General features: G+C 39.5%; 1 protein-coding gene across 1 annotated transcript; it reads left to right on the top strand.

The window, feature by feature from the left end:
* Positions 1–33,512: 33,512 nt before the first annotated feature.
* LOC136866956 (gastrula zinc finger protein XlCGF57.1-like) lies at positions 33,513–92,620 on the top strand. Its single transcript, XM_068226974.1, has 3 exons — positions 33,513–33,628; positions 68,805–68,887; positions 90,731–92,620. The coding sequence occupies exons 1-3, from the start codon at positions 33,563–33,565 to the stop codon at positions 91,800–91,802; spliced, it is 1,221 nt and encodes a 406-aa protein (XP_068083075.1). The 5' UTR covers positions 33,513–33,562; the 3' UTR covers positions 91,803–92,620.
* Positions 92,621–144,179: the final 51,559 nt, after the last annotated feature.

The raw sequence follows: 144,179 nt of genomic DNA, 5'->3' as shown, positions 1-144,179 counted from the left end.
CCTGCTCTTCCTCCTCCTCCTCCTGCCCTACCACCTCCGCCTCCTCCTCCTCCTCCTACTCCTCTGTCAAGGCATAGCTTTATCGAACACGCATCGCGAAGGCAAGAGTGTACAGCGATATGCATGTTTAGACTTGCGGATTACGAAAGAAACATATCAAGACTTGAATCGAACACTGCACTCGATGTCGTTAACTTCAACATGCGATTAAAACATTGTCTGGTGTGTTCAGAACACTACATAGGTTGAATCGAACGCTGTACAACATGTTAGGGGATAACTTTGTTCTAAGAAGATCAGATTGAAACATAACAAGACTAGAATTGAACACTGCACTCGATGTCGTTAACCTTAACATGTGATCAGAACATTGATTGATGTGTTCAGATCACTAAACAAGTAGAACCGAACACTGTACAACATGTTAGGGGATACTTTTGTTCTAAGAAAATTAGATTGAAACATAACAAGACTAGAATCGAACACTACACTCGATGTCGTTAACCTTAACATGTGATCAGAACATTGATCGATGTGTTCAGATAACTAAACAAGTAGAACCGAACACTGTACAACATGTCAGGGGATACCTTTGTCCTAAGAAAATTAGATTGAAACATAACAAGACTAGAACCGAACACTGTACTCGATACAACATGTTAGGGGATATCTTTGTACTAAGAAGATCAGATTGAAACATAACAAGACTAGAATTGAACACTGCACTCGATGTCGTTAACCTTAACATGTGATCAGAACATTGATTGATGTGTTGAAATCACTAAACAAGCAGAACCGAACACTGTACAACATGTTAGGGGATACCTTTGTTCTAAGAAAATAAGATTGAAACATAACAAGACTAGAATCGAACACTGCACTCGATGTCGTTAACCTTAACATGTGATCCGATACAACATGTTAGGGGATACCTTTGTTCTAAGAAAAATAGATTGAAACATAGCAAGACTAGAATCGAACACTGTACTCGATACAGCATGTGATTAGAACATTGTTTGATGTGTTCAGAGCAAAAGTACAACTTCAATGATTTACCTAGTGTAAAAGTCAAAAACACACACTGTGCACATATCGCATAGCTATCTCGCCTATCACTTGTCTAGTATGAAAATCAAAAACACACTGTGCACATATCGCATAGCTAACTCGGCAACACTTCAAATGATTTGCTTAGTACGAAAATAAAAAATCTATACCGCGTAGCTAACTCGTTCATCGCACTGCTAAGACGCTTAGTAATTGAAAATACACTGATATATGTCATACGAAAATCAAGAAAGCACACTGCGTAGCCAACTCTCTCGGTCACTCGCTTAGTAATTGCAACACGACTAGAACACTGATACACGTTACTCTTTTATTCTCGAAACACACACACACGGATAAGAATGTTGCGAGATACTACATACTTACATGTTTTTTAAAAAAATAGGGGGATGAAAGATCATAAATTATGTGTACACATGTTGTCTCCTCCAAGTTGTAAGACGAAATAGACGCAGTACTGCGAGTTTCCGCTATAGCTGGCGAATGGAAGTAGCATGATATCTCAGCAAAAAAATACGCGTGAGCTTGCATACACGCAAGTCAGACACAATGATGGATACCGCGATTCAAATCCTGGCAACTTATGCCGTCAGGAAGGGCATCCAGCTAGATCATGTTATGACGATCGCACAGGTCCCTCGCCTAGCTTTTGCTATTTTTTACGGCTTCCGACAGTAGGAGTTCGAACCCGCTATCTCCCGAAGTAGCCAGAATGATTGCGGGTACAAGAGTGTTGAGGGTGATTCATTTGTCGGATGGAGGTGATAAGCCTTGTGCAGGCTTCTTCGGTAGGAGTAGGCTATGTGCCGGTACCAGGACATCTGGTTATAAAACCCGCTACAACTGATTTATCGCGTATACTGCGATTTAAAATCCTAGTCCTTTAACGTCAGGAGGGTAACCGGTCGTAAAACTATGGTGTATGACTAAGAGGCGGGGTGTGCAAAAAGCCAGCATTAAGTAAGGGCTGTTGATGGGGGCGTTAAACTTTATGAAGACTCCTTCGAAAATGAATGTGAGTACAATAGTGTTGAGGGTGATTCATTTGTCGGATGGAGGCGTTAAGCTGTGTGTAGGCTTCTTCGGTAGGAGTAGGCTATGTACCAGCACTGGGTTTTACCCTCTCCCTACTGTAGTATATTACATTCTTAGGTAGTTTCGAGGGCATGCAAAAAGCCAGCATTAAGTAAGGGCTGTTGATGGGGGGCGTTAAACCTTGTGCAGACTCCTTCGAAAATGATTGTGAGTATAAGATGTTGAGGGTGATTCATCTGTCGGATGGAGGTGTTAAGCCTTGTGCAGGCTTCTTCGGTAGGAGTGAGCTATGTGCCGGCGCCGGGTTTTACCCTCTCCCTACTGTAGTATATTACATTCTTAGGCAGTTTCGAGGGTGTGCAAAAATCCAGCATTAAGTAAGGGCTGTTGATGGAGGGGTGTTAAACCTTGTACAGGCTCCTTCAACAGGAGTAGCCTACATGCCGGCGCCGTGCAGGCTCTTTCGATAGGGGTAGGCTATATGCTGGTACTGTGTTTTAACCTCTCCGTACAATCATAATATTTTATGTTAGGAACTTACACGAGCTAAATGCTACTCAGCGAAGAAGACGTTCCGTGAGTTACAAGTAGCTTATCAGCATGCAGTGTCCCCGTTCAAGGTTAGTGCAGCCGGAAGATGCGCGTACAATTTCAGCCAACACATGCATTCTACACTCCGCTATGAATGACTGCGCCGATACAACTTCAAAGGCTGTGGAACAAAAAAATGTAACCCATAGCCTACAGTTTGGTTTAGTGTGCATGCCTCTCACCGGTAGTCTCAGATTCGATTCTCTTGGGATTAAAAATATGTTTTACAGCCGAGTGCCCCCGCCTGACGCAAGAGTTTAAATCACAAGAATCTGTTTTACAGCCGATCGCCCTTCCTGACGCGAGATTTTAAGTCACAAGAATCTGTTTTACAATTGGATGCCCTTCTAGGATTTTAAAAAGCAGTATCTAGCCTCTTACATCATACACTGTTGTTTTACGGTCGGCTGCCCTTCCTGACGCGAGATTTTAAATCACAAGGATCTGTTTTACGACTAGTTGCCCTTCCTGACACAAAACTAGCAGTATCTAGCCTCTTACATCATACACTATTGTTTTACGGTCGGTTGCCCTTCCTGACGTCAGAGAACTGGGGATTAAGAATTTGTTTTACAACTAGTTGCTCTTTTTAACACGAGAATCGGAGTTTTACAGTTAGATGCTCTTCTTAGATTTTAAAAAGCAGTATCTAGCCTCTTACATCATACACTATTGTTTTACGGTACGGCCGGTTGCCCTTCCTGACGCGAGATTTTAAATCACAAGGATCTGTTTTACGACTGGTTGCCCTTCCTGACGCAAATCTAGCAGTATCTAGCCTCTTACATCATACACTATTGTTTTCGACCGGTTGCCCTTCCTGACGTCAAAGAACTGGGATTAAGAATCTGTTTTACAACTAGTTGCCCTTTCTAACACGAGAATCGGGGATTTACAGCTAGATGCTCTTCTTATATTTTAAATCGCTGTACCATGAACTATTGTTTTACAGTCGGATGCCCTTCCTGACGCAAAACTAGGATTTTAACTCGCGATAATCTGTTTTACTGCTAGATACCCTTCCTAACGCGAGAACTAAGATTTTAAATCACAAGAATTAATTTTACAGCCGGGTGTTATTTTTGATGAGAGAAACAAGATTTTAAATTGTGTCCCACACCACAAACTATTGTTTAATAGCTACATGCCCTTCTTGGCTCATAAACTATTAGTATCTAGCCTCCTACATCATACCTAGGATTTTAAAAAGCAGTATCTAGCCTCTTACGTCATACGCTGTTGTTTTACGGTCGGTTGGCCTTCCTGACGCGAGATTTTAAATCACAAGAATCTGTTTTACGACTGGTTGCCCTTCCTGATACAAAACTAGCAGTATCTAGCCTCTTACATCATACACTATTGTTTTACAGCCGGTTGCCATTCCTGACGCCAAAGAACTGGGATTAAGAATCTGTTTGACAACTAGTTGCTCTTTTTAACAATAGAATCGGGGTTTTACAGCTTGATGCTCTTCTTAGATTTTAAAAAGCAGTATCTAGCCTCTTACATCATACACTATTGTTTTACGGTACGGCCGGTTGCCCTTCCTGACGCGAGATTTTAAATCACAAGAATCTGTTTTACGACTGGTTGCCTTTCCTGACGCAAAACTAGCAGTATCTAGCCTCTTACATCAACACTATTGTTTTCGACCGGTTGCCCTTCCTGACGTCAAAGAACTGGGATTAAGAATCTGTTTTACAACTAGTTGCCCTTTCTAACACGAGAATCGGGGATTTGCAGCTAGATGCTCTTCTTAGACTTTAAATCGCTGTATCATGAACTATTGTTTTACGGCCGGATGCCCTTCCTGACGCAAAACTAAGATTTTAACTCGCGATAATCTGTTTTACTGCTAGATACCCTTCCTAACGCGAGAACTAAGATTTTAAATCACAAGAATTAATTTTACAGCCGGGTGTTATTTTTGATGAGAGAAACAAGATTTTAAATTGTGTCCCACACCACAAACTATTGATTAATAGCTACATGCCCTTCTTGGCGCATAAACTATTAGTATCTAGCCTCTTACATCATACACTATTGTTTTACAGTCGGTTGCCCTTCCTGACGTCAAAGAACTGGGATTAAGAATCTGTTTTACAACTAGATTCTCTTTTTTAACACGAGAATCGGGGTTTTACAGCTAGACGCACTTCATAGATTTTAAATCGCAGTATCTAGTGTTACACTTCACAAGAATCTGTTTTACAACTGGTTGTCCTTCCTGACACAAAACTAGCAGTATCTAGCCTCTTACATCATACACTATTGTTTTCAACCAGTTGCCCTTCCTGACGTCAAAGAACTAGGAATAAGAATCTGTTTTACAACTAATTGCCCTTTCTAACACGAGAATCTGGTTTTTACAGCTAGATGCTCTTCTTGGTGCAGGAACTAAGATTTTAAATCGCTGTACCACGAACTATTGTTTTACGACCGGATGCCCTTCCTGACGCAAAACTAAGATTTTTAAATCGCAAGAATTTGTTTTAAGACTAGTTACCCTTCGTGATGCAAGAAATAAGATTTTAAATTACAGTATCTAGCCTCTTACATCATACACCATAGTTTTACGGCAATTTACCCTCCTTGACGCGAGGACTAAGATTTTAACTCGCGATAATCTGTTTTACTGCTAGATACCTTCCTAACGCGAGAACTAAGATTTTAAATCACAAGAATTAATTTTACAGCCTGGTGTTACTTTTGATGAGAGGAACAAGATTTTAAATTGTGTCCCACACCACAAACTATTGTTTAATAGCTACATGCCCTTCTTGGCGCATAAACTATTAGTATCTAGCCTCTTACATCATACAATATTGTTTTACGGTCGGTTGCCCTTTCTGACGTCAAAGAAGTGGGATTAAGTATCTGTTTGACAACTAGATGCTCTTTTTAACACGAGAATCGGGGTTTTATAGCTAGATGCACTTCTTAGATTTTAAATCGCTGTATCACGAACTATTGTTTTACAGCCGGATGCCCTTCCTGACGCAAAACTAAGATTTTAAATCGCAAGAATTTGTTTTAAGACTAGTAGCCCTTCTTGACGCAAAACTGGCAGTATCTAGCCTCTTACATCATACACTATTGTTTTCGACCGGTTGCCCTTCCTAACGTCAAAGAACTCGGATTAAGAATCTGTTTTACAACTAGTTGCCCTTTCTAACACGAGAATCGGGGATTTACAGCTAGATGCTCTTCTTAGTGCAAGATCTAAGATTTTAAATCGCTGTATCACGAACTATTGTTTTACAGCCGGATGCTCTTCCTGACGCAAAACTAAGATTTTAAATCGCAAGAACTTGTTTTAAGACTAGTTGCCCTTCCTGACGCAAAACTGGCAGTATCTAGCCTCTTACATCATACACAATTGTTTTCGACCGGTTGCCCTTCCTGACGTCAAAGAACTGGGATTAAGAATCTGTTTTACATCTGCTTGCCCTTTCTAACACGAGAATCGGGGATTTACAGCTAGATGCTCTTCTTAGTGCAGGAACTAAGATTTTAAATCGCTGTATCACGAACTATTGTTTTACAACCGGATGCCCTTCCTGACGCAAAACTAAGATTTTAAATCGCAGGAATTTGTTTTAAGACTAGTTGCCCTTCCTGACGCAAAACTGGCAGTATCTTACCTCTTACATCATACACTATTGTTTTCGACCGGTTGCCCTTCCTGACGTCAAGGAACTGGGATTAAGAATCTGTTTTACAACTAGATGCTCCTTTTAACACGAGAATCGGGGTTTTACAGCTAGATGCACTTCTTAGAGTTTAATTCGCTGTATCACGAACTATTGTTTTACAGCCGGATGCCCTTCCTGATGCAATACTAAGATTTTAAAACGCAAGAATTTGTTTTAAGACTAGTTGCCCTTCCTGACGCAAAACTGGCATTATCTAACCTCTTACATCATACACTATTTTTTCGACCGGTTGCCCTTCCTGACGTCAAAGAACTGGGATTAAGAATCTGTTTGACAACTAGATGCTCTTTTTAACACGAGAATCGGGGTTTTGCAGCTAGATGCACTTCTTAGATTTTAAATCGCTGTATCACGAACTATTGTTTTACAGCCGGATGCCCTTCCTGACGCAAAACTTAAGATTTTAAATCGCAAGAATTTGTTTTAAGACTAGTTGCCCTTCCTGATGCAAAACTGGCAGTATCTAGCCTCTTACATCATACACTATTGTTTTCGACCGGTTGCCCTTCCTGACGTCAAAGAACTCGGATTAAGAATCTGTTTTACAACTACTTGCCCTTTCTAACACGAGAATCGGGGATTTACAGCTAGATGCTCTTCTTAGTGCAGGAACTAAGATTTTAAATCGCTGTATCATGAACTGTTGTTTTACAGCCGGATACCCTTCCTGACTCAAAATTATTTTAAATCAGAAGAATTTGTTTTAAGACTAGTTGCCCTTCCTGACGCAAAACTGGCAGTATCTAGCCTCTTACATCATACACTATTGTTTTCGACCGGTTGCCCTTCCTGACGTCAAAGAACTGGGATTAAGAATGTTTTACAACAAGTTGCCCTTTCTAACATGAGAATCGGGGATTTACAGCTAGATGCTCGCCGGATGCCCTTCCTGACGACATAAGTTGCCAGGATTTGAATCGCGGTATCCATCATTGTGTCTGACTTGCGTGTATACAAGCTCACGCGTATTTTTTTGCTGAAATATCATGCTACTTCCGTTCGCCTGCTATAGCGGAAACTCGCAGTACTGCGTCTATTTCGTCTTACAACTTGGAGGAGACAACATGTGTACATATAATTTATGATCTTTCACCCCTATTTAAAAAAAAACATGTAAGTATGTAGTATCTCGCAATATTCTTACCCGTGTGTGTATGTGTTTCGAGAAAAAAAATAGTAACGGGTATCAGTGTTCTAGTCGTGTTGCAATTACTAAGCGAGTGACCGAGAGAGTTGGCTACGCAGTGTGCTTTCTTGATTTTCGTATGACATATATCAGTGTATTTTCAATTACTAAGCGTCTTAGCAGTGCGATGAACGAGTTAGCTACGCGGTATACATTTTTTTATTTTCGTACTAAGCAAATCATTTGAAGTGTTGCCGAGTTAGCTATGCGATATATGCACAGTGTGTTTTTGATTTTCATACTAGACAAGTGATAGGCGAGATAGCTATGCGATATGTGCACAGTGTGTGTTTTCGATTTTTACACTAGGTAAATCATTGCAGTTGTACTTTTGCTCTGAACACATCAAACAATGTTCTAATCACATGCTGTATCGAGTACAGTGTTCGATTCTAGTATTGCTATGTTTCAATCTAATTTTCTTAGAACAAAGGTATTCCCTAACATGTTGTATCGGATCACATGTTAAGGTTAACGACATCGAGTGCAGTGTTCGATTCTAGTCTTGTTATGTTTCAATCTAATTTTCTTAGAACAAAGGTATCCCCTAACATGTTGTACAGTGTTCGGTTCTGCTTGTTTAGTGATCTCAACACATCAATCAATGTTCTGATCACATGTTAAGGTTAACTACAACGAGTGCAGTGTTCAATTCTGGTCTTGTTATGTTTCAGTCTGATCTTCTTAGAACAAAGGTATCCCCTAACATGTTGTATCGAGTACAGTTTTCGGTTCTAGTCTTGTTATGTTTCAATCTAATTTTCTTAGAACAAAGGTATCCCCTGACATGTTGTACAGTGTTCGGTTCTACTTGTTTAGTGATCTGAACACATCGATCAATGTTATGATCACATGTTGTATCGAGTGTAGTGTTCGATTCTAGTCTTGTTATGTTTCACTCTAATTTTCTTAGAACAACGTTATCCCCTAACATGTTGTACAGTGTTCTGTTCTACTTGTTTAGTGATCTGAACACATCAATCAATGTTCTGATCACATGTTAAGGTTAACGACATCGAGTGCAGTGTACAATTCCATTCTTGTTATGTTTCAATCTGATCTTCTTAGAACAAAGGTATCCCCTAACATGTTGTATTAAGTACAGCGTTCGATTCTAGTCTTGATCACTTATGTAGTGTTCTGAACACACCAGACAATGTTTTAATCACATGTTGAAGTTAACGATATCGAGTGCAGTGTTCGATTCAAGTCTTGTTATGTGTCTTTATCGAGTGCAGTGTTCGATTCAAGTCTTGTTATGTGTCTTTCGTAATCCGCAAGTCTAAACACGCATATCGCTGCACACTCTTGCCTTCGCGATGCGTGTTCGATAAAGTTATGCCTTGACAGAGGAGGAGGGGCAGGAGGAGGAGGCGGAGGAGGAGGAGGAGGAGGAGGAGGAAGAGCAGGAGGTAGAGGAGGTGTCGTATAGTCTCCTTCAAGATAGTAGATGAGAGGTTAGGTTAGCAAATGCACTAATGTTTAATGATGATAGCTAATGGAATTTCAAATTATCCGTCACCGCAATTCAAAGGGATAGCAGCACGGTGCTCTGTTGATTAAAGATGGCATCTAGATAGAATTTCAAATTGCCGTCACCACATGTTAAATGTATGTAGCTAGAGATAGCAGCACGATGCTCTGTTGAATAAGGATGGTGGATGATATCTAACGGAAGTTTTTTTCAAATTATCCGCCACCACATGTTAGATGTATGTAGCTAAAGATAGCAGTACGATGCTTTGTTGATTAAAGATGACGGATGACAAGTAATATAACTTTTCATATTGCCGGCTACTACAGAGAGCAGCACGGCGCTCTGTATATTAAAGATGGTGGATGACAGCTGACGAAATTACCCGCATGATAGCAGCACAGTGCTCTATTGATTAAAGATGGCGGATGATAGCTGTCAAAAAAGCACGTGGCTTTGTTTCCAAACAAGAGCACTTGGAATTTGCTGCCACCACATTTCAAAGGTATCTAGCTAAAGATGGCAGCACGGTGCTCTCTTGATTAAAGATGGCGCATGACAGCTGTCAAAAAGCATGTGAGTTTGTAAAGCACGTGGAATTTGCTACTGGCATAAAGAGGGCAGCACGGTGCTCTCTGGATTAAAGATGGCGGTTGACAGCTGTCAGAAAAGCACATGGGTTTGTTTCCAAACAAGAGCGTGTAGAATTTACCACCACTACATAGAGGGCAGTACGGTGCTCTCTGGATTAAAGATGGCGGATGATAGCTGACAAAAAAGCGCATAGGTTTGTTCCCAAACAGGAGCATAAAGAATTTTTCAAATTGCCGCCACTATATTTCAAAGGTATCTAGCTAAAGAGTGCAGCACTGAGGTTTGCGATGCAAGATGGCGGATGACAGCTGTGACGTACAACATTTCAAAGGTAAGTAGCTAAAGAGGGCAGCACGGTGCTCTCTGGATTAAAGATGGCGGATGACAGCTGTCAAAAAAGCACGTGGCTTTGTTTCCAAACAAGAGCATAAATAATTTCTCAAGTTACCGCCACTACATTTCAAAGGTATCTAGCTAAAGAGTGCAGCACTGAGGTTTGCGATGCAAGATGGCGGATGACAGCTGTGACGTACCACATTTTAAAGGTAAGTAGCTCTATGGATTAAAGATGGCGGATGACAGCTGCACGTGGATTTGTTTATCTCGAGCTAGTGAGGTTAAGTTTGTAGCACTAAGGTTTAGGTCCGCCAAGATGGCAGCACTGCGGATGACAGGTGACTAATTTGCAGCTACTGCGATAAAGAGGGCAGCATGGTGCTCTGTAGTTTAAAGATGGCGGATGACAGCTGTCAAAAAAGCACGTGGCTGTCAAAAAACACGTGGCTTTGTTTATCTCGCGCTAGTTAGGTTAAGTTGGTACTACTGAGGTTTAGGCCCGTCAAGATGGCAGCGATGCGTTGTTGTCTCTCAAAAAGCACGTGGCTGTCAAAAAACACGTGGCTTTGTTTACCTCGCGCTAGTTAGGTTGAGTTGGCACTACTGAGGTTTAGGCCCGTCAAGAAGGCAGTACTGAGGTTAGCGATGCGTTGTTGTCGATGATAGCTGTCAAAAAGCACGTGGCTTTATTTACAAATTCAAATTTCCCGCGGGTGGTGGAGGAGACCTCTGGGAGGCCTCTGGCTGCGGTGGTGGTGGAGGAGGCATCTGGGAGGCCTCTGGCTGTGGTGGTGGTGGAGGTGGCCTCTGGGATCCTGCGGTGGCGGTGGCCGCAAAACCATCCAATTATACTACTGAGGGCATAGTCAGCATGCAGGTAACGATTTAGCCGATATAGCAGCCAAGGAAGCAAGTGCAGATACCGCTCATTTATTACAAATCAAAATTCCGGTCTCCGATTTCTTCCCACGTATTAAACATGAAGCTCAGCTTGCATGGCACACACAGTGGCTTCTACCAGCTAGTAAGATAGGACAATACTATTATCAACTGCAACCTAACATCCCAATAAAACCGTGGTTTGCAAACGGTAATAATAATAATCGTATGGCCTCAGCTACCGTGTGCAGACATTTGAATTTGACGCCATCTGGCTGTCTGCTCGTCAATTTCGATGTTCCGTTTTACTCTAGGCCCCCACTAGATGGCAGACCGAGTAAACCGAAACTCTCTTGGGCGTCTATGGCTGAGATTTAATTAATTTTGTCGGGTAAACACCAAATGTGTCACCAGAGATCTTTTACATGCCGACATCGCACGACATGGAGTGTCGAATGGACTTTTTTCCGCCCTTCAAAAATCCGACTACCTCTGCCGGGTTTGAACCCGCTATCTTGGGATCCGGAGGCCGACACTCTACCGCTGATCCACAGAGGCAGCTTTGCAAACGGTAAGTACACGCGACGTCACATTACTAACATATTAGATTACGTTTCATCATTCGCTAACCCCTGTGTACGGTACCTACACCGTTTTCATATCAAGAATGACTCAGCTTGTTCATGTGGACATAACTATGGAGACAGCGACCATTTATTTTTCCAATGCCCCCAATACGCACGACACCAGGAAATTTTATTGCGGAAATTAATTAGATTACACGTACCTTTGCCTACTCGTCTTTCAGTCTTGCTATCACAACCTTCGCCACACATCATCACTATTCATAACGAGTATATTGACAACACTCAAATCAAATTGTAATTACGCTATCGAAATTCAGTTGTTTTTCAGGAATGCAGAGAAGTGGCACTTCTATACGTTCCGACAGAATTGTTAACGTGCATTCGGGCCTAGTACGCAGCCTGGATCGGAGCCACTCCACCTCGGTTCCATGTTACCTTTACTATTACGAATATTCGAGATTTTCATTCCGACTTTACCTTCAGTACACATCTTAGAAACTTCTATCGTTTCGAAAATAGTATGTTTTCTACGAAAGTGATATTTGTATGTTCTCTTTGCGTATAGTGACTGGGTGCAACTATCGTGCTTAATGATTTTTCTAGAACAAGCTGGAATATTCCGTTTTCATCGATCTTTACTGATCGTTGTTCTTTGTGTGAAGTTTTCAGACATAAGTCTTTCCCTATCTAGTAAAGGATTTATTGCCGTATTCTTCAGTGTCACTTTTTAGGAATGTCTGACTGATATTGGAGAGACCGCACATGTAAGGGAGTTTCGCAAGATTTGACTAACAGTGCATTTGTGGGTGTTGACTTCAGAGCTCCTCTACTGTTGCGTAGTGTATTATATTGACAGACGTTAAGAGTGTTCAAGTTCGAACTCGATGCCAAGTCACTAAGAGTATTCCATGAGAGTGATTTTCTGGATTATTAACATGTGTGTCCTTTACGACGAAGTGTTTTCAGGAGTGAACGTTTTTCATTTTCTGTCTCAGTGTTGTTTCGCAAGCCACGATTACGGATTGTTCTAGTGAAATATAGCGTTATGTCACACATTTGAACGAAATCCAAGATAGTTGTGCATAGTCTGCAGTTTTAAACTATAATTTTTTTTCAATAGTCAGAGAGTATTGACTGGGTGAAATGTCTTCGACAAAGCCCATAAGCATCACCACCAACAACAACAACAACAACAACAACTATACGTTCCAGGAGAGTGTATCACGACCGTAGCGCACTGCCTGCTCGATCTGCATCCGACGGCTGCTTATACTGCCTGCTCATTACAACATTTTAACATGGCACTAAATGAAACACTCCGTTTACAAATACCCACAGCAGGTGGCAGCACCAACCGGCTCCAGACCTGTCGGAATGAAATAGCGGGAAATAGGATAGACTATACTTGTTTTCAGTGAAAATGGTGTACTGCTTTGTGCCTTTCTGCAAATCAAAGAAAGGGAAACCAGAATGCCGTGATATACCTTCAAGTACACAATTGCGTCGAAAGTGGTTAAGTATTATATCCAGAGAAGAAAACAAGCAAGGGAAGTAAATGGATTCCTTCTGATTATTCCGTGGTTTGCAGTCTACATTTCGTAAATGACGATTTCAAAGTGACCAGCAAAACGCGAAAATTAAAAACAGGATCTGTACCCGGCCCTTTCCCTGATTATCCAGCTTATAAACAACCGCTAATTTCAGCGATGATTAAGAGAAGGGATTCAAGCACAGATACGTCTAACAAGAGCTCTTCAAACACCATTGCAGAAAATGGTAAGCGTAAGGTTTGAAGTATTACATACTAAGTAATATAATATCTGGGGACACTGTACTGTTAATGTGAAGGTACAAAACAGAATAATATGCTGTCATAGATTCCATTGTCCGCCTCTGTGGTGTAGTGGTTAGTGTGATTAGCTGCTAACGCCGGAGGCCCGGGTTCGATTCCCGACTCTGCTATGAAATTTGAAAAGTGGTACGAGGGCTGGAAAGGGGTCCACTCAGCCTCGGGAGGTCAACTGAGTAGAGGTGGGTTCGATTTCCACCTCAGCCATCCTGGAAGTAGTTTTCCGTGGTTTCCCACTTCTCCTCCAGGCAAATGCCGGGAGCTTCCTTCACCCTTCCTTGTCTATCCCTTCCAAGGCCCCTGTTCAGCATAGCAGGTGAGGCCGCCTGAGCGAGGTACTGGTCATCCTCCCCAGTTTTATCCCCCCGACCCAGAGTCTGAAGCTCCAGGACACTGCCCTTGAGGCGGTAGAGGTGGAATCCTTCGCTGAGTCCGAGGGAAAAGCCAACCCTGGATGGTAAGCAGATTAAGATTCCATTACGAGTCTTTTGCTAGCAGTATAAAATCGTATCAATATACTGCTCTTTTTATTACTATTATTTACGCAAGTAGGGCCTATTTAGTTAATTGGTTAATTCCAGTGGCTCGGGGGCTGGGGTAGGTGTGGCATCTTCAGCATTAGAAATCATCCTAGGTAGGGCTTTCATCTTCACAGATATGCAAGTCGCCTAATAGGCCGTCTGTTATTCCCTGAGTATGTACTTGATTTACTGGAAGATTTTCGTGAGCCCCCTGAGTCAGTGTGTGTCACTTCGGAAACTGCTTACCAGGAATTAGTGTGTGGTTATTTAGTGCGTGTAATCGAAGAAAAAACAGAATGCAGCACGTGCTTGAATAACGTTTCTACCTCATTTAATTCATCCCCATTCATAGCTGCGCTAGCCCTAGCAACGATTTATTGGCCTAATTATGAGGCTTCAGAAATTTATTGAGGCGGCTCTACCGTAGGCCTACTGCAAGAAATCTGCAAGTCTGCTCCAGATTATAAAAAACTATGTTCTACCTTCTTTGTGCCAATGTAAGTTTTTAAAATGTTTTAGTAACAACAAGCACCAGGAACTTGTGTCAGAAACTGTGGTGGCCAAAGTCGTGAAACCTCTACTTAGTAATGTAGGGAAGTACCATATAGACAAAGTTTCCAGGTTTTCTTGTTCGTTAAAACCTCTTTCTCGAGAAGTGCTGAAGCTATAACTCTCTAGAGCACCACTTTATACGTAAAATTCTTTAATATTTATCTTACTTTCAGATTTTAAATTTTGCTGGTATGCTTATCTAGTTGTATTCACGCGGTAAATGGGTACGTTTGGTGCTGCCATCTAGCGGCAGATTGTTTGTAAGGCGTGTTACACGTTTGAGTATGGAATGAGCAGGCAGTTTAAGCAGCCATCGGATGCAGATCGAGCAGGCAGTGCCGTAGCGTTTCACTGTTGTTACATCCTAGTTAAGTGTTTTTTTAGGATCCCTGTGTATTCCAAAAGTTCCTAAAGTGTAATATTTTGTATGGCTCTACTCATGAAGAACAGAATAGTGTTTTTTCTTATTACATATAACCCAGTATATTATCAGCACACTTTATCTTGGTACATTCGTGTACGGGATCGAGAAGTAAGGAGGGTTCCGGTAGTGCTGCCAAATGAATGAAAATGAAATCTGAATTGAATCGAGAATATGATCGATCGATATGAAGTTTCTAAAACTTTATTATCTTAAGCCAACAACTGTGTCACATACTCATTATATAAAATTATATAACATTATATAACATTTCTCGATGCGAATCCTGTTCCTAGCATGAATTCTATAGTTTGGTTTTGCTGTGTAAACAACAACAGTACGAGTACGTAAAGTGTACGCCAGATGACACACAACGATGCTTAAGCGATTTATAGTTTGTGTTTCAAAGGTTGCCAATACGTATCTCGAATATTGCCGAGGTCGACCGATTCAGTACTACGGTGTTATGTTAATGCACCAAGATAAAGTGTGCCGATATTACTTGTGTCTAAAACGGTTATTTCGGATGTGAGTGTATCGTAAAGTGACTCCAGTGAAATATTAAGTACCGTAGGACTTGTGACTGGGAAATAGTGGTCTTAATCCCAAACGTACCTCCTCAAGAAAGAAAAGAAAGAAAGAAACTATTTGTTGCTTCAGTCTCTTGAAAGTAATTTTTGTTTTATTAAATTGAGACAATAGTTAACAAGGAAACGTTTTCTTTTTCAGTATCAATCTGTAGTGAGCTAGGCTATTCAATATTTCTGGTTTGTTTTTGAAATGGTTGGTTTGTTGTATAATGTTCGAATTCAGTTGTTTTGTATGGTGTGCTTCGAGCATAGAAATAGATAGAGAGGGCGCTCCGTATGTTTCTACCGGCCAAGCGTGGCACCAACATCAAGCTCTGAGCGATCAGCTGATGTAGGGCAAAACAAGGCAGTCTTCCATAAGAACAGCATTGCGGAGTGTTTTTAAATCCTGATTTAAGCGAGCTCCTTATGATTAATTTATTTAAACTATCGAAGATGGTGATAAATGCAATTCCCTAGGAATATTTCTGTTCCTTTTTGTATGAAACATTTTAAGTATCATTTTATATGTGTGATATTCTGATGTGTTTATGTATCAGTTAAGCGGTGCGGTGACGTGAATAGGTCTCACACGTTGTTAACTTATTTTAGTTCTCCTAATTTCACAAGTTTAATTTTTCTCCGTAATATTCGTCTGAAATTGTTATTTTTAAAATATTTTCACAGTGCTGTAAATAATAAATTCAACAAAACATGTCAATAACCTGTTTCTAATATTGCCGATATTATGCTGGTTAAGCCTTATAAATCAAGAAACGTGACCGATAATAACGCAATCGTCCCCACTACACCTATAATAATTACGGCCAAAGAAAGTTTGAAATTACCAATACTTAATGCAGGTGATAACCTCAAGGTTCTGTTATTAAAGAACAGCTGTCGCCATCATCACACTTATTCACAGACCTTCAAATTTAGTTTACAGATGTACATTTAGGCATGATGATAGCTATTGTTTTACAGGGCCTAACATCTGGGTTATCAGAAACTGTCATGCATGAACGCACAAAGAACAACCTACCATCTAGGTTAGCAGCCACTATCAGATATGAATAAGTACACACACATCAAAAGTTGTTCAACTGTTCTAAATACTCAAACTATAACTGAGTTAGTTAAGCCTAATGAGATGTACCATTCACAAAACCATCCTTAAAAATGTACAATAACATAATTTACAATATGATGAAAGACAGGAAGCCATGTAGGCTACAACTCACCAAAACAGCTGCAGCCAGTTAATACACAAATGTATGATAGAACACAGGAAACAAATATTTACATGTAAGTTATTCACCATTCTTCTCCAGGCTGAAGATCAGGAATGTTTTGAAAACCAGAGAACTGTATGTCTTCACAATACTGTCTTAAATCACTGATGATTGAACAATATGTACTTGTTCAATACCTACACTTCTTACTTTCTTTCTGTCTCTTTCCTCATCTACCTTAGCACATTCATGTCGCATTCTAGAATTGACATAACACTTCACAGTTAACTTAACCAAGTCCATTTCATGGCTCTGCGATGGTTCTTGCTAAAGTAAATGGTCCTTCATACAATAAAACAAGGTTCCATTCACTGACCTCAACAAACTTCTTTGCTCCTTAGTACATTGATATTTCTGAGTGCACTTTCAGTCAACGTACACAACACTATCACATCTTAGAAGGGCACGATTAATCCCTCATCTCCAGAGTACACCTTCTCTTTGATTAAAGTGTAGTCTGTGTAGTTCTCTCTGGCACTCCTCAGAGCACTCAAGCATACTGCACAAATACTCACCACAAATCCAGCAATATATGTCTCAACATCACTCACAAATGGGGACAAACCAGGCTTTTTCTATGCAATTTTAATGTGTTACAAACATAAAAAACACATATTTTTGTTTATGTGATAAGTTACTTGAATCTGCTCCTTTTACCTCATGTTGAACCAGTAATCTTTTGTATGCAGCTTTAAACTGAGCAGCAGTAGGGTTATTGTTTTTATCACCACCTCTCCTAATGACAGAGAACAATACGGTACCTCCAAGTAGTCCTGACTGAATTTGTACAATAACAAGTATTTCAGTTTATGCTGCTCACTGAGTAGGCCTACTAAATACTTATAGAGGCCAAGGCAACTTCTTATGCACACCAAAAATCCAAGAAATCCAATCTTCTTTCTTGAGTGGAGAACAGAAGAGTCTAATGAACTTGATGTTAATAGCTGCATGATTATGATTCTGCCTTGCTGAGGAAATCCTTTATAAAAACCTCTGTTGAGGGAGAGAATGTGCACTTATATCCCTTTTGTTCAAACTGTCAAATATGTTATTAAAAATTTCTACAAATTCAGCTGTAGCTTCACAATCTCTAAATAAATCATACCCTGAATTTTTCAAACACCTGAGTGCCTGAGCCACACTGTTACTCAAAGTTGGGGTTGCTAATCTGACTTTCACCTTTTCCGATTCCCAATTAATATGGCACTTATGAATCTTAGCAGCAAGCGTTAATCCCTCTTCTAGTTGTATGTCCACTAGTTTTCCTACATATGTCCATTATATGGCATTACCTTCACTGTTAAAAATTGTGCCCAAAGAAGCCAAAGAATTTCTCACCAATTTCAGCATGTGGCACACATCTAGAAAAATAAACACTGGCTCTTTCATCACTGGGTGCTCAAATGAGGTTTTCTCATTGGCTTGGTAAATATCCAGGCCCAGAAATTTTACCATTTACAAGTTGCTGGCTGCCCCATCAAACTTTAAACTGACTACATGAATACCAGTGTCATGCAATATGGACAGAGCAGTGGTTAGTAAATTTGCCTTATCTTCTCCTGACAAGCTATCAGTTAAAAAATAAGCTATGGGAACCTTCCAATGGTCATTGATGGCATTTACCAGAAACACAAGGGCCTCCTTTGCTTCTGGGAGTGAACCATCATCAACATCAGCCCCCATGTCCACATAACCACATGTGGCCTTTCCATCCCATTCTATCTTTTCCTGATGGACATTTCATCAGTGATAAGGCTACAAAGGACAGGTTTACCTGTGGCATTACCTTCTTCCACTTTAAGCTTTAGAGCTTCTTTTTTACCGAGCTCGATAGCTGCAGTCACTTAAGTGCGGCCAGTATGAAATATTCGAGAGATAGTGGGTTCGAACCCCACTGTCGGCAGCCCTGAAGATGGTTTTCCGTGGTTTCTCATTTTCATACCAGGCAAGATGAAGTGCAAGGGCTGTTTCGAATTTTAGATGGCTTACGATGCCTGGAATATTTGTTCAGGTGTCTTGGAAATTCAAAAACAGTCAGAACTGATCCCTTCAGAGGAACTGGATGGCTAAACCTCTCTTTGTCGAAGCAGTTCGGTTCAAAATGTTTTGAACAAAGTTTACTAAATTTTGATGGCTGAAAACTCTCTCCATATTTATGGCCCATTTCTTCAGCAATTCGGGATCCGAAGGGAAACTTAAATAAGTGAATAACAATCAGTTATGCTTAGAGGGTGATATCCACCAATTGATCCCACAATAACCCATTGTTAACCCCCTCCTCCAACATTTATATCTTACATTATCTAAATTATGATGTTACTTCATTTGAGTGGCTTGGGACATATTGACCATCATCCCCTTATGCTCAGGTGTTTGTTGAATTTGTCTGGTAACCTTGTGTATGTAACTAGTTTTTAAGGTCTAGGATTCAAGTAGGGAGGGGGGTTGCTTTAAACAAGGTACCATCCCGGCATTTTCCTGGAAGGAGTATTGGAAAACCCAGACATCCGGCTCCGCGTGGTCATGGTGCGCGACTTACGGCTGTGCTGTGAGGTCCAGAAATAAATTTATGCTACCAGGAAAAACGAGTATGTCAAAAAGTTCCAAGTAAGATAAGTCCACGATGTAGTTATAAGTCAGAACTAAACTATATGCAGGCCTACTTAGGCCTAATATTTCATTTGGTCCCAACGGTACAAGTAAACATGTTAATAACATCTATGCGAAAAGAGTACAAGTCATTTTCTGCCTTATACTCGTTTTCCTTGGCAGCCTAGATACTGTATGAAATCAAGGCAGTGTATTTTGAGTTACAGATTTTAATCCTTGCCCGTGAAAAGATATCTTACTCCCCTTTTCAAATCTGACCGCAATGGTAAGCAGAGCAAGATATGACAATTTTTGCTATATTCTTTCAGACTGGTGTACTTCACTTATCACATAAACGAAAATACGTGTTTTTTATGTTTGTAACACATTAAAATTGCATAGAAAAAGCCTGGTTTGTCGACAATGAATCCTTGAAATCGCTCCGCTTACGCCGATGGCCCGCGCAATTTACGATAGGTGCCCAACATCAGCTGATTTGTATCTTGGCGCCACGTTCTGCTGGCAGCGCCCCCTCTATCTATTTGTATGCTCGAAGATGGTGTGTATTGGACATATCACCATAGCTTGCTCCGTTTTATTTCACAGATTTTGCTGTTTCTCTTCGAGTTCCTTCATAAATTGAGATTATATTTATTTTAAACTGTGTTCACAGCCGTCAATACTCTGCTGATGAAGTTGGAGTCTCAGTTATTTACTGTTGCCATATTCGTAGACTTGAACAAAGAAGTTAACCCGCCATCGGTATCGTTGTTAGGTAGCCCCTAACAAAAACATTCCTTATTAAGAAAAGTTTTTTGCTTTAAGACTCACACTTTTCAAACTCCAGGTATTCTCAAATGAGTTTATGAGTCACATGTTTTCCTTCGTTACGCGATGATTCACGCACACGTGTCACGTGGAGGAGTGGGGGAAGTGCGTTCTGTCTGGAGTGTTAGTCCGCGCCTCGCTACGATACCGGTCGCGTCACAGGCAGTGTTAGGCACATTCTAGCCTCGATACCTTTGGCGTCACAATTTTTGCGCATTCCGTGCTGGTGTACTGTTTTAGTAAACAGTATCACAGTGAAATTATAATGTCTAATAGGCCTAGTGAATCTGTTATTTTGAGCTGGATTGAAGAATCTTGCCCTGGAAATCGTAAAGCCACATCTGTAGAGACGTGCTTTAGTCGATGTTCTGTCAACTGGTCTCAGAATTTCCATAAAAAATATCTTTGGACAAGAACTTCCCGTCAGAAATGCGACACCAGCAGCCCCAGGTAAGTATTGCTAACAATTCTCACTTCTCCATTTTTACAAGTATCTAATTGAACACTTTGTAAAACTTGCTTATAATCATTACCAAAAAAAGCTATGGTGTTTACTGTATATATTTTCAGACGTTTCCGGGCAGAAATCAAGATGTGCCTACTCCCAGTTCGAAAAAAACGATTTACGTCAGCTTGCTGTGATGCGTGCAAACGCTCAACGTGCAAAGAGCACACTGGACTAACAAAAGTAGTATGAAGTGAATGCTTTTCGCAAGAAGTTGAAAGAAATTAGTGAACAGGACAATGATACAAAATAATGTGGTCTACAAATCATGTTAACATTTGTTTTGTACTGTAATGTATTTGTAATGCCAAGGATTTTTGTTATTTTTCATAATATTTAGTAATAGTTATGTAAATTTATATAAATAGTTAACATAAAACCAGTCTGTTAAAACAAAATTTATAATTACCTTCTAAAAGAACGAAAACAGTGTACGAGTCGAAATTGTAGTAGCAAATATTTAGGTAATAAACAATTGTGGATATATACAAATATGTAAGTATATATACTAAATAACCAAATACTAGTATAATTTATTCAAACTGCCGAGAAGAGCTCGTATAAGAACTAAAATCACATACCAAGCCGATGTTAGGGAGCCCCTATACACGCTACCTCTCGCGTAAGTGCGGACAACGATACCGATGGCGGGTTAACATTTTGCGAAATCAGGTAAGTTTTACTGTCCAGTTCATATTTTCATGCACAAAAAGCAGAACATGAATATATGAATGGAGACTGTGTGTTTGTGTTTTTATAGAAACTACTGGACCAGTTTTGACATTTCTTTCACCATTTGAAAGATAATATAATTCAGGATAATGTAGGCTATGTATCATCCCAGAATAATAAATATCAAAGTTTACTTTTCATACCACCAACGAATGTTATGACAGGATCACTTCACTTGCCGTGCTGTGGCAGATGATCCTAATTTTGGAGTTTGAAAATTTGGTATTGTTCTTCAGGAATTCTGTTTTAACAAAAGCTAGGTTTTCCTATCTCCATTACAGAACAGGTATGTTGTTCTGGTGTTTGAAAGCCTGAACCTTCCTTTCCACTATGGCTCATTGGTATGGGCACCAGGAATTAGGTCTATTTTAGCAGAAATATTTATATGAGTTTGCATTTCGATATCATACAGCCCAAATAGTCTTCCTGATCTCATTTACGCAATGGCAGTCTTCTCTGATAGCATTCCCGTGGTAAAGAGTCAAGGTATTTATTCTGGAGTCTGTTTGAATGAGGCTTCCCCTTCTACTCCTGCTTTAGTTTCCTGAGGGAGGTGCCCATCCTCGACCTTACATGATATTGTGTTATGGAGAGGTGTATCGGGCAATAAGTAAGCGGCGTAGTCACTGGATTTTTACTGTGGGACTGCAAATTAATCCCAGCTAGTGGATTTGGGATGTTTTCCAAAGAAAGTGTCTAACCGATCACCACCCTCTAGGACTCCGGTAACACCCTAGCGGTGATGAGGTTAATAACCTTACCCACCAGTTGAGGGAAAGAAGGAGATAGGAAAAGAGAGAGAGAGGGAGAGAAAAAGAGAGAAAAAAGAGAGAGAGAGAGAGAGAGAGAGAGAGAGAGAGACTGGTGAGAAGGTTGCTATTGTGTCCGCCCCAAAAGGGTAGATTAAGCGAACACAAGAGAGAACAAGGGCGAAAAAGAAGCAACAAGTAACAGTACATCAAAAAAATCCAAGGATAAAAACGGCACCAGCCAACAACATGATACTAAAATTACCCAAAAGGAAGAAAAGAGAGACACTTACCCAAAACGTGGAGGAAATGCGACTTAAGGTCCGTGGACAACCAAACAAAGAAATAGTTGCAGCGCTGCACCAAATGTGGCAAATGAAAACCAACTTTCAAGTGATATGAAAGAAAACTTTAATAGACATTTAAATGAGAGGTAACATTTCAAGATAATATCAGGAGTGGAGCTAGGTTCATTATTAATTCAGATAACACCTTGAACCATATTGTTTAAAAGAAAGTAAATACTCGATTAACAATAATTGGATTAACCTGAAAGAAATTAATGTGATTAATAAATAAATACCCACTGAGGCAGCTTTAAATAAGAAAATGCAGACTTCATTTAACAAAATAAAGGAACTAAATCGTAAAAATCAACGAGGAAAAAAAAAAACAACAGTGACCTCCATACCGTCAAACAAGATAATTAAATATTGATTTAAATGTGATCGATCACGCGTTTAAGAGAAAAAAAACAAATACCATGTTTAGAAACAAACCGTAGTTCCATGACCTTTAGGCCGGTTGCCTTTTAACTTTACCACAATTCGTTCCAATTTCTACCAAGGGCAATTTCCAAGGGCACACGAAAATAAAGGAAGAAGTTACACATTTCGCCCAGCCAAAAAACGAGACGAAACGACCAAAGGTAGGCCGAAATAAATCACTTTATATGAAAGAAATGCCAACGATACCAGGGAACAAAAAATATATACATCCCACAAGAACACACCAACCAACAACAATCACCGTAAAACAAAGCCACCACCATTACCCAAACACACGTTGCCATAGTAACGGACAAGCAAGCACGGTCTACAAAAGAGAAGTAAAACCAACGGTATTAAATCAAAAATAAAACAGAGATCCCAGAAACAAAGCAAAAAGAACAAAAGGAGAAATAAATCCCAGAAGGCAAGGAACCCGAAGGAAAGCTAACCCCGCTACCTTGGAAACTGCGCCTTGGTTCACACCTTATTGTACAATCAAGTGCAAAAAAAACTTTTACAGAATTTTACGATAATCATACTAATTTTTTCCACCGTGCGAACTGCATTCTAAAATGATTAATTGCCGAAACCGTTTCCTAAGGTTCACAGACGCACACGATATCCAGCACAATTTTCGAAGAGGAAGTCTTAATCCAAATATTATTATTATTATCATCGTTACAGTTATCTTGAAGTACGCCGAAACACATAAATCTTCTTGTTTCCCCAGAATTACTTTAATCCAAAACAGTTACATACCTTTGAGTCCAGAAAAATTGAGAAGTTCAAACCTTGGCCATTGTTATTGAAGACCGGCAACCACGAGGCCGTGAACTAAAGTTGTTCACCAAGGATCCTGGAGGATTATCGTAGCAAAAACATTATCCAACGAAACAGTAGGAGGCCAGCAACTAATAGAATATTGGATAATCCCTCTTAAGTTGGTTTCATGGGGGTTTCAGCACTACCTCCCGCCGCATAGCGGAACACTCACATACACGTCTATCCATGGCGGCTACAGCACGCCGACTCCCTCGGAAGTAGTTGCTAGGGGACAAGACTAGACTCGCTTCACCACTCGCTCACGCGCAGTAGGCGCAGACCAAAACTCCGTTCAACAGCGCGCGGCATATCATAACAAAGGAGATATTGGCGAAAGCCGATTGACATAGAATTTCCAAATGGCAACACACATGCCAGTTCGAAAAGGTTATGGGGGGGGGGGTCACAACTACTTAATACTGTCTCAGTCCTCCCGCCCCGAAAGACGACAAATCTGAAGCATAACACGATGATGATGTGGTGGTCACATATATACTAAATTTGGGCGAAGTAGTCCAACAGGAAACGACCACCAAGACTAACTAATTTCAGTTAGGAGTTCACATGACCAGGTTAATAGTCCAAGATACAGTTCCATATCACATAGTTTTTAGAAATAATTGGCGGGGTGCGATCAACATCAGTGTCCAGAAACGTTAACCGAGCACACGGAAAACACCAGAGTAAAGTTTGTCATCAAATAGAGAGCACAATGACCAGAGTTCGCCAAATATTCAGTTTCACCCAATACACATTGTTTCAATGCATCAGACAATGATATAGTTTATGACACATGACGCAGTTCACCTTGAGGTTCGGCAACTCTCACACTAATCACAGATGTACTGACCAAAATTAAACAAAAACCACATGATTATAAGTCCACGCATCCAGGTTATTTTCTCAAGCACGGTGGTAAATTAATTTTTAATGCATGAATACCTTTACAAGTCTCCTTTGATATTAAGGAAATGCATGATCTCGAGTTGCAAAATGGTGACAACAGGGGAAAGAAACGCACAACGGGATCAGGGGAGGACCAAAGAAGGCGCAATTGGTGAATGTAATCTTCAAAATAAGTGAACCGCAAATATTAGATCAACACAGTTTTGTTATGCCTGATTGAGTCAGGGCCACGGTACACCACTCAAAACACAGCAGAAGGTAGTCAACGAGGTAAGCACCAGTCAGTACACGGAGTATCCATAATACCAGAATGGAACGAGCAACCACACCCATCACCATAGCCAAACAAGACCTCAAACTTCAACACTCGATTCGGTTAGCAATCAAATACCCAGGATAAAAATTACCGCAAAACAACAACCCATAATCAAGAGCATCAACCACAACATGAGGTGCCCTAACCACAGTGACAAATAGCAATATTCCACAGAAGTACAGATCAGAAGCTCTGAGTGAAACAACACCTAGCCTACAAGTACCATCACAACAGTACAACGGCTTACCACCACTAACTAAACATAAATAAATATGACATAGGTCAAGAAAGTTTTTCATCTAGACAAAGATCATTACACAGGCATACTCCAAAGAAGGCAAGTTAAGTCCAAGATATTGAATTTAGTAGATACAGGGCTACGACACAGTGAAGAATCAACCACTAACAGATTCCAAAATCCACTGACAAGAGCATTAGGTCAAAAAATTTCAAATACAGGTTCAACTTCCCACATCAAAATACACCACCTAGTTGAATAAGAGAGAGGACAAGCAACCAAAACGCAATAGGTAAATCCAGCTTCAAGAAGTCAGAGTTAGGATATTAAATATGGAAAATCCAAGGCTTAAAAGGGTAAACATGTTTAGAGCAAGGGAAGGATTGACTGGACCTGTTGGAGACTTCTTAAGGTATCCAGATGGAGGGTTCGCGAACAGTCTGTCATCGACAACAAAACAGCCAAGCAACACCAAGCAACACCAAGCAACCGCACACATCATTAGTCACAAATAAGCATCCTGGAACTAACGGAACAGAAATAGGGATAGAAGAATCACAGGAGGGAACACAATCTGGAATCAGTAACCAACCTACTACACAGAACCTTAAATACACATTAATTTCACAATGGCCAGCCAATCAAATTAAAAGGCAAAGTAAAACCTCAGATCGGAAGACCAAAATGGAAAATATCGAGCAATGACGCACACAACGTACACCACCGGATACCCAATAGGGTCTCGGCATTACCCGGTCTACAAATAAGTGACTTTTCCATCACACTGTCGCTCTACAGCCAACAGGTACTTTCTCCTATCCACCAGGAGAGCAAGCAAATAAAACATAAGTGGCGGAATACGAGGCGGGTCCATGGAAAATGCTCACAGTAGCATGAAGAAGGCAGTACTCTACAAGAAGACCCCATAATCTACTCGCAGGAAGATTCCAGTACCGACCAAGGGAGCACTACTCCGTCCCATACCAGAGTAGCAAACCCAGAGCACGGTAAGATGACAAACACCAATGTCAACAGACACAAGAGATCCACTGAGAAAAATTAAACACCATAGAGTGGCAGATAAAATTAAAATGAGCTTTACAGTAGAAGAAGTTACAGACACAACGACATCAGATCAATAGGGAATGCATGGAGACAGGGAAAGAAAAAACCCGAGCATACCAAACAGACACATTACTGAAAATCCACAAGCTAATTCTGAGAGTAGTAGATTCATGTAGAAGAAAAGGCCATATCCACAGAACACGGAGGTAAATCAAAGACAGACACGAACACTGCCCATACCAAGGTGCCAACATCACCAAATAATACAACACAAATAATAACCCAACCATGACCAACCACACCGGACATGTGTCAGCTCCACAAAGAGATTAAAGGAACACTAACATCCTCAACAACATGCCGTGAAGTTCTCATGCCACCCCAAAATAAATCCCCAAAAATAATCCATGGTACCGTCACAACACAACCACCTTACATATGTCCAAAGCCATCCCAATGAAGGTTCGAAAGGGCATATACCACCCCTCAGGCAGAGGATCATCAACAACACAACACAAGACCCGACAAGTAGATATGGTAAGGAATACTTGAACCTACAACTCAAAGGAATTAGATAAGTACCAATAGGTTAACAAAATTTTGACAACACATATTCTAGGCCTATAATTACCACGGCAGTGCACGATACCAAAATGGAGTGAATAATCGGGCATAAGAAACACTCAACCACCAAGTAATGTTTACAGCAGGATGAAATCCAAAGCAGTAGTTCAGAAAAGGTCAGTCAGATTAATTACTACACAGCAAGGCAAGTTACGAGTAGCAAAACTTGAAGTGGCCCGGACACCAGATAAATATCCTTGAACTAGTTGATAGGTTACACGAGGAAGATGGTTCACGACACACCAGAAATAGCTAAGTACGTCCGACCAATAATCAGGAAGGAAAAAACCAGTTAAAACTATAATAGCTCAGGCACAAGGCCATCCAGTTATCCCAACCTAATACCGGCCAACATGGCCCAACCACAACTGATGACTGCCTTACGAGCAGTTGACAGAAAAGATAACTCCAATCACAAACCAAGACCAGACATACATACATATTCACGGGTGGGATGATGAAATGAAAGGACACACAAACCGACAACACACAGCACTCAGGCAAAGCAGAAACACACCAAAGCTCGGTAATGATTGAGGCACATCATATAGGCAGATTTCAATATACCAAATTCCACACAAGGATGGGAACACCTCTCTAGTAACAGGTCAAATAAACCAGACATGATCTCACAAGGGTGCATATTTAACGGCACACTAAAAGCCAACTACACTTCAGATAACAGAAACTTAAACCAAATTTAAAGAAATAACAATAGACGAGTAAGGTTAAGCAATTTCCAACTTAAAAACCAACCAAAGAGCACAGAAACATTACAGGCTAGATAAGTTTCAAAATACCATGATATTGTCCACTAGATTATCAGATACTAACAGCCAAGAACGGTCACTGGCATGGAAACAACAGAGGTTAGCCATAAGTTAGTAGGGGCAAATAACTTTACCCACACAGCACCAATTAAATGAAAAGCACATACAACCATCAATGCCATAACACCAGGTCACATTTCAAAACCATGAAAGGGCATAACACATCACCGTGCACTTCAGCACATAACCGATTACACATATAAGTAGGCATATTTGGACATGATTAGTGGCCAGGTCAATTCATAATCAGAATCACACACCAGAGTAAACGCAGTAAGAAGGTATTAAATTTAGAAGACCAATAAACGGTTAGCATGTACACCACCGAGGTACCATACAGTAAATATGCTAGAAATGATAATAACAACACTAAGTCTCGGAGCCCAAGGCAAGGCCAGAACAGATAACGCAACAAGGTGATCCCAGGACACACTATGTCACTCTCCAAAAACAACCGAGCAACCTTCACATAACATAATGATCAGAAAAGCTCTCCACGATTAAACCAGATTACTTCCCACCGAAATCGCAACCACAGTATGCAGGTAGGCAGCAAAAATACAAGGTTGACAGCCAGTACAGATAATACAGGACATGTACCAAGCGGTAGTACACCAGTAGCCCTGAGTCAACCAAGTCATACTCCATTACAAGTTGTTCAATTATTACAACTTCCACCAACCCAGAATAATTAATTACATGCAGTCACTCACCAAATCCGCCAGGAAAAGGAAGAAAAATTTACAGGTCACCTCGAAACAGCAAGGCAGAAGCAGAATTCACAGCACAGGTACCCAAAGGGTTTCAAAATCATAATCAGCAAGTAGATAAGTCCATACAGCTCAGCATAAACACAGTTGAAAGCAACAGGGAACTCCAAAACACAGGTACATGAAACAAATAACATAGGGAATTACACGAGATCCTTGCATTTCCTTTTACAATAGTTATTGACAATAACACTTTTGTTTCTTAAGTCTTTGATTTTCATCCACCAACATTCACTACAGCACTGCACCAAGCAAGGGTAGGAGGGGAGGAAAGTTAGGCTGCACAAGGCAGAAACAACAGAGATTAGGCAGCAGAGCAACAACAGTGGAACAACAAACAACCACCGCTCTGCTACCACTCTAACCGATCACCACCCTCTAGGGCCCCGGTAACACCCTAGCGGTGATGAGGTTAATAACCTTACCCACCAGTTGAGGGAAAAGAAGGAGATAGGAAAAGAGAGAGAGAGAGGGAGAGAAAAAGAGAGAAAAAGAGAGAGAGAGAGAGAGAGAGAGAGACTGGTGAGAAGGTTGCTATTGTGTCCGCCCCAAAAGGGTAGATTAAGCGAACACAAGAGAGAACAAGGGCGAAAAAGAAGCAACAAGTAACAGTACATCAAAAAAATCCAAGGATAAAAACGGCACCAGCCAACAACATGATACTAAAATTACCCAAAAGGAAGAAAAGAGAGACACTTACCCAAAACGTGGAGGAAATGCGACTTAAGGTCCGTGGACAACCAAACAAAGAAATAGTTGCAGCGCTGCACCAAATGTGGCAAATGAAAACCAACTTTCAAGTGATATGAAAGAAAACTTTAATAGACATTTAAATGAGAGGTAACATTTCAAGATAATATCAGGAGTGGAGCTAGGTTCATTATTAATTCAGATAACACCTTGAACCATATTGTTTAAAAGAAAGTAAATACTCGATTAACAATAATTGGATTAACCTGAAAGAAATTAATGTGATTAATAAATAAATACCCACTGAGGCAGCTTTAAATAAGAAAATGCAGACTTCATTTAACAAAATAAAGGAACTAAATCGTAAAAATCAACGAGGAAAAAAAAAAACAACAGTGACCTCCATACCGTCAAACAAGATAATTAAATATTGATTTAAATGTGATCGATCACGCGTTTAAGAGAAAAAAAAACAAATACCATGTTTAGAAACAAACCGTAGTTCCATGACCTTTAGGCCGGTTGCCTTTTAACTTTACCACAATTCGTTCCAATTTCTACCAAGGGCAATTTCCAAGGGCACACGAAAATAAAGGAAGAAGTTACACATTTCGCCCAGCCAAAAAACGAGACGAAACGACCAAAGGTAGGCCGAAATAAATCACTTTATATGAAAGAAATGCCAACGATACCAGGGAACAAAAAATATATACATCCCACAAGAACACACCAACCAACAACAATCACCGTAAAACAAAGCCACCACCATTACCCAAACACACGTTGCCATAGTAACGGACAAGCAAGCACGGTCTACAAAAGAGAAGTAAAACCAACGGTATTAAATCAAAAATAAAACAGAGATCCCAGAAACAAAGCAAAAAGAACAAAAGGAGAAATAAATCCCAGAAGGCAAGGAACCCGAAGGAAAGCTAACCCCGCTACCTTGGAAACTGCGCCTTGGTTCACACCTTATTGTACAATCAAGTGCAAAAAAAAACTTTTACAGAATTTTACGATAATCATACTAATTTTTTCCACCGTGCGAACTGCATTCTAAAATGATTAATTGCCGAAACCGTTTCCTAAGGTTCACAGACGCACACGATATCCAGCACAATTTTCGAAGAGGAAGTCTTAATCCAAATATTATTATTATTATCATCGTTACAGTTATCTTGAAGTACGCCGAAACACATAAATCTTCTTGTTTCCCCAGAATTACTTTAATCCAAAACAGTTACATACCTTTGAGTCCAGAAAAATTGAGAAGTTCAAACCTTGGCCATTGTTATTGAAGACCGGCAACCACGAGGCCGTGAACTAAAGTTGTTCACCAAGGATCCTGGAGGATTATCGTAGCAAAAACATTATCCAACGAAACAGTAGGAGGCCAGCAACTAATAGAATATTGGATAATCCCTCTTAAGTTGGTTTCATGGGGGTTTCAGCACTACCTCCCGCCGCATAGCGGAACACTCACATACACGTCTATCCATGGCGGCTACAGCCAAATACTTTAATACACCAATACCGGACAGCTCTATCTCAACAGCATTGAGTCGAGTGCGAACAGCGATGGTGGTGACATCTAGCGTGTTGGTGTGAACTGCATACTCGTCTATGCTACAGTTGAGAGGAATGCACTACACTCATTGGAAATATTTTTGTTAAAATAATAAATTGAATAATCATAATAATTAAGAATGTCATTTTAAAATATGAAATGCCTCTTTCATAAACCTCCAAACGAGCATTATGTTAGACGTGCCTTTCGCTATGTCTTGAAAATTAAAAGCAGCATTTGTTTGAGGATCCAACCATCCTCTGGGGGAAATATTTAACAACTACCTACTCTCTCCAGTTTTTTCTAGCCTGGCGAAGGACGTTGTATGGACTTAGCCTAGTTTTGCGGCCGGATGCCTTTCCTATCACCAATCGTAAGTGGAGGGATATATATTCACTACCTCGTGTTTCTGTGGTTGTTTCTCGTGTGATGTGTTGTATATATTTGAAGATGCGTATGAATACGAACACAAACCCGCAGCCCCCGATCTACAGGAATTAACAGACACGAATAAAATCTCCGACTCAGTCGGGAATCGTACCATGGTCCTCTGAACCGAAGGCCAGTACGCTGACCTTTCCGTGGTGGTTATTTTTTAAGAGGAAGTACAACTGGCCATCCATCCTCTATTAACACTAATCAGAAGGGAAATGGAAGAGATCCAACACTCCGAAGAATGAAGGTATCATAAAAACGGGGGGCACGAAGCGCTAACCATTCAGCCAAAGCGCCAGAGCGGGCAGATAACTTAACAACATCCATGATTTATTACAATTTTGGAAAAGAGAAGCTGTAATTAAGGAGCAGGAGTTCTGATCCATTATTTTTACTTCTTTTCTTCTTCTTCTTCTTCTTCTTCTTCTTCTACTTCTTCTTCGATACGGCCGATCTTCCCGAATGCTACAGGAGAACTCAGCTCACGCTGCTCTCTCGTTTTTGCTGTACTTTGAATTTTCTGTTTTACCTCTGAAGACAGAAATACATAATATGTATAATACATTGGGGTTACGGTGAATGAACTAGGATGTTCTTGACAAAGAAGAAGTGTTCAGAATTTCCTAAAGTCTCTTTCACAAATTTATGCATGAAGCATTACCATACACACGTATTAAATTAGTTGGACTGGTGCTCAAGCCTATGCCTGTAATACACTGAAATAATTGTCTTGCCCGCTTCTGTGGTGTAGTGGTTCATGTCATTAGCTAATACCCCCGGAGGTCCGGGTTCGATTCCAGGCTCTGCCACGAAAATGAAAAGTGGTACGAGGGCTGGAACGGGGTCCTCTCAGTCTCGGGAGATCAACTGAATAGAGGTGGGTTCGATTCCCACCTCAGCCATCCTGGAAGTGGCCATCCTTCTCCAGGCAAATGACGGGATGGTACCTAACTTAAGGCCACGGACACTTCGTTCCCTCTTCCTTGTCTATCCCTTCCAATCTTCCTATGCCCCCGCAAGGCTCCTGTTCAGCATAGCAGGTGAGGCCGCCTGGGCGAGGTACTGGTCATCCTCCCCAGTTATATCCCCCGACCCAGATTCTGAAGCTTCAAGACACTGCCCTTGAGGCGGTAGAGGTGGGATCCATGGCTGAGTCCGAGGGAAAAACCGACCCTGGAGGGTAAACAGATAAAGAAGAATTTTCTTACGCCGGGCTGAGTGGCTCAGACGGTTGATGCGATGGCCTTCTGATCCAAATTTGGCAGGTTCGATCCTGGCTCAGTCCGGTGGTATTAGAAGGTGCTCAAATACGTCAGCCTCGTGTAGGTAGATTTACTGGCATGTAAAAGAATTCCTGGGGGACTATATTCCGGCACCTCGGCGTCTCCGAAAACCGTAAAAGTACTTAGTGGGACGTAAAGAAAATTATTATTATTATTATTATTATTATTATTATTATTATTATTATTATTTTCTTACAGTAAAATGACTGGATTCGAAACCCATGGCCTTCAATTTCAAGACTACCGCGATAACCATTACGCTACAGACCCACAAGTTTTTGTTTGTGAAATTTATGGTACTGTTTAACAATGTGGACCCTCAAGTTTGAGTGTACTAGAGTTCCATATATGTTAATATTATTATTTTTACGTCCCACTAACATTTCAGTAGAGTATTTGATTGATTTTCTTAATATAAGGGTCATAGAATGTAACCTCAACACAGATGCGAGGTCATAACTTTTTTAATACTTGCGGTCCTTATCAGTTCCCATGCCCATTAGCTTGTGGGTAATTTGTTCAGCGCATAACACTTTTCTTAGAATATAACTGCAATGTAAGATTATTTAGTGACAAACACTGATACATAATAGACAACACGGCACTGCGCCAAGAATCATACAGATGACAATATGTTATTGAAGAGTTGGTCACACCAAGCCATGTAGGTAGCAGCACTATCGACTTTCTCACTGAAAACAGCAAGCTGTCCGGTATTATCATATTAAAGTATTTGCTACAGCACGCCGACTCCCTCGGAAGTAGTTGCTAGGGGACAAGACTAGACTCGCCTCACCACTCGCTCACGCGCAGTAGGCGCAGACCAAAACTCCGTTCAACAGCGCGCGGCATATCATAACAAAGGAGATATTGGCGAAAGCCGATTGACATAGAATTTCCAAATGGCAACACACATGCCAGTTCGAAAAGGTTATGGGGGGGGGGTCACAACTACTTAATACTGTCTCAAGTGTATGTCCTTGAGATTCAGCTTCTGTCAAAACTGGACGTCCTGTGGCTATGAGCACAATATCGACAGTCATCTAAGAGTCCAACATTGACTATGGACTATGACCCAAACAGAACTAATAAAAATAATGTGTTTCTGGCTCATGTTTCAGTGGAAATAATTCACATGCCCTGCTCCATCTAAAACTACATAAGCTTTGTGAAATGGATTTGCAAGTAACTATCAAAGAGGAACCTGTCTGCCTCAAGGAAGCAGGAAATACTTCACTTGTAAGTATCATTGCAGATAAGTTTATATTGATAAGATTTTAACTGTTAGCAGCTGATCATATTTGACTGGTTCCGTAACTCTACTTGCGTATGTGTTGTTTAGAAAATGTATGAGCATATCGCTATGATTAATGACCGCAGATGTGCATTTAAGGCAGTCGCCCATGTGGCAGATTCCTAATCTCTTGTTCATCTAGTCTTTTATTAAATAATTGCCAACTATTTGGAAGATTATTGAACATCTCCCATGGTAAATTATCCCAATCCCTAACTCGTCTTATAAACAAATATTTGTTGTATGTTTAAAAACACCACTCAGACTTTTTCGTATACTAAAGTCATTTCATGCCATCTGTCCATTGACAGTTTGGAACATACCACTTAGTCAAGCAGCTCGACCCCTTTCTATTCTTTAGTCGGAACTCACCGAGGACAAATCGAACTGTTTTTCTTTGGATTTTTCCAAGTTCTTGAATAAAGTAATCCTGATGAGGGCACCATACACTGGATCCCTGCTCTAGTTGGAGTAATACGAGAGTCTTATATGCACTCTCCTTTACATCTTTACTAAAACCCCTAAATACCCCCCCCCCATAACCATGGGCAGAGATATGTTCCCTTTATTTACAATCCTGTTTATGTGATTACCCCAATTTTTCATTATATTAACACCTAGGGGCTTGCAGCGATCACCTTAACTCTTACAGTGCTAAGATGCCAATGCATCGGTACTTACATTCTGTATGAAAAGTGCCAGGATGCCAATTCGATTGGTACCCTCTTATAAGTGGTGTAGTTATGCATAATGGTGCTAGATTGTGCAACAAATCAAGTAGAAAGAAGGTAGAGTGTTTTTAATTCCTTCTTATGTCCTTAGATGGCACTGACATAACTTTATTTTTGCTAGTTTACTTGTCAATTGTGAGTCTATGGTCTGTGAGCGCTTCACGTCTATGATCCAGTATGGCAGCCTCCTTGTTTATTTATGTCCACATGTTGTGATTTATTTTCAATAATTTTACATTCTAATTGATGCATTTGAGTTGCTTATCATGATATTTTAGGTTTATTATTATTTGTACTGTAGTTATAGTTACTTAGCCATTTATTTAGGTCATAGTAAAGTTGTAAATAGTACATTTATCACAACAAGGTCACTTAGGCCTATTTCGGGAGAAGAAATTTGGGAACTTTTGGGTTGTCTCGAAGATGTAAGCGACTCTAACTTTAAGGAAAGAGGTGATTGTGATGTTTCTGGTTCTTCAGGTAGTGCACCAGAGAATGATGGATCCGTGCCATTGGCAAATGGGCTTACAACATTTTATGCAATGTCAAAGAGTTATCACTTTACAAAAGAAAATATTTATAAAATCATCCTATCAATACAATTCAAGTCATCTGTTAGATGAAACAAAGTCTATACATGTTTCAGCCTAATCTCAAGGCCATCTTCAGTAGTAAAACGATTGTTACATAATATAGAAACAAATTACTACGGTCTCACTACACTCCTCAGCATAATGTTTTATTTAACAGCCAGCAAGATCTATTAGACGAGAGGCCTTTGCACCTCAATGTGTTTTTAACTCACTTATCATGATCACTGTCACTTCACATCATTACGTTTTTTAATTTGTTTGTATATTATGTAACAATCGTTTTACTACTGAAGATGGCCTTGAGATTAGGCTGAAACATGTATAGACTTTGTTTCATCTAACAGATGACTTGAATTGTATTGATAGGAGGATTTTTTAAATATTTTCTTTTGTAAAGTGATAACCGTCAATACGGAATGAGATTCATAACTTGCAATCAAAGAGTTATAGTGACAGTGCTAAAGGAAATGACAGTGACAGTGAAGTAGATGATTCTTGGACTGAATGCATATTCCTTGAAAGTAATGTCCATCCCCACCATTTTTATGAAATCTCAGGGCCAAAATATTTTTATGATGCTCCACCAATAGAATATTTCAATCTGTTCTTTACACTGTCATTCCTGACACTATTAGTTGATTTTATATGTTCTGATCTTCTGAACTGTACTGTAATAACAAATATTGCTACTAGACACAGTTCTCTCAAATGATTACTATTAATCTCCCCAAATTCATAAAATATCCAATTGTTGACAGGTTACACTGTTGGTGTCTTTCTCTCCACATGATCAATTGGAAATTAGTTTATAAATTGGAAAGTAGACCTACATTAAGAATATAAATTGGTACATATGATCCCAGATAAGAGTTAAGATTGAATATCTTCACTTAATCACTTTGGATTTAGTGTAAAATGTGCTAATTAATTTCAAATTATGTTTTTCCTTTTGTAACACTTCTTCTCGACGGATTACATTCCTTACCCGATACCTCCATTTTTTTACTCGTCGTTGGGCAGCCTAGTTTGACGAAATGGAGTCGCTCAGCGGATACCTCAGGGTTTTCTTATGGCAAGTAAGACATGTAATCTTACTGTAGAATTGGCTTTACGTGAGTTCAAGAGAATCCCAACTCACGGGTGACACCTACCGACACTCACGACATAATAATAATTGTCGACAACTTTTTCCGAATATTGACTTCGAGAGAACTTACCATGATTAAATGAAGCATCCAATTGCACGGTACCTTTCTTAGCTATTAATTAACCTACGAGCTAGACAGTAATTAAAGAATTCATGACACAAGCAATTATAGAAAAATAACATGATATTTATTACTAAATATTGAATTATTAAATTACCATATTTTGCGACGCATTATTTAAAATTGACTGAAAATAAGTATGGAGAATGAGTCAGCGCTGGCTCGTAAAATAAAACAAAAATAATATTCAGTATTTCAAATTATTAAGAAGATCAGTTCCTTTGTGAAGTAGAAGTTAAGTATTTACACATTTACAATAGATCACTGGACACATCTGAGGTCCACCTTGCAGTTTGAACGTAAGTGTAACATCAATACCATTAACTTGTAACGATAGTCCATTTCCTTAGTCTGATTAAACCAGTCTCACTTGGACACAATATCCAGCCGAAATGCATCTCAAATACACTAATAAGTTAAGTTTGAATAAATTGGAATGCATTTAAATAAATCTGAATAAATTAAAGGAAATCGAAAATAGATCTGAGTAAATTAAGATAATTCCGAGTAAAATCCGAAGTCATGATTTTGTTGCAACGATCTCGCTGTATGTGGATAACTACGTACGAACTAAGGCATTCTTTCCTAGTGCCTGGTAAATACAGCTCCTACTCTAGCTTTTCCCTAGCTCAAGTTCGTTAAAGAAATATACGTTGAAACGGAGAATATTAATCGATCTAGCTATCTAACTAACTTTCAACATAATCTTTGGCTGTCATACACATGTCCTTTTAGGTTCAATGTCCCTTTCTTTAGTTATATTTCAATAACATTCAACTACAATGCAAGCTACTTTTCTCTCTCGCAATTAGTATGGCAGCGCTATGCCGCGAGGTTCAGAAACATAATCTCATATATATCGGTGTCGTAATGCATCTGTTTAAGTACAGCTATTCAAAGTATCGTAGTATTCTGATGTTCATTATAAATCATCTACACTGACATACGATTACGTCACGAGCATACATCTGTAATAGTAAACTCAGTTCGTACCTTGGCTTGTGTCGCTCCAGCGGTGAGGTCAATCTTACGTAATCGAATCATAAAATAAACTTGTAGTGTGGCATATCTTAACTTGCAGGTACACGTTGGCCCTGCATCGCGTGAAACATCTCATATCACTATATATAACTCGAATCTTTCATCCATAATAATTTTTCGCGTTCCCAAATTCTCGACAACGTCAAAGTACCACACTGATTCTTAATATAACATTTAAAAGTCGCTGCTTCTCATAACCCAAGACTGAGTTCAATGCCCTTTCTATAAACCAAACAATGCATAATTCCATTTGTTTATTTCTACACCGCGCACAACCACTCGTGACGTCAACTTGAAACATTACTTCTATGAAATCTCTATAATCTCCCAGTATGTCATTTTAATCAGCTGTTTCACATTTCTCTTTCAAACCTCACGTTTCATACAAGTATTCTGGTCAATATAGCATAAACTATTGCTATATTACTAAATCATGTAACTAGGAACTTAAATATCTGACACTTCGCTGGTAACTTTCACTTGCATTGCCATATTTATCGGTCTACAATTAGCCCATCGGCACATACCTAAGGTACATGTGTAGGCAAACCAAAAATTATGCGATAAAATATTGTGAATGACTTAGCTCGCTCATGGTTGTCCCTGGTCCAGCTGTTCCGTTCCCAAATGGATGTAGTTGGGTCTTCGGTTCGGTCACGGGTTGAACATATGGTACATCATCTGCTCCTTCGTTCTGGAAGTACTGTCTGGATTCCCGTTGCCTTCCTTCGTCATGGCTCGATCGGATGGTTACCCGTCGTCTTCCTCGTCATTGCCTGGTCGTATGGTAAGATGAATTGTTCCCAGGTTGGTCCATCGTGTGTATTTAGCACATCATCTTCATCATCTTGTCAGCCTCAAAGTTGAAGATTATATTGCAGTATACAGCTATTTTACTATTCTTATCTGACGTCTCTAATCCTTAATTTTATTTATTTTTATTTTTCTTCGTAGCTCTCCGACGTATCCGCAATTTTGTAAGATAATGAATTCAGTACGTCTATTGTCTGTCTGAACTGCTTTTGAATCTTGACGAAAACTTATTCTTTATTCTTATTCAACCGTTGGAAAATACTTCTTTTCTTATGCATGATCCTTTGCTTCTCCTAAAAGAATTATTCTGCTGACGGTAATTGCGTCCGCTCTCTACGTCATGAAAAATTCAAGATGAAGATTTTTAATAATCAAGTTTTTTTATTTTTTTTAAAACCATACTGTAGACCGTCCACTGTCCGTTTTACCTGAATACTTGACCATTCCATGACGTATATGGCCCTCTATAACATCACAACAGGTGACTGTTCCTTGCTTGCAATAGATTACATGGCCCATACCTTCAGTCGGCGCCATTTTGTAATCTGTCGCGAACGTGTGAACGGGCACACTTTTTAAATAAAAAATAATATTATTTTGTGCACAGTATCCAACAAAATTTTGGTTTTTGAAATTCAATCTGTATGTTTATGTTGCTTGGAGTATATCAAGCTCACATACCAAATTTTACCGTCATATCTTTTAAACTGAGACGTAAATAAATTGGCATTCTATGCATATGGTGACCTATTATTGGTCAGCATCTAAAGGGTTAAGGAACTTTCACCCCAGCAATGCAGTAACTAAGGCTAAACCTATCACCAGTACATTTTTTAAAGATAATCTCGTATTGACTCAAAGTTATGGTTACATTATTGGTGGCAATGCAGAATTTGTAGGTGTGTGTTTCTTATTATGCATTTCATGTCTGAAAGCTCATTTCACTGGCAGGATTTTGAAGAAGAAATGGGTTTCTTTTCATCTTTCTTTGCTCTGTTACTGCATTCAGCACAGTTTCTTGTAATCTTCCGAGTAGTTCAGTAGCTCCTCATTGTGACAAGAAGCACCAGGTGAGTTGGTGGTGTCGTTAGGGGCACCCAGCTGTGAGCTCGCATCTGGGAGATATTGGGTTCAAATCCCACTGTCGGCAGCCCTGAAGATGGTTTTCTGTGGTTTCCCATGGCTGCTATCTTCCCATTCCTAGGCTGTTCCTGTCCCACCGTTGCCATAAGACCTATCTGTGTCAGTGCGACGTAAAGCAAATAGCAAAAAAATAAAAAAATAAATGTTTGGGTAGTTGGGAGGAGCCTTCTGATTTCAGGTTGCTATGTTCAGTCTTTGATCACTCTGGTGGTATTAAGAGTGCTCAAATATACGAGCCTCAAGTCAGTAGATTTTCTGGCACATAGAGGAAATCTTAAAGGACAGAATTCCAACATATTACTGTTATGAAAATCCATAAAGATAGTTAGTGAGACATAAAACTAGTAATAATGACAACTTGCCAGACATTGAAAATAAATTCCAAATATTCTAACCTACTACTTTGTAGGTGTGATATTGCCCAAGAATTGCCAGAAGCTTAATATTATAAATACATACATACATACATATTCATCATAGTCTGTTATGCCTTTCACTGTTCGATCTGCAAGTCTCTGTGAATTTACTATCTGTTGCCACAATCCTCTATTTGTAGATAGTTCTGTGACCCCTTTTAGTTCTATGCTTCTTATCTTTAAATCGTTAGAAACTGAGTCTAAAACTTGTCACCTTGGTTTCCCACTACTAATCTTACCTTCCACAACACAGTCCAATATTCTCCTCATCCTCATCCAGTTGCATCACAAGACCCCATCAGGAAAGCTGGTTTTTGCTTACAGCTTCATCCATGAAGTTCATTCCTAATTTATCCTTAATCTCCTTATTCCAAGTATCCTCCTGCCACTGTTCTTTGTGTACCAGCAATTATTCTCACTACTTTCTTGTCTGTTACTTCAGACTTATAAATTAGATATTCATAGTCCACCCAGCTTCTGCTCTCATAAAGCAATGTTGGTCTGAAAACAGATCGATATAACGATAGTTTTGTCCAGGAGCTGACCATACTGTGACGTCACTGCATTAGCTTTACTGCACTTACTATATCACCATCCTGGGAGAACATACATTACCGTCGCAGTCACTTAAGTGCGGCCAGTATCCAGTAATCCGGAGATAGTGGGTTCGAAGCCCCACTGTCGGCAGCCTTGGTGATGGTTTTCCATGTTTTCCCATTTTCACACCAGGCAAATGCTGGGGCTGTACCTTAATTAAGATCAAGGCCACTTCCTTCCCATTCCTAGGCGTTTCCTATCCCATTGTCGCCATAAGACATATGTGTTGGTGTGACGTAAAGCAAATAGTGAAAGAAAAAACACACATTGTAAATACTTCAAATGATCCACATGTTCCAGCTTTGTATCCCCAATCTGTCATTCAGGTCTCTTGGATTTCTTACCTACTGACATCAGTTTGGTTTTGGAAAGGCTGATTTTCAGACCATTCTAATTGTATCTTTTTCCATGAACCTACTACACTGGCGTGGAAGGGGGAGAGGTGATACTCCCATATGGCGTGTCCCAGGTGGAGGATAGGGGGGTTCTAACTTGCTTGCCGGTGGACTTGACGGAAATAAAATACCTCTCGCGGACCCAACACACTACCCCCTGCGGGTGGGGGACTCGCATGTAGAATACACCCGCGGTATCCCTTGCCTGTCGTAAGAGGCAACTACAAGGAGCCCAAGGGGCTCTCAACTTGGGAGTGTGGATTGGCAACCATGGGGCCTTTAGCTGAGTCTTGGCATAGCTTCCACTTACTTGTGCCAGGCTCCTCACTTTCGTCTATCCTGTTCGACCTCCCTTGGTCAACTCTTGTTCTTTTCTGACCCCGACAGTATTAGAGCATTCGAGGCCTAGGGGGTCTTTCATTTTCATGCCCTTCATGGCCCTTGCCTTTCATCATCCATTACTTCATTTTTTGAAGTGACGGATCCCATCTTTCTTCTTCTTTTTCTCTCTCTCTCTCTCTACCCCCTGTAGGTGGGGGACGCAGACAAAAAATACACCCACGGTATCCCCTGCCTGTTGTGAGAGGTGACTAAAAGGGGCAACCAAGGGATGATTGAATTAGAACCATGAAACTACTTTAGATTCGTACCATCACACGGGGAACACCATGGGTTGCCTGTACTTGCGAGTAGTACCACTATATTAGATACAAAACAGGTTTGTGATTAGTAGCAACAGAGAGTTGGTTCGCCTGTGGGTTTCCAGTACCTGTGAGTCATACCCATGTGAGCAACACCGCTGGTCTGGGCGTTGCATGTGAGTTGTACCACTATATGAGCGACACCATAGGTCTGCGTTGCCTGTGATTAGTACCCATTATGTGAGAACACCACGGGAATACCGGCACCTGTGACTAGTACACCTAGGTGAGGAACCTCATCGGTTTGCGTTGGCTATGAGTGGCACCATTGTCTGAGAAACACCATAGGTCTGCGTTACCCGAATGACGTACAATACTTGTGAGTAGTACCATTATGTGTGGAACACCGTGAGCCTTCGCTAGTACCCCAACATGACAAATACCATGGTTCTACTTTACTACCGGGCGAGTTGGTCGTGCGCGTAGAGGCGCGCGGCTGTGAGCTTGCATCCGGGAGATAGTAGGTTCGAATCCCACTATCGGCAGCCCTGAAGATGGTTTTCCGTGGTTTCCCATTTTCACACCAGGCAAATGCTGGGGCTGTACCTTAATTAAGGCCACGGCCGCTTCCTTCCAACTCCTAGGCCTTTCCTATCCCCTCGTCGCCATAAGACCTATCTGTGTCGGTCGACGTAAAGCCCCTAGCAAAAAAAAAAAAAAAATCTACTTTACTAGCGACATGTACCATTATGAGGGACCGTTGACCTGGATTTTGGACCCCTTTAGAAAACAAGTATCATCATCAGGATAGTACTTTAGAATGGTTCCTTGGTCGGTAACACTGTTTCTTTCTGGTAGTTTTTGGGTAGGATCCACAGATTTTTTGGGTACTTGTCCATCCATTGATTCTTCATGTCTTCTTTTTCTTTTGGTCAGTGGATGATTTAGAACTTTTGTTTTGTCATTTCATTTCGTACCATCAGGGGCCAATGACCTAGATGTTAGGCCCCTTAAAACGACAAGCATCGTTATCATCAATTGTTTCTTTTTTGAAGTTCCAACATATTAGACTGCAGGCTTTCAGCACAATCTGTCATTAAGACCAAGTCTTTAATATAGACCAAATGGCTTACTACATTTCCAACTAACTGAATTCCTCTCTGGCATTTTGTAACTTTCAACAGACATTCCATTTTAACTACAAACAACAAAGATGAAAGATCGCAGTACTGTCTAACCCCTGCAAGTACTGTGAAGCAAGAACTCATTCTACCAGCAATTGTAATCATAAATGCCTTTGACTGATTTTAATAATCTACAATTAATTGCACAGTCCTCCAGTATGGCGAACATCTTTTCCCTCAGTACTCTTATTATATGCAATCTCCAGATCTGCTAAACATAACTGTCTATTCTTCTCGTAGCATTTATCAGTTAACTGGCACATACTGAAAATCTGATCCTGACAGCCCCTCTGTGGTCTGAAACCACGCTTGTTTTCATCCAATTTCCTCTCAATCATTGATTTCACCCTTCCTTCCAAAATCCCAGTGAACACCTTGCCTGGTATATTGATCAGTGAGATACCTCGATAGTTGTTTCAATCCATTCTGTTCACTTCAGTAAGGAAAGTTGCAATTACTGCTTTTGTCCAATCAGAAAGTACCGTACTAATATTTCATGCTAACCTTAGTAGGCCCTACTCTATGAGGGCATTTCATCTTTGCCTTATTATATTTCACCATTTCAGATCTATGTTCATCTATCCTGTCTGCTTTATGGCATGGAGTTCATTTTCCATCCTTTCCACTTCATCAAGCGCAATTTCATCATCACCACCATTTTCCTCCTCCCTGTGCGCTTGATTATTCGCAACGCCACCAGGAAGATCTCCTTTTACGTTGAGAAGGTTTTCAAAATATTCCTTCCACATGTCTAGTGATTGACTGCGACCTATTGTGAGTTAGTTTATTTACCCAAAAACACTGTTCATATCCTTATTTCCCTCCCATTCGAAGATTCTTTATTACTGTCCAGAAAGGTTTCACTGCTCTTTGACCTAGCCTTTACTGGGCATGTGTCTGCATGCTTTGGGGCATGTAGCTACCAGCTTACATTCAGGAGATAGAGGGTTCGTATCCCACTGTCAGCAGCCATGAAAATTTTTTTTGCATGATTTCTCATTTCAACACCAGGCAGATGCTGGAGCTGTACCTGAATTAAAGTCATGGCAGCTCCCTTCCCACTTCTAACCCTTTCCTGTCCTGTCATTTCCATAAGACCTATTTGTGTAATGACAGGTACATCAACCATCACCTGTTAGAATTAGAACTGTGTTTCTGTTGTTATTCATGTACTTCAGTAATAATATTCTAGATTACTTAGTATTTGTCTTATATTTCACCAACACAGACTGGACATATGGGAATAGGATTAGGATGAAAGGGACCACAGTGTTAATTAAGGTACACTCCCAGCATTTGCTTTATGTTAAAAGGGAAAACCATCTTCAGGGCTCAGTCCTCACAATACTGTCATTATTTATGTGCAGATCCTAGGAAAGCAAATATGTCTCATAGAATTTCACCTGAAGTTTATTTCAAAATAATGCAGTGTGGCTAAAAGCAAGTACATAGCCATGATATTTTAATTGCTGAAAGACATTTTAACAATACATAAAATGCTCTTTGGATAACATAGATGTGAGCTCTCACATTGGCTTCCTGTGGCTTCCCATTTTCACACTAGCAAATGCTGGGGCTGAACCTTAATTAAGGTCACAGTTGCTTGCTCCTCGGCTCTGGCCTTCTCATATCCCGTCATTGCCTAAAGTGCAAAAATATAACTTATTATGAAGAACAGGATGTTTATAATTTTCTGTTCAAATACCAGCTTCTGTAAAAGAAGTAATGAAATGTAGGAATGTAAAATTATAGTCTGATATTTGTAAGATAGGCTGGTCTGGCCAGTAGCCCCACTACAATAATGAGTAGTCTGTATAGTCAAGTGTTAGGCAGCTGTAAATAACCCAATTGCGTAACGTGACCAATGGCTTTGGACATATGAGTTTCATTATGTGGGATGGTCTCATTGGTGTAGGATATGAGACACAAACCCATCGAGTAGTGTCTGACTCCAGGTTAGGAGCAGCCATACCACTTCCTGGTAGTAGCTCTAAAATGCTTTTGGGAGTGGCGATATCATAATAACAACCTAAAATAAAAAATGGCACTTTAAAATCAGCCCTGGGAAAAGTTAGGGCATTTATTAGAAGCAATTTTCAGTTCTTATACTGGAGGAACAGTGAGAAGTCGTTGAGTGCTAGAGAATGTTACGAAGGTGGCAGTAATGAACCTCATGTCACTTGCATGGACATTGGAACAGGTGACTGATTTTATAAAGAAGGAGAATATAGCTATGATGGGATTGAGTGAGGTTAAATGGAGAGCAAAAGGAAAAAAAATAAGTTGAGGGAGAGAGTGGAGGTCCTAAGGCAAGGAATGGAGTGGGGATAATAACTAATAAGATCTTTGATAGGTATGTAGATAAGGGGACCAAAAAAGTGAACGAATAATGTATATACAGTTAAGGAGAAAGAAGGAGCAAAGGATTTCATTCAGGTATTTGCATCAGAGACTAGATGCAGAGATGAAATCAAATGTTGTGTGGCTTTTAGTGCCGAGATATCCCAGGACGGGTTCGGCTCGCCAGGTGCAGGTCTTTCAATTTGACTTCCGTAGGCGACCTGTGCGTCGTGATGAGGATGAAAATGATGAAGATAAGACATACACCCAGCCCCCGTGCCATTGGAATTAACCAATTAAGGTTAAAATCCCCGACCCGGATGGGAATCGAACCCGGGACCCTCTGAACCGAAGGCCAGTACGCTGACTGTTCAGCCAACGAGTCGGACGATGCAGAGATGATGATGTGGAGACTCTGGAGGGAGAGAAATAAAGAAAGCGGTAGTGACTGTCATGGGAGACATCAGTGCAATGGGGGAATGCAACAGAAGAAGAATGGACATTTTGAAAGTTGATTCCTTCAGTTAAATAATAAAAATAAGTGATAACCGTATGATGTACATGATGCCAGCTGTCACCAATCAGCCTTGTGAACCACTTATCTCAGGCGTTTTCTTCTTCACACCTGTTCATCCCCCTCTATGCCAACGGTGACTGGACTTTGAATTAAATGTCATCTGGAGTGTTACTGTTCATCTCAGCGACCCCTAAATGTATGAATTCAACACATAGATTGGTAATTTTTTTATGATATTTTAGTGTCCCATCCTCCCAACCTCCAGCCGCAGGGGTGCTAGTGATCTCTCAATCCTACAGTATTTTTTTTTCCAGATAAGTAAGCCATATGTGTACCAAGTTTGGATGAGAGCTGTGCTGGAACAGACACACCAAAAGTGAACCAAACTATATATGGCGCAAGAGCCCCGAAGGGTCAAAGCCTGTCAAGTGACCGCTCTGCAGCCCAACAACCTGCAGGTTCTAAGGAATTGTATGGTCAGCAGGACAAATTCTCTTGGTCATTATTTTTCAGTTTGTAGACCACAGTGGCCATCTCGTCAGATAGCTCCTCAGTTGTGATCATGTAGGCTGAGTGGACCTCAAACCAGCTCTCAAATTCAGGTAAAAATCCCTTATCTGTATAGGAATTGAACTCAGGGCCTCCAGGTAGGCGGCAGGCATGTCACTTCTACACCGTGGGGCCTGTGTAAAATACCTCGGTGATTTTCCTTTTCACCCCCTTCTCACCTCCTATGGAAATGATGGCTGAACTTGGACTTAAAATGTCATCGTGAATGTCACTGTTTATCTCAGCGACCCAAAAAATGATCGATTCTGCACTAATATAGGTTATTTTGAATTACTTTTCATGTGATGCCCTCCCTAGTCCTCTCTTGGGATTGATTGGTATGTTTTAATCCTACAGTATTTCTCTCCAGATAGTATTAAGTCATATGTACACCTAATTTGGTTGGAATTGCCAGTTTGCTTATAGTCGTTATCATTTTTAACTGTTTAGCTTTGTCGTTACCTTTATGTAAAGATATTGCTCCTCAAATGCATGTAACCTGCTAAGTACAGAACATGTTACAGGCTGGGGTAAGCCTTCACCTGCTACTATTAGAGTGGTCATGTAGTGATTTGATTTTAGTATTGCTAAAAGATGACTGAACATTAGCAGGTCTTTCCAAAGAGAATAAAACAGAAATGAAGCTAATTGATCCAGTAGAATATATGGACGGTTTGGACAAAACTGTTTCTAGTATACTTTTAATATATAGATTGAAGTAAAAGGAAAATTCTAAAATGAACTGAAACAACACAGACCCGGAGCTGAGCTGGCAGGTGTGGACGTGGAAAGGGGCATGTTCAAGAAGGAATTTGTGCAGAGGGTGCTTGTGGCAAATAAGAGACCCATGGTGGAATGAGAGGGTATGAATTGTGTGTGGAAATTATAAAAGTAGTCAGGTCTGTTGGTCTTCAATAGCTTTAAAGGCTGTTTAGATGTACACTGCCTGACAAAAAAAAAGTTAAGCATCCAGAAGTAGTGTTGAAAGGGAAAAAAACTACATATGCTGAAAGACCACGACCCTTTATTGAACTCATTACAATATGGGATGAAAGAGGCAAGGTCATTGGCAGTTACAGGTGGTATCTTGGCACCTGGCCACAATGCTTGCCCGTATGCAGTTTAGAATGGTGTCAAACAGCCTTTGGATCCTCTCCTGAGGCAAGTTCATACACAGTGTTGCAGCTGTCTCTCGAGATCCCGTATGTTGGTACTGGGACGGAGTCTGCTTCCAATGTCATCCTACACTTGTTCAGTGATGGAGAGGTCTAGGGATCTTGCTGGCCATGGGATGACCTCAGTACGCTCTAGGCAGTCCATAGACACATGTGTTGTGTGTGGACGTGCATTATCTTTCTGGAACACTGTCCCAGGGTGCTATACAATAAGGGGTAAGACGTGCGAACGCAGAATGTCTGTGATGTGTCGCTGTGCCATCATAGTCTGTCTCAATATTATTAGAGGAGACCTGAATGCATATCCTCTGGCTCCCCACACCATGATGCTTGGGTTTACGCCTCTGTGTCTTCCCACAATATAGGCAGGATCTGCCCTCGAAGCCACCAAACCCGCACTTGATGGTCGTCGGAGGTAATGGGGAAGTGGGACTCATCACTGAACATGATGCCGGTCGACCTCTCTCCATGTCCCTTGGAAAAGGCATCACTCCAAATGTAGGCGTGCACCAGCCGGTACCGTCCTTTGAGCTGGTACGAGTACAGGACAAGGTAAATAAATGCATAAGGATAAATTAATCACTGGGCAGATACCCCACACAAAATAATTATCAAAGTAAAGAAAACTTACCATTGGATGACAAGAAGTTCCCGTGGATACTTACGATTAAACTCTTACAGTATTAACCGGTACAACTAATTGAAAGAAAGACGAACCAGATATGGAGTTTAAAAGGATTTAATTTTAAAATATGAAGAATGTTTAACAACTGGGGGAAAACAATGCCATTAAAATAGGCTCAATGAGCTGCAACGTAACAAAGTTAATTATTTAATAAGTTAAACTTAGATAACTAGAGAAAAAGAAGAAATTAACGGTTAACTCACAAATTCAAGGACAGTCGTCAAGAAAATTAAGGCAAAGAAAACAATTTGGTATCTTAAGTAGGCCTACGGCAGGAGTTAAGTTTCCTATCTGCAATCTCAATGAATTTCCACCAAAATTCTCAGTTACTTTTAAAGTTTCAGAAAACACTTGACCAGATTCAATTTTATTGCCTTGAGCTTACACAAGCGTCAAGATTTTAAAAGGTCTCAATTATGAACCCGAAATAGGCCCCAAAAACCACAACAGAAAATGGGACAAAAATAAACAGAGATTCCCCGAAAGGGTAATGAAAACATCAACTAAGAAACCAAGTACACCCAAAAAATAGCGCAGAATGCCGAAGTCATGCTCCAAAGGAAAAATCCATCCTCAACTTTAAGTCGATCAATCATCAACAATCATTAAAAATTAGTAAACATCGCCATGGTTACGGTGCGGCAAAATTTACAAGGCACCAATCCCAAGGGTCCCACAATAATGGAACACGAGAAAGAACAAAAGAGACTCAAGGAAAATGAATATCAGAATAAAGATAAAATAGAGAGAAAGCATGACACAAAATAAATGGAATCAACAAGGGACCGAAAACTAGAAATAGACGCTTTTGGGAACTTTTTCAGGCATTACACAAATGAATTATACATTTCTTTAGGGCAAAACAAAACCACCCCGTAACTCCCGAGAACATTGCTTTAAATATAAAATAACAATAGCCAAAATTTTGTTGGCAAGCTTTTAGAAAATTACAAGTGAGAAACCCATGTTTCAGTAGGAGAATTACCAATACTGAAAAGTTGTTTCTTTTTTTTAATGATTACATTAATTTAAAAAATCAGACGATTTCCAAAGCACCACTTAAAGTTCGGAAAACATTCGGGGAGGAAGATTTATCTGATGTCACAGACCCAATGATGATGAAGACTTGATGCATGAACATGTAACTTACAGTTCCAATGTAGCTTCCATGTTTCGAGAGACGCATTGTTTACATACTCACAATTTATTCACCGTGGTCGTACTTAATCTACCAGTAGGAAGGTATAACTAATTCTAAATATAAATGAAGTTCTTGAGGATGAACAACATCCTCGCACATCGAGCCACTACAAGCCAGAGAGAAAGGTCCATTACGTGACCATCCTCGCTAGCCCTGATTAGCCAGCAACATAGGCACGGCTAAGAGCCGGGCTCGCTTGCGCAGAAGGCAGACACTAGTTTAGCGCTGTTTGGCACAGAATACGCGAAACACAAGCAGACAGTTCTTGAATATAAAATAGAACAGAGAGTTTTAGGCAAGTCAAAATAATAAGTTAGGAGAATAGCCACCAGTAATTTAGAAGTAGTTGTAGAAAACAAGTTTGACAGATGAGCATGATGTGACACAAATTTCTACAGCGATTGCCAGTCCCAAAACATAAATGGGGAAGGATAAAAACGTTACCTCAGTAACAGCCTCCTCCTCTCGAGTAGGACATATTCACCAACATAGTCTGTTACCAGTATAGTGGTCTTGAAGCAAACCAAATTTGTTCATGATGTCCACATAATTAAATGACCCCAAATACTGACCTTTGATGTCAAGCACTCGTACCTTCCACATAATACGCAGATGACGTAGGCAGAAGTCGGTTTAAGTTCAAAACTAATTCCAACTTTAATGAAGTCCATGGCGTAAAACCAGTTCTAAACTTCTTTTGCTTTTGCACAACTTTGTTCACGAGAATACCATCACAATGGTCACCCACAGAATACTTTTGAATTAAAGCTTTCAGTTTTGTTACACAATTCCAAAGTAGTATTTCTTTCACCTTTCTAACTAGTCACACACCCAAAATGCGTTTTGAAGAGTTAACAATCTTCATCACGTGAAACGATTTCCTTCGTGGTCCAATACCTCAATCTCTTAAAATTACTTTACCCTCAAGTTAATATTTTAATGATAGGGTTTCTCGATCAAAGGATTGCATTATCTGGTTTCTTGCTCGATAGAATTAACTAATGTTTGGGATAAAAGTGCAGAAACGCAAGGGTAACAAAGGAAAGCAAAATTGGTGAGTCCACTTTTGAAGGATACCAAGATCCACATGTTAAACTTAACAAAAATTTTAAAACACAGTCAGTCGACTCAGAATGCCTATCATACCACTGTCCTAATGAAATACCAGAAGGTGAAACTAGTTTACCACATAGGTCAAGTAAGACAACAATAGTATGAAAAATAAGATACAGCAGATATCCAACATATAGGTACTTACCCTGAAATAGAGGGGAAAAAACCAAATGAATGTTCATACTACCAAAAATAAGATTCATAAATTTCAAAAGCACACAGGAGAACAAAATTAAGGGGATATGAAATTAACATTAGCTATTCATTAATAGCCAGCACATAATGCAATTATGAAGAGAAATACCGGGAAAAACATGAACATATAGGGAAAACACTTTTAAAATAAATGAAGACTTTAATAGAACAAACTGAAAGTTTAACAACAATGTAAATAATGGAACCACCATCATTAATTACATAATACCAAGTCAAACATCAATTCTTCAGTAGTACACCCATACCAACAAGAGGAGCGGAAGGAGGGAAGAATATGCTAAACGTAGAGTACAATAAAAGTTTTCAAGATCTCACTTCAGGTGATAAGTTATCCATGGGAGTTTTCAGGAAAATGGTCCTTTGTCTACAATATTTTTAAGTCTACCTGTTCAATACAATATAATCCACTATTTCAAATGGTTAAAATTTTATACATAATACATAAAAGTCAATGGTACATGTTTCACCCTCCTTTACGGGCATCATCAGCCTATACCAATCTTAATAATAATACATATGGAGTCTTTCTAATCTTATAAATTATAGGGTAAAATGTTGAACAATGATTTCGTAAAATATTATAAAATAACATCTAAAACAAGGATAATGCACTAAAGTGTGTAAAAAAAAATTAACAGTTTTTGAAGACTAAAACGTGGTTAAACATGGATATTTGAGAGTTTAAAACTAAAATGGATCCTTTTGTTATATATCATTAAGACTGTGATGGCCTTGAGTGTAAACACAATCATCAAAAGGGGATGTTTCTTCGATTCCCATAGTATGAATCCAAGATGGTAAAATCACTGTCAATTATTTAAAACAGAAGTGTCAACATAATAAACATGTTAAAATGTATACGGTTGATATATCTGAAAGTAAAAAAGAAAATGGAACTTCTTGTAGAGGCGTTGCTAATGATAAAACGTATGTCAAAGCTAGCGGATGCCAGTAGTTATGTTGGTAGTCAAATGGATCCAAAAGACGGTCAAGTTGGTGTTATAACCCCGTTGAAACATTTGTTGGAAGAAATGATCAAGTTTTTTCTGAAACAAAATGTTAAAGAAAGTTGGTTAAATAATACTGTACAAGAGACTTCCCGTAGGTCAAAAATGCCTAAGGCGGTAGGCTACTTACTCGTACGGTGCGTATTAAGTACGTCGGGCTGTTCCAGCAACGCTAGCTTGAGTGAGCTTTCTACTTCTAGTATTATAACGGTGTGGCTGAGGTAGTGAAGGACATGGAGGAGGGGTAAGGGTGGGTGGATCCTTGCGCGCATGTGTTGTTATTGGAGGGCTGTTAGGAGCAAGATGGGTGGGCCTAACCTTTGACGAGGTGGTGGAAGCTTTAGAACAAGAAGTTCTAAAAGTTTGCGGGATTGTATTATGTTTTGAATTCACAATGCCTAATAACTTTGGAGTTAGCTCATATAAAGGATTTTTTGCCTCCATGGCATCATTAAGATTATGGTCTTTGTTATAGGCTTGGTCTGAAAAGATGTAAAGATTTTCTAATTCATTCATAAGTCTTCCTTTGCCTATACATTTTAGAATAGTGAGATCCTTATCAATTGATGTAAACTGGTGTCCTGTTTCACTCATGTGTGAGCTCATCACTGAATATTTGTTGTTTCTTAATGATATATAACAAAAGGATCCATTTTAGTTTTAAACTCTCAAATATCCATGTTTAACCATGTTTTAGTCTTCAAAAACTGTTTATTTTTTTAACACACTTTAGTGCATTATCGTTGTTTTAGATGTTATTGTATAATATTTTATGAAGTCATTGTTCAACATTTTACCCTATAATTTATAAGATTAGAAAGACTCCATATGTATCATTAAGATTGATATAGGCTGATGATGCCCATAAAGGAGGGTTAAACATGTACCATTGACTTTTATGTATTATGTATAAAAATTTTAACCATTTGAAATAGTGGATTATATTGTATTGTATTGAACAGGTGGACTTAAAAGTATTGTAGTAATATTTGAGACATACGTCAACTTCAATACGGAACCAAAATGAGAATAGTTACTTGTAACTTGGTAGCCAACCAGGCAAAATCAAAATTAAATAGCTTTATCAATCTTAAAATTAAAATATCCAAGTTGTCTAAAGATATAACATTTTTAAAGCAATGTTTAAAACTAAAATTGATCCCAAAATTTTTGAAACCTACACAAAGAAAGAACTTGACCATCCCAAGTATGAAAAAAGTCCAAGAAAAAGTAAATGTAATATGGTTAAGGAATGAAATTAGGTCACTATACAAGAAGAAATCCCAATTGAACTTACAACTATATAAAATTCATTTAACGGTAGCTCAGACATTAGCCCCATTAGAATGGAACTCTTTCCAACTTCACGTAGACTACAAAATGATGGTTTTACTTGACAAGAAACAGGCTACTTTAGACAAGAAATTATCACATTTAAAAGAAACTCAAATGCAGTCCATTGTACAGAATATAGATAAACAAAGAACAAGTCCTTCAAATGTCCATACACCTACAATTGTTAATTTAACCAACGTGCAGTTTTCTGGAACAGAAACAGAACTCCTGAATAAAGGTCCAAAGTATAACTGGCCTAGTGAAAAAAAGGACTTAGATATTATTACCACAGTGGCTGAGGTAGAGGCTAACATTTCTAAACTCCCCTTTGAAGTTCAAAATGATATTAGATTTGACATAAAAAAAAATTACCTACACTAGCTAAAGAACTTAATGCTAAATCCGACTCTAACCAAAAAACTTTAATACGTAATCTGAAAACTAAAATAGAAGATAATGACATCATAGTCACAAAAGCTGATAAGGGAGGGTCTATAGTATTAATGGATAAGGACAATTACATAAATAAAACTGAAGAATTTTTTAAGGATAAGATTTATACAATAGTTAGCAAAGATCCTATCGTAAGAATACAACGCAATTTAAAATCTATAATTAAGAACTCCACATTCCTTCTCAATGAACAAGAACAACAGAGACTGATCAACATGAACCCCAGCATTCCAATAGCCAGAGCCCTACCTAAAATCCATAAAAACAACATTCCCGTACGTCCGATTATTAATTGTCATAATAGCCCTACCTATAAAGTTTCCAAATATATCCACGTTTTTCTAAAACAACATAAGTTTAATAATAAACTTCCTTTAAAGAACTCAATCAAATTTTGTGATATTTTAAGTAAATTTGACTTACAGCCTAACCATATAATGTGTTCCTATGATGTCATGAACATGTGTCCAAATATACATACTAAAGAAACAGTCAAAATTATCTATGACAATATTTCAAAACTTAGCAGCCTGAGTAAGCTGGAAATTGATGAATTTATGAAGATCCTGAATTTTGTATTGAATAACAACTTTTTCTCCTTTAATGGTAAGATTTATCAACAGACTGGCTTAGCCATGGGTGACCCTTTGTCCGGCATCTTGGCTGACATTTACATGGACTCAATAGAGTACACGAAAATCAAAGGACATATAAAAGGTATATGTTTATGGCTAAGATTTTTGGATGACACTTTTGTGGTTATTGACAAAAATGTTACTAACAGCGACGAAGTTTTAGAGAATTTAAATAAAATTGACCCTAATGTAAAATTCACTAAAGAAGACGAAGTTAAACAGTCCTTAAATTTTTTAGATATAACGATCACGCGAGCCAATAATACTTTCGACTTTCAAATCTACAAAAAAACCCACACAATCTCCTATAATCATAAATAATTCCTCTTTACATCCAAGATCTCAAAAACAATGTCATTCTATAATTTAATACACATAGCCTTAAAAATCCCACTCTCCCCTTACAACTTAAAAATAGAATGAAACTATATAAGGAACTTGGCTAAACTTAATGGGTTCAAAGTTGAAATGATTAACCAGTTAATCAATAAAGTTAAATATAAACTATCCACGAATCTCATTCCAGATAAACCTAAAAAAACTAGTTACGCTACGTTTACATACAATAACCCAGCCATCCACCAGATCGCCAACACACTGAAGAAATATGACACTAATATTGCTTTCAGAACAGTAAATACAAATCAAAGTATATTTTTTAATCGTAATAAAGTCAATTATAAAAACAGCCGTTTTTCGAGATCTGGTATTTACAGATTAACTTGTGCTCAGTGTGGATTTAGTTATGTCGGACAGATTGGGCGCAGCTTCTATGCGAGATATATGGAGCATTACAATGCCTTAAAACACAACAAATATTCAGCGATGAGCTCACACATGAGTGAAACAGGACACCAGTTTACATCAATTGATAAGGATCTCACTATTCTAAAATGTATAGGCAAAGGAAGACTTATGAATGAATTAGAAAATCTTTACATCTTTTCAGACCAAGCCTATAACAAAGACCATAATCTTAATGATGCCATGGAGGCAAAAAATCCTTTATATGAGCTAACTCCAAAGTTATTAGGCATTGTGAATTCAAAACATAATACAATCCCGCAAACTTTTAGAACTTCTTGTTCTAAAGCTTCCACCACCTCGTCAAAGGTTTGGCCCGCCCATCTTGCTCCTAACAGCCCTCCAATAACAACACATGCGCGCAAGGATCCACCCACCCTTACCCCTCCTCCATGTCCTTCACTACCTCAGCCACACCGTTATAATACTAGAAGTAGAAAGCTCACTCAAGCTAGCGTTGCTGGAACAGCCCGACGTACTTAATACGCACCGTACGAGTAAGTAGCCTACCGCCTTAGGCATTTTTGACGTACGGGAAGTCTCTTGTCCAGTATTATTTAACCAACTTTCTTTAACATTTTGTTTCAGAAAAAAACTTGATCATTTCTTCCAACAAATGTTTCAACGGGATTATAACACCAACTTGACCGTCTTTTGGATCCATTTGACTACCAACATAACTACTGGCATCCGCTAGCTTTGACATACGTTTTATCATTAGCAACGCCTCTACAAGAAGTTCCATTTTCTTTTTTACTTTCAGATATATCAACCGTATACATTTTAACATGTTTATTATGTTGACACTTCTGTTTTAAATAATTGACAGTGATTTTACCATCTTGGATTCATACTATGGGAATCGAAGAAACATCCCCTTTTGATGATTGTGTTTACACTCAAGGCCATCACAGTCTTAATGATATATAACAAAAGGATCCATTTTAGTTTTAAACTCTCAAATATCCATGTTTAACCACGTTTTAGTCTTCAAAAACTGTTAACTTTTTTTACACACTTTAGTGCATTATCGTTGTTTTAGATGTTATTTTATAATATTTTACGAAATCATTGTTCAACATTTTACCCTATAATTTATAAGATATAGAAAGACTCCATATGTATTATTAATAAGATTGATATAGGCTGATGATGCCCGTAAAGGAGGGTGAAACATGTACCATTGACTTTTATGTATTATGTATAAAATTTTAACCATTTGAAATAGTGGATTATATTGTATAGTATTGAACAGGTGGACTTAAAAATATTATAATAATATTTGAGACATACGTCAACTTCAATACGGAACCAAAATGAGAATAGTTACTTGTAAAATGGTCCCTGTCGAGGCAAAGAATGAGTGGAGAGGACGAAGGGGATATGTATAATCAAAATGATAGTGGGGCATGCAACGGTTGCTCGACAACCATGCTCACCACAAAGATTATGCTCAAAACAAGTTTACGATGGAACTTAACAACTCACACTTCTTTTGATCACTACACATAACAGCTGCAGGGAGACATTATAATCAGAAAGGAAGAAAATCTTAAAGTCGCAGGTAAAGATAAAGGAAAGAGCCATATCAAAACTATCTACAACCCTAAACAACAGAAATAAGGTGAAGAATGTAAAGAAAAGTTGACAGTTCATAACATCCTCTTCCAAAATTTCACCAAGGTTGTAGGGAAATAATCTAAGGTACCTTCGGATAACTTCAAATATCAAGAACACTACCAGGATACATACCACCACAATTTTCCTAAGTACAACTTACTTCATCAACCGAAAGTCACAAACACATCATAATCCAAGAAATACACATAATCCACCAGTACGTACATTACATTAAATACTAATAGTCTAATCATCCAATAGATAACTCAAATAGACCCTTATCATAACAGCTGGACTGCTCAAAATTGAATTACAGTTTTACGAAATGATCTCCCACATACATCTCCAATACCCAAAGTAAAATAAATAATATATGGAGGCCGAAACCTCCTCTCAGGTACAGGATACTAACCTATTAAAAGTAAATTAACCCAACATTACCACAGGAGAACAATTTCACAACCAACCACGTTACACCGGTAGAGCAGCAGGAATGAAACCCAAATTTTTAAACACTAGAAAGAAATGGGCACAGAACTACAATTCAGTGAGCTTAACGATTCTTAAGGTTTCACGAATATTCAACCAAAATTATTGAATTATTCCTTTTTGCGTCAACATTTCTTGTACATGATCTCACATAACCCAGCGATCAAGAGAGAGAAGACCCGAAAATAATCACAGGAAGAAATCAACTACAAACCAGATAGCAAGGATTAAGAAAATAAATAAATCCCGTGGGTTAAGGATAACAGTTCTTCCTAGCTAAGGTAACTCAGAGAGAATCAGTTGGAGACCTCTAGTACTATTAGGTGTAGAGAGCGCTACACTTTGTCGTCGACAACCTATCTACTGAAGAACACAAAGCAAAGAAAAACGCAATGATGGAAGATAGTTAACTCACAACTCTACTATAAACACCAAGGGAAGTACAGAAAAGGGGTGGTTTTGATAAAAACCTCAGGAGGGTACTTAACTCAGAAGTCATATTACTAACCAATTTCGCAAAAATTCCTAAAATATACCTTCTACAATAGAACACCCAGTTAAATCAAAGAAAGGTAATAAAATACCTCCAATTAGCTGACCAACCGGAAAGTGGTTGAGCAATGACCAAACATCTTACACTACCAGTTGTCCATAGGGACCTCACCACAACGCGGTTTAAAAATAAGTGACATATGCAGATACACACTGTCGCACACTAGTTAAACAGGTACTGCTTCCTATCATACAGGAGAGCAGTTAAATAAAGTATACATAGCAGATGATGAGGATGGCCACTAGAAGTCGCTCGATAACATGCAGAAAAGGAAGGTAACTCCAGTAAGAGATCCCATAACCAAATAGTGAGATGACTCTGGTACCGACAGAAAATTGGTAGATAATCACATGCTCATCCTACTAAAACACAGGTGTTAAATCAACAATAGAACACCATAGGCGGTAGGTTAATTGAGCTTTACAGCGTCGCAATTAAAATAGAGATGACACCAGAGCAAAAGGTTATGCGGGTGAACACCAATTACTTTCACCAAGAGCATATAATCCTGCACGAGTTGCAGATATACACCCAATTAACAATTTCCATCTCCACCAGGACACAGTGGCTCGATAATAAGGTGCCTAACCACCCACCAAAATGCCACGAAACAACCAACTATAAAACTCCGAACCCCAAGGACATGCGTAAATCCACCAAAGGACCAAAGGATGTATACAATCCACAGCGACATGCCATTATTTAACCTAAATAAAGTCAAAATACAATATTTCACTATGACCACTCCCAGGATTAGTAAACCAACCATTGGGGTAAAAGAAGATAAACATCTCAGGCTAACAATCCTTTCTTACACAACACAACATAATACCAACAGGTGGAAGAGGTTCACCTACTACTCAAATACATGCAATCAACAACTTGTACAGAACAATATGCTACATTAATAGGTTACATATTCCAAATAAATATTTTGGCCACATAGTGATTACAGTAGTGCGTGAAACCAAGTACCACAACATTGATGTACACAAAAATAGACGTTATTACAGATAATAGCGGAACAATATTTTTAGCAATTCAAATTTCGAAAATAAGACTGATTACTAGTTTCGACACCAGAAATTCTACAAGGGATGTAAGGCTCTAGATAGAGCTTACTTAGGATAAACACACCTCAGTCGGTGGCAGGAATAATTACGGAGAGGACAACGTAATTATCAGAAATTTAGGAGCACGATCAACCAATAGTTAGACGTGGGAAGACCGTAAAGTCGCAGGATCCATGCACGAGGCAAACAGGCTACCCACTCCAACACCGACTAACAGAGCACCCTAATATCTAACAACCGCCCAACAAGGTTGACCAAGAGAATATAACTTTAACTAGAACTCAGAAGTAGTAGTAATAAATTTCAAGGTACAAGGCCAAACGAAAAATAGTGCATGGAAATGGAGTAAATTATCAAAGACTGACAATATACCACCCCAAAATAATTATATGCCCAAATTTTCACTACAAGGGATGCATAAGGAAGCAGAGCTAGAATAATTTTCATAAGATTAAAAAGGATTAAACTCACAAAATGAGCTGAAGTTTAAAGGTATTAACCGCTAATAATCCATGTTTAAATCATGCACCTTTTTTTAATAATTTTAGAGGCAATCCCTCTGGTGTAGAAATAAAACCAAACAAGCAATAGGCTGTTGACTGGAAGAGAATCGGCACACACCGTACAAGAGGGAAGATGCATATCTACTACATAGAATCATAACATATTGAAAATACAATAGCATCAGCAGGTATACGACAGATGGCAGACTCACAATACTCAATACATCAGTCCTACTCATTATCATACCAGACTTGGCATGATAAATAAATGTCAACACCCAGTAAAATAAACATAATATGTACAGAACAGATATAATACAGCAGTAACAAACAGCTAAGTAACCGCTGCATGGTAAATGTCACACACCACAGAATCACTATGCTCACACCGAAAACCATAATAATTCGAGGAACTGATAGAGACACGTGAAACAGAAAATACTACATGGTGATCCTAAACCTAGCATAAATAATCACAGAAATATTTACCATAAATAAATACCCCCAGGCATTATTACATAAAACAAAGGGAATAAAATTCAATTAGCTCACTGAAAGATAGTTCTCAGCCACATGTCAAAACCAACGCACTAGTGCTTCACCAAGGAGCATCATTAAGGGAAGAGAGGAAGGTATACTGCACATTAACCAGGCTTAATCTGGGACAGATGGACTCGCCCAATTCTTTTAGCAACTGGATCACTCACTAACATTGATTCCAGGGACAGAAATTGCAATACGGTGCAAGGGCCTTGATACCTAGGCGCTAGCTTGGCAGAAAATTTATTAACAGCTTTACGGATTGGGTAATTTAACGAAGACTTTACCTCCAACTTTCAACCTTGTTGATTTCCTACCAGCATTATACCTTTCTTGGCTTTCTCATACGAGACAGACATATTTTTCTTTGCTTCATCCCAAACCCTTCGAATATCATGGGGTTTTGACAGATCTGGCTAAAGATCATCAATACCAAGCACATTTGACATTGGGGAATATGGAGTATAAGAAAACATGAAAGACATGGGCGTTTTACCATGAGATTCATGGATAGCAGAGTTGAATGCATGAGCTAACTAGTGCAGACAGGAGTCCCACTTAGACTGATTATTGTGATGATAGGATATCAACGCAGACTTCTAATTTCTATTCACTCTCTCGGCATAAGATGGATTTGGATAATATGGGGTGGTTGTAACATGCGAGATGCACAACTCAAATAGATATTTCTTAAACAAATGACTAGTGAAAGCACTGGCATTATCAGAAACTAGAAACTTGGGAGGGCCAAAAGACGCGAAGATTGAATTTAGACAGTTAATAGTAGTCCGAGAAGTGGTAGACCTAGTGGGAATAATCCAGGTAAACCGTGAGAACACATCGACACATACAAAAATGTGGGTGTTTCCCAGAGAAGATCGAACCATTGGTCCCACATAGTCGATGAATAAACGCTCCATCGGGCGAGAGGCTTGTGAAGATGATAACAGATCCACACGGTTGTTCAGACTAGGTTTACTAATGGCACAAATTTTGCAAAATTTAACCATGTTTCAGATATCACTGTCCATTCTTTTCCAAAAGAAAAATTGCCTAATTTTCTGCCTAGTTTTAAACGTCCCTAAATGACCCCATTTGGACAGTAATGATAATACTTGAAGGTAATTGGTACTAGTACCTTAGGAACAACAATTTTGGAACAATGGTCTCCGTGACCTTTACAACACAGGACACCCTTGACTAGGGAGTAAGGCTTTACTGGAATCCCTTCTTTAATTTTGTTGATGACCTCATTTAATTCAGGGTCAGATTTCTGATGATCTTCAAATTCATGGTAAAGTAAAGGTAGATCAGAAAGGATGGCACTAACTCCAAAAACATTATCTTCATCAAAAGTTTCAACATTAGATTTTACATTAGGACAAAGTTCCCCATCAAACATTCTGCTTAAACTATCAGCTATGACATTCTCCATACCTCTGATGTGTTTAACCTGAAAATTAAAGCCAGAAATCCGAAGTCCCATCGAGTAATCCTTCCAGTTCTTTTGGGTCGGTTCAACATCCACGAGAGAGCCTAATTATCCGTCTCAAGGTCAAGAGTCACATGCTCGACAAAGGGCTGAAACTTTTCGAGGGCGAACAGGACAGCAAGGCATTCCAACTCATAAATAGAGTATTTGCTCTCATGGTCAGTTAGGATTCTGGATACATAGGCAACAGGTCTGCGTCCATCCTCATACTCTTGCAATAGTACACCAGCAATAGCCTTTCCAGAAGCATCTGTCTGAACAATAAAACGTTTACTAAAATCAGGTATGGCCAAAACAGGGGCATTCGACAGAGTAAGCTTCAATATCTCAAAAGCTTCTTGTTGGGAAAGACCCCAGAAGAACTTCACATCTTTCCGCATCAAATAATTGAGAGGAGCAGCTACCTCAGCGAAATTAGGAATAAATTTCTGGAAAAAGTTAACCATTCCCACAAAACAGGCAATGCCTTTGACATCTTTAGGGGGCTGAAACTCTCGAATAGCCTGTGTCCTAGACTGATCAATGGAAACTCCATTTGAAGACACAACATGCCCCAGAAAAGACATACTTGGTTTGGCGAAGGCTACCTTAGATAGCTTAACGGTAAGGCCAGATTTTCTCAGGCGTTCAAGAACTTCCCGAACATGGATCATGTGTTCCTCAAAGGTTTCCGAAAAGATCACCAGGTCATCAAGGTAGTTAAAAACGAAATTAAATTTAACATCTGAGAGGATAGAATCAACTAAACAAGTTAGAACACCCTTACCAGAGCTGAGTCCAAAAGGCAGACGAACAAATTCATACAGATTCTAATCAGTAATGTAAGCGGTATGTGCCGCTTTGATGGAGGAATTTGGTAGTAAGACTGGTTAAGGTCCAGTACAGTAAAAATGTTGCCCCTGAAAGCCACCCAAGCAAGTGTGTAAATCAGGTAATGGGATAGACTGAAGGACCACCTCACGATTCAAGGCACGATAATCCACAACAGCACGGAAGCCACCAGAGGGCTTGGGTACCAGGAAAACTGGAGAGGCCTATGGTGAGGTACAAGGTCGGATGACACGTTTGAGCATTTTCTTGATAATCTTTTTCAGTTCAAGCATACGCGGAGGAGAGAGTCGATACGGAGATCTGACAGGTTGGGTATCAGTTAGTTCAATATCATACTCTAGGACATCAGTCAAACCTAACTTACTAGTGAATACCTCCAGACGGAGCTCGATAGCTGCAGTCGCTTAAGTGCAGTCAGTATCCAGTATTCGGGAGATAGTAAGTTCGAACCCCACTGTCGGCAGCCCTGAAAATGGTTTTCCGTGGTTTCCCATTTTCACACCCCTCAAATTCTGGGGCTGTACCTTAATTAAGGCCACGGCCGCTTCCTTCCAACTCCTAGCCCTTTCCCGTCCCATCGTCGCCATAAGACCTATCTGTGTCGGTGCGAAATAAAGCAACTAGCAAAATAAAAAGAATACCTCCGGAAATTTACTACAGAGAGCACGGATTTCCTCAGCCTTTTCTTTACTCAAATGATCAAGTTTAACTTCCTCCGGAACAGACCCAGATCCACAAGAGACATTAAAGGCACCCCTAGGAACATCAATCAAGTTAAATTTATAGGTGGGAGAAAATTTGAAAAAGAATATTCTGTCCTGAAGGTCAAGAAATAATCCAGTCTTTGACAAGAACCCAGTTCCTAAAATCATATTGCAGGATAGGTTAGGTACTACAAGGCACGAGATTTTCCAGGTAAAATTTCCTATCCTCAATTTCATCTTCGCAGCCCCTAGAACTTCCATATTATTACCATTAGCAGTGACACATTTTACACCCACAGGTTATAATTCAGGTAACCTGCAAGCGCTCTTCAGTTTAGAATACCATGTAAAATTGATCAAATTCACTATGCTCCCAGTATCTATTAATGCATCTAAAAGTTCATTGTTTACTTGGCCACTAGTGAAGGTACCTTGAGAAACAACATTACCACATATCTTGTTGCAGTCAAGAGGGCAAATTACTTCATCCAAATTCCCTACATTCCCAGAATTTTGAATTTTGAATTTTCAAGACCTATTATAAATTTTCAGACATTTACCACGTCTTTGAAAAGAATTAGGGCAAAAATATTTTGTATGTTGCCTGGAGCCACATAGATAACAGCAAATATCAGGTTTACGACCCTTGGATGGACAAGAATTTCTAAGATGCTCAACGGAGCCACACACAAAACATGCCTTAAGATTCACTCCATTGCCGGGTCCGGAAGGAACAGAAGAACCAGGGTTAATGGGAGGGGACAGGTGAACAGGTCTGGATTCATCACCGTTCTTAATGTCTTCTGCGAATGAATAAGCAGTTTCTAGTTCGGCGAAGTTGGTAGAACATCGGGTCAATGACAAGTAGGATCTGTAGGCAGGTGATATACCTTTTAGGATTCTGGCCACCATCTCTTCTTCTGGCACAGAAATCCTAAACACCTTGCAGTAAAATTTAAGATCCAGAATATAACTTAGCAAGTTTTCGTGTAAAAGCTGCACCCTAAAGCAATGTTGAGGGGCGGGACTTTGGAGGGCTAAAGAAGGGATACATTTTCAGAGTATAAGAGCATGGAACTCCGTTATTTTCGAATTCTTAGAAATGGCTTCCGAAATTTCTCGCTTTAGGATACCCTCACAATGAGGAAAGAGAGCACGGAAAACACCTAGATCATTGATAGAGTACACATTCCCTGATTCTGTCATTTCGACTAGAAATCTTAAGAAACTAATACATTCATCAATGTAATCGACAGACATATTCCTAACACCATGAAATAATTCTTTTAATGAATTATGGGAAGAGTTAACATTCAGAAGGGATAATAGAGTTTCGAGCGCCAGGGTAGCTATGCCACACGAACATTGATGGGTGGGAGGAGACAACACTTGGTTCGCATAATTATTTGCACTATGATTAGAGGTAAATCCCTGTCGGTAACTGATAAGCTCTCCATTTCTCTACTGGCAATTAACAAGTCTAAATCAGCAGATATGCTAGAAGTAAGTAAATCAGTAATCTCACTAATAAATTCAACATCTGGTTTAATAGACAAGAGATCCTTAACTCTTCCAGAGTAGTGGTATAACCTAGCTCTGAGCCGGTTGATCTGTGCTCTGCTAGGAGTTACCTCACTAAATTCACCAATAATAGTTCTAATTTCATTTAAAGCAGAGTTAATAATATGCAAGGACTCACCCACTTCACTTCTTTTGATAACAGAAAGATTAATAGGAATTTGCGTACAGGAAGATAATAAGGCAGCGCATTCATACAACGAATTAGTAGGCTCGGTACCTCGTATGGCAAGTTCATAGAGCAGTTCGTCTTTTCTTAACTGGAACGGAGACATAACCTCGCGTGCCATGATGACAAATTTACATGAAACACAAAAACAACACAATGTCAAACCAGATGAATGCTATTCCTTTTTACAATGTGTCATTACACAATACTAGCTTCTGTCTTTCTTTCAACTCCCTGCCAACTTAATACCGCACCAGAAACAATTACACAGAGGAAGGATGCGAACAACCACCGGGTAGATCCGAGCGAACGGTACCACAATGCAACCACGCTCTATCTAACACTTACTGCACCAGTAGGTACGAGTACAAGACAAGGTAAATACATAAGGATAAATTAATTACTGGGCAGATACCCCACTCAAAATAATTACCAAAGTAAAGAAAACTTACCATTGGATGACAAGAAGTTCCCGTGGATACTTACGATTAAACTCTTACAGTATTAACCGGTACAACTAATTGAAAGAAAGACGAACCAAATATGGAGTTTAAAAGGATTTAGTTTTAAAATATGAAGAATGTTTAACAACTGGGGGAAAACAATGCCATTAAAATAGGCTCAATGAGCTGCAACGTAACAAAGTTAATTATTCAATAAGTTAAACTTAGATAACTAGAGAAAAAGAAGAAATTAACGGTTAACTCACAAATTCAAGGATGGTCGTCAAGAAAATGAAGGCAAAAGAAAACAATTTGGTATCTTAAGTAGGCCTACGGCAGGAGTTAAGTTTCCTATCTGCAATCTCAATGAATTTCCACCAAAATTCTCAGTTACTTTTAAAGTTTCAGAAAACACTTGACCAGATTCAATTTTATTGCCATGAGCTTACACAAGCATCAAGATTTTAAAAGGTCTCAATTATGAACCCGAAATAGGCCCCAAAAACTACAACAGAAAATCGGACAAAAATAAACAGAGATTCCCCGAAAGGGTAATGAAAACATCAACTAAGAAACCAAGTACACCCAAAAAATAGCGCAGAATGCCGAAGTCATGCTCCAAAGGAAAAAATCCACCCTCAACTTTAAGTCAATCAATCATCAACAATCATTAAAAATTAGTAAACGTCGCCATGGTTACGGTGCGGCAAAATTTACGAGGCACCAATCCCAAGGGTCCCACAATAATGGAACACGAAAAAGAACAAGAGAGACTCAAGGAAAATGAATATTAGAATAAAGATAAAATAGAGATAAAGCATGACACGAAATGAATCAACAAGGGACCGAAAACTAGAAGTAGACGCTTTTGGGAACTCTTTCAGGCATTACACAAATGAATTATACATTTTTTAGGGTGAAACAAAACCACCCCGTAACTCCCGAGAACATTGCTTTAAATATAAAATAACAATAGCCAAAATTTTGGTCGCAAGCTTTCAGAAAATTACAAATGAGAAACCCATGTTTCAGTAGGAGAATGACCAATACTGAAAAGTTGTTTCTTTTTTTAATGATTACATTAATTTCAAAAATCAGTCGATTTCCAAAGCACCGCTTAATGTTCGGAAAACATTCGGGGAGGAAGATTTATATGAAGTCGCAGACCCATTGATGATGAAGACTTGATGCATGAAGATGTAACTTACAGTTCCAATGTAGCTTCCATGTTTCGAGAGACGCATTGTTTACATATTCATAATTTATTCTCCGTAGTCGTACTTAATCTACCAGTAGGAAGGTATAACCAATTCTAAATATAAATGAAGTTCTTGAGGATGAACAATATCCTCGCACATCAACGGTTTTATCCGTAATCCATGGTTACACAGATTGCTCGCGTAGGGCCACAATGAAGTTTGCTTCTGATCGCCATGATAGCTTCCAACAGACAACGAGCCACTACGATCCAGAGAGAGAGGTCCATTATGTAACAATCCTCGCTAGCCCTGATTGGCCAGCAACATAGGCATGGCTAAGAGCCGGGCTCGCTTGCACAGAAGGCAGACACTAGTTTAGCGTTGTTTGGCACAGAATACGCGAAACACAAACAGAGAGTTCTTGAATACAAAATAGAACAGAGAGTTTTAGGCAAGTCAAAATAATAAGTTTGGAGAATGGCCTCCAATAACTTAGAAGTAGTCATAGAAAACAAGTTTGAAAGATGAGCATGATGTGACACAAATTTCTACAGTGTTAGCCAGTCCCGAAACATAAATGGGGAAGGCTAAAAATGTTACCTCGGTAACAGGCGTTGGTGTTCTATATCAATGGCAACCAACGGATGGGGCAGTAGGACCCCAATCTGGCAGATGCGAGTCGTTGAAACACTGTGCGGGAACTCACGGGATAGAAATTCTAAGTTCCCATGGAGGGAATTAGATTCTTTTCCACCAATAGAGCATATAAAAAATCAGATCAGAAATTAGATGGATGGCTTTTCCGGCGTTTGCTCTATCAACCAGCACCTCGTCGTAAGTCTGACACTAGACTCTTCAGAGTGGGATGTGTCAGACCCTACCCACTGACGCTGGGGTGTATGCAGGTGAACTTATCAGAAGCTTATTTATGAAGCACAGTCTGATAACTGCATACGGGAGATAAATCTCCACAATGGAATTAATGCCCGCCTAGCAATTCCAAATGGAAATTCTAAGTTCCCATGGAGGGAAATAGATTCTTTTCCACCAATAGAGCGTATCAAAAATCAGATCAAAAATTAGATGGATGGCTTTTCCGGCGTTTGCTCTATCAACCAGCGTCTCGTCTTAGGTCTGACACTAGACTCTTCAGAGTGGGATGTGTCAGACCCAGCGTCTAAGACAAGGCGCTGGTTGATAGAGCAAACGCCGGAAAAGCCATCCATCTAATTTTTGATCTGATAACTCACGGGATGTTGTAGAGTCTACAGTACATGTTTGTGGGTGCCAAAGTTATGGGGTCCCGCAATGCTTGGCGCACCTTACGACGGGCTTCCCCCGGGGTAGTATTTCGTGGTTGGCCCGAAACATCACGGCATGATTGAATGCCCTTATGTACACGGTAAGTCCAAAATCAGGCCATTGTGACATCAAAATGGTCCACATGCCAGGCAATTGCACAATACAACCAACCAGGCTCATGCAGTCCCACAATGCGGCCTCTGTCAAATGTGTCAGTTGGTGGATGGGCTGTCTAAAGCATCTGTGAGACATCTCAGGTGCTTCGTACTGCATGCAGTCCCTCTCTGCCCGTCTTGCTTAACTGTCTGACTCACAGTTAACTGGTAACAACTTATCAACAACAGGATGGTGCCATCACAAATGCACTCTGGTGGGTGTTCTATACATTACAGATCCTTGTAAATCTAATCATTTACTCACACACCAATGATAGGCATGTGCACTGAAATGGGATAATATTGGACCACTCCTTCTGTGTGTTTGACATTTTTTGTCATGCAGTATATTTTGAAATAAAAATTGTACCAAATGACTGGAGGAAACAAGTAACTATACCTAAATCGAATAAGGGGAATAAGAAGATATGTAATATTTATTGAGGTATCACACTCATTTATCAACTAGCAATAATAGGGTACTAGAAAAGAGAATAAGAAGAAATGTGAATGGGCAATTACAAGAATAGCAATATGGTTTGTGCAGTGGAAGATCAACACTTGACACTTCCTAATTTTGAGGCAGTTAATGGAAAATCATTGGGTATATAGGATAGATATGGTGTTGGCATTGTTTGACTTAGAAGAGGCCTACGGTAGTATACCTGGAGCAGAGGATTGGAATGTAACATAATGGAAAGGATTTCAGAAACAACTGATAGAATATATGCAAGCAATATGCAAAAATTGTTGCAGGTTTATCCAGACACATTTGGGGAGAACAGAGTATTTTTTAATGAAACTGGACTACTACAAGGAAGTGTTCTGTCACATCTGTTACTCATACTCATAATGTTTATGGATAAAATTGTTAAGACGACAAAGTGAAAAATGTGGACAGGGAGCTGAAGGTTGTAGATGTGGGGAGGAAACAGCCAGGAAGTACAGTTCAGTATATTGTGTGAGAATATTGAAAAGTGTGGAATGAAAATCAGTCCAGAAAAGAGTAAGATAATGGTTTTGATAAGAGAAAGAAGGGAATTGTAAAAATGGAGGAAAATGTGGAGAGCAGTTTTCTGGCTAGATCTGGAGGCTTTTAGTTTTAAGTTAGCGGGTGAAAATCAACGAGAGTGACGTACAGTTTCTAGAGTGATCTTAGTTATTGTAGGTAAGTCATCAACATGGAGAGCTTCGTTGGGATGAACATGAGTATATGTCTGCTCAATGATCAGAATCCTCTTTGGGGCTCACGTAAAGGAAAGGAACAAAAGTAGGAACACAAACACAGTCGCAGAATGGTGAAGGAGAAGGAAAGAACAGACAAGGGATGGCATTGTGTGGAGATTTGCCTCCTTTTCTGTTGATCCCTCATGCTGTGCTGTCCTGTTATCTTTATCCTGTCACATGTTCTTTTTCATGTTTCCATCTTTTGATATCATTAGGACAGTTATTTCATCCTTTATATTCTTATATTTTTATACATTGAAGATAATTCTAATTCTAAGATATTTCTCTTGTGGAATTATGAATTTTATCAGCTGTTACTTGTTCATCAATATATTTTTATTCTTGCTACCTCTTTACTCTATTTTTCTTAAATTACTTTCCTTACTTATAGCCTGCTGCAGACATGAAGGATGAAATCAAAATAGAAGAACGAACAGTTCATCAACTGGTCCCATGTCTCAAAGAAGAAAACAAGTAAGTAGCTGAATTAGATTGTACCTCCCTAATCCTGTTTACTAGATCTCTGTGTAGATCAGTGGTAGTGTCATTTGCCAGATCCCAAGGCTACCAGTTCAGACCCGGCTGAGGTAGTCCGAATTTTATGGGGTGAATTAACACTTCCTGCTGTACAATATCAGTGTGAAGAAATGAATTATTAAAATTTAGCAGAAGATGCTCGAGAGAGATTTAGGTAAACCTGGCATCTAGTAGGCATAGAGTAAAATGGAGCCTTGCAGTTGATGAGCAGGCAGTGAGATAGTGTCAAAAATCTAAGATACCTGCAGATGGTGTTTGAGGACATATGTTATTATTATTACCTATTTACTAACATGATTAGGGTGGGCATTGGATCTTTATAAATAGCCATTTTTTGTAATTTTACTACTTTTTAATAATTAAACTTTTAATTTGTTAAGAAGCTAGAGTAAGGGTTTATAAATTGTGGCCCACAGGCCATGTGCAACCTGTGAAGCCATATTTTGTGGCCTACAAGGGCTATTTAAAGAAGAATATTGAAGAAATATGAAGAAAATTTACAGAATATATTTCTTAGTCTGTTCAAATATATATTCGTTTTATACCCTTTATTAATAATATTTATTAAACACAATGTGTACATAAGAGTTGTATATTACACAGAAATTTCATCAACTAGGTAAAATGTCATTGAGTTGTCCTTGCTATGTAATCAAGTAGATGATACCGTTTACAGAGTTGTCCACATAGAATGCAGGAGCATTGAGATGATGCGTGGTGAAATCCTTGTTTGGTGCAGGATTCTCGTATATACTTTTCGCAGTGGGAAGTTAGGGGCATTCTGTTCATCTGTGCTCATGGCTGGAGTGTGATAGAAGATTCTATCTATTGTATTTGCTTTCTCTTCCCTTTCCCTCATAAGGTTTTGTATGCTGGGGTTTGCAGCAGATTGTTATTTATTGCTACTTCCCTGATGAAGAAGTCTCTGTCTGCTAGTAGGTAAACGAGTCTGTAAAGTTGTCCTTGAGTGGCAGAGAGTTTCCGTATCAGGATGTTCCGATTCACACTATCGAAAGCTTTGGTGAAGTCTACAAAGGCAACGTATGAATGTCCTCCTATTGTAGTGGTGGTATCTCATACGTTTGCAAGTATTTTCTCAATGACCTGGATTGTGGATTTGCCAGGTATGAAACCAAACTGTTCCTCTGGCATATGTCCTTTGTCTAATGGTAGGAGGTGTGTTGATGTAACCTTTGAGTGAACTTTGAAAGGAGCGCATTCAAGCGCAATTGCTCGGTACGAATCTGGAATATTTTTGGTACTTTTCTCTTGTACAGAATCGGGGCAATTGACTTTCTCCACTTTTCAGGGATATTTCCTTGTTTGATGTATGCATTGAATACAGCAGTCCAGAGCTAGTGAATGCTAGCAACTCCTGTAGGACTTCATTGGTCAAGTTGTCGGGACCAGCTGCTTTTCGCAGTTTCCCTTGCTGGAATGCCATCCAGATGTCTTCTATTGTGACTACTGTGATGCTATCTTCTGTTGTGAATTCATTTTGCACTTCAGACATTTGTGATTTATTATAGTTCCTGGAGAAGTGTTGTTCCCATATCTCAATTGGCACTTGAGAGTTTGTTACACTTAGAGCAATTAAAGGCATAATTACCCCAAGTGACAGCACCAAGGGTCTGACCATGTACCAAAGGCACGGTTCAGATACGTGGAAACGTGCTAGACAAAGACAAATAAAAGGAAAAAAGGCACTTACCATTAGAAAATAAACAGGGCCCCCAAAGGAGCGGATAAAATACACCTGGCCATATCAAGTTATCACCCCTTTTAAAGGAAAACACCAACACCTTGGGGAACCAAAGATATTTAATCAGCATAATTAAGTAATTAACAAATAGAAAGAAAATCCTCGCTGGAAAAATAAAATTAAAAATTTAAAAATTTTTAAACTCAAACCAAAACCCTACGGTCGACCGTTTATAAAGAAAATAATTATTTAGTTCTTAAAGGACTTAGTAAGATAATGTAGTTTAATGAAACCTCATCACCTCATAAGTTTTCTTACAACCAAAGGTTTTCTTTGTACAGTACCAAAGTTTTTTTTTTTTTTAACATCCTTTCAACCGTGAGAAACAACCTTGACAGAAATAGTTTTTAATATTGATACTGAAAACCCCTTTTCAGGATGTGTCAAACGACCCCCTGCAAGGATGGGTAGGTATTACGTGCACTTTTCACGAAATTAAAATAATAATAATAATAATCTCCTAAACACCGGGAGGAAAAATGAGCAGAAAGAAAAATTAAATGGACCACGGTAATCCACGCACAAGGCAGAATTCATCACGGGCACATCAAAACAAGTCATCAATCCCATCACAACAACATCAACAACATTAGCATTCCCATGGCAACGACCAACAATGGGTCAAGGGAAGAAAGGGGCCAATCACAGGCCGCAAACAACAGTAGGCGAAAACTAACAAAGGACAAAGAAAACAGACGCAGAAAATAACCCAAAAACCCAAAAGGAAGAATAAAATAAAGTTAAATTAAAATAAAATTAACCAGAGAAGCAAGAAAGAAAGGTACCGGGACACACTGTACACGTAACACCCACATCCCTGAAGCGACTCGCTTGTTAAATTGTTCCAGTTAAATAATAGCCTTTTAGCACAAAACGTTTAGGCCGAGAAAGCCATTAATAAACACTAGGTTACCCAATTACGATTTCGAAGAATCCAAAACGTTCTTTCACACAGTACGCAAGCCCCAATTTAACAGACATAATTACACATGCTATAAGTTCCAATTAACAAGCCAAAAATTTGAAATTCCACAAGGCAAGACTTAGTCTTTAGATGACGCCAGTTACATAGTGTCGCACACACTTTCTTCACATAGGAAAATTTTCAGGTCTTTCACCAAAAATCAGTAAAGGTTTAGTTGTAACAACACTTACAGTTTCATCCAGATGAAGTTGTGAGGACGGCTTCGGTAGTATATGCTACTTACTTTCAAGAAAAACATAACATACAAATTCCAGACGAGGAATAATAAACCAAAACAACTTGCAGAATTCACCAGGGCAAAAGCCCTATGTATGTAACCTTAACCAGGCTCGAACATTTTCGGAGAAATGATCTCCTTAGGGAGAGAGAAGCCACACACGTCCATCTCTTCCTTTTCACCAAACAGCAATGGCGACTTCCCGAGATTCCGCAGTGCACGGCCCCAACGATCACATGTGCACAGAGGGTAAGCGCCTGAATGGTAACGTAGCTCGCGAGGTAGTACATACCTACGCCACTAGAGTGCAGGAGAATACAGTCAGGCACAGATAGGACGTGCATACAGTCAGCTGGGCAACGAATAACCTTTCCAGCGGCGAAGTTTCCAGCAATAAGTTTTGAAAAGAAGAAATAAAGAAGCGGCGAACCACTTCTAAGAACACAGTTTTTCAACAGCCATGAGGCTAGTTCGAAAATATTTCCCAAGAGGGAAAAATTGTTACGCAGGTAACAAGTTTATATTACATCGTTGAGGTTCCAGTATTTTATAGGGGTGTTTTCTGCTTCCGTTATGATTGCAAGCTCTTTTTTTCTGGTATACTGAAGACTCCTTTCTTTCACTAGGATTGTATGCCTTCTTCTTTCCTCTGTGAATTCTGTCAGTGCTTCAGCTGTTTGTGTTTCCATTTGTGCAGTTTATCTAGTGTTGATCTCCTTATGATGTAGCATTCTTTGTCAAACCAAAGTTTGCTTATTCTCTTTGGCGGTTCTTCTCTGGTTGATTTAATGAGGGATTCCTCGAGCATCTCTAATGCTCTGTTTATAATTCCAGTCTGAATGAGTGCTATGATTGTGACTACCCAGATTTTGATTGAGTGCCTTCGTATTGATTTCGCGAGGTGTCCATCTTTACACTGTTCTTTTGGATTCTATTAATTCTATGAAGAAGTTAATCTGGATTGGTATGTGCTTCCATATTGCACCTGTCCTGGGCTTGTCAGGGCACAAGTAAATATTTGAATGGAATTCCTTGGATGAGAAACTTCAGAAATCTCTTCCTGGGTGTGAAAGTCCCATCTTCCCTACTTTCACTGTTTTAATGGCTATGCTCAGGAGCATATTTATCAGTGGTCTGTTTGCTAAGAAATGGGCACTAATTTAAATATATCGAAAGTAGGGTGTTCTATAACACAAGACGAATACACTAATACTACTAAACGAGAAAAATTTTTGTTCCCAATTGTTAAACATAGAATTTAACAAACTGATAGAGCAAATTGTACAAGATAATGCCAGGTTATTACATACATAAAAAACACTTCTATGCAGAATGCGAGAATATCCATGCCAGCTCATATTATGTTTGGCTATCATTTGCAAAACCTAAATTGCCTTATTAACACGCACTTACAGTTTACACTTTACATAAATTGCAGGTTCATCCTTTCATCTAGGAATGATACCCGATAGTATCTGCAACTGAATGCAGATGGCATGATGTACACCGGAAAGAAATACAAAGGACTCGCTCTGTTTAAAACCTCGTGGGAAGTTTACCTACAACGCATTAATGCCTGCAATATCTTGCTGAAGACTAAACATCCACTTGGTGTCGCTTCGAGGGATTGTCACGCGGAGAGTCGGGAATGTATAGAATGCCTAAAACTAACAAACGCTGATACCCAGAAAATAACCGCCAAGAACGGCCTGTACGATACTAAGAAGATCCGTCAAGAGCTACGAGAACGTGAATTCACCTCCTGGTGTTCACTACCGCAAAAGGGACTCGGAGTACAACTTTACAAAGAGTATACACCAGCAAACTCTTGGGTGCGAGATCATACCGGACTGTCTTGTAATGAGTGGAGAGAGGCTATAAAGATGACTGCTAATGTTTCTGCGGTGCGCTCGGTGCCAGGCAGATCCCTGGACAACAACCTCTGTCGGCATTGCCACGGAGAGAAAGAAACTCTTGGTCATATCCTGGGATTCTGCACACGCAGAGAGCTCCTTAGAAACACGCGGCACCACCAGATCAGATCCTTCATTGCCGCAGAACTGAGAAAGAAGGGATTCAGTGTACATGAGGAGGTACACGGACTGGCCGTAAATGGTAGTTCGCAAAGAATTGACATCATAGCCTTTAAAGAAAACAGCTCTCAAGGATTCATATTAGATCCGACGGTCAGGTTCGAGCACCATAGCGGTCAGCCAGAAGAGGTTAATCTAGAAAAGATTAACAAATACAAACCAACTATCCCTTACTACAAATCCAAATACCACCTTCAGGAAATTGAAATAATATGGATAATGGTCGGAGCACGCGGTACCATACCTCGTCACTTCGTCGGCACATGGAAGCGCTTCCAACTCCCAATGAAGCTCATCCCGGAAATCACGACCCTCGTCCTCCGCGTCTCCATCAAGATCATAAGGCACCACCTCTACAGCTAATTTTGAATGTTCTTTTATTAATACATATGTACATAAAATTGATATGTTTTACCTTGTTCTTAGCGGCAGCCTGTAAATACAGGAGGTCTTTCCAAAATAAATGGAAATTATACACATGTAAATGACATTTCTCGTGAGGCCGTACTATTATATCTGGCCATCATGGTTATGAGGTATTGTATAGATATAGTTGTGTATATTTCCCTACCCATTAAAATCACATCGCCGTATATAGGATTTAAGGTCTATTTGACCACATCAATTAAGCGCATATACGTGTTTCTCTGGGCTTACCTTACCCTATTATTTACAAAGCAGACCGATGCAACGTTAGTTTCCTGCCCGTCACCATAAAGCACTCATAAATAACACAAAATCATGAACACACTATACAGAGAAATGAATTGTCACTAGTAAAAATATTGAGAAACAATACATTTTGAAACTATGGCCCAGTCAGGCCTTCTGGTGTCAACCCAAATTCATCAGCCTGACACGGGGTCGAAGCCGTGTTCATCGAGCTCCGAGGTGAGAATCTGCAACTCCTATCACAAGCTAATTTAATATATAAAGAGTGGAAGGGGATCCGTCCTCTACGGAATCATCAGTCTACAACAATGGTCGTATCATATTATTGGCATGGGATTATTTGATGCAGTGCTAAATGAAGGAGACTCCTTGTGCGAATGTTCCGAGAGTTTTTACAGACGACTGAGCCCGATCCACATGGTGGCTTGACATACTTCCTCATCTAAGGAGTCATAAGCATGTCTCCCGGTAGTGGCCTATGTTTCAGATAGTTGGCCACACAAATAAAGACCACTTTAACTTTGTAAGGAATTCTTCCCTTCATTCTCACTTGCCGTCTACCAGGCACATAATTATTCAGTTGCTGTCAATTGTTATTTCTCACTGTTCTGGCCATATACAGCCTAGTTCATTACATAATGATAATTATAATTATCCTGATTCTTCTACCCTCTTACAGTCTGTCATCTTTAACATTTCACAAGTATCGTCTCCCCTGCTTTCACACTACTTCATTTCAAATCCACCTTATTCATTCATATAGAGGACTCTATTCAACAGGTACTTAAGCAATACCTCATCACTCTCGTATTTATATAATTCATGGGTTTCACCTCAGGCTATTAATCTTCCATGATCTGCATCCTTAAATTAAGGGAGGTATTTCAACGCATGCATTACCTTGTGAAGCTAATACGTAATATATGCTAGAAATATTGTGAACATCCATACCGGTTAGTGAAATTAGGAATGAATTATAAGATCAGCTGAAGTGCAGATTTAACCCTTAAAGATATGCTTCATATGCATATGAACACAATGGGATCTTACGTACTAAATCGTGCAGAATTTTGCAGAAAGAATTAGAGATTATCCTTAAATCACAGAAGAAAATCCTAATAAAAATTGAATTAAAAACAACCTTTCTCATTAAAACATGCATATAGCATCCACCTACATTTAATAATGTTAAATGTAAAAACAAACCAAGAATGATATGTACAAGTTGTATTTGTTGTGCGGTCATGTGTATTTTCATGCTTAGTAAAATGAAAATGTACTCATCTTTACTGTCTGCAGTTTTTAAGCTTTCATTACTGCAGCCTCATTAGTAGTTAGTCCTTGGTTCCTCTTCTTTTGGGTCCCATCCATGATGTCTCGAACTGTGGCCTCCTGCAGTTGGTATTTCTGGATGTTCTCTGGACTGATGAACGCTGGCACTATGGCGCTATTCTAGTTGATTCCAGTCCTGGCTTCGATGACCACTCACAAACATACAAAGATGGGAAATGGTTAATAAATACTGTTTATGCATTTTCATATAACCTGCTTGTAATTAGACCCACTAATTAACTCAAGTGGACTAACTCGAATAGCAGTAATCCTCTGTAGATCACTACTCATTCCCTTTTGTCACACAGCCTGATTAATTGTTGTTGTTACTTAATGTGAGTGTCCTTGGATTAGGCAGATGTTCTTTCCTTCTTAACACCTTTCCATTTCCGTCTATCACTGCTCAGTTATCTTTGAATGTAGTCGGCTTCTCACTAACTCTGTGCGGTATCAAGTGTTTACCCGTTCTCTCATCATTAGTTCTATGGGCCGTCACTGAAGTTACGAATAGGCGTTCCCTTAATAAATATCTCTGGGAATTTAAAGTACCTTTACTCAAACACTACCGTAATTGTTTCATACCGTACGGCCTGATTTTGCGGTACCAGTACCGACCTGATACATTTTATTCTGCACTGAATCTCACACACTATTTTCCATTTTCATTGCATCACAGTAACTAAACACTCTGGTTTACAACGTTTCACAATGACATGTAAATACTACAGTTGCACAGATCATAATGGATACTCAAGATGATACTGCATTTCTTTTTATAGCGATTTGGCTTGGCTGCTAGGGAGGTGGCAAGTCATACCCACAGGCAAAATTTTGCTCCACTAATGATGATGATGATCTGGTGTCGTGAGGGTAATATAATTGTAACTCTTGACTCCTACTTTACACTGATCAAATTTCATGTAGATCCGATTGCTGAATTGCTTGCAATCTCTTAGGATTCCTTTCACAAGTTCAAGCATCAGCTATTATGTCCTGGTGAATCCCACTTCCTTTCCTGCGGTCAGATCCTAACATCTGGTAGCAATTCACACTCTCCTGTCTGAAGCATATACCATCATTTTGTATTACTTCTTCTGATATCATTAATTGTTATAAAATTCTACGATTCAGATGAGTCCTTACTTATAAATATCCATCGCTCAGATTCCAAGTTTCTTCTTCTTCTTATTATTATTATTAACAAATGAATATGCAGGGAAATCACTGAGAGTTTATATTTCTCGTGTTAACACGCCATAAGACCTACAAATACTCCTGCGGTTGACGTGATTTTTTTTTTCTCTCTCGGCGAAGTGAGAGCGCTATTTCAAAGACTTAGTACACATAGCTCTTTTTTTCTCATGGTACTCGCAACTAGACTCTCACTCTTAGAGCTGGCTTATCACAACTCGCATCCCCGTCTGGGCAAAAATTGCTCATTACGACACTATATGTCGCAGAATGTCACAGAAAGCAGCATATATTGTTAACTGGACCTCATGACATGCCTATGGCATGGTGGTGAATGGTTACAGTATGGACGTCCATAGGTGCTTCTTATTCGTTGGCTATAAATCTTTTCCTTTATAAAATATTAAGTCTATGATACTGGATCCATTGAGAGCAATATAGGTTGGTAGTACCTCCATGCTGGTTAGAGAGAATCTTTCTTCCTTCAGCATTTCGAAAACCATGAGATCTTTCCTGTCAGGTTTGTCTTTGTGACAATTAAAGTCACAGGCTAATATTAGGGGGGTCGATGTATCAATATTCTGAAGGGCTTGTAAGATAGATTCTATGACGGGTTCAGTTGTAGCCATGGGTTTCATGTACATACCAATGACTGCTAACTGTTTGAATAAAAATATCACAGTTTTTTTAAAATATGTTTGCTAATTAGATGGCCAAGGGATGGCTTATAAATGTATGACACTCCACCAGAGTGTCTCCTCTCATGTCCTGCCTCTGCTAATGCATGCACAGCTTAATAACTGTTGATGTCCACTGATTGCAGAAGAATACTTTCTGTGGCTAGTAATAGGTCTTGGTCAATTAAAGAAAATTCCTGAGCTTTCATTAGGGATCTTAGTCCTTCAGCATTCCTGAGAAGTAGTTTCAGCTCGGAATTGAGGAAACCGAACGGGTCGAAATGTTACATCCTTTGGCAAGAAGTAAGTACTGAATTTGGTTTCCTTATACCTGAAGTTTACTGCAACTTTGAAGGCTTTGTTGGTACCTTTCTTGTCTGGTAGTTCATATTCCGTGATATCTTCAATGCCGTTTTCATTGAGATATTGCATGGTGTCTTTTGCTTTGTTTTCTTCGCTTAGATGTCCGAGATAGATCCATACGTTTCTTTCTGCTGCATTCAAATTACCCGATGTTGTAGTTCCTCTTTGAAAGTTTGCGGCTCTTCTTATTCATGGTTGATTTTATGTAATCTGGGGTTTGTCGATCTGTCAGAATTCTAATGGGCGTTACTGTTATCCAGTGGATTACCTTATTGTTTTCCTTGTTCTTTTGGCTTGTTCCTTGATCATCAGGTTCAGTCTCATTGGATATTAGGATGCCTGAGATAGCAGTGTCTATCTTGCTGGGTTGTTTGTTCTGGCTACATATTTGGCTTGGGTGTATGATTAATGGAATATCACCATTTTTATTGCAATTGTGTTCAAAGTTTTGTCCTACATATTCTCTATTCAAATCGTGGTTGGTAGCTTTTTTTTTTTGCTGATGATAGGTTGCTCTATTGATTTTGGTCTTTCCTCTGTCATTTTGTTTGTCTTTTCTTTCCGGGGTCTGTAATCAAGTTTTATATTGATTTTATCTTATTGTTCACTTTTCTTCTTGTGGCATTCTACAGTTAGCTTGGAAAGTGCTTCGGCCATTTCATTTATTTTCATAGTTCCGCACGCATGTCTTCGAGTGCTCTCTGCATGTTCTTTCCTGCTTTATATAGGGTGAAATCTTGTTCACAGCTGATATATAATCATAGAAGTATCCTTGCTTTTATTGGTTGATTTAAAAGTGTTAAATTGACCTTGTTGTAGTTCTGAACATGAGAGGTGGTGCCATTGCTGGCATAACCCATCGCAGGTCACAGCTGCATCATTTCCTTCAACTCTTTTGTCACATATTGAGCAGATTACATGCTTATCAATTTCCTCGCTAGGTTTTGCAGTGTGCTGGTGGCTTTCTTTCTGCATGCCTGGTTTGTATATCCGTCTTTTCTGTATTCTTTGTGAAGCAGGCTCCAATATGGCAGATCCTGTAGAAATCTTGCCTGGTGCTCTGTTTGGTATAGGTATTATCTATTCTACACTAGGATTATCAAGGATTACACTTCCGACCACAAGTATCATTAACGGCACTTGACGTAAACAGATATCACCTACTTTTGTGAATGGTGTCATTGTTTTATTTTGTATTTGAAAGAGATGATTTTAATTGCGCACTCATCAAGGAATAATCAACCATCAGCCGAGTCGGAACTAATTCATTCTTTAATATTATCTGCTGTTTCTATGTATTCATGTTTTCTGAATAGATTATTTTTATTTAAGAAACTAAAATCCAAACTTTGGTGGAAAATGAGCCCTCACAAATGCTAGTGCTAGGTCTTCACCATAATAAAAATGGCTATGGGATCCATACCAACCTCACTGTGGACATTTTATATAATGTAGCATGCAATGAATACAAAAAAATACTTCAGTTGCCGTTGGTGTAAGAAACAGCTTGAATTCTTCATTCTTCTGTCATTAGTAGTACCGACTGTTACACAGTGTTATACACTCGAAGACATTTTCAGAGAAGTATTGCTGGAATTACATTGCTGTGTATAATAGTTCTAATTCGACAAAATTGTCCTTCTTTAAGTTTTGTTTTGACTACATTTTAAATTTAAGTTTGGTTTTAACTATTATTTTTCCTTTTTGTCATTTGTCAAATATTAATTCAAATGAACTGGCATTGCTGGGAGCTCTTCCTCCAAATTCAAATGTTCTGGGTATAATAACATTTGTTTATTTTTAATTTAACTCTTTCATGCAATTGTAAAATAATGTTTTAAGCAATCAGCAATTATTAAACCTTTATTTCAGATGAACTATGCACACTATTTTCTATTGGTACCTATCTTCTGTTAGTGGAAGTTTATGACAATTGGCGTATTAGTAAAGTGTGGCCCGTGACCATGCCTGACATTTACAATATGGCCCTCGAGCCCTTACCAATTCCCCTAAGCTAGAAGATGGAACTAAGAGAAATGTCCAGTACTAGAGCTGGTGTATTAGTAAAGTGCAGCCCTCAAGCCCTTACTAATTGGAAACCCCTGAGCTAGGGGATGGAATTAACTGAAATGTCCAGTACTAGAGCTGGTGTATTAGTAAAGTGTTGCCTTCAAACCCTTACTAATTGGAAACCGTTGGGCTGGAGGATGGAACTAAGTGAAATGTCCAGGCGACATTTGGTGTATAAGTAAAGTGCAGCCCTCAAGCCCTTACTAATTGGAAACCCCTGAGCTAGAGGATGGAACTAAATGAAATGTCCAGTACGACATTTCGTGTATTAGTAAAGTGCGGCCCTCAAGGCCTTACTAAGCGAAATGTCCGGTACTAGAGCTGGTGTATTAGTAAAGTGCGGCCCTCAAGGCCTTACTAAGCGAAATGTCCGGTACTAGAGCTGGTGTATTAGTAAAGTGCGGCCTTCAAGCCCTAATAAATTTGAAATCCCTGAGCTGGTGGATGGAACTATGGGAAATGTCCATTATTGGAGGTAGTGTATTAGTAATGTGTAGCCCTCAAGCCCTTACTAATTGGAAAACCCTGAGCTAGGGGATGGAACTAAGCGAAATGTCCAGTATTGGAGCTGGTGTATTAGTAAAGTGCGGCCTTCAAGCCCTTACTAATTTGAAATCCCTGAGTTAGAGGATGGAACTATGGGATATGTCCATTACTGGAGGTAGTGTATTAGTAATGTGCAGCCCTCAAGCCCTTACTAATTGGAAAACCCTGAGCTAGGGGATGGAACTAAGTGAAATGTCCAGTACTAGAGCTGGTGTAATAGTAATGTGTGGCCCTCTAGCCTTTACTAATTGGAAACCCCTGAACTAGTGGATGGAACTAAGTGAAATGTCCAGTACGACATTTGGTGTATTAGTAAAGTGTGGCCCTCAAGGGCTTACTAATTGGAAAACCCTGAGCTAGGGGATGGAACTAAGTGAAATGTCCAGTACTAGAGCTGGTGTATTAGTAAAGTGCGGCCCTAAAGCACTTACTAATGACAAACCCACGAGCGTCAAGCAGCAGGGAAACCTTTCTGGACAGTAATAAAGAATCTTAGGAAGGGAGGTTAAAAGGAAATGAAGTGTTTTGAGTAACTCAGGTGAACTCATAATAGATCCCAGGGAATCGCTGGAGAGGTGGAGGGAATATTTTGAACATCTTCTCAACATGTAAGTTCTTCCAGGTGGTGTTGTGAACAGCCAACCACATGAGGAGGAGGAAAATGATGGTGAAATTACTCTTGAGGAAGTGGAAAGAATGGAAAATAAACTCCATTGTCATAAAACACTGGGAATAGATGAAATTAGACCTGAAATGGTGAAGTATAGTGGGAAGGCAGGAATGAAATGGCTTCATAGAGTATTAAAATTAGCATGGAGTTTGGGTAAGGTACCTTCAGATTGGACAAAAGCAGTAATTGTACCTATTTATAAACAAGGGAACAGGAAGGATTGCAACAACTATCGAGGTATCTCATTGATAATGATACCAGGCAAAGTTTTCACTGGCATCTTGGAAGGGAGGGTGCGATCAGTCCTTGAGAGGAAGTTGGATGAAAACCAGTGTGGTTTCAGACCACAGAGAGGCTGTCAGGATCAGATTTTCAGTATGCACCAGGTAATTGAAAAATGCTAGGAGAGGAATAGACATTTATGTTTGTTTCATAGTTCTAAAGAAAGCATATGACAGGGTACCGAGGGAAAAGATGTTAGCCGTACTGGGGGAATACAGGATTAAAGATAGATTATTACACTCAATCAAAGGCATTTATATTGACAAATTGGTTCCAGTGAGAATTGATGGTAGAGTGAGTTCTTGGTTCAGGGTAATTACACGGGGTAGACAAGGCTGTGTAATATTTCACCTTTGTTGTTCATAGTGTACATGGATTATCTGCTGAAAGGTATATAATAGCAGTGAGGGATTCAGTTAGGTGGAAATGTAGTAAGCAGTTTGGCCTATGTTGACGACTTCGTCTTAATGACAGATTATGCTGAAAGCCTGCAGTCCAATATCTTGGAGCTTGAAAATAGGTGCAATGAGTATGGTATGAAAATTGGCCTTTCGAAGACTAAATTGATGTCAGTAGGTAAGAAATTCAACAGAATTGAATGTCATATTGGTGATACAAAGCTAGAACAGGTATATAATTTCATGAATTTAGGTTGTGTGTTCTCCCAGGATGGTAATATAGTAAGTGAGATTGAATCAAGGTGCAGAAAAGCTAATGCTGTGAGCTCGCAGTTGCGATCAACAGTATTCTATAAGAAGGAAGTCAGCTCCCAGACAAAACTATCCTTACATCGGTCTGTTTTCAGACCAACTTTGCTTTACGGGAGCGAAATCTGGGTGAACTCAGGATGTCTTATTCATAAGTTAGAAGTAACAGACATGAAAGTAGCGAGAATGATTGCTGGTACAAACAGGTTTGAACAAAGGGAGGAGGGTACTCGGAATGAGGAGATAAAAGCTAATTTAGGAGTGAACTCGATTGATGAAGCTGTATGTATATACTGGCTTCGGCGGTGGGGTCATTTGAGGCGAATGGAGGTGGATAGGTTACCTAGGAGAATAATGGACTCTGTTATTGAGGGTAAAGAAGTAGAGGTAGACCAAGACGACGATGGTTAGACTCAGTTCCTAACGATTTAAAGATAAGAGGTATAGGACTAAATGAGGCCATAGCACTAGTTGCAAATAGAAGACTGTGGTGACGTTTAGTAAGTTCACAGAGGCTTGCAGACTGAATGCTGAAAAGCATAAATCTATAATAATAATGTAATGTGTGTATGTATTTAAATGAACAATCATAGTAATTAAAGATTTAATTTTAAAATATGAAATGCCTCCTTCATAAACCTCCAAACGAGCACTGTGTTAGCCGTGCTGTTTGCTATGTCTTGAAAATGAAAAGCGGAATTTGTTTCAGGATCCACTCAACCTCTGGGAGGATTATTTAACAACTACTCTCTCTTCTTTCTAGCCTGGCGCAGCACTTTGTATGGACTTAGCCTATTTTTGCGGCCGAATGCCTTTCCTCACACCAGTCCTATGTGGAGGGATATATATACCCACTATTGCATGTTTCTGTGGTTGTTTTTCGTATGATATGTTGTATATACTTGAAGATGCGTATGAATACGAACTCAAATCCGTGGACCCCGATCTACAACAGACACGATTAAAATCTCCGACTCAGTCGGGAATCGTACCAGTACCGTTTGAACCAAAGGCCGTACGCTGACAATTCAGTGGTGGTGATTATTGTTTTAAGAGGAAGTACAGCTGGCTAAACGTCCTCTATTAACAGTAATCAGGAGGGAAATGGGAGAGATCCAACACTCCGAAGAATGAGGATGTCATCAAAAGAAAGAGAAGGGCCACGAAGCGCTGACCATTCGGCCAAAACGCTGGAGGGGGCAGATAAATTAACAACATCCATGATTTATTGAGATTCGGGAACGAGAATCTGTAATTAAGGAACAGGCGTTTTGGTCCATTATTTTGACTTCTTTTCCTTCGGTACGGCCGATCATCCCGAACTCTACAGGACAACTCAACTCACGCTGCTATGTCGCTTTTGCTGTACCTTGAATTTTCTGTTTTACCTCTGAAGACAGAAATACATTCATTATATATATATTGGGGTTACGTGACTAAACTACAATGTTACTGACAAGGAAGACGTGTTCAGAATTTCCTGATGTCTCTTTCAGTAATTCATCATGAAGAATTACCATACATACGTATTAAATTAGTTCGACTGGTTCTCAATCCTATGCCAATAATACACTGAAATAATTTTATTACTCGGGCTGAGTGGCTCAGACGGTTGAGGCGCCGGCCTTCCGATTCAAATTTGGCAGGTTCGATCCTGGCTCAGTCAGGTGGTATCTGAATGTGCTCAAATACGTCAGCGTTGTGTAGGTAGATTTACTGGCATGTAATAGAATTCCTGCGGGACTAAATTCCGGCATCTCGGCGCCTTCGAAAACCACAAAAGTAGTTAGTGGGACATAAAGAAAATTATTATTATTATTATTATTATTATTATTATTATTATTATTATTATTATTATTATTATTTTCTTACAGTATAAAAGCAGCTGACCGGATTCGAAACTCGTAGCTTTCAGTTCTCAGTTTCAAGACTACCGCGATAACCATTATGCTACAAGCCCACAAGTTTTCAGTTGTGAAATTTCTGGTACTGTTTAACAATATGTTTGACTGTACTAGAGTTTCATGTTTTAATATTATTGGTTTTAAGTCCCATTAATATTTCAGCAGAGTGTTTGATTGATTTCGTAATATAGGGGGCATAGAATGTTACCTCGCGAGGTCATTACTTTTCTAAATACTTGCGGTCCTTATCAGTTCCCATGCCATTATGTTGTTGGGTAATTTGTTCAGCGAATAACACCTTTCTTGGAATATAACTACAATGCCAGATTATTTCATTACAAATACTTATACATTATATAGAACACGCCAGTGCACCAATAATCATACAAATGGCAATATGTTATTGAAGAGTTTGTCACACCAAGCCATGTATTTAGCAGCACTATCGACTTTCTGCAAGCTGTCCGGTATTGGTGTATTAAAGTATTTGTCTGCGCTCTCTGCATGTGCCTCACTTTATACTTCCTGTCTACATTTGCTTTATGCACTACGCCTGGCCAATTATTTGTGATTTGCCTCCTTTCTTCACTAAGCACCTGGAAAATACACATTTTAAATAATGATGCCGTTTTTGTTCCGTTTTATTCTTTTTGCAATATGACATGAATTTTTGTCAATTGTGGGATACTGGTCATATCAGATTTGAAATAGGGCTTACACTGTATTTATTAGGTAATATGGTAATTAATTGAGCCACATTAGCTGCTGATGATTTTGCATATGAGCTTGATAGTTGCATTCGCTTAAATGCGGTCAGTATCCTGTATTAGGAAGATAGTTGGTTCGAACCCCACCGTCAGCAGCCCTGAAGATGGTTTTCTGTGGTTTCCCATTTTCACACCTGGCAAATGCTGGGGCTCTACCCTAATTAAGGTCACGGCCACTTCCTTCCCATTCCTAGCCCTTTCCTGTCCCATTGTCTCCATAAGACCTATATGTGTCGGTGCGACATAAAGCAGCTTGAAAAAATGCGATGATTATGCAGTTCAGTCATTTGTACCACTGATCCTGAATACTTGCAAATCAAAGGATGAACTGGTTTCTGTTAGAGAACAAGTTGTACCATTGCTGTTTGGACGACATAAAGCAGATTGTAAAAATAGAGATGGTGGTGATAACTGTTTTAAGAGGAAGAACAACTCGGCAACCATCCACTGTTAACAGTAATCGGAGGGCAAAATGGAAGAGATATGTCACATTGAAAAATGAGGGGTACTTCTCCTTTGTACTGCAGTGTTGCACTTTCGAAAGGTGAAAAGAGTTAGGGGTTGCCATCTGTGTTGGAATATAAGCAATAGAGACCGCTCAGAAAAGGATTGATGGATATGAGAATGTGAAGCCGTCACCTATGTCACAAGAGGTCTTTTAAGCTCTATAAAATACCGTATTTATGCCTAGTTGTCCTTTGTAAGCCTAAGTACCTTACATGTAGCTTGTCTGTGTTGAGGAAAAGAATATGCTTTTGTTTAATTTAGGCACTACAACCAGAATAACATTGACAGGATGTACTGACATGTCGACGGTTGGTGCCGGTATTGATTTACTTATAACCTGAGTTCAGAGAAGTGTGTTAGCTTGTCTGCCTTCTCCATCAGGTATATCCCCCATAGCAAAGTTGCGTGATTCTTCCACATAAAATGCCTTATTAAATTTACAACTACATTTTACCCGTGTTTCAGTCATGCGCATTCAGAGCATACTTGAAAAAGTATGTGTCCTGTGCGTTTATCACACAACAAAAACTCATTTAGGGTCTAATTACTGGTAATGAACAAACATACTTACTACATTAAATATGAAATTCAATGTACAAAAGCATGCACTAAGAATCATCTCCTTGGCATTTTAGAAGTCGCTGGTAAAATGGATCAAAAAGTCAGAGCCACTGAAAGTAATATTTCTCTGCCCTGTGCTTGACAAGGACTTTATATGTATTTGAAAAAAATTGCAGTCTGTATCTTTATTCATTGTAAATATTAATAAATAACTGAATAATAATATGACTGGAAGCAATTTCTCTTATGTACTAATGCAATTACAGAAACTTGAATGTCTCGTACATCACTCAGATTATTTGCCTTTCATGTGGGGGCATTTCTGATCTGATTCTGTTTAGGCTGACTGCTTGTCAACGTGGACGTTTTATTTTATATTATGTGAGAAAACAAATGTTAGTGGGGTATTATAGCTGCGTTCTAAGTTAAATGTGTCATATATACACCAATAAAGTCATGGGGTATCTTGTACATGCTAACGTCCACATACAACATTTAGCACATTAGGAAGCCTTTCTGAGGATGTTGAAGCAAGCACGAGCCAATTTCGAGTAAAGTACATTCTTGAATCAAGGACAGTAATTGTCTGAATAACAGTTACCAGATAAATCCTTGTCATTTTAACTAATTTCAGATTAATATGGTCTTAATGTTCAATTTGCATATTTGGGAAAATTCTTATGGGTCTTAAGTCATTTAATTAAATTCACCCAGATGTTGGAAATATGTGTTTGTGTCTGAGTCATCAGTCGATAAACTGGTTTGATGCAGCTCGCCATGCCACCCTATCCTGTGCTACCTTTTTCATTTCTAAATAACTATTGCATCCTACATCTGCTCTAATCTGCTTGTCACATTCATACCTTGGTCTACCCCTACCGTTCTTACCACCTACACTTCCTTCAAAAGCCAACTGAACAAGTCCTGGGTGTCTTAAAATGTGTCCCATCATTCTATCTCTTCTTCTTGTCAAATTTAGCCAAATCGATCTCCTCTCACCAATTCGATTCAGTATATCTTCATTCGTGCTTCGATCTATCCATCTCACCTTCAGCATTCTTCTGTAACACCACATTTCAAAAGCTTCTATTCTCCTTCTTTCTGAGCTAGTTATCGTCCATGTTTCACTTCCATACATTGCCACGCTCCACAAGAAAGTCTTCATAAACATCTTTCTAATTCCGATATCAATGTTTGAAGTGAGCAAATTTCTATTCTTAAGAAAGCTCTTCCTTGCTTGTGCTAGTCTGCATTTTATGTCCTCCTTACTTCTGCCATCATTAGTTATTTTACTACCCAAGTAATATTCATCTACTTCCTTTAAGACTTCATTTCCTAATCTAATATTTCCTACATCACCTGCCTTCGTTCAACTGCACTCCATTACTTTTGTTTTGGACTTACTTATTTTCATCTTGTACTCCGTACCCAAGACTTCATCCATACCATTCAGCAACTTCTCGAGATCTTCTGCAGTCTCAGATAAAATAACAATATCATCAGCAAATCTCAAGGTTTTGATTTCCTCTCCTTGGACTGATTCCCTTTCCAAATTTCTCTTTGATTTCCTTTACTGCCTGTTCTATCTAAACATTGAAAAGTAGAGGGGACAAACTGCAGCCTTGCCTCACTCCTTTCTGGATTGCCGCTTCCTTTTTCAAAGCCCTCGATTCTTATCACTGCAGACTGATTTTTGTACAGATTATAGATAATTCTTCATTCTCGGTATCTTATCCCTATCATCTTCCGAATCATAAGTAGCTTGGTCCAATCAACATTATCGTATGCCTTTTCTAGATCTACAAATGCCATGTACGTGGGCTTGTCCTTGATTTGATCCTCTAAGATCAGACGTAAAGTCAGGATTGCTTCATGTGTTCCTAGATTTCTTCTGAAGCCAAATTGATCTTCTCCCAACTCAGCTTCAACTTGTTTTTCCATTCTTCTGTAAATAATACGTGTTAAAAGTTTGCAGGCATGAGATACTAAACTAATGGTGCGGTAGTTTTCACACCTGTCAGCACCGGCTTTCTTGGGAATAGGTAAAACAACATTCTGCCGAAAATCGTATGGGACTTCTCCTGTCTCATACGGTCAGAGGGAATGTCATCAATTCCAGGTGCCTTGTTCCTATTTAGGTCACTCACAGCTCTGTCAAACTCTGACCTTAAAATTGGGTCTTCCATTTCATCAGCATCAACAGCCTCTTCATGTTCCAGAACCAAATTATCTACATCTTTACCTTGATACAACTGTTGGATATGTTCCTGCCATCTTTCTGCTTTGTCTTCTTTCCCTAGAAGTGGCTTTCCATCTGAGCTCTTAATATTCATATATCTAGATTTCCTTTCTCCAAAGGTTTCCTTGATTTTCCTGTGTGCAGCATCTACCTTTCCTAGAACCATACAACCTTCGACATCATTGCAATTCTCCTTCAGCCATTCGTCCTTAGCTACCTTGCACTTTCTATCCACTTGATACTTTAATCGCCTGTTTTCATTTCTGCCCTCTTCATATCTAGCATTCTTGTATTTTCGTCGTTCATCAATCAGGTCTAGTATCTCCTGAGTTATCCACTGATTCTTAGTTGATCTTTTCTTCCTTCCTAACATTTCTTCAGCAGCCCTACTGACTTCATTTTTCATGACTCTCCACTCTTCCTCTATAGTGTTTCCTTCAGCCTTTTCATTTAGTCCTTGTGCAACATGTTCCTTGAAACAATCCCTCACACTCTTTTCTTTCAACTTGTCTAGATCCCATCTTTTTGCATTCTTTCCTTTCTTCAATTTCTTCAACTTCAGATGGCATTTCATGACCAACAAGTTGTGGTCAGAGTCCACGTCTGCTCCTGGGAAAGTTTTGCAATCCAACACCTGGTTTCTGAATCTCTGCCTAATCATAATGAAGTCTATTTGATACCTTCCAGTGTCTCCAGGTCTCGTCCACGTGTACAGCCGTCGTTTGTGGTGTTTGAACCAAGTATTGGCAAGGACTAAATTATGATCAGTGCAGAATTCAACCAGCCGACTTCCTCTTTCATTCCTTTGTCCCAATCCAAATTCTCCTACTCTACTACCTTCTCTTCCTTGGCCTACCACTGCATTCCAGTCTCCCATCACAATTAGATTCTCGTCATCTTTTACATATTGTATTAAATCTTCTATCTCCTCATATATTCTTTCGATTTCTTCATCATCTGCTGAGCTAGTAGACATATAGACCTGCACAATTGTGGTGGACATTGATTTGGTGTCTGTCTTGACGACAATAATTCTTTCTCTATGTTGGTCGTACTAGCTTGCCCACTGCCCTATTTTCTTATTCATTATTAAACCAACTCCTGCATTTCCCCTGTTTGATTTTGTGTTGACAATTCGGTAGTCGCCTGACCAAAAATCTTGTCCTTCCTGCCAACACACTCCACTTATACCAACTACATCTAAATTTAGCCTTTCCATCTCCGTTTTCAGATTTGCTAACCTACCACCTACCAAACTTGTAACATTGCACGCTCCGACTCGCAGAATGTCAGTATCCATCTTCCTGATGATCGCCCCCTCTCGCGTAGTCCCCACCTGGAGATCCAAATGGGGGACTAGTTTACCTCTGGAATACTTTACCCTTGAGGAACCCGTCATCAGTACATCATTCATACAGAGAGAGCTGCATGTACTCGGGAGGTAGTTACGGCTGTAGTTTCCCATTGCCTTCAGCCGTGTAGCAGTATCAATACAGCTAAGCCATGTTGAGTACTATTACAAGGCCGTATCATTCAATCATGTAGACTACCGCCCCAGCAAGTACCGAAAGTCTGCTACCCCCCTTTCGATGAAACATTCGTTAGTCTGGTCTCTCAACAGATACCCATCCGATATGGTTGCACCTGCGGCTCGGCTATCCGCATCATTGGGACATGCAAGCCTCCCCACCGCGGCAGGGTCACATGGTTCGCAGAGGAGGGTTGGAAACATAACCGTTCTAAATACGTTATGATGTTTTAACTAAAGGTGCTCTTTATCTCAGTGGGCATTTGCAAATTTTGTAGGAAGATGTTAGCACTTAAATGCCATATTTAATTTTTCTGGAGTTATCCGATATTGTATTATGAGATTAAGAAGTCGACACAAAGGCTCTTACCACACCTCACTCTTAAGGAACATCCTGTTCATGTACCCTGTGAGTAAATAAACATTTAGTTTGAATTTACCTTCTCTGTGCAAAATGTTAACTTGTCTGAAACTAATTAACATTGAAACAAATAAAAGGCTTCCCATTGTTAAGCTGGCACTAGCTAGCAAGTTTATCTGTGAAGTGGGAGCATATGCACACACTTGTAATGTGTGAGACAGAAATAAATGTACTGGACTGTTTAAGGGTGATTGTACAGTTGTGTTGTTTTAAGGCATATTCACTGATAACTACATTGATTTCCGCTTTAAGTTTTATATTTCAACATGCTCTGTTCATGTTTCAGTATAGAGAGAATTTCAACAGTTTCCAAAGGTCCAGAAAAGCTGCACTGTTGTACCAAATGCAGCAGTTCATTCTCTCGAAAAGACACCCTTACAGAACACATGTTAATTCACTCAGCAGAAAGACGATTCATTTGTGAAATTTGTAACAAAGGCTTCATTAGACGTTCAACGCTGAATATACACCTGTTTGTTTATTCTCCAGTCAAACCGTACAAATGTAAAGTTTGCAAGAAAGGGTATACTACGAGAAGTTTTCTAAAAAGACACGTAAAGACCCTCTCAGGGGAAAAACCAAATCAATGTCCCGAATGCAACAATTCCTTTTACACTCGAGGTGGACTGAAATCACATATGGTAACTCACTCCAAAGGAAGGCCTTTTGTTTGTGACTTATGCAAGGAAACTTTCGCTCGCAAAAATGGAGTTGTGAAGCACATTAAGGTCGTTCACTATGGGATAAAGCCATTCACCTGTAATGTGTGCAACAATGCGTTTTCCCGGCGAAGTCATCTTCAGTCTCACGTTTTAACTCATTCCAATGCTAAGCCGTATCAGTGCGATATCTGCAATACTTCCTTTGCTCGTGAAAGTTACATGCTTACGCACAAACTCACTCATTCTGCAGAAAAACCATTTCAGTGTAATATATGCTCGAAGGCGTTCACACTTCGGTCTTCCCTGAAAGAACATTTGTTAGTGCACTCTGGAGAACGGCCTTATTCCTGTAATGTATGTCACGATATGTTTTTTAAACGTAAATGCCTTTTGAGACACGAGTTAACTCATACTGGAGTTAAGCCTTTCAAATGTGACACATGCAAACGTGCGTTTGCTGATAGAGGCCATCTGATCGGTCACTTTTCCACTCACTGCAAACAAAGGATTTACCGATGTGATGTATGCAGTAAAGCGTTTTCAACAAAGGCTTATCTAAGGAACCACTTGTCAATTCACAGTGCAATTTGGCCGCGTCAGTGTACGCTGTGCACTTGTACGTTTACGAGTAAATGTGGTGCAACAAGACACATTGTAATCTCACTCTTGAGATGTACTTTAAAAATGTCCAAATAGAAGTTTGCCACACAGGTTCTCTTTTAGACTCACTTATGGAGAAATTCTTAGCAATGAAAGGTATTCCAAGTATCTGCTCTGTAAGCCCATTTGTTAAATCATTCTGTAGAATTGAACAAATCAAGACCGCGGTCTGCAGGATTTCCTCAGGGTTGTAACAGAGATGTGTCGATGCTGTGCAGTATGTGGAATGGAATTGGATCTCAAGCTCAAGTTTTAGTTGCTGAGTCTAACTTTCGGGAACTCTTCCTACATAAGGCGCAGTTAGACCACCGTCCGCACAGAATCTGACTTTTCTTGTGCAAGGCGTGTTTTCGAACTTGTGAAGACAGGCCTCCTTCTAGGAGGCACGTATCTGCTCGTAAATGGGTTGGTGCCCTAACTCTTGGAGAATATTTTCATTTGTTTTATTTCTAAACGCCGAGTTCGATAGCTGCATTCGCTTAAGTGTGGCCAGTATTCGGGAGGTAGTACGTTCGAACCCCACTGTCGGCAGCCCTGAAAATATCTTTCTGTGCTTTCCCATTTTCACACAGGCCAATGCTGGAACTGTACCTTAAATAAGGCCACGGCCGCTTCCTTCCCACTCCTAGCCCTTCCCTGTCCCATCGTCGCCACAATATCTATCTGTGTCGGTGCGACGTAAAGCAACTAGCAAAAAAGATTCTAAAAAAATTAATATTGGAATATTGCTGAAAGTGTTGATAAAAAGCTTGTTTAAACACTGCAAAATATTACAGACGTTGCTCTTCCTAGTAATAAAGTTGTGTAACATTGTAATTTGGCAGATGTTATCGCAAATTTTATCTAAAGAATTGTCATAGTAATAAATTTATGTTATTAATTAAAGGAATTAATAGAAATTTCAGCAATTTAAACATAAAAGCCTTACTTATGTACATTTGTTTGACATTACGTTTGAGCATTTCAAATTATATTATAGTTAAATTTTATTTGTCCATAATAATTAAAAAATGATTAAAGTATCAGTAATTATTAGAGAGATTGAAGGCTTTCTGATAAATTTCACTTGGTTCTGCTTGTAAAATTTTATTGTTTCCATTGACTTTAATTGGGGTGGAAAGCAAGTAATGTACGAGGATGTTGAAGATTATGACCATGTACAAATTAGAGAATTTTACTTTTGTATGTTGACAGTTGATATAGATAATGACGAAACAGTTGACAGTAGATTATTGTATTGTATGTTCACGAGACGTAATAAAAAATCACGATCAGCTAGTTTTGTAATAAACACGCTTTCAATTAACACCTTTAAAACATATGTAATTTTTCGGGACCCTAACATGTAAAATCCCATCTGCGTGGTGAAGTAAAAATTAGAGGAAATCAAAATATCCGAAAATAAACACAGGTGAGGAAAACAGACCAGCAAATAACGATTTAAATCCAGCAGAGGCAAAAATACACCAACAAAATTTTGAACTCCAACATAGCCTTGGTAGTTACTTCGATTATCAGGCAAATTTTAAGAATGTGGAACATGAGCACAATAAGTGGAAAAAGGTAATGAAAGTGAGGGATAGACGATTTTTTCGGTACTACTAAAATACTTTGTTGAAAAGCAACTGTCTTAAATGAATTAACGCGCATTTAAATTTAAAAGAAATGAAAGAACAAGAACCAAAGATTAAGATATATGAATACAAGTTTCCTTAGAAATTTGTTTACACGTTCGGGAAGTTTGTTAGACTAATCATGTGACTGAAATAAAATATCTTTTTAGCAGAGTGATTGAGTTAAAACTTGAATGAGAATAAAACTGATATATTAGAAACGGATTTAAACAAAAATAGATAAAGCTGCCAGGATTGAGCTGTTCAATTAAAATACATTAAAGGAAATATTCCAGGGAGGTTGGAGAAATATATTACAATTAAATACACATGGAGTGGATAAAACTTAAATTGACTCCATGTTGTAAGTAGTGTACCATGGTAACATTTAATAAACACTGAAGGGAGGAAAAAAGATTTTAAATCATTCACAATGTGTCCAGTGTAATTTTTGCTAAGTAAATAGAAAGGAGAATTAAGCTTGCTGCTGCATGGCACACAGATATATTTAGTTTAAATGGGGAAGTTTCCAATAACATCCGAGCACAGCGTTGCTAGGCAAGCATACATGCCAGCTAAAGCGCAACACAGCTCAGGAGAATCACCGTTTTTCTATCAGTTTAAATAATGTAATCATTGTGGAATTAAAATAAAGATAGCACATTGCACAGTTATATGCACATTAATGATCAGCACCTCTCAAATGAAATTGATAAAATGGAACCACCAAGCCAACACATCCAAATCGAAAGCTTGTAACAATCTCCCACACAAAATGGGTCAAACTTAAGGCAAGGAAACTCACAGGGGCCCAAAACAACCAGGACAGTAAGAACCGACACAATCAAAATAGAGCTTCCATTTCCACACTTATTCAATTTATCAATAAATATTACTTGGATCAATCTAAAATAAAGTTAAAGTAATTATATTTAGGGTAATGTTTATTTAATTGATTATTAGGATGTATTCCTCAGACTCAAAAAGAGTAGTTTAATAATCAGAATAGAAATGGGAATTAGGGAAAGAACGGACAAAGAATGCAGAGTAATGTATTACATGAGAGCAACCAGAGAATGAACCAAGGCTATGGAGAGGAGCCCGACACGACTGGCGGAGAACACAGGGAAAATGATACAGGGTAATTTATGTACACGCAACACAAATCGACCAGAATCACACCCACTTCTCAGAAATAATAGAGGAAAAATTAGTAATAAACAGAGATGAATAACACAAATGAACACACGATAGGTGAACACCGGTAATAACAGAGGAAAGGGTGCCGAAAATGATTCTGTTATCTGTACATTTTCAAAGACAGTAGAAACGCAATATTAAATTAAATAAATGTTTGGTAATTACCATAAATAACGTGAATAGAGAAAAGGATGCAATTGATCCAAGGTAAGAAAATAAAGTTTACATATAAAACACTGAAAGAAAACAGGAAATAAGCTACAATGAATATAAAAGGGTATAGTAGAGAGGAATGAAATGTTACGCTGTACAACAAAAAGGAAAGAATAAAATCATAAAAGTTATAATTATTATCATCTGTTGTACCCATGCTTCACTACAAAAATCTACATTGTATACAGAATTCTAGTCGAAGTAGTAAACACATTGAAAAAGAAGACTGGTTTGGGAAATTTTCGTTGCAATGGCAAGCTCTCTTGCCTACTGCCAGTCAGAATCAATTTGGGGAGCTGTCCTTTCTTTCTTTCATGACCCCCACCTGCATTGTTCCTCAAGCGATCGTTCGATTACGATTTACTCATTTTTATAACCGTCTTCATAACTTTCCTTGTCGACGTGGACAGACGACCACGCTGTTTTACAGGTTAAGTCATTTATAACAAACCATCGCCAGTTAACATGTCAGCAATGATCTACGTTGATATGGACTGAGCAACAAAATTCTAAATTCATGAATTCTCTTATCAGAGCCACTGATCTGAAACTGTATTGTGATATAAATGATCGTATTCTCTTTAATTTCTGTTATGTAATATTTTTCGACAGGACCAATAACATAGGCATTTAAATATTAAATTGTTTGTGCCTTCTCCTAAACTTTCATTTCACACAGGGTGAATAGAATTAATTACAGCTTTTAGTGCAGTGCCTTATTCATTCAATTCTTTTCAGCCATTTTCTCGTGATGCGCGTGGATATATGCAGACAGAGATGACGAAACAATTTTTAAATGCATTTCTTTGTTACTGCGGACACGGCCGATACAGATATTTTATATTTTTAAATTCTGAGCAATGGACACACAACTCTTATTTCATATACACTAGTTAAGCATAACTGACGAGTAAGCAGGGCAATAGGAAATAAACCGTAAATCGCACGACATTTGCACCTACCAAACTTACGTCTTCGCTTTGTATAGGAAAGGAGTGTTCCCTGCGTAACCACAAGGTAAACACAGCCAGTGCCTCCACCCCATATTCACTCAGTCGTGTTTTCCCTGTTATAGTGTACGGAGTGTAGCCTCGTGGTGAATGTGACAACGTAATGTCACAAAGATGTCACTGGGACCCCGATTTGCAGAGTAGAATTTTCAGCCAGCGGGAAGCCTGCTAGACACAGACCGAAGTGGCCGTATCCTTGAATGTGCCACAAAGTGTCGTGTCCAGGCTTCGAAGATGATCTCGGGACACAGGAGATGTTAGTCGTAGGTCAGTACCAGATCGACCAAGGGTAACACCCCCCACAGCAGGACCGATATCTGGCCTTAACCGCCCGACGAAACCGGAGTGCATCTTCAAGACGATTGTCGGCGGAGCTTGCAGCCGTCTCAGGGGTTCCCGTATCCCGGCAGAGTGTGTACCGAGGCTCAGAAGAGTAAGGCTATTTGCCCGACGTCCAGCGGTGTGCGTCCCGCTCACTCCAGCACAGAGACGGGCCCATTTATTGTGGAGCCGTCAGCATCGAAACTGGACCATGAATAAATGGAGGTATGTGCTCTTCACAGATGAATCCCGCTTTAGTTGGCAAAACGATTCCCGTCGCACATTAATCTGGGGAGAACTGGGCAGCCGATACAACCAGAGGAACATCGTGGAACGGGATGTGGCGTCATGTATGGCGCGGTATCATGTTGAATGGCCGTACAGACTTTCATATCTTCATGGGTGGTCCGAGGAACACTGTCAACACTCGGAGATACAGGGATGAGGTACTGAGACCACATATTCGACTCTTCAGGGGTGCGGTTGGTCCAGACTTCCTCTTAATGGACGATAATGCCCGACCGCACCGCGCTGCTCTGGTGGATGAATATCTGGTTGGGGAAGATACATCGCATGTACTGGCCAGCGAGGTCTGCGGATCTGAATCTTTTAGAACATGCCTGGGATGCATTTGGGAGGCGACTTGCATCCCATCAGCCTCCACCAAGGACCCTCCAAGACCTTCACATTGCCCTTTCGGAGGAATGGGATTGACTGCCACAAGAGCTCTTGGACCATTGATACAGAGCATGCCACGTCGCTGCGAAGCATGTGTGGCAGTTAGGGCTGACCATACACTTTATTAACAGCATATTTTGTTGTGGGTAACATTGCCAAGTTTTGTTAGTTGTTGTCAAAGGTGTACCTTAGCTATTAGAAATTTTCTGACACTGTTTTTGGACAAGTTTTGTGACATTGTGTGTGATTCAGCTTCCGTTTGTTCAGCAATCTGTCTGACATTCCTATCAGGCGGTATGGCCTCGTTTAGTAATTTTTGTTAACTTTTGGACACTAATGTATGTAGGATATAGGTTAAAGAAGATTAAAAACACCAGGGAACGCAGCCGTTAGAAGTGTACACAGTTGCTTACAGTGCTTAGTTACCATAGCACTTGAATGATCACGTAAATAAGGTTAACCGAAGATTATATACCTCTGCTGACACATCATGCAATGAGATGGATGATTCAAACAGAAATAATGTTTCAGCTAATGACAAAAGTAATTCCTCTCAGCCTGTGTGTAACCATTATTGCGGGCAACTGTTTAAGTCCACTCATATTCATATCTCAAAAGCAGATAGCTGGGGAATTGAACCACCAAGTAAGTAATGAAATAAATTTAGAAACATCTGCAGAACAAGGGCGTGAATCTAGAAAAGAAATAAAACAACAAAACACACATAACTCGTACTACCAAGAGCAAATGGTGATATGGAGGGAAAAGCTACAAGGTGACATCAATGATTCTGAATTGTTCTTATTTGTAGAAGACTTTCTAAAATTTCTGTCCACTGCAGTTGATTTTTTGCCTGGGCCTAAACACACAGCAAGGAAATTTTACGAGGTGCGTAAAAAGAAATCATATGTTAATACGGAAAAGGGATATAAATTTCAAATCCGCTAAAGTCGACTAATAGGGATAGAGAGAAAAGACGAAGTAAATATTTATATCAGTTAACTCAATTTCCGTTCCACAGTCAACGTAGGAAAGCCGTTAGAACGGCCCTTCATGAAAACAATGAAAGATGTCTGATTAATTCTCAACATGTATATGGCTATTTCATGAAATATTAGGACATGAAAATGATTCAATGAGATAAAATTATCCCCCAAATGTGAGTGAAGCTACACAAACGGTTCATAATGACACGTTTAATGATGTCATATCTAAAGATGAAATACAGCTTGCAACAATTAGGATTTCGGTAGACACTTCACCTGGACCTGATTACGTCATCGTTAGACCCATTACAAGTGACATAGATTCCGAGATAATTGCCACAATAGCCACTCGTATGCTTCAAACAGGACAGGTACCATCGTGTTTTAGAAAGGCAAGAACCGATCTTATCCACAAGGGAGGTGCCCTGATGGCATTGCAAACTGGAGACCAATCACAATATTTTCTGTTAGGAGAGTAATTGAGCGATTCTTGATAAACGCCTGAGAGAATACGTTGCTTTTAATCCACAACAACGGGGACTTATATCTTCAGCCGGTACACATATCAATACTCTTACACTCGATTCGGTTTTAAATTCCGCGAAACTGAACAAAACTGATCTAACAGTGATTTTTCTAGACGTCAGAAATGTTTTTGACAACATTGGGCACCATCATTTACATTAGACCTTGAGGACATTAGGAATACCTGAGAAATTAAAGAAACTAGCAATTAATCTCCAGACAGGAAACACTACAAAAATAGAAACTGGAACTGGAAAGACAGCCACCTTAAGCCTAAAAAGGGGTGTTATGCAGGGCTCATCTCTTTCTCCCTGTCTCTACAATCGAGCGACAGAGCATTGTTTGACCGAGATGAAAATGTTGTTTTGTTTCCGATCAAAACTTTACCTCTGGAGGTCGCGTATGATAACCACACATAAAACAATAAAGTACACTTTCGGAGGACCACTTAAATGTTATTAAGGCAATACAGTATATAAAACATAAAGAGCACACAAGTCACTTATTTATTCAGATGTACGTGAACTACAAAACGCACTAGTACTGTACGTACTTCTTGTACATATACAATTATATTTACACATGCGGTACGTACTGACACAAATTAACACTAGAAATATTCTTTACACTTTTGTTCCTAATTGTTATTGTGCCAATGGTTTGGCTGCACCTGAAACGTTAGCACTGTTGTGCAAGTATTTTGTGAGACTGTCGTCTCCACATGTTACTAGCGGCATGTCTGACGCGCTTCTCTGGTCCCTTTCTCTCGCCAGTCACTTGCGCCAGAAAACAGTCCCGGAAGCCAAGTGCTGCCCTCTATTCACAATTTCAAGAATATAAATAAAATACTACAATAATGTAAGTTAAACACAAATAAGTTATAAAATTACTTAAATATAACTGTTAATGCGATATGTGCAGTAACATACCGGCCCACTTAAAATGTGCTCACATTTTACAAATTAAATGCAATAACAATGAAATTAAATACCCTGAAAATAAAACAAGTAATGCATTGAGTTCTGTCTCAAAAAAAGCTGTCAAGGCAAAGATAAATACATATGCACAAATACACAAGAAAATATGGACGACGCACTACACTGAGGTCACTAGTCAATTGGGAGTGGGCATAATTTGCACACAGGTCTCCTATAAACTCCTGTGGGTGTACGGACATCAACGACTCTCACCAACCCGTCCTTGCCTGGAAATGTTTGCTCAGTGATGCCTAGTCTCCAGTCCAATGGTGGAATGTTGTCCTCCTTAATTAGGACAACAGTTCCTGTAGATACACTGGGCTGTGCTGACCTCCATCTCATGCGTTGCTGCAAGCTGCCCAGATAGTCGGATGACCACCTGTTCCAAAAATGTCCCTTCATTTTTTGAAGATGATTCCACCTGGAAAGCCTTGAAGTATTTGATAAGGTTAGGTCTGGTTCAGGTATGGCCATCATGGGTTCTCCTATCAGGAAATGTCCGGGTGAAAGATAAGAGGTGTCATTTGGGTCATTGTTCAGGAGAGTGATTGGACGTGAATTTAAAATGGATTCAATCTGACAGAGAAGAGTAGTCATTTCTTCGAATGTCAAGTGAGCGTGCTTGGTAATTCTAGTAAGGTGAAATTTCATAGATTTCACCCCAGCTTCCCAAAGACCTCCGAAATCTGGTGCTCGTGGAGGAATGAATTTCCAGGTAAATCCTTCTTGGATTCCAACATTATCAGTTTCACGTTGGTGTTGCTCTGATTGGAATAATTTGTTAAGTTCTCGAAGTTGATTTCTGGCTCCGATGAATGATGAACCATTGTCACTGTGAAGTTGAAGTATCTTTCCTCTCCGGGCTATCATTCTCCTTAAGGCAGCAATGAAGGCTTCGGTGGTTAAATTGCTTACAAGTTCCAAGTGAATGGCCTTGGTGCCTAAGCAGACAAAAAGTGCAACGTAACATTTTACTCTCGTGTTAATACGTGGAGAACCTTGTTTAATGAAGAAGGGTCCCGCAAAGTCTACACCGCTATATAGGAAAGGACGAGTGGGTTTAACTCTTTCAGCAGGCAGCTGGCCCATCAATTGCGATGAGCTCTCGGCCTTGAACCTGTAACATGTCACACATTTGCGAATGACACCTTTGACAGTTGTCCTGGCGTGAGGAATCCAATACTTCATTCTAAGTGATGCAACTAGTAGCTGTGTGCTAGCATGTAGTAATCTTAAGTGTTCGTCACGAATAATTAATTTCGTGACATGGTGATGCGCTGGTAATATAATCTGATGTTTCTGGTCATATGCTGCGTCTGCATTACGTAATCGCCCGCCCACTCTGAGACACTCATCTTTATCAAGAAATGGAGCGAGAGATTTTAACTGACTTCTCTTGTCAACTTCTTTTTTCAGTTGAAGATATTGAATTTCCTTCTGAAATTTCTGGTGTTGAATATATCGTACACAGCAAAGTAGTGCATTGTTGCATTCTTCCGTGCTTAGATTTCCTGTAATCTTCGCATGTGAGTGCTGTAAATTGTAGATGAATCTTTTACAGTACGCAAAGACACGTTTCATTCTTGACAATGAGGAAAACCGTGTAGTGATGTCTTCATTATCGCAGCTGTTGATTGCACATGTAGTGGGTTTGGCTTCAAGTGCTTCTGAGGTACATTCTGCAGTACTGATTGGCCATAATTCTTCAGGCTGGCACAACCAGGACAGTCCATGCCACCAGAGGTCATGTGATTTTAATGCTTGAGGCTCGCTTCCTCGTGACAATATGTCAGCTGGATTCTCTTGTGTAGATACATGATGCCATGTGCAGTTTTCTGCCGTGTCCTGGATTTCAGAGACCCGGTTGGCGACGAATGTTTTCCACCTCGTCGACGGTGACGCAATCCATTGTAAGACAATTGTAGAGTCTGTCCACGCATGAATAGAACTTATATCCAGGTTGAGACTCGTGAACGTTCGCTGAAGTAATCTTGCTAACAGGAGAGCGCCGCACAATTCTAAGCGTGGAATTGACAATTGTTTAAGTGGGGCGACTCTTGATTTAGAACACATCAAATTGCATGAAATAAGCCCTTCTTCATCTGTGGTACGAATGTACACGCAAGCCCCGTAAGCACGTTCAGAGGCGTCGCAGAAACCATGTAATTCACAATTTACAACTTTAGTCTTACTTAAAATGTACCTGTCAATTTTGATATCGTTAAGTTCTGGTAATTGCGAGTAAATAGCATTCCAAGTGTTAAGAAGCTGACTCGGCAGGTCTTGATCCCATTTTAATTGAAAGGTCCAGAGTTGTTGCATGAAGACCTTGCATGAGAGAATAACTGGACCCAATAAGCCCAGAGGGTCAAAAATTGCAGCAATAGTTGAGAGTACACTTCTCTTGGTTGCATGGGAAACCCTTTTAACAGTTATGTCGAATTGAAACTGGTCCGTAGAAGGGTGCCAGAGTATTTCCAATGTTCTTACTGTGTCTGCATTGTCGAGTTGAAGTGGTGATTTGGTTTCTCTATTTTCTTCTGGTATTTTTGACATGACCTTACTGCTGTTAGAACACCATTTCTTAAGTTCAAATCTCCCTCTTAACAGTAATGTCTCTAATTCTTGCTGTAAACGAATGGCTTCTGATTCAGTACTGGCTCCGGTTAGGAGGTCATCAACATAAAAATCCTTTCTAAGGACAGCTGCTGCTTGTGGAAATTCCTTTGACTCGTCATCGGCTAACTGTTTCAAACACCTCACAGCGAGAAAGGGAGCACTTGCCGTACCGTAAGTAACTGTCGTGAGTTCATAACACTGGAGAGGTTTGGTGCTAGTGTTTCTCCATAGCATTCGTTGTAGTTTCATGTCCTTGTTGTCAACTTGTATTTGTCGATACATTTTTGTAATATCTGCGACAAGAGCAATCTTGTGTGATCTGAAACGTAGTACAATAGAATGCAGGTCGTCTTGTATGGTAGGACCTACGAGTAACTTGTCATTCAAAGATACGCCACTGTCAGTCTTAGCAGACGCATCAAAGACAACACGAGTTTTAGTGCTGGTACTTGTCGGTTTGAATACGGCATGATGTGGCATGAAGTATCCTCCATCTTCAGTGCACGTGGGTACCGGTTTCATGTGGCCAAGTTTCAGATACTCATTCATGAATGCTGAATATTCTTCTCTTAATTTGGGATCACGATTAAGTTTCTTCTCAGTACTGTAGAATCTCACTACTGCCTGAGGGTATGAATTCCCTAACTGCGATGAAGTCTGTTTAAGTCGCAGTCGAACTCGGAACCTTCCTGTAGCATCTCGCGTTGTGTTCTTAGTGAAGTGTTCTTCGCAATCTCTTTCTTCTTTGGTGATTGGTGGCATATTCAGTTCTTCTATTTCCCAGAATCTTTTAAGGTGTGTGTCTAATTGGTCTACCTGGATGAATAGTGATGTTGCATGTTCCCCTTGGTGTTGTATGGGTGCCTGGCCAGCTACTACCCAACCCAGTTTCGTATTCTGCAATGTTGGATACCCATCACGAGTTTTCTTGCCCTCCAATATAACCTTAAAGAATATGTCTGCACAGAGTAGCAGATCGATCTTGCTTGGAATGTGGAAATTTCTGTCGGCATATTTTATATTGGTGGGTAGATTCCATCTTGAAATGTCGATTTTTCTACTTGGCAAATTGTTTGTAATCTTTGGTAGCACTAAGCATGTGGCATCTACATTGAAAGGGCTGACCGCAGATTGCAAATGAACTGTAATGCAGTGTGAGGTTTGAACTCCTGCACCGTTAATTCCAGTTACTGGTGTAACATGTTTTTGTTTTCTTAGACGTAATAATTGAGCTAGTTCTTCGCTCACGAAATTTGTCTGAGAACCTGAATCCAACAGACATCTAGCCTCATGCATATTACCGTGAATGTCTTTAACCTTGACTATCGCTGTTGACATCAAGACTGTAGACAGATCGGATTCCTTGGCAGCGCAGTGAGTAACATCTGTTGAACGGGTTGTGTGATTAGCTACTGCTTGGCGTGAGCTGTGTTCTCTCTCTGTTTCCCGTGAGCTAAGCATTGGCCTGCTGCGGTCACGTCTGGTGTCATCATGCAATAGTGAATTGTGATACTTTCCGCACATCTTGCACGAGCCTGATTGGCACTGATTGACGTTATGATTACTGCCCAAGCAGTTAAAGCATAATTTGTAATCTCTCACAACATTATGTCTCTCATGGACATTGAGCCTTTTGAAGGACTCGCACTTAAATAGGTAATGTGAGCCCTTGCAGAGTACACATTGGTAATTAACACTAGCATGCACATTGCTTACTTGATGTTTGGGTGTAGATCTAATCGACTGTTTAATCTGAACTTGAGTACCTGGCTTGATTGCCTCAAGTGCTAAACATCTCTTTTCTAAAAATGTCCACAACACCTCCAGAGATTCTAACTCAGAACCTGAAGTGTGTATTTCCCATGCCTTCCTAGTCGCTGGGTCTAGTTTGTTGATTAACAATTGTGACAATAATACATCTTCAATTGAAACATCTAAGTCAAGGGCTTGTAATGCTTTTACATTGGCCTGACTTGTGTTTATAGCCTCTCTGAGAGAATTGGCATTCTCTTTCTGGATTGAGTCTTGCTCTAATATCCGTTTAATGTGGATTGACGAAATTAATTTGTTGTTTTGAAACCTGTCTATTAACCTTTGCCAAACTATGCTGTAGTTTTCAGCAGATAGAGGGAGACTTTGTGCAATTGAAAGAGGTTCGTTTCTTAGACTGCTAATTAGGTAGTGAAATTTCTGTATATCATGCAAATCTTGATTGTTATGGATCATAGATACAAAGGAATCGTGAAATCTTCTCCAGTCTTCGTACTCGCCTCCAAATGGTTTCAGTGTAATAGTAGGTAATTTGATGTGCGCCCCATTGTAATTATTGCTTACTGAGATATTCCCTTGACTGGAGTGTCTGGAAAGACCTGTTATTTCATGCTGGGTGCTTATTCTGTCTATGTCGACCTTTATCTGATGATATGTGTCTTCAAATATTTCTCTATCTGCTTCGTATGTTTCTCCCTCCTCACTGATTTCTAGCTGGGATTGAATGTCCTCATACCTTTGTTTCAATTCCTCTAAACTTTCCCTACGACAGATAATATCCACAATTCCCTGCTCACTGTTAAACCCATCTACGAAGTTTTTAATACGTGTTACGCTGCCCTTTATTACACCTCGTTTGCGTATTAGAATTTTAATACTCTCCTCTGCCATAATGAAAGGATAGGAATAAAGATATGAATTGGATCTGACCTTGTAAGGTGTGGGAAGTAGTTGTTGTCATCAAGGAGCCATCTTGATATGGCTCAGGGTTGCTACTGCCAACAGTCCACAGGTTGTATTCCACAGCGCTGAAGATTTGACCGGCGCGGTTGGTAGCTCTGATTTAGCGGCGTGAGTTCGCGCGTAAATCAGCCATGTGGCGAATTGCGTCATAAATTGCACCACGATACATCACAATATATTATCGGCATAATCCAGTCACTGTAAATGCACTATGTTTGTTGTCACATAAAATGAAAGCTCGAAGGATCCGGCCCGGAGGACCAAAATGTTTGACCGAGATGAAAATGTTGTTTTGTTTCCGATCAAAACTTTCCCTCTGGAGGTCGCGTATGATAACCACACATAAAACAATAAAGTACACTTTCGGAGGACCACTTAAATGTTATTAAGGCAATACAGTATATAAAACATAAAGAGCACACAAGTCACTTATTTATTCAGATGTACGTGAACTACAAAACGCACTAGTACTGTACGTACTTCTTGTACATATACAATTATATTTACACATGTGGTACGTACTGACACAAATTAACACTAGAAATATTCTTTACACTTTTGTTCCTAATTGTTATTGTGCCAATGGTTTGGCTGCACCTGAAACGTTAGCACTGTTGTGCAAGTATTTTGTGAGACTGTCGTCTCCACATGTTACTAGCGGCATGTCTGACGCGCTTCTCTGGTCCCTTTCTCTCGCCAGTCACTTGCGCCAGAAAACAGTCCCGGAAGCCAAGTGCTGCCCTCTATTCACAATTTCAAGAATATAAATAAAATACTACAATAATGTAAGTTAAACACAAATAAGTTATAAAATTACTTAAATATAACTGTTAATGCGATATGTGCAGTAACAAGCATATTTTAAAGAACTAACTGAAGACACTCTCATAAGCCACTATGGATTTTCTTTAGTACCACATCTTCCACCTTTAACGATCATGGGTTTCGCTGATGACTTGGTTGTCATAGGAAATAGTCGAACAGCACCACTTGAACTCTCGAAAATAGCCATAAGATGATTTCCTTAAACAGGGCTTTATATCAACCCAATGCAATCTACGGTAATCTGCATCGAACGCGGGAAGTTAATCGAACACCCAGCTGAATTTAAGAACTGTGATATATCGAGTTTGCAACGTGGGGAAGCAATCCGCTATCTGGGAGTTAACTTTTCGAATGAAATAATTTTTCAACCTACACAGGAGCTTAAAAAATTACGGAATAAAATGGAGAAATTAGTTTTTCTCCATTATTACAGGCTAACCAGAAATTTAAAATAATGAACACAGTTACATGCCTATCTCTCATATACCCATTCCAAACTATCAAGCCAAGGAAGATTCCGTAAAGTTCCTTGCTGATACTGACATACGAATACGAAGTGCTCTTAAGGAAATTCTTCAAATACCTGCAGGCATTTCGAATGGAATGGTCTACACTGAGAAAAAAATGTAAGGGGTTGGGACTCTTCTGCGCCACTTGGGAAGCTCATCTTCAGCACATTAACATCTGTAACGTACTATTAATCTCAGGTGACGAATACATCCGTGCTACGAGAAATCTGAAAGTAGAAATAACTCTCTCACTACAATCCCTCAGTGTTCCTCCATCTGACAATTTGCTACATTCACGCCTAGAAATAACTGATGCCAGGAATGTGAGAAGAGTACTGAGAGAAAGGGCATTCAGTGAGTGGTTTAACTTGCAGCAGAAAGGAAGAGGTGTATGTTTGTACAATGAATATACTCCTGCCAACTCCTGGATTCGAGACCATCAAGGCTTATCATGTAGTGAATGGCGTGAAGCAATAATGCCCACCGTATGATATATCATACGCAAAACGTGCTTTCCAAATTGCGTTATATCTAAGTCACCGTGACTGTTTTGCAATTTTCAAAGGTATCATTTAGCGCATCAGGGACGCAAATAATGTTTCCTAGCTAATGGCATTGCTGTTTTCCTCCTGTTACGATGATAGTTGGCAAGGAAGTGCGGGTAGCGCATCAGGCTGACAAAAATTACGCACCGGTGAGTATTTATAATTATTGTGGAATTGAGCTATGAAAAATTAATCATATTTCAGTATATTTGTTACGGGAATAGTATTATGATTTGACCTCGTACGATAGTTACCATCTTCACTGATCGAGATGGCATTCAAACACAAATATCTTTTAACGTATGAAATATCATACGCTGGGCATTCACAAAATTTCAGATAAAATACAATAACAGATGGGGAGGCCATTCTGAACATTCTGGACAGCTCAGAAAATGGTGATTGTGATAATGACCCATTTTCAGAAGCAGATGAAATATGATTAGTGCTTACGGGAGCTGTTGATGGCGATGACAGTGATCAAGACGATGGGCCTAGTGATGATGATTGTACTACAGCTTGGGATGTAGGGAAGGGTGTGCTTAGACAGGAAATCGAGGTCAGAGGGTAAAGAAAACTCCGTGTGGCTTAGAAGAGTGACTCGATGTGTGCATTTTTGAAAATTCAGAGAGAGTATTTGCTGCAGCTGATTTCGATCAAGTACCGGTACAGAAGGCTCCTACAATTACAGAATCCATTGATGTACCTTCCGAATGGAATAAATCAAGGAATCCACAAAAAAAAGTAAGGAAAGTAAGAAATTGGGTAAACAAGGAGCTTAAGAAGTCAGTGAAGTTTACAGAGAGAGATGTGCCAGAACCATCGTGCGTTAAAGAGTGGAGTGTCAGTAAGTTCACTCCAGTGCTTTCTTCAGTTCCATATGATGAAGTGATTACTAAATGGTGATGGAAAGAATCGTGAAAACAAACAATACAATGTTCTGTGGTTACTGTTACTAATAAGTTTCTGTTGTATTACAAAAACAACACTAGGCTTCGAAATTCGCTTCAGATCATGCTAACACATCATATGATAGGTGGGAAGGAGGGACTTTCCCCACGAGTATTCCTTGCCCCAGAGGGTTCTGAAATATTTAAATTCCATCCATAAGATCAGTATTCTGTTTTTAGTCCTAATTTATGTTGCAATAAATTATTTTTGTTCTCAGTAAATCATAACTATATTTGGTGTAATATGTTACCCCTACTGCCCAGCGTATGATATATCATACGCCGAAAATGGTCCTTAAAAATGAAATATTCCGATTGTTTAAGTATCCTTGCTTGAAGGATCGGTTATAGATGTAATGTTGAAAAAAGCACATGAAAACTCGAAAAAAAAATTCTGGGCATTAATGGGTTAAGATGACAGCAAACATTTCAGCAGTTAGGTCGGTACCAGAAAGATCTCACAACGATTCCCTCTGTAGGCGCTTGCACAAGGAGATTAAAACTCTTGCGCTTCTTCTGGGATCTTGTCCTCATGGTAAACTTTTAAGGAATACGCGTCACCATAACATCCGCTCGTTAATTGCGACAACGCTGAAAGACAATTGTTTCCAGATATTTAAAGAGGTTCATGGCTTAGCGGACAAGGGAAGCCACAGAAGGATCGATATCATTGCTTTCAAGAATAAGAAGAGAGGATACATCATCGACCCCACCATTCGCTTTGAAAGCCATAAGTGGCAGCCCTCAGATGTTAACCTCGAGAAGAGGAATATTTATTCACCAACAATTCCTTACTGCAGGGAGAAATACCAGATAGAGGAAATCGACATAGTAGGTCTGATGATTGGAGCAAGGGGAACGATTCCCGTTTTTGCCGCTAATTACTGGAAGCAGATTTCTCTGCCAGTTACAATGGTACGGGAGATTGCCATCATAGCCTTAAGGGGCTCTATGATGATTCTAAGAACTCACTGTTACTATTAGGTTACCTTCAACATTTCTCAAGTATAGTATATCCATTTCTCTTCCAAAAATAAATGTTAAAGTATACTTTGTCGCAAGGCAGCCTCTGCATGAGAGGAAGTATTTCATAAAATAAAATGAATCATTTTATTGTCAAGAAAATTTGGTTATAGTTCACTTAAAATCCACCAGATATTTTACATTTGTTTTGATATAACAGCAAAAACCAAGGACTATTGAATATAGGCAGTTAGCCTGATACGTAGACTGAGTAAACTGCAGTTGGTTTTTTAATTGTTAATGATATGAGATTCCAATCTCAAAGCATTTGTAATTATGTGATAATATCGCATGATTTAGCTTCAGGCTGAGTAGGAAAACTACGAACACCGATTAAAATTGACACAGCAAGTCGCCGTGCGGTTAGGATCGCGCAGCTGTGTGCTTGCATTCGGGAGATAGTGGGATCCAACTCCACTCTCGGCAGCCCTAAAATTGCTTTTTTCGTGGTTTTCTATCTTCACACCAGACAAATGCTGGGGCCGTACTTTAATTGAAGACCACGGCCGGTGCGTTCCCACTCCTATTCCTTTCCTATACCATTGTCGCCATAAGACCTAACTGCCGGGGCTACGTAAAGCCAATTCTACGAACGCCGATTAAATTTGAAAATGAAACATACACAGTTTTAAGTGGTAGGAAGCTAGTCGAAATTTGACGTCAAAACGTGTGTTAAAAGACATTACGCACTTGAAGAAATAGGTATTTTGTTTATCAACGAATCCATGAAATGTTATTACATTTTGCCGACTGAAGAAGAAAGTGAAAATTGGTTTGTCTACTTTAAATTGGGGACATTGCTGCGAGTGGCACAACGTACATACGTCCGTTGAGACTGGTGATTCCCAGAAATGATTAAATTTAAATACGTTGTTGCATAAAAAAGAAACGATTTGACCTGATGCTTTATTGATGCCTGATTGGATTCTTTAGCCGGTATCCAATATAATATTTCCCCTGGTTAACAAACACAGTAGTAGTATGAGCTATGTTTGTTCTAAAACACCTCATCAGCAATTTTTGTGAGCATCCGAGGTCATTGACCCTATGGCGTCGTTGCCACGTGACCGTGACGTCACATTGTTTACAAACATGGCCACGCGTTCTTGACAGCTGTCATCCTGGCAAACCTTAACCTCACTTATTTGAACAAGAGAATGTCGCTAACCTCACTGTTACCACCTTGACAGGTCCTAGCCTTACTTTTTGTGAACATGTGGACGTGGCTAACGTCACTGATGCCATCTTAACCACGTGGTTGCATATCATTACACAAATAAACTTTCTACCATATTGGCAATTCATAATAGCGTTGATATATACAAAATTTTAAATGTATAAAAACTGTCAAATATACCTCATAAAATTTACGATTAAGGTAAAATGATCTATTTACAGTTCTGTGATATCTATTATCTAGTGATGTTTTGTGTTACAATTGTGTGTGAAATAACAAAAGACGTCTTTTAAAATACTCCTGTCTGAACAGCTTATACATCTAATAAAATTTGGAGTTTTGTCATTCTTATAGTATTAACATTTTAGACGTTCTATTACGTAAAAATACTCATGTAAATAAAATTAGTAACAGTGCCCAGGATTGTTATATTGTAAAAGAGAACAAATAACAGGTATCTTGATATATTCCACAACTCCAGCCGTGTTAACTTTCTTAACCCTTTCGACAGGTCAGGCGTATACAGATATCACTGCAACGACTGTTCTAGCCGTTATCTGGGACAGACAGGGAGATCCTTCAAAATTAGGTACAACGAACATGTTAATGCCATCAAATACAAAAGATTTTCAGCCATAGGACAGCATACGCACGATTACAAACACAGCTTCTACGGAATTGACAACGATTTAGATATCATCAAAGTTATGAATAAAGGGCTTCTTTTAGACCTTACAGAGCAGTGCTTTATTCATTTGGACCAATATTACAACCCTAATTTCAATCTCAATGAGATATCTGAAAAACCGACCATCTTATTCGACGTACTTATATCAATTATTAATAACCTCAAAATGCCTAATGATCAGCCATTATATAAAACAGTGTGCAACAGGTTAGCGTATTACCCCTACCGAAATCCACGCCCTCCCGACCCCTACTCACCTCTGCCTGCAACCTCTCCCCCTCCACATACATGACACGCCCCGATTCCCCGCTAGTACTTGCGGATTGCTGCCTGACATATCGCTCGCTAGTATCCGCACTAGTTCCTCTTTAGCCTTCTGCTGATATGTGGTGCATGAGGTGAGTTTCTATTTCAAAAACTGTTTATTTTCTTTCGCGTTCTTTTACGTTATTTTGATACAGTTTTCAATCATTTTTAGGTCCGTTTTGAATTAAGATCTCTAGAATTCCATTTCACGACCTGGTGACATAATGTTTTGTGAACTCATACTCGTCAAACTACGGCCTCAGCCACTCACATGTTCTTTTTAATTCTGAAATTTAGCAACTTAAAATCATCTGGCAACCTGACAACTAAGCTACTGCTATATCTCAAACAAGATTTATTTGATTCTTGAAGCCGACCAATTTAACTTGGCTTACCGCCTATATTCTAATGAGGAACTATTTTTAACAAACTTTAAAAAACGAACAGCTGTTCTCCTTTACAATATAACAAAGAGTAGAGTAGCGTTACAAAAATGTTGCAATGTTTGGGTTGGGAAGAATTGAGAGAAAGAAGAAGAGCTGCTCGACTAAGTGGTATGTTCCGAACTGTCAGCTGAGAGATGGCGTGGAATGACATTAGTAGACGAATAGGTTTGAATGGTGTTTATAAAAGTAGGAAAGATCACAATATGAAGATAAAGTTGGAATTCAAGAGGACAAACTGGGGCAAATATTCGTTTATAAGAAGGGGAGTTAGGGATTGGAATAACTTACCAAGGGAGATGTTCAATAAATTTCCAATTTCTTTGAAATCATTTAGGAAAAGGCTAGGAAAGCAACAGATAGGGAATCTGCCACCTGGTCGACTGCCTTAAATGCAGATCAGTATTGATTGATTGATTGATTGATTGAATACTGGGCACCGTTACTAATTTTATTTACATGAGTCTTTTTTACGTAATAGAACGTCTAAAAGTTTAATACTATAAGAATGATAATACTCCAAATTTTATTAGATGTATAAGCTGTTCAGACAGGAGTATTTTAAAAGACGTCTTTTGTTATTTCACACACAATTGTAATACAAAACATCACTAGATAATAGATATCACAGAACTGTAAATAGATCATTTTATCTTTATCGTAAATTTTATAAGAGGTATATTTGACAGTTTTTTATACATTCAAAATTTTGTATATATCAACGCTATTATGAATTGCCAATATGGTAGAAAGTTTATTTGTGTAATGACATGTATGTAATTTACTTATGTCCTTGTGTATCTAACTTTAGGCTGATGATGGCATAAATATGCCGAAACCGGTCCCTAATATTTATGATTAAAATGTGACATTTCAGTATATATCACATTTGAATTTGTATTGAACAGGTGGAAAATCATATACTTTCATCTCTTAATTGTAAGTGAGAGCTGTCAAGATGACAGCTGCCATGTTAACGTTCCTAACCTTACTTTTTGACCACGTTGGGTGCGGAGTTTGAACAAGCGAACGTGGCTAACCTCACTGTTGCCATCTTGGCAGGTCCTATTTTTTGGCCACGTGGGCTCGGAATTTGAGCAAGTGAACGTAGCTAACCTGATAGCCAACATCTTGACAGGTCCTAACTTCATGCACTTGTTTTGATGCGGATTTTGAAAACATGTGCATGGCTAACCCTACTGCAGTTTTCTCGACAGATCGGTGCGGGATTTTTGAACAAGTGAACGTTGATGGCCTAACTGCTGCCATCTTGACAGGTCTTAACCTCTTGCACTTGTTTTGGCGCGGAATTTTAAACGATCGCCTAATCTCAGCTGTTATATTGACGAAACTCAACCACGTACTTTCGGCAAGCGGAATTTTGAACGACCCTAACCTCACTGCTGTCACCTTAGCGGGTCTTAGCCAGGTGCTTTTGTGAGGTGCAGAATTCCCGACACTATCTTGGGGGCCTAACCTCAGAGGTATCTTGTTTTATAGCTATCTGCCTTTCTCGACTATCTTGGAGAGGCCTAACGTTAGAGGTCTCTAGTTTTAAGGCTAGCTGCCCTTATCGACATGTCCTTTCCCAACACTGTCTTAGAAGGGCCTAACCTCAGGGGATTATAGTTTCAAGCCTAGCTGCCCTTCTCGACATGCCCCTTCCCAACACCATCTTAGACGCGGCCTAAGAACTCTAGCTTTAAGGCGAGCTGCCCTTCACGACGTGTCCCTTCCCCGTTACCACTTTGGGGGCCTAAGGACCCTAGTTTTAAGACGAGCTGCCCTTCTCCTCATACCCCTTCCGAGCACATCTTAGAGGGGCCTTACCTCAGAGGATTATAGTTTTAAGGCTATCCTTCTTGACATATCCCCATTCCATCATATTCCTAGAGGTGGCCTAAGCACTCTCGTTTTATGGCTAGCTGCCCTTCTCGAAATGTCCCCTCCCTGACACTACCTTGGAGGGGTAAAAGGACCCTCCGACACCATCTTGGAGGGGGCCTAACCTCAGAGGACCCTAGTTTTAAGGCTAGCTGCCCTTCTCGAAATACCCCTTCGCGACACCATCTTACATGTGGCCTAACCTGAGAAGACCCTAGTTTTAAGGCTAGCTGCCATTCTCGACATGCGCCTTACCCGACATCATCTTGGAGTTTAACCGACAGCATGACGTCGCGGAGATCCATTCAATCACATTTTTACCGTTATCTGTCAGTTTTACTGACAGATGCACTCCTGCGCTAGATGGCCCTCCCCCTCTACTGTTTTAGGGAAGCCTAACTACACCATCGCTAAGGCTTTATGTCTCCATCCGACGCTTGACCTACCTTCCTGAGCAAGATAAAACATGTTGTTAATCTGTACAGGTTCAATCCGGTTATTATTATTAAAATAAAGCTAATAAACTATTATTTTATTTATTTTAATATTAAAATAAAGCTAAAACTATTATTATTGAAATAAGGCCAATAATATATCAGAAGATGCCAGTTAAATTGATATAAAGCAAATAAGGCGAACTTAATTATAAAATTAGTTTTATTATATCTAACATAATTGTTTAAGAAATGAAAACAAACAGTAATTAACTCAAGAAATTCTTGTAACTTCTTTTTTATTTATTTATTAAAAAATTTCAGTTACTATTCCATGTTTAACATATAGGTTAAATTCTTTTCACCCCACATAATTATATACGCAAGTGTGTTATCAGGAATATTAGCATTAAATGTCGCACAGAGCTTCATAGTAGTTTTCTTCGCCTAATCATAGTGATAACATAAATGGGGTAATAATTAATGAACTCCCGAGGATTAAAAGAAGGAACCGAGTTTAAAGCTGATACGCGCTTAAATTCTAAAGAAACCGGGCGAGTTGGCCGTGCGCGTAGAGGCGCGCGGCTGTGAGCTTGCATCCGGGAGATAGTAGGTTCGAATCCCACTATCGGCAGCCCTGAAGATGGTTTTCCGTGGTTTCCCATTTTCACACCAGGCAAATGCTGGGGCTGTACCTTAATTAAGGCCACGGCCGCTTCCTTCCAACTCCTAGCCCTATCCTATCCCATCGTCGCCATAAGACCTATCTGTGTCGGTGCGACGTAAAGCCCCTAGCAAAAAAAATTCTAATAAAATTATTATAGGCTTTGAGATAAGTATTAGAAGGATTTATATTCCATATATCTTCTGGGAATATCCCGTTCTTCCATTTTTCACGTAAATATTTTGAAGTTGAACATGGTCAAACTTAGAGGAATCTATATCTTGATTACCTTTCTGTTAGTTTAAACAAAAATAAAATACGGCATATCAAATTGCATTGAATTGTAGTGGTTTGCAATATCTATTTCGAAGTTCCTTTTTCCACTAAGGCCAGAAATTTCTTGAGTTTGTAGGTCATAGAATGAAATAGGTATCCTTGGTTCATTTAAGATTTTAGCCTTTTATTCTTGGTCATAAGCTCGTTCGTATTTAACAATTGGTATGCTTATTTCCATCGAATTTACAGTAACTTTTCCTTCTTTAGGCCGACTTCCAGCGACATCCTCTCCTTCTGCATTTGTACTAAACCATCTATGTAAAGCATCTTTTGCATTTTGACTCCATGTAAGAGTTACTGTTAAATCGCCTTCCCGCATTACTCTTTATAATCCTTAAACATCCACCTAAGAGCCGTAAGGGATATAAGACCTCATTTGATTACTTCTGCAGTTTGTTGTTATTAATATAATTACCTTCATACACTATATTAACATTTAATTTAAATTTAATTTTAGAGTTTAGAGGCAAAATAATATAAGTTAGTCGTGGTTGTTATTATGTTGGCAATAACCATGACGGTCATTCAAAGTAATAGACATACCCAGAAATTAAGTAGGGATTCAATCAAATCCAGAGAAACAAGAAAATGATTTTTCCGATTCTGAGGAAAAACGAATATCGATACCCTTCAAGTAATCATATTCATGGGTATTAGTCAGGCAATAGGCCTCATTACTGATAGCAAAAATTTATTTAGAAATCGAGTTAGATTTTACGCGGTACAGAAAAGGTAACCTCAGGCCTTTGAATTTATTAAGAAATGGCAATAAGTTAGGATTCAAACGGAAAGTCTTGGGACGGTATTACCCAATGTATTACGTGTATCGGACTCAACGCTGGAAGGAAAACCTAATTTATTGTAGGTATTTAATTTGTATATTGGTAATGGATTCAAAATGTATCGTTGATGATAGAGGCTATGTTGTTTAATCTTGATTGTACTCTTGGTGAAACACTTAGGCAACTTCGAGACAGCCGTATTGAGGCTATCTTTTGGATTTAATTCGGATAATTTTGAAAAGTTTTCATAGTTGAATGTGGGGTAACCCTGAATAAACATTGGTTTCGTGTTGATCAACCCTAGTCTTAAGTTCGAGTCGAAGGGGGCTCATTTAATGAAAATTGTTTTTGTGATGGATTTAGAGGCGATTAGGGAGTTGATGCGGGAGATGGTGGAGGACATGCAGGAAAGCGTGAAGAGAATGATAAATTAAATAGTGAGATCATGCAGGACAACATTAAGGAGAACCTTAAAGAAATGATTTCGCAGAATGGTGAGAACATTCAGGCAAAGGTTAGGGAGATAATTAATAAAAATAGCGAGAACATTAAAGAAGTGGTAGGAAAGGTACAGAAAGAATGTAAGGAAGGGAGAGAAGAGATAAACAAACAGTTAGGTAACTTTAATGTGCGATTAGAGTAAACGATGGAACGGCAGAATGATTTAGTGGAACAAATTAAAGTTTATCGGGAACAATGCGAAAAGACTACCGAGGAATTAGGAAAGCAGTCAGATGGTATGGAGGAAAAGCAGGAAAGTTCGGTAAAACGCTATGTATGGCGATTGGGAGTGTAGATTGTGTTAAGGCCCAAACTGCGAGTATGGCGGAACGAATGGAGGATCACATTAAATCGACAGTGGCGTATCAGGAGCCCACGAGCAGGGAAAATGAAGCGACTAAAAGGGAGATACGTCAGACAGGCTGGACTATGCGAAGTTCAAAATCAAACCATGGCGCACAGCAGTCTAAACACCGATTCAATTAGGCAAAAAATCGATAAAATATAAGTCAAGGAATCGCTGAAAAAAGTTCGGGAACTCATTCTAGACACCCCAGGCACGTTATGTCTACCGTACATAATGTGCTTGAAGTGTGTAAATGGCGGGGAATGAAGCACAAACATGACCATTTTAAAAACTTGGAAAAAATTGAACATTTATATCTTTTTGGGACCAACCAGATATTGAAGAACCCCTTCTTAGAGGGTATTTGTAGAGTAAATTCACAAGGATAAGTCCTTCTGCACGCGATAAAAAGACCGTATCAACCTTTGAACTTCTCCATATTTTAGACTTCAATGTACTCCAATTTTACGGCGTTTTCAGGGCCGGAAACCGAAGTTATAGGTAGTTATGTGTTACTGATTGATTTTATCGATATTATGCACTGTACTCAAGATTTTCTACCAAAAATCAACTGCCACTTCTTGCAACTTTTTGTTGCTGGCGGTATTTGCTCATAAGCTACCCGAAAAAATTTCACTGCACTACTTTTTCTTATCAGTGTCATTACCCCCTCCCACACTACCCGCAATGCAACACCCACTGTCTGTGACTCATGGCCTACCGATCTGCGAGCCTTTATATACCATGGATCTGACTATTTCCTTACACTGAATTTTTTTGTTTAAAGGTAGTTTACGGAACACCACGGATGAATGAAAGCAAGATGTCAAAGATTGAAAATCCACTTATCAGGAGGCTTTGTGGAAAGAGCTAGGCCTGAAATTTGACAGGGTTGTTCAAGGGACTGGAACCTCGAACACCGGCAACATCTCAAGAAGGTTCTATCGCAATCCGAAAAAGGCAGCGGAAGTAACCGGAGCCAGAGAAGAAATAATCATCTGATTGGCTGTTATATTCCAGGTACAACAACAAAACCCAATTTAACTATATTTGTACTTTAGTTCCTTCGCTTCACGATATTTATACTCTCCCTGGGTTTTAGGTTTTGTCCAGTGGTCATCATGTGAACGATGAAGCTTTCAACGCGTACGCTTTAGACACTGCAAAATTTTACCTGTGCTTATATAATTGGTATCCTACGCCTCCGACCGTCCACGAAGTCTCAATTCATGGTGCTCAGGCGATCAGATACGCCATATTGCCAATCGGAAAGCTGTCCGATTAAGCCCAAGAATCCCGAAACAAAGATTACAGGTTCTCCCGGAAGCACCAAACCCGGAAGACCTCCAGAAAGGAAACAACTGATCTATATATACAGTCTGCTGTTTCCGTTGGACCCAGTAGTTACAAGGCACCTCATCAAAGCCGAATTCACTGGAATGAACTGTCCCCTCAAGTACACGCTTTGCTCGTGTTCGATGAGGACAGAGATGAAGAGGAGGCTTCTGAAGAAGAGACAAACACTTGTAAACTTTGGAAAAACATTCTTATGATTATATTAGGTATGTTTGCGAAATTAATAACTTGGTTTGATAGAAGACAGTTTGGGTTTAGGAAAGGTTATTCCACTGAAGCTCAACTTGTAGGATTCCAGCAAGATATAGCAGATATCCTGGATTCAGGAAGTGAAATGGACTGTACCGCAATTGACCTGTCTAAAGGCATTTGATAGCGTAGATCATGGGAGACTACTGGCAAAAGTGAGTGCAATTGGACTTGACAACACAGTGACTGAATGGGTGGCTAAGTTTCTAAAAATACAGTAGAACTCAGAGAATTAGATTAGGTGAAACTTTATCTGCCACTGTAATAATTAAGAGGCGAATTCTTCAAGGCAATATTATTGGACCTATATGTTTTCTTATATATATATATATCAATGATATGTGTAAAGAAGTGGAATCAGAGATAAAGCTTTTTGCAGATGATGTTATTCTGTACAGAGTAATAAATAAGTTACAAGATTGTGAGCGGCTGCAGGGTGATCTCGATAGTGTTGTGAGAAGGACGGTGGGCAATGGTATGGTGATAAACGGGGTTAAGTCAGGTTGTGAGTTTCACAAATAGGAAAAGTCCTCTCAGTTTTAATTACTGCGTTGAGGGGGTGAACGTTTCCTTTGGGGATCAATGTAAATACCTAGGTCATAATATAAGGAAAGATCATCGTTGGAGTAATAACATAAATATGATTGTAAATAAAGGTTACATATCTCTGCACATGGTTATGAGGGCATTTACGTGTTGTAGTAAGAATGTAAAGGAGAGGGTATATATAAGTTCTGGCAAGGCCCCAACCAGAGTATGATTCCAGTGTATGGGACCCTCAACAGGATTACTTCATAAAAGAAGTAGAAAAAATCCAAACACAGGCAGCTCGATTTGTTCTGGGTGACTTCCGACAAAAGAGTAGCGTTAGAAAAATTTTGCAAAGTTTGGGCTGGGAAGACTTGGGAGAAAGGAGATGAGCTGCTCGACTCAGTATTATGTTCAACCAATCAATCAATCAATACTGATCTTCATTTACGGCAGTCGCCCATGTGGCATATTATAGATCAAGAAATTCGGAACCCCGTTCCAAATTTCTTGAAACCAACGGAGGGGCAGATGTGACCGTATCGGCACTGTGAATATTATGAAAGTAATATGTGGGAAGTATACATGATTCGAGCTTCTTTGTCTGTACGGGAGCTCAGTTGCATCTTATTGCGCGACATCCCCGACTGGCTGACGCCGAACTCACGCGTTTCGTAGCTGAAGAAACCCCTGAAGTGACAGCGAACGATGAGGGAAGACAGGGAACGAAAATATATCTAGCTGACTCCGCCCCAAAAACAAATGCCGACTCACAGTAGAGCCAACGTGGGGAAGTGATTTTGGAAGCATATTTGGGAAAATGGCGCAGAAAATAAACATAAAGTACACGTCAAGGTAACATCGAGAATATTTGGTCACTGGCAAAATTATAAATCAGACTAATGTAACAACATTTATGAAATTACGCCACCAAGCAGTTATGTAAGCGGCTGGAGCGTACTCACGCTAGCTATGAACCAGACCACCAATAGGGATTCCCAGTCGGAGGCCTGGTTTGGATGGCCCAATTTTAATGAAGGGGGAAGACCTAGCTTATCACAGGGAAAATAGGCCAATATTCATTCGATTGTTATATATGCTACAAATGTAGCTGACAAATGCTGCACATAACCCAGTATTGGCATGCTTCAGAGCAACTTCAATAATGTTAAAATTCGAATTACAACATTTCAGAATAAAATGTTCAAAATTTCCCGCCTTTTTTACGGTTTCCTTCGTAACTCCCTTACTGTTTCTCGGATAATTATGAATTTTTCAGAGTTTCCTCCCATAGTGTTGTACTACAATTTGTACCTCATTCAGATCAATGGGATTGAAATTAGATCTTATATAACATTATTTACAAAAATATTAATATTTTCTGGTGCTCGGAATAAAAACCCTACAAAAAATCCGAATTACAGTCTGTGTTAATGATTGAGGTTCATTTTGTAGCTGGAGTTTTCATACATACTTTAGAAAAGGAAAAGTATGAAAATTCTTATAAACTTGGAATTTATAAGGGAAAAAGTGATATCTTGTTAAAAAGGCGCGAAATTTTGAACATTTTATTTTAAAATACGAACATTATTAAAATTCTGACATTATTGAAGTTGTTTCCGGTTGCCAGGAAGCACGCCAACACTGGGATATGTGCAGGAATTGTCAACGACAATTGTAGCATATTTAACAATCGAATTAATATTAAACTTCTATTTTCCTTTGTTAAGCTGGGTCTCCCCCCTTAAACTACGGATCGTTTTGTGGTCCGCCCTACAGCAAGTGATAGTTTTTGGCGGGCCACACAATCTGACCCATCGCTAATTACCGTATTATTCATGGATCTTGAGATCTCAAAATTGGAGTGGGGACCGTTTCTCTGCTTGCCTCCCACCCATATAAGCTTTCGCTTGTGAGGGTGGCGGAGTAGTCGACACCGAGTATCTGAGGCAGCCACACGGCCATTTGTGGTCGCATATGCTTTGTCTTTGTGGATAACATTCAAACTAAACGGGAGTGCGGAGAATGCTTTCCTAGTGCATCAGTGGAGAATTGTGATTAAACGATAGTGCCGTACAAACAACGGATCGGTCGCGACGAGGCGGACAATTAAATAAACTGTGTCGTACATTTGCAACGCGAGACCGTGACGTTGTATCGCGCCGAATGTCGTATGAAGGAAATCATTCTCTAGACACTGTCTTGTGATAGACAGAGAGAGAGAGGCCACGGTGTGCGCGTGAATAAACTGTGAAATCGTGTGGATAGACACGCGGGTATCGAAGCAGGGAAATCCATGTAAAATAACATAAATATAATCCAGGTTTGAACTATCTGGTGAAACTACGGAGTGATTGTCTTTAAGTGCAGAAAATCAGTTATCCGGGACAGGGTTTTGATCATAGGAATCCAATGTCACATTTTTAAAATTTCTTAAACTGTATCAGTGTCGAAACAGTAGTTTCTGTACTAGCTTGGCCTGATTCAAATAGCAATGTCGTTGCCGGAATCAGATTAACAAATATATAACTTTCATACTAAGAGTGAATGCAATCATATGTCGCAAGTGGAAAAATAACTGTGATGTTTGGAGGAGGGGTCTTTCTGAACGTGGTGTGATTATTATTGTTCCAGTGCTCGTGAACTCAAGACCCATGGATACCTCGAGAGTCATCGAGGGACATTTGGAACCCATGGCCGACCACCGCGGCGACATGGAGTAGACTAACCCTGCGAGCCTCCCGAGGTTCGAACGATGAAGGACCCGTCACAGTGTTGAATACGATTTTACGACTTTGGGAATGCCAATATTCCTTTTTGTAAATAGGTAGGGAATGTAAGGATAGGATTAGGATGAATGAATGAATACACTTCTCTCCCAGTCACGGATAACCACCAACTGGGGAGAGCGTATTCGTTTATTGTAATCTGAAACATTACATGTAGCTAAATTTGAACGTACTCCAAACCAACAAACCAACAACCGAAAGCAAGATACAAAAAATTCAAAGATATTCAAATTCGTTAACAGTTAGATAATGTTAGTATGTATTTCATACCACATACATATTACACATCTTTATAAAAACAGCGAACAGTCCCCCTCCCCCAGGTCAGGGACAACCGCCCACCGGGGAGGGGGACAAGGTCCGCCCGCCGTGACCATTGCACTCAAACGCAACCAGAGTTATTAATTACGGTAAATGAAATATATTTAACTCCACACGAACGATTTGAAACAATGAACGGACATCCCCCTCCCCAAGTCACAGATGGCCACCAACCCAGTGGAGAGACCGTTCGATCATCGCTATCCCATGTCACTGGCTCTGTTCAATTTTGAAATGCAACCACTCGTAACTGATACCACATTCAATTATAGTTTAACCCACAGACATATTCTTTAATAGTTACCTACATATATCTCTGAAAGTTAACAACCTAGGGCCTAGGGAGCGGTGTTAAGCGAACAGTGAACTGGAAATCAAGTAGGGATGACAAAAATGTTAGTGCTCAACTGTAGAAGCATTGTAAACAAAGGAATCGAATTAAGTAATTTAATAGATATATACTTACCAGATATTGTAATAGGAGTTGAATCATGGCTGAGAAATGATATAATGGATGCAGAAATATTTTCACAGAACCGAAGTGTGTATCGTAGAGATAGGATAGCAATGGTAGGAAGGGGAGTATTCATACTGGTGAAAGAAGAGTTTGTAAGCTATGAGAAATTTAAGGATGAAAAACATGAAATTCTGGGTGTAAGGCACTTCTCAAAGGATAACAGGCAACTTGATGTCTTTGGAGTGTACAGACCGGAAAAGGGAAACGCTGACGCTGATTCAGAATTATTTGATACGATAATCAGCTATGTGGGAAATGATATGGAAAGGAATGTGATAGTAGCAGGTGATCCCAATTTACCAAATGTCAATTTGGAAGGTAATGCGAACGACAGGTAGCGTGAACAACAAATGGCAAATAAGTTAATACGGGAAGGCAGCTGATTCAGAAAGTGATGGAACCAACTAGAGGAAAGAATATTTTGGATGTGGTGCTGATAAAACCAGATGAGCTCTATAGAGAAACCGAAGTAATGGATGGTATTAGTGATCACGAAGCTGTTTTTGTCCTAGTTAAAAATAAATGTGAAAGAAAGGAAGGTATTAAAATTAGGACTATTAGGCAGTACCATATGGCTGATAAAACAGGCATGAGGGAGATTTTAAAAAGTAACTATGATCGCTGGAAAATAGTAAATAAAAATGTAAACAGACTCTGGGATGGGTTTACAGCAATTGTTGAGGAATGTTAAAATAGGTTTGTTTCTTTAAAGGTGGTAAGGAGTAGTAAGGATCCACTATATTATAACAGAGAAGTAAAGAGACTAAGAAGGAGGTGCAGACTGGAAAGAAATAGAGTTAGAAATGGTTATGGAATTAAGGAGAAATTGAAGGAACTTACTAGGAAATTGAATCTAGCAAAGAAGTCAGCTAAGGATAACATGATGGCAAGCATAATTATGGTCATAAAAATTTAGTGAAAAGTGAAAAGTTATGTATAGGTACTTTAAGGCAGAAACAGGTTCCAAGGAGGACATTCCAGGAATCATTAATGAACAAGGGGAGTGTGTATGCGAGGATCTTCAAAAGGCAGAAGTATTCAGTCAGCAGTATCTAAAGATTGTTGGTTACAAGGATAATGTCCAGATAGGGGATGTGAGTAATACTAAAAAAGTATTAAAATTTACCTACGATAACAATGACATTTACAGTAAGATACAAAAGTTGAAAACTAGAAAAGCAGCTGGAATTGATAAGATTTCTGGGGATATACTAAAGCCAATGGGTTGGGATATAGTACCATACCTGAAATACTTATTTGATTATTGTTTGGTTGAAGGAGCTGTACCAAATGAATGGAGAATTGCTATAATAGCCCCTGTGTATAAAGGAAAGTCAGTTTGACATGCATTGTATGTAAGCTTTGGGAAAGCATTCTTTCTGATTATATTAGACATGTTTGCGAAATTAATAACTGGTTTGACAGAAGGCAGTTTGGGTTTAGGGAAGGTTTTTCGACTGAAGCTCAGCTTGTAGGATTTCAGCAAGATATAGCAGATATCCTGGATTCAGGAGGCCAAATGGACTGTATTGCGATTGACCTGTCTAAGGCATTTGATAGCGTAGATCATGGGGGACTACTGGCAAAAATGAGTGCAATTGGACTAGAAAAAAGAGTGACTGAATGGGTGGCTCTGTTTCTAGAAAATAGAACTCGCAGAATTAGAGTAGGTGAAGCTTTATCTGACTCTGTAATAATTAAGAGGGTAATTACTCAAGGCAGTATTATTGGCCCTTTATATTTTCTTACATATATCAATGATATGTGTAAAGAAGTGGAATCAGAGATAAGGCGGTTTGCATACGATGTTATTCTGTACAGAGTAATAAATTACAAGATTGTGAGCGGCTGCAGGGTGACCTCGATAGTGTTGTGAGATGGACGGTGGGCAATGGTATTATGATAAACGGGGTTAAAATTCAGGTTGTGAATTTCACAAATAGGAAAAGTCCTTTCAGTTTTAATTACTGCGTTGATGGGGTGAAAGTTCCTTTTGGGGATCATTGTATGTACCTAGGTGTTAATATAAGAAAAGACGTTCATTGGAGTAATCACATAAATATGATTTTTTAATAAAGGGTACAGATCTCTGCACATGGTTATGAGGGTATTTAGGGGTTGTAGTAAGGATGTAAAGGAGAGGGCATATAAGTCTCTGGTAAGACCCCAACTAGAGTATGGTTCCAGTGTATGGGACCCTCACCAGGATGACTTGATTCAAGAACTGGAAAATATTCAAAGTGGAGCAGCTCGATTTGTTCTGGGTGATTTCCGACAAAGAGTAGCCTTACAAAAATTTTGCGAAGTTTGGGCTGGGAAGATTTGGGATAAAGGAACGTGCAGCTCGATTATGTGGTATGTTCCGAGCTGTCAGTGGAGAGATGGCGTGGGAGGACATCAGTAGACGAATAAGTTTGAGTGGTGTCTTTAAAAGTAGGAAAGATCGCAATATGAAGTTAAAGTTGGAATTCAAGAGGACAAATTGGGGAAAATATTCGTTTATAGGAAGGGGAGTTAGGGATTGGAATAACATACTGAGGGAAATATTCAATAATTTTCCAATTTCTTTGCGATCATTTAAGAAAAGTCTAGGAAAACAACAGATAGGGAATCTGCCACCTGGGCGACTGCCCTAAATGCTGATCAGTAGTGATTGATTGATTGATTGATTGATTGATTGATTGATTGATTGATTGATTGATTGATTGATTGATTGATTGATTGATTGATTGATTGATTGATTGATTGATTGATTGATTGATTGATTGATTGATTGATTGATTGATTGATTGATTGATTGATTGATTGATTGATTGATTGATTGATTGATTGATTGAACCTTATCCTTATGAGGTATTTCCTGGATTTTAACTATGTTGTACAGTCCAGGATACCTCTTCCGTATCTACATGTAATTATCTCCCTTTTCTTTACTTTTTTCCCAAATACCTCTAATAATATTAAATAATTTTGTGTTTTCCTGGTGTCTTCGATTCTCTGTTTAATAGCCTTGAAAGAGTGTAAAGTTCATCTTCATTCAGATTTGTATCCAACTCTATCCTTTCTATGTATTTCTCTCTAATGTTTCTTGTTGCGTTACGGTCCTTAATCAAATGTGCCACTTCCATATTTTGGGACGTATCGACGCAGCAATCACTGAGAATGGAATTGTATTCACGCAGATATCGGGCAACGTCGATAACGAAGTATTCTCCTTTTTTCATTTCTCAGATGCTCAAATTTCGGGACTTAGACATGCCACCGAGCGAGAGCGAAATTATAGTAGCAATCTCTCGGCAACTACCTCTTGTAGTGCAGAGGACATTAATTGCAGCTAATGTCAAAACTGCAGCAGAGGCGGAATTGAATTTAAGACAGCTAGACTTAACATCTAGTCAAAACCAGCCAAGGTTGAGGCATGTTGAGGCTATCCATACGGTAGGGGCGTAAGAAGGAAGCAATCCACCGAAAGTAAGGAAGCGAAATGATTATCAAAGTTTGGGGGCTCAGACAGCGACTCATGAGCAAACCAACAGGAGTGTTGTACATCAGGATGGTAATTGGCAGCGGTGAGACAGAAGAGATCAGTTTCGAAGAAATAATTATCAAGGTAATGGCTTAAATCAGCGAGGATACAGCTATCCAAGCGGACATAACGGGAGGACCTATAGATACAAGTATCGAAATTATGGTGGACCCAGAAGACTATATTATCGTTGGTACGGGAAAGAGCGAAACCCCAGAGGAGGAAGAGGCAATTACCAGGAGAACCATGACTAAAGAAGAGAAGAGTCAAGACAGTACATTGAAGAGTTGAGAGGAAAAAGGCAGGAGGAAGACCGGTGGAGAGGAGCCATACAAGCCAGTGGTAATGAAGAATGTCATGGGACTGAAAGTGTTGAGTACAGGGAATACCGTGTAAGGCAACAGGAAAATAGGTTGAATCCCAATGCTCCTAATTATGAGAGTAGAGGAAATAGTGGAAGCAAAGCCCAATGACGATTACAGAAAATTAGAATAGATGATATCCCAGAAGAAGAAGAAGAAGAAGAAGAAGAAGAAGGAGAGATGGCAGAAGACGAGAGTGAAGATGATGGAGAAAAAGAGGAAAACCCGAATGATGGACCCGTGATGGTGGAAGCAGATGACCATGAACAAGACACGGAGAATGTCAACTTCACGCAGATGGAAAGAAATAATTATTCAGAGGAAGAAGACTGTGAAGAGTGTGGTGGCGTGCAGCGACGTTTTCACGCGTTACTTGATATCTACTACAACATCCGCCAAGATAATTATAGACTATGGGAAGAGAATACAAATCTGCGGGACGGCAAATAGTACTATAGGAAAGAGATTCCATATATCCAGATGATAATAAATAGTCAAATAATACATTAAGAAACAAATACTCCATATTCATTTTTTTCCCTGGGTAAGGGAGGGATGAGCCGTATCCTGCCGGCCCATAATAATAATTGGAATATTATTTGACCCAATATGTAAAATTTATTCATAAAAGTTACAGTCTAACATGTTAAAGCATCGTATCCCAAGATAGTTGATACCGGATGTTGAGCAAGACCGTGAGTCGCTGGACATTGCTTCATATGTCCGTATGACCGTGAGAAAGGGTGGTGTAACTAAGCGTTGGCAAGGATCGACACGTGTAGTAGATGCTGACCAAGCAATACATTTCAGCCAATGGAAATTAAGGACTTGGGAAACATGGAGGCTACACCGCGCCAAATCTTAATTCCAGAATGACCAACGTGCTCAGTTGCTAAAGTCAGTTTATGTCAGTAATCGGTTTTCCACAGTTTCAGAAGTCAGATATATTTGGAAATGTAATATAAAAATTGGTGGAAGCGATTTGCTAGTGTTTGAGCTGTGTTTTGTAAATATATCACAATAAATATTGTGTCGTCATATACGACGAATTTTCTGATTGGTGGTTGGTTCAGACACCCGGGAACCCCATTATTGATATGGCGTCACCGAAGCCTCCTCAGTAACCCAAGCTCTGGAGAGCGTCACTCTGTGTTAAATGCTTGGATAGTGCGGAAGCACAAACTCTGAATTGGTGATCGTAATTCCAGTAACAGTAACTGTTCTAAATAATCTTTTAAATTGTACAGTTGGAAGATTTTACTGTTCTTGAGTAAATGGAATAGTATATTTCGGCAGAGTTTACTTTCAATATATAAAGACGGTGTTTAGTGACCGCTGTGTAGCAAGTGTAGTGGAAACGTGCTATTGTTTCACTACTCCGCGACGGGCGCGTTTCGCGAGGAACTTCCGTAGCGAACCGTGTGCTGCTTTTCAAACTGTATTCTCACCCTTTAAGTGAAGTGTATTATAATTATATCAGTGTGTCTAGCTGATCTTGTAAAGAGAAAGGGTATTTCGGCTCGTAGCATTAAGCAGCGAAGATATTGTCAACCATAGTCTTCTGTGTTCCAGTGGAGTATTTTCCAGCAAGATGATGGCGATGCATGCAGGAGAAAGAAGTGCATTCTCACATGTTAATGCTGTGATTAACATGGAGTAAATCCCTCAATCAGCGGGGATGTAAGCTGCTATCCTGGTATCTCGAGAGTCGTCGGGTGGAATTCAGTTAAGACGCATGTGTTATTTATGGCATGATATGTAAATTATGTTAAGGTACTAGGGCAGTGTAGATAGAATTTTTAATTTTCATGTAAAGTAAGCCTGACGGCATGTGTTTGTTTGATTTTGTTAATATGATAGATTCGGATACGAGAATAATGCATGTTTATTTTATTTTCATTTTGCTTTATGATTAGATGATTGGGAAAATGAGGGATTGATAGGATTAGTTGTTGTTTATTTACGCATGTTACTTAGTATAGGGTATTCCAAGTTTTCCTTATATTTATATGCCAGAAGGGCTAGATTGACAGGTTCATCTTTATACAATGTTCCATACGTATTAGTTCATTTCATTTCGGTTATTTAGAGAAACAGGTATAGATATTCTGCATGACGCATGATTTTTCGGAAGCTGACTGAAGGAGCTGCAGAACGTCGTTGTTAAAATAAGATCTTTGAGTCAAGTTGGATTCTGTTTGCCTGATGATCTGTAAAGGACACGAACTGAGTCTCATAAGGTTGAAGGCCAATGGATTTACGAGAAATAATGAGATAAAGATTGCATGCCGAATTATAATGTATTGATGCAGGCTGATTGTATGCCTGACAAGAGAAAGAATATTGTGCAGATGTGTGTGCCTGCTAAGTGTCTTCTGAGTGTATATTGTGATCAGAATGGAGAGTATTAATTCCAGACTATTGAGTCTGATGATATTCAATGGTAAAAGCATGCTAAGAAGGAATGAATATACGTGAGTTTCCGTGTAGCCGGCGAAAGGCGTTATCTCATAGCAAGCTTCTCCGGTATTTCGTATAGATATACGTTCAAACTATCGCGAAGGTAATAATTTACTACATTAAAAAATACGATACGCCTGTAAACTTCCATTTAAAAAGAAGTTAAAGAGATTACACGGTAATAGTTAACAGTCGTATTGTTATTGATTATTGTCGCTCCTCATATTCAAATATTGCATTGTTGGCTACAGTCGTGAACAAAGGGTGTAGTGTAGTCAAGTAAATATAAATAAAAATCAGCTGACCTTGTATTCCATTCATTTGTACTTCTGAGTAGGTAGTTAGTATCCGTAATTTATATTTCGCTCCCTCGATCTTTCAGTATTTGTGAGCGGTTAGCTAATAATAATAAAGTTCATATATCCCAGTAATTGCAGTTCAAGTCCCTGGAGTAGTAGTAGTAGTTTTGATAGAAATATTTGAGAAATTATTGTAGACAACCTCGTATTTTTCAGTAGGCCTAATTAAGGACACTTTTTTTTTTCTCCGTCCCGTGGAGTAGGGAAAATAATAGTAATCCACCAGCTGTAATAATCACATAACCACATTTCAGTAGAATTGTAGTGAAGATAAGGTATAATATATTAGATAGTATCTTGCCAGTTATATTCGTGTTTTTCTTCGTGTACGGCAATCCTTTTGATACTTAAGCATTTAACCAAACGCAGTGTAGTGTAGTGTAGATACATTGTAGTATAGATACAGTACATTTAGATAGTGCCGTATCTTGCCTGCTATATTCGTGTGTTATCTTTCGTGTATATCTATTAGACCGTAATACTAATAACAATTTTTCTAAGCATTTAGCTTCGTTGGTAATCATTGAGTACAGTGGTTCTTGCAAATTTCATTTCTGTTGTGCTTAGTAGTGACATACGGTACGGTACCGGTATCGTAATTAGGATACGTCTGAAAGTAGTTTAAAATTACTGTAGTGTACTGTACAGTAGTATACGAGTAATATCCTATTAGAATTTAGTGTGCTTATTTTATTATTGTAAAATATTTGTGTAGTACTGGTGTAGTAGAGGTATCCGTAGAAACTCTTACTAAAATACGGTACTGTTGAAATTAGGATAGGCTTAATTGCAGTTTGGAATTGTGTAGTTCTTGTGTATTACTTTCGATATTCAGTAATTAACAGCAGTTTTTATCCTGTTAGGGGTTGTAGGATAAAAAAATAGAGCACGACTAAGTAGTATTGTAGTGTAGTCGTATATTAATTACCTTATTGTTGAGTACTATCCCAGACAATATATCCCTCCGTTCATTTATTTTTTGAAAATAAGTTATTTTATTTTTTAATTTAAAATTTCCCCCCCCCCCGTAAAGAATGGCTATGGAGCGCGAGTGTACTTATTTTGGGTGTGGTGAGGCATTGAGGGGTATGAGGGAGGAGTTGGAAAGTTTGAGGGAGATAATTAGGATTCTCACAGAAGACAGGAAGGAAGATAGGACTCCCTCAAACAATGTACAGGTTACAGTAGGTGTACAAGAGGGAGGGGAAGGAAAGGGAGGAGTTGTAGAAGAGAGGTGGTCTAATGTTCTAAGGGGAAGGAGATTGCAGGCCAAGGGCTCTATTCAGGATCAGAATTCAGGACAGGTGTCTGTGCGAAATCGGTACGAGTCACTCCAGGTAGAACAACAGAGGGAAGATGAGGGACAGGGAACTGTTGCTGAGATGCGTGGAAGTAGGAGGAAGGGAAAAGGTACGAAAGGGAAATGTAGAGTAGAGGATAGGAAAAGACAGGTGGAACAGGGTCATGGGAAGGAGAAAAGGGAGGAGGAAGTAGCTTCTGCAGCTATCAGGAAAGATAGGGCTGACCAGGAGGGGAGGGGATCAAATGAGTTGGGTAGGGTTGAGGCTCTGGTCATGGGGGATTCCATCGTTAGACACGTGGGGAAAGTGTGTGGAGGAAAGGGAACCAGGGTAGAATGTTATCCAGGAATTAGGTTGAGGCAGATGTTGAGGAAAGTAGAAGAGAGAGAGGAGGGGTAGGAGAAGCTGGTAGTGTTTCACGTTGGTACCAACAACGTAAGGCAAGCTGATATAAGTACCAACATAGTTGGAGATGTGTGGGATCTGGTAAATGCAGCACGGGTGAAGTTTAAGAAAGCGGAGATTGTTATTAGTGGAATACTGTGTAGGAGGGATACTGACTGGAGGGTGATTGGGGATTTAAATGAGACTATGGAGTGGGTATGTGGGAAACTGGGAGTGAAATTTCTAGATCCTAATGGGTGGGTAGGAGATAGGGATCTGCGCTCGGATGGCCTTCATTTAAACCGCAGTGGTACGTATAAGTTAGGAAATTTGTTTGGAAGGGTAATAGGGAGGTACATTCAGGGAAACGGGATGGCCTAGGGAGCGGTGATAAGGGAACAGGGAACTGGAAATCAAGTAGGGATAACATAAAATTGTTAGTGTTGAACTGTAGAAGTATTGTAAAGAAAGGAATAGAATTAAGTAATTTAATAGATATATATTTACCAGATATTGTAATAGGAGTAGAATCATGGCTGAGAAATGATATAATGGATGCAGAAATTTTCTCACGGCACTGGAGTGTGTATCGTAGAGATAGGATAGGAAAGGTGGGAGGGGGAGTTTTCATTCTGGTGAAAGAAGAATTTGTAAGCTACGAAAAAGTTAAAGATGAGACACATGAAATTCTAGGTGTAAGGCTCATTTCTAAAGATAATAGGCAACTTGATATATTTGGAGTGTACAGATCGGGAAAGGGTAGCACTGATGCGGATTCGGAATTATTTGATAGGATAGTCAGCTATGTGGGAAACGACATGGAAAGAAATGTGATTGTAGCGGGAGATCTGAATTTGCCAGATGTCAATTGGGAAGGAAATGCGAACGACAGGAAGCATGACCAACAAATGGCAAATAAGTTAATATGGGAAGGACAGCTGATTCAGAAAGTGATGGAACCAACCAGAGGGAAAAATATCCTGGATGTCGTGCTGATAAAACCAGATGAGCTCTATAGGGAAACGGAAGTAATAGATGGTATTAGTGATCATGAAGCTGTTTTTGTGGTAGTTAAAAATAAATGTGATAGAAAGGAAGGTCTTAAAAGTAGGACTGTTAGGCAGTAACCATATGGCTGATAAAGCAGGTATGAGGCAGTTTCTAAAAAGTAACTATGATCGGTGGAAAACGGTAAATAATAATGTAAACAGACTCTGGGATGGGTTTTAAGAAATTGTTGAGGAATGCGAAACAGGTTTGTACCTTTAAGGGTGGTAAGGAATGGTAAAGACCCACCTTATTATAATAGAGAAATAAAGAGACTAAGAAGGAGGTGCAGACTGGAAAGAAATAGAGTTAGAAATGGCTGTGGAAGTAAGGAGAAATTGAAGGAACTTACTAGAAAATTGAATCTAGCAAAGAAGGCAGCCAAGGATAACATGATGGCAAGCATAATTGGCAGTCATACAAATTTTAGTGAAAAATGGAAGGGTATGTATAGGTATTTTAAGGCAGAAACAGGTTCCAAGAAGGACATTCCAGGAATAATTAACGAACAAGGGGAGTGTGTATGTGAGGATCTTCAAAAGGCAGAAGTATTCAGTCAGCAGTATGTAAAGATTGTTGGTTACAAGGATAATGTCGAGATAGAGGAAGAGACTAAGGCCAAAGAAGTAATAAAATTTACATATGATAACAATGATATTTACCATAAGATACAAAAGTTGAAAACTAGAAAAGCGGCTGGAATTGATCAGATTTCTGGGGATATACTAAAGACAATGGGTTGGGATATAGTACCATATCTGAAGTACTTATTTGATTATTGTTTGGCCGAAGGAGCTATACCAGATGAATGGAGAGTTGCTATAGTAGCCCCTGTGTATAAAGGAAAGGGTGATAGACATAAAGCTGAAAATTACAGGCCAGTAAGTTTGACATGCATTGTGTGTAAGCTTTGGGAAGGCATTCTTTCTGATTATATTAGACATGTTTGTGAAATTAATAACTGGTTCGATAGAAGGCAATTCGGTTTTAGGAAAGGTTATTCCACTGAAGCTCAACTTGTAGGATTCCAGCAAGATATAGCAGATATCTTGGATTCTGGAGGTCAAATGGACTGTATCGCGATTGACATGTCTAAAGCATTTGATACGGTGGATCATGGGAGACTTCTGGCAAAAATGAGTGCAATTGGACTAGACAAAAGAGTGACTGAATGGGTTGCTATATTTCTAGAAAATAGATCTCAGAGATTTAGAGTAGGTGAAGCTTTGTCTGACCCTGTAATAGTTGAGAGGGGAGTTCCTCAGGGCAGTGTTATCGGACCTTTATGTTTTCTTATATATATATAAATGATATGAGTAAAGGAGTGGAATCGGAGGTAAGGCTTTTTGCGGATGATGTTATTCTCTATAGAGTGATAAATAAGTTACAAGATTGTGAGCAACTGCAACGTGACCTCGAAAATATTGTGAGATGGACAGCAAGCAATGGTATGTTGATAAACGGGGCTAAAAGTCAGGATGTGAGTTTCACAAATAGGAAAAGTCCCCTCAGTTTTAATTACTGCGTTGATGGGGTGAAAGTTCCTTTTGGGGATCATTGTAAGTATCTACGTGTTAATATAAGGAAAGATCTTCACTGGGGTAATCACATAAATGGGATTGTAAATAAAGGGTACCGATCTCTGCACATGGTTATGAGGGTGTTCAGTGGTTGTAGTAATTATGTAAAGGAGAGTGCATATAAGTCTCTGGTAAGACCCCAACTAGAGTATGGTTCCAGTGTATGGGACCCTCACCAGGATTACCTGATTCAAGAACTGGAAAAAAATCCAAAGAAAAGCAGCTCGATTTGTTCTGGGTGATTTCCGACAAAAGAGTAGCGTTACAAAAATGTTGCAATGTTTGGGTTGGGAAGAACTGAGGGAAAGAAGAAGAGCTGCTCGACTAAGTGGTATGTTCCGAGCTGTCAGCGGAGAGGTGGCGTGGAATGACATTAGTAGACGAATAGGTTTGAATGGCGTCTATAAAAGTAGGAAAGATCACAATATGAAGATAAACTTGGAATTCAAGAGGACAAACTGGGGCAAATATTCATTTATAGGAAGGGGAGTTAGGGATTGGAATAACTTACCAAGGGAGATGTTCAATAAATTTCCAATTTCTTTGAAATCATTTCGGAAAAGGCTAGGAAAGCAACAGATAGGGAATCTGCCACCTGGGCGACTGCCCTAAATGCAGATCAGTATTGATTGATTGATTGATTGATTGATTGATTGATTGATTGATTGATTGATTGATTGATTGATTGATTGATTGATTGATTGATTGATTGATTGATTGATTGATTGATTGATTGATTGATTGATTGATTGATTGATTGATTGATTGATTGATTGATTGATTGATTGATTGATTGAAGCTGATTTCTGGCCTGTGTTTATCTGTAGGTGTGAACGAGACGAAACTTCCTTACGACCGCCCCGGGAGACAGAATCCAAACTTTAGCATAGTGTTGAGTTCAACATTTGTTTTCAGCTCGTAATCTACCCGGAAGTACATGACGGATGACCGCGCAGTTGAGCGCTCAAACGCAGCAGAAGGAGGCAATGTTGCCCATTGCTTTCCTCGTGATATCAAGGTTTATTTATATGTATTTCCCTTACAGGATGATGTTTTACATGGTTATTTGTGGTTGTATACTTGTGTCGTTGTTTTAAAAGGGAACAGCCCGAGTGCTGAAGTATTGGTGGTTTATCTAGTTCTGTCTAGATCTTTTGCAGTGAACCGGGTTTCACATTAGAATCTGTGTAGCATTTTAGACTTTACTCGATATCCGATGTATATAGATGTGTTGAGTTTGATTATGTGAATTGTTGTAAATATAGTGTAGGATATGCCCCTAGTATTTTGCATAAATTACATAACGTCTATTGCGTCTTAATTATTTTCCTTTTCGTCGTAACTTTTCTTTATAATGTAACTTTTATTTAACGGTAGTATTTCGACGACTCTCGGATTTAACTTAAATTTGGAAACCGTATCGTTGTGATGCGATAGTGTGTAACTCCATACGGAAATACCACATGTCAGTGTTTGCGTACACTTGTTGCCATACAATATAAACAATGGACTTTAAGAAGCAGCTCAGTCTTGATGTATATAATGTTCGTTATTGAACTTGATTTTTTATTTCAAATTTTGTCTTATCATTCAAGTAACGTTTTGATTTCCATTTATTTTCTACATTTTTGAGTTCATTTTGACATTTATTTTTTCTTGATTTAATTGTTTTCTCGTAATATGATCGGGGATATTTATCAATAAATCCATCTTACCCCCTATGATTGTTTCTCGTTCGTGTTATACCTCCATTTCCTGTCATTGATTGATATTTTAGAGTAGAACTTCGACTTTTTATCCTGACCCAACCGACAACCTACCCACACTCTGCCCAACCCTGAGTTAGTCGGATGTTCATACAGGAATGGAGGCATCGTCCTAGAGGGTATTTACCCCTGGGTACGGTACAATATCACCAGCAAGTAACAATGGTTCATCTGGGTCCAACTTGTTTAACATAGTACCTAATCCTTCTATTATGTCATTCACTGGAGAGTGTGGTTGGTAGTATAGGTATGCTATGGAACATCTTTTAGTTCTTATAAACAAGATGTGCTCTGAAGAGTGTATTACTTGAAAAGGCGAGAAATCGCATTTTAATAGGCACGTGATTCCACCTTTGGTCTGCCTACATGCTCCTGGGAGGCGAAATTATGGATTGTATACATGCCTTTTGTGGACCATTCATATGTCAGCATTGTCTCAGTTAAGATAGCAATATCGTAAGTCATGAAGAAGTTATCAGGGAGCATATTGCTTGCATTTGTCAGGCCTTCTATATTCCAAAGTAATGTCCTAATTCGTATCTGTGTGGTGCATCCTGTGCATTGGCTTCCAATATTTGCAACATAATTACTGCTAGTCAAGTTTGATTCCCTCAGTTCTCCTACTCCGGAACCGATACTGTCTTACGAGCACACCTTTAGGCCAGAATGCGGGTTCTAGTTCATCGAACCGTATTCCAATTTTAAAAGCTTTAAAGTAGCCTTTACTTTGCAGCTCGTCACACTGTATTTCACCTGTTATACCTTGTTTCTGCATATGCCTTTTAAGTTTATCAGTTGTGGTATCCTGATGTAACTTTTCCACGTAAAGCCAGGGTCGTCTTTCTCCTGCTTGAAGGGTCCATGGTGCCCTCAACGGCAATACTGTCCTTTCTGACTCCTTGTTGCCTTTTAGTTACCTCTTGGTATCCCTCTCTAAATTCCACTTTATATTTGTCATGAACTTGCTCCGTTGACGGATTTACACTACATTCTTCAATCTCATATTTTCCTGGATTGTTCTGCTCCTTGCCTAACGTATTTTCCCGCCTTTCTCTAATGATTGAGGAGTGAGAATTGTTGTGAGCTTCTAGACTTCTCTTCTCTAGGATTACGGATTCATCATATAACTTCGCAGTTTCCTTCACTATCGTCAGTAGCTCTGTGAGCTTCTAGAATAAGGGACATTTTCTGCATCAAAGTCTCAGCGACATCATTCAGCTCCTTACAGGACTTTATGCTTTCTGTGATGGCTTCGGCATTTTCCGGAGATGTTTTACACAGCCCATAGTTGTGTAGTCTGTATCTGCAAGTGTCACACATCCAGAGTAGATTGCCTTTTCTGGAATTCAATGCCTTGGCTTCTGTTACTCCCAATGGGGTACAGGTACTATGAAACCACAGCCCACGGCGTTGTCGTCCTTTGTGAAAGGGACGTTACATTTTGCCGCTTCCATGCTGTAACTGTTTGGTGTAATGTCCTGTCGCAAAGATGAATGTTACACCGAACTGTGTTGTTATAGCGAGACTTATTGCAATAGTTGTTTACTAAATATACCTATATTTCTTGCTATCAATTTTGAAGCCAAATCCAAGAATCTATGTGAAACAAGTAAAGCTCACTATCACCGAATAATTATTGTAATAGTCGATTACTAGTCAACCCACGGAGCTTTGTGAACTAGTAAAGCTCGGTTTTTCATCCAAACCATAAAATGGCCGCTGCTTATTGTTTTCTTTTTGCTAGTTGTTTTACGTCGCACCGACACAGATAGGTCTTATGGCGACGATGGACAGGAAAGGGCTAGGAGTGGGAAGGAAGCGGCCGTGGCCTTAATTAAGGTACAGCCCCAGCATTTGCCTGGTGTGAAAATGGGAAACCACGGAAAACCATTTTCAGGGCTGCCGACAGTGGGGTTCGAACCTACCATCTCCCGAATACTGGATACTGGCCGCAGCTATCGAGCTCGGTGCTGCTTATTGTAGTGCACTCGCACTTGAGTTATATAATAATCACGATTTGGAGTTCTTCGCCTTATGCAGATGTCTACTGAATTACTACACACGCAAGACTCAATAACTCGCAATTAATGCCACTGGATCAGTTTTGATATCTGGTAGGCCGTGATTTCAAATAGTAAACCTTCACTATCGATATACTTGTTTAAATCAACAATGGCTATTTGCACTAAGTCGTACACACTTATCACGAATAAATAAAATAATGCCTTAAATTAATTTATCTCCATATCTACAAAACTGAACACTTGAATAAGGTGTAATTCTCTTCTAGTTTCCAAATGATCACTTTATCAGATGAAAACAGACACACTCAGATCGATGGATAATCACAAGTCACATTAAATTTATTGATACAGGCCCTATGTATTTCAGGGAATTGATTGCGTCAGTATCACATACACCGATCACAAACTTTACACTGCTCTTGCACTCCCATTTAAACACATGTTAAAACAAATTCTGTTCGGTTCGATTCCATTCCATTCCACTAGGTGGGAGCGGGCCTTTATGAGCACATTAGTCTCCATGGCGAAGATCTTTGAAGGACTTTTTAACAGTTTCGGCGCGTAGTGTTGTTCCAAGCAACGTTTAATTCAATTTCTTTGTGTGATGTTTTTCAAGTGTTTTGTTGACATAATATTACATTCTATTACCACAGCGGATCATGTGCTTTATTTCAATAACTCAAAATCTTGCAAATACACTTAAGCAAATGGAAATTGCAACACCATGAAGTCATTGGTCGTTTGTGTTGATTTTCAAGATATGGAACTATGCCATGTAGGTATGTAAACGATCAAAGTTTCAGACCCAATGGATTGCTGCAACAGGTCTCCCCACGTGATTGGTCGCGGAGGAATCAACTCCAGTATACGGACTCTGGTGTAGCGTAGTTGAATTGCAGTCTGTGCAGTGAAGTGTTCCCCGTCAAACGTGCCTCGACGACAGAGAAGAGCACGCTATCAACAACTGTCGCCGTTTGAGAGGGCTCGGATAATTGGGCTTAGAGGTGTGTCGGTACTGGCGTACCGGTACACGACAACCTGCTCCAGGATCCTCTTTACAGGGAATGAGTGTAACAGTGTACAGAAAGATACAACGAATAAGTTAATTATAGGCCTAGTGGGTGAATTGATCACTGAGGAAGATGACCCCCACGTTTAATTTAATAAAATCACAGTTAAAACTTTCCTTAGTTCCTAAACACAAAAGGGAGTATGATAATGATTTTCTTGTTATTTGTTCAATCTTCCAACTGATTTCTTCTCATGCTTACAAATTTATGAGAGATAGAAGAAATTTAATTTTCCCACATGTTAATACTTTGAAAAGAGTATGTTCCAGTCTGAATGGTAGCCCAATATTAGAACAGAACCCTAGAAATTTTCTGAAATACATAAAACAGAAAGTTCAATGTTTTCAACAGAATGACAAATTTGTAACATTGATGGTAGATGAAATTCACATTAAACCATACATGGACTTCAAGGGAGGAACATTGTAGGTTCATGTGCTAACACTACCAATGTTGCTACATCAGCACATGTATTTATGATCCAGAGCATTTTATCATCAAAGAAGGAAGTAGTTCATATTCTCCCTGTGTCCAAGTTAACAAGTGAATCTTTACACAGTATCATGTCAAAGGTTATTGTTGGTTTAATGTTCTGGCTGTTGTGACTGATAATAATGCTCTCAACACCAAAGCATTGTCAAAATTTTCAAATCCACCTCAACTTAAAACTGAGTATTGTAATCCTGGAAATTCTAACAAGTCTCTTTTTTATCTCATTGACACTGTGCATTTATTTAAATGCATCAGAAATAATTGGCTCAACCAAAAAACTAATGGTTGGGAATTTGTGTATCCTGACTTAGATGATTTTTCTAAAGTTAAAGTTGCATCTTTCAAAGCTATAACGGACTTGTTTGGGGCTGAAGGGAATGACCTTGTAAAGCATGGGTATGGTTTGACTGTCAAAGCTCTATGGCCTTCAAGTTTTGAAAGACAAAATGTGAAATATGTGTGTCAGTTGTTTAATGTAGTGAAGGGCAACGCTCTCGCTCGAGACTCTCGAGACTGACGTCACAGATCTCGCGAGAATCTCGAGACCGATTCTCCTGTATTGCGAGCTGTGCGTCGTCGCAGTAACTACGAGTGTAAGCTTGATAGTATATCATCAGCAGTTCTCATATGGAAATGTGTGTGCCAATAAATGTTACTAAAAGCCTGGGAGAGTACTGCATTTTGAACTGTGAGCCCCTTAATACCATTAACGAAACTGAAAATTGAATGTCAGTACTGTATCTTAAATTGTTCACAACTTATTTGAGGTGGAAATCTGTATAATTCGTGAATAACTGTAGATAGGATGTACACCTACTTGGATACTTAAGGTGTGCATTATTCGAACTGGAGACGAGGAAAGATGTGCTTTGCTACATATGCAACCACCATTACACATGAGTGGAACGTGTAATCTGAAATGCCTGAGTATGTTCCAGTTCTTTCGAGAGGGGTGATGGGCATCGCTCTCGAGACCGATTCTCCTATGCTGCAAGCTATGTGACGTTCCAGTAACTACGAGTGTAAGCTTGATAGTATATCACCAGTTCGCATATGGAAACGTGTGTGCCAATATATTTTGTCAAAAGCCTAGGAAAGCACTGCATGTTTAACTATGAGCTCCTTAATACCATTAACGAAAGTGAAAACAGAATGTCAGTATCTTCACCTGAAATCGGTCGTGAACAGTTTGACTTCTTAGCTGAATAACCCGTGTAATTTGTTAATGACTGTATATAGGATGTACACCTACCTGGTTACCTCACAGTTGTTGTCGTCGACTGGGTAGCTTCTTGTGATGCAGACCGGCTAGGAGGTGTTTTGTGACGATTCCTCTTCAGCGATAGTATGCGGGCTGTGTCATGTGACATCTCTTCAAAATAACCGACATCCACGACTTACGTTGCGTTTCGGACATAGGCTTCAAGTTGTCGCGTACAACTGGACACAATTACACATTGCACCGCCATATACCAAAATACCTAATTATGACGCGAATACTATATATCATTGTAAGGAATTATTTCTTTTGTCACCAAAATATCGGTAAACACAAGCAGTGGTCATATGATATTGAATATGGGGTCTGATAACGATGTACACCTACCTGTCGAAAGAATTGAAGCATACTCAAGCATTTTAGATTACACTCGTGCGTAATGGTGGTTGCATGTGCAGCAAGGCGCATCTTGTCTCGTCTCGAGTTCGAATATGCACGCCTCTAGTATCCAGGTAAGTGTACCTACAGTACCCGTCAGTTTCTGTACTTAGCCTATTCATTCGCATACTTGCGCTGCATGTAATCAGAGAGTTAGTGACGGGCAACACTCTCGCTCGAGACTCTAGAGAATGACGTCACAGATCTCGAGACCGATCCTCCTGTAGTGCAAGCTGTGCGACGTACCAGTAACTACGACTGTAAACTTGATAGTATATCATTGGCGGTTATTGCGTGAAATAACGTTCTCATATGAAAACGTGTGAGCCAATACATTTTGTCAAAAGCTTGGAAAAGTACTGCATGTTCAACTATGAACCTCTTAATACCATTAACGAAAGTGAAAAACGAATGTCAGCATCTTAAACTGTTCACGACATATTTGGCTCTCTTAGCTAGTGTAGGCCTAACGACACGCTGCTCGCCGCACAATGCGGGGTCAACGCTCTCGAGATCTCTCGAAATTTCTCGCGAGAAATTGTACCTGTGCTAGTCTCGAGAAATCCCGAGAAATCTCGAGACCTAGTCTCAGACTGCCCATCACTAGCTAAGAGAGCCACTCCAAATATGTCGTGAACAGTTTAAGATGCTGACATTCGTTTTTCACTTTCATTAATGGTATTAAGAGGTTCATAGTTGAACATGCAGTACTTTTCCAAGCTTTTGACAAAATGTATTGGCTCACACGTTTTCATATGAGAACGTTATTTCACGCAATAACCGCCAATGATATACTATCAAGTTTACAGTCGTAGTTACTGGTACGTCGCACAGCTTGCACTACAGGAGGATCGGTCTCGAGATCTGTGACGTCATTCTCTAGAGTCTCGAGCGAGAGTGTTGCCCGTCACTAACTCTCTGATTACATGCAGCGCAAGTATGCGAATGAATAGGCTAAGTACAGAAACTGACGGGTACTGTAGGTACACTTACCTGGATACTAGAGGCGTGCATATTCGAACTCGAGACGAGACAAGATGCGCCTTGCTGCACATGCAACCACCATTACGCACGAGTGTAATCTAAAATGCTTGAGTATGCTTCAATTCTTTCGACAGGTAGGTGTACATCGTTATCAGACCCCATATTCAATATCATATGACCACTGCTTGTGTTTACCGATATTTTGGTGACAAAAGAAATAATTCCTTACAATGATATATAGTATTCGCGTCATAATTAGGTATTTTGGTATATGGCGGTGCAATGTGTAATTGTGTCCAGTTGTACGCGACAACTTGAAGCCTATGTCCGAAACGCAACGTAAGTCGTGGATGTCGGTTATTTTGAAGAGATGTCACATGACACAGCCAGCATACTATCGCTGAAGAGGAATCGTCACAAAACACCTCCTAGCCGGTCTGCATCACAAGAAGCTACCCAGTCGACGACAACAACTGTGAGGTAACCAGGTAGGTGTACATCCTATATACAGTCATTAACAAATTACACGGGTTATTCAGCTAAGAAGTCAAACTGTTCACGACCGATTTCAGGTGAAGATACTGACATTCTGTTTTCACTTTCGTTAATGGTATTAAGGAGCTCATAGTTAAACATGCAGTGCTTTCCTAGGCTTTTGACAAAATATATTGGCACACACGTTTCCATATGCGAACTGGTGATATACTATCAAGCTTACACTCGTAGTTACTGGAACGTCACATAGCTTGCAGCATAGGAGAATCGGTCTCGAGAGCGATGCCCATCACCCCTCTCGAAAGAATTGGAGCATACTCAGGCATTTCAGATTACACGTTCCACTCATGTGTAATGGTGGTTGCATATGTAGCAAAGCACATCTTTCCTCGTCTCCAGTTCGAATAATGCACGCCTTTAGTATCCAAGTAGGTGTACATCCTATCTACAGTTATTCACGAATTATACAGATTTCCACCTCAAATAAGTTGTGAACAATTTAAGATACAGTACTGACATTCAATTTTCAGTTTCGTTAATGGTATTAAGGGGCTCACAGTTCAAAATGCAGTACTCTCCCAGGCTTTTAGTAACATTTATCGGCGCACACATTTCCATATGAGAACTGCTGATGATATACTATCAAGCTCACACTCGTAGTTACTGCGACGACGCACAGCTCGCAATACAGGAGAATCGGTCTCGAGATTCTCGCGAGAGTCTCGAGATCTGTGACGTCAGTCTCGAGAGTCTCGAGCGAGAGCGTTGCCCATCACTACTCTTAGCTGAATAACGCTGCATAATTTGTGAATAACTGTAGATAGGATACTAGATGCGTGGAATGTTCGAACTTGAGATGGGGAAGATGTGCTTTGCTACATATGCAACCCCCACTACATATGAGTGGAACGTGTAATCTAAAATGCCCGATTTTGCTCCAATTCTTTGAGCATGGGTGATGGGCAACGCTCTCGAGACCGATTCTCGTGTGCTGCGAGCTGTGCGACGTCGCAGTAACTACGAGTGTAAGCTTGATAGTTATCATTAGCAGTTCTCATATGGAAACGTGTGTGACGATAAATTTTGTCAAAAGCCTAGGAAAGCACTGCATGTTGAACTATGAGCTTCTTTATTCCATTATCGAAAGTGAAGACAGAATACCAGTATCTTAAACTGTTCACGAGTTATTTCAAGTGAACTTCTTATCTGAATAACTGGTATAACGTGTTAATAACTGTTATTAGGATGTAAACCCTCCTGGATGCCTCACAATCGTCGGCAGGGTACCTTCTTGTGATTCAGACCGGGCCAGAGGTGTTCTGTGACTATTCCTCCTCGTGTGTTTTTAAGTGTCGGACCATCCCAGAAGTTTTTCTGCAGACGTATTTTACTTCTTTTGAATAAAAAAATACAGCGGGCTGTGCTATGTGGCATCTCTTCAAAATAACCGACATCCACGACTCACGTTGCATTTGGGACATCGTCTTCAAGTTGTCGCGTACAACTGGACACAATTACACATTGCACTGTCATATACCGAAGTACCTAATTATTATTATTAATAACAAATGCATCGCAAATGGGACATATCCCGGTGGCAATTGTCACTAACAGTAGTGTAATAATAACCAGCATACTGATGTGGGCAAGTTTTGCTTCGTAAACAGGACCATAAGGGATTGGAATAAATTACCTGCAGCAGTCTTTGATAGATTCTCTTCCGGTATCAAATCCTTTAAGATGATGATTAATGCTAGTGTGAAGTGAAAAAATTAAAAGCTGTAAATGACGGACACTGAATTTGTAATTTTCTTCTGGATTTAGGATGTTAAACTAGTATTTCTTCTAATATTTTCTCTTCATGGAATTGCTTGTTGTACTCTTGTTTTTTGTAGTTGTTGGGTATTTTTTTAACATGAATATCACTTGTAGTGTTAAGCTAGTAGTACATTCAACCTGTAGTGTTGTAAGCCATAGTGTTAAGTAATGGAAATACTTAAGCTGTGTGTGAATTAGTGTATAATGATGCTGGATTTAGAAAGTTAAACTCGTAGTATTTCTTGTCATATTTTCTTCCGTTGTTGTTGTCGTTATAGTTGTAGGGTAATGATGGTTTAACTTCACTTTATTATCACTTGTAATTTAAGCTAGTAGAAAGCTCAACCTGTAGTATTGTAAGCGGTAATGTTAAGCACTGGAAATACTGAATTTGTGTATGATGATGCTGGATTTAGAATGTTAAATTAGTAGTACTTACTTACTTACTTAATCCGATCCTCTTGTACCATAAGGTGTCGAGGATACGAGAGATCTCCATATACTCCTATCTCCGGTAATGGCAACGGCCTCCCTCGCCATGTTGCCATCGGGTTCAGCAGTCCGGTGTATCTCTCGTTTTGACTTTTCATGGGAATTATTTCGGGCATGTGAGATATGGGCCCACAGTGCCTATAGGGCAGTGAGGGGGCTGCCCTCTTTTGGCCTCTGCCCCTGCCATGCTGCAACTTCAGGACTGGTGGTGTTCTCATTCCCTACTCCCTGAGACAAAGATTTTTTTCCTTCAGGATCTACAGCTGAACGTCTGTCATTTAGTCTGGCCCCTCATCCTCGACCTTACCGGCAAGGGTGACCCTGCCAGGAGCCGAAGCTCCCGCCGGCATCGCTCTCGGGATCACTGAGGCACGCAAGCCTCCCCACCACGTCAAGGTACCAGACCATGGGGGAGGTAAATTAGTAGTACTTCTTGTAATATTTCCATTCCATGGAACTGGTTGTTGTTGGGTAATTATACTAACTTTGCATATGACTCGAATACTCTATAACATTATAAGGAATTATTTCCTTCGTCACCAAAATAT

This window comes from Anabrus simplex, chromosome 3, assembly GCF_040414725.1.
Source record: "Anabrus simplex isolate iqAnaSimp1 chromosome 3, ASM4041472v1, whole genome shotgun sequence".
NCBI lineage: Eukaryota > Metazoa > Arthropoda > Insecta > Orthoptera > Tettigoniidae > Anabrus > Anabrus simplex.
Note: the sequence above shows the minus strand (reverse complement) of the source record. Positions and strands in the feature narration are given on the sequence as shown.

Bases quoted from the DNA above. Each gene is read 5' to 3' on its own strand.
- LOC136866956 (XM_068226974.1), top strand. From the start codon at position 33,563: ATGGATTTGCAAGTAACTATCAAAGAGGAACCTGTCTGCCTCAAGGAA. The intron at 33,629-68,804 runs GTAAGTATCATT...CCTTACTTATAG, and splicing joins AAGCAGGAAATACTTCACTT to CCTGCTGCAGACATGAAGGA. The intron at 68,888-90,730 runs GTAAGTAGCTGA...TTCATGTTTCAG, and splicing joins TGTCTCAAAGAAGAAAACAA to TATAGAGAGAATTTCAACAG.